Genomic DNA, 121,896 nt, shown 5'->3' on the forward strand with positions numbered 1-121,896 from the left:
AGTTTCCAGGACCCTCTGCAGCCTCCCGCCTCCTGGCCTTACCCCATGTTCTTCCCTTGGCTTGGAATGCTTTTCTGTCCCACCCCCTTGCAGACTCAGTGGAGGTGACTCCTCCTCCAGGAAGCCTCCCCAGCCCCCATCTTGTGCTCACTCACATCACACAGCCATCCAGGGGACACAAGCATTTGTTCTCCAGCTTATCCTGCAGGACAGACCTCCCCAAGGTCACCCGGTGCCTCCTCCACCCTGCTGTGTTGCTACAGGAAACTGAAGGTGCTGTGTCCACCGTGACCTTTGCTGAGGGCACTCTGAGTGGAGGGGACGGCAGGAAGGGAGATGCAGGATGTTAGCAAGTGAGCGGGTGTAGACACGGCTTGTTTCCCTGTTTCTAGAAGCTTAGATATGAAAGGAAAGGGAGGCAAGGAACAGGAGAAGGACACAGAGCGGGAGCCAAGGTTTTCTCTTAATACGGGAGAGACTTGAACCAATTTCCAGGCTAAGGGGAGAGTGCCAGCAGAGAGGGAGCAATAGACCGCAGAGAAAGAGAGTGTGTGCACAGGGAGTGGAAGGATTAGTGGCAAGAACTTCCTGAGAGACTGGAGGGAGGAAACCCACATCTTTCAACTCTCCACCCACTCACTGACGGCCTTATTCCATCCACTCTTCAGGACTCTAGGAGGTGGGTTCTATTACTATTCCTCTGATTAAAAGAGGTAACTAAGACACAGAGAGGTTAAGAAATTTGCCCAGTCACACAGCAGGTAAGCGGAAGGACTGAGATTACTTTTCAAACCCCAGTTTCTAAATTCCAGTCAAATGACCAACAGTTAAGATTCAAGGACTCAAGAATGGTGTCCTTCTTGAGTCCTTGAAGATACACTTCAGGGAAGATACACCCATAAGAAAGAGTGATGCAAAATAAGCAACAGATTAACCAAGTCTGCTGCTGCCGCTGCTAAGTCGCTTCAGTCGTGTCCGACTCTGTGCGACCCCATAGACGGCAGCCCACTAGGCTCCTTCGTCCCTGGGATTCTCCAGGCAAGAACACTGAGTCTAAAGGACTGCTTAAGTGTCATTGTGGAATATACGCAATTGATTAAAAAGGATTTCTGAAATAGAAAAAAAATTATATATATATATATATATATAGACACACACACGTGTGTGCGTGTGAAAGTCTCTCAGTCGTGTCCGACTCTCTTTGCGACCATTTGGACTGTAGACTGCCAGGCTCCTCTGTCTATGGAATTCTCCAGGCAAGAAGTGGGTAGCTGTTCCCTTCTTCTGGGGATCTTCGCAACCCAGGTCTCCCGAATTACAGGCAGATTCTTTACCATCTGAGCCGCCAGGGAAGCCCATATATATATATGTCTGTATATATATACATACATACATACATAGTCTGGTTGATTTTTTGTCACCGGGGCATGTGGCATTTTAGTTCCCTGACCAGGGATCGAACTTGAAACCCCTGCATTGGAAGCAGGGAGTCCTTATTTAAAATTTGTTTATTCAGGCTGGGCTGGGTCTTACTTGTGGCTTACAGGATCTTCACTGCAGCATGTGGACTTCTTAGTCGCCCCACACATGTGGGATCTAGTGCCCTGACCAGAGATCAATCCTGGGCCCCCTGCATTGGAAAAGCAGAGTCTTAACTGCTAAATTACCAGGGAAGTTCCCTGAAAAGACATATGTATAAAGAAGAAAATTAATTATCTGGAGATGAAATTCTACACTATTTCAACAAACCATTTGGTGAGTCAGAGGAAATAAAATGTGCCAAAGATCCTCCCTGATTCAGGGAGGGGGACATTGGAGAAATGCTTCTTTTTTAAAAGTAATTAATTATGGCTGCACTGCGTCTTCTTTGCAGCAAGGAAACTTTCTCTAGTTGCTGCGAGCTGGGACTACTCTTTGTTGCGGTGCACCAGCTTATTGCGGTGGTTTCTCTTGTTGTGGAGCGCAGGCTCCAGGTACTCAGGCTTCAGTAGCTGTGGCCCACAGGCTTAGTTGCTCCACGGCATGTGGAATATTCCCAGACCAGGGATCAAACCCATTAGCAGGCTAATTCTTATCCACTGTGCCACCAGAGAAGTCCAAGAAATGTTAAATTCTTGATAAAAGATAGATTTAAATGCTTTTTATTAATAGTTAATGATACCTATTAGTTTAAAGCAAAGGGGGAAACTAGAGGTGAGGGTAAAGAAACAAGAAGACCTGATTGGCCCAGGAAGGAAAGACTTAAAGGAAACAGTGGATCAGTGTATTAACCAGAACACAAAATAAGACCAAGCATGTGGGTGAACATTATAAATATAAATGAGTTAAATTCCCTTGATAAAGAGCAAAGATTTTCATAAGAAGACACACTCAATCCAGGTAAATGTTGTTTGCAGAGACACAGCTGAGACAAACAGCCTAGAAGGCTGAGAGTGCAGAAATAGAAAGTGAAGACACAAAGAGGGTGGAGTGGCAGGACTAATATTAGGAAAATAAAACCTAAAGCGAAAGACAGTAAATGGGAAATGAGTCCAATTTTTCTGCACTAATTAAAGATACATGTAGAACATATAATGAACCATTGTGTTCCGGAAAAAAGAACATCAGCAAACACAGCTAAACTTAAAAATTCACAAAATCATTGTGGAAGACTTTTTACATCTTCCTTTGAACTGTACAAATCAAGTGAACAATTTTTTTTAAGTTCAGTAACGATATGGAGAGTTTGAACCACACAGTTAATAAGTTCTAGTTTATGTAACAGTACTTTGCCAAGTATCTGGAAGAGATTATGCAATTAAGTGGCCTTAGGAAACACTGCCCCCTAGAGGTGCTCTGGGTCCTTTCATCTGCTAACCACATCACATCATGAGTCTAGCTCACAGCTGGGGCTGCCCCAATCCCACCTTAACCCAGGGATGCTCACCTGGGTAAAAGCCTGAAGAGCCATTCACTGAGGGTCTGGGACAAGGGTGGACATCCTGATGACCCAGGTAATTGAAAGGTAAAGGTAGAAGGGGTGTATATCTCCATTATCTTAATTGCCGTGATGGTTTCATGGGTGTACACTTATGTCAAAACTAATCAAATTGCACACTTTAAAAATGTGCGGTTATTGGATGTGTTAGACATTCATAAAGTTGTTTCTTACATATTTAAACACTCACAGTGACAAAAAGCAGGTCAGTGGTAGCCAGGAGCTAGGGGTAGAAGGAGGGAATTACTGCAAAGGGACATGAGGAAATTTTGGAGGTGACAACAATGTTTTATATCATGAGTATGATGATGCTTAAATAATGATATTTGTCAAAACTCACCGAACTATTTAGTTAAAATTGATGAATGTTGGTATACAGAAGGGCTTCTCTGGTGGCTCAGTGGTAGAGAATCCACTTGCCAGTGCAGGAGACATGGGTTCAATCCCTGGGTCAGGAAGATCCCTTGGAGAAAGAAATGGCAACCCACTCCTGTGTTCTTGCCTGGAAAATCCCATGGACAGAGGAACTTGGCAGGCTACAGTCCATGGGATCACAGGAGTCAGACATGACTGAGGAACTAAACCAACAGGTGTACATAAATTATGCCCCAATAAACCTGATATTTAAAAATCTTACCATTTAGAAATTGAAATACCCTCTTTTCCATCTTTTAACTTTTAGTAATTTAAAATCAAGATTAAAATCAGATTATCCATAGAAATGACTAGTAATGAGCACTGCTGCTAATTGCTTCAGTCGTGTTCGACTCTGTGCAACCCCATAGACGGCAGCCCACCAGGCTCCGCTGTCCCTGGGATTCTCCAGGCAAGAACACTGGAGTGGGTTGCCATTTCCTTCTCCAATGCAGGAAAGTGAAAAGTAAAAGTGAAGTCGCCCAGTCGTGTCCGACTCTTAGCGACCCCATGGACTGCAGCCTACCAGGCTCCTCGGTCCATGGGATTTTCCAGGCAAGAGTACTGGAGTGGGCTGCCATTGCCTCCTCCAGTAATGAGCACACATCTTACCAAATCTGTGGTACGCAAAGTTATATGTGGAGAGAAACTGATAACATTACTTTTTAAAATTGATGATCATGGAATATCAAACTAGTATATAAGTTAAACATCCTTGTCAACATTCTAGAAAAACAACTATAAAATAAACCAAAGCAAAGTAGAAGGAAGGAAATTAGAAAGTTAAGAGTATCAGCTAGCTATTTTAAAAAGAAAAAGTAGCGACTGCCCTGGTGATCCTGTGGTTAAGACTTTGCCTTCTAGCGCAGGGTATATGGGTTTGATCCCTAGACAGGGAGTTAGGATCTCACATGCCTCTTGGCCAGAAAAAAACCCAAAACATAAAAAAAAAAAAGAAGCAATAATGTAACAAAGTCAATAAAGACTTTAAAAAAATGGTCTATATAAAAAAGTCTTTAAAAAAAAAGAAAGTAGAGGGACTTCCTGGTGGTACAGTGGATAAGAATCTGCCTGCCAATGCGCAGGACACAGGTTCCATCTTTGCTGCAGGGCATCTAAGCCCGTGCGCCACAGCTGTTAAGCGCCTTTGCCTAGAGCCCGTGCTCCACAAGGGAAGCCGCTGCTAAGAGAAGCCCGTGCACCTCAACAAAGAGTAGCCCCTGCTTCCCACAACTAGAGAAAACCCCTGCGCAGCAATAAAGACCCAGGACACCCAAAAATAAAGAAGTAAAATAAAAGAAAGTAGAATTGATTAATAACATCAAGAGCTATTTTTAATAAGCAAGGCTATTAAGTTTCTTTTCTAAACCTGGCAAGTATAGCCGAAAGAGAGATGAAAATAAAATACAGCACATTAAGATTAAGAATGAAGGTTTATTCACAGAAATAGTGAAAAATTATGAGATTATGTGCAATTTTTTAATCTAAAAATTTTTTGTCTAAAAACATGTTGAAATAATATAAACTGTAAAAACTGACTCAAGAAAAAATAAAAAATTAACATCCAAGGAAGAAATTGAAAATATATCAGAGCCCTGCCAGGAAAAGACACTTAAATCTTTTATTTTCTTAATTAAAAAAACATTTTTTTGGCCACACCCTGCAGCATGTGGGATCTTAGTTTCCGGATGGAACTCCTACACAGGGGAGTCCCTAGTCCAGCTCTTTTAATGGGAAAATCCTATCAAACGTGGAAAGATGAGGTAGTCGTTATTTTATTTATACTCTTAGAGAACAAGGATCACATCTCAATGTACTTTATGCATGCTTATGCATAAATGTTCAATGTACTTAGTAAACATAATTTGGATACCTAAAAAAACTGGGACAAAGATAAGATAGAAAAAGAAATCCGTAATCCAGTGACTTTTTTTAGGTTTGCTCAGTCACAGAAACCTTGTTTCAAAGTCCCAAAATAAAGACTTGAATGGCCCTGTTTCAGCTGAATGAAGGATCCCAAAGACATCAAGGTCCTAATCCCCAGGAGGTATGAACACTACCTCATGACAAAAGTCAGCGCAGATGTGACTAAATGAACGACTGAGATGGGGAATGACCCTGGACTGTCCAGGCGGACCTGAAATGTATTGTAATCACAAACGTCCTTGTAAGAAGTGTCGATGGCAGAAGAGAAGGCCAGGTACCTGTGGAAGTGGAAACTGGAGTGATGTGGCCACAAGCAAAGAAAAGCTGGAGACCACCAGAAGCTGAAGAGTCAGGGACTCTGCCCTGGAGCCCCCAGGAAGAACCTGCCTTGCTGACACCTTGACTTCAGTCCCATGAGGCTCATCTCACACTCCTGGCCTCCGAAGCGCAGGATGGCCAAGCTGAGTTGCTTTGTGCAGGTGTGTCTGTGGGAATTTGTTACAGCCGCTGTAAGGAACTCACCCAGGAGCCATTACCAAAGCTACAGTGGTTACCCCTGAAGGACATAATCTGGGAGTGGGGAGAGACATTTTTAGGGGGGCTGTGCTGGATCTTCCGGAGAAGGCAATGGCACCCCACTCCAGTACTCTTGCCTGGAAAATCCCATGGACGTAGGAGCCTGGTGGGCTGCCATCTATGGGGTCGAACAGAGTCGGACACAACTGAAGCGGCTTAGCAGCAGCAGCAGCAGCAACTGGGTCTTCACTGTGGCCCACGGGTTTAGTTGCCCCGAGGCATGTGGGATCTTACTTCCGTGACCAGGAATCAAACCCGAGTCCCCTGCATTGGAAGGCAGATTCTTAACCACTGGCCCACCAGGGAAGTCCCAGAGCAAGGACTTTTATTCTTGCCTTTCCCTTTTGTGCAGCTGATGTGCCTGCGAAACTCATATATATATTATTTTTATAATTAAGAAAAAAGAAGAGATGAGGCAAGTGAAGAGTTTGGCCCACTCCACTGCAGCCAGCTGCAGACTTCAGTGGTTGTCATGGTTACACGGGGTTCATTTTAGTCATTCCCACCGACACTGAGGCCTCCCCTGCCAGGAGGCCACGTGTGGCACTCGGGAGCCACGCGACAGCTGGGGGTGCTCTGAGCCCAGAGGTCTCGCCCACCTGGGGCCTCAGTGCAGGGACTGGATCAGAGCAAGGCCTCCCCCACACTCTCCACACTGCGACTGGCACACTTTTTGTCTCGAGACTGCCAAGGGCAGCCAGATGCCAGTTCCTGAGCGGCCGTGGGAAGCAAGGACAGGGGGCGGACCTCACAGCCACACCTGCAAGGGAACAGCGCTGTGCTCCACACACACCACCCCCCCGTGCCAGTCAGTCCTTCTCCCCGCAGGCAGGGATGGACACGCACTCCTTATACCTGCTGGGCCTCATAGGGGCACATGGCAGGGCACATGGCATGTCCCCTTGGCATGGGTGGCACAGTGTGGCCCCTGTGCACCAGGGCTTCGAGGGTGGCAGGGGGTGGGGAGGGCTCCTCTGACACCAGCCGCTTCCTTAGGTGACTCCTCAGTCACATCTGTGCTGTCGCAGCTCCTCTCCGACGTCTCCATGGCAACATTCACGCGGATCTCATGGAACATAAGGTGTCTGAGCTGGAAGGGACCTCGAAGACCAGCTCCTCCCACCTCCTCAGCTCACAGAGAGGAGGGCGGGCTCAGAGAGTGTGCGCCACATACCTGGGTGGGGGGAGGTCAGTGGGTGCCACACACCCAGCGGGGCCCCTGCCTTCGGGCACCACTCCTAGCCAGGGTCCCTCTCCCTGAGATTGCAAACTGTTGAATTCTGCAGGACTGTCTTCTTGGGAGGTGTTCTGAGGGCACAAGTTCTGGGGGCTCTGCCCCTCCCTTCTGGCTAAAGGAGCCTGAAGTCCAGCCTCTCTCTGTTCTGTTCACTGGAGCTGACCCTCCAGTGTATGGTGAGAGTAGGAGTGGGCAGGACAGACACTGTCCTCAGGAACCTCACTGACTGGTGTGGGGGCAGCACAGTCCCCCAGGAACCACTGAAGAGCAAACGTGAGTGTCTGTGTGCCTGTACAAGACTGGGGGCGGAAGGAGCCCAGGAAGTCTGCTCGGAGGAGGAGGATCCAAGCAGAGCCTGGAAGGAAGGTCAGGGAGGACTCTCATTCCTGCCTAAGGCTGCCTGGCTTGAGGGCCACACCCTGTGGCTGAGCGGTGAAGCCGGAGTGCTTGGAAAATCGGGGACCAGAGAAAGACTGCCTGAAGCCATCGGTTCCAGAGGGTTCTCTTGGCTGGGGAGCCACAGCACACATCACTCCAGGACTAAGGGGTCAGACACATGGATGGGCAAGTCAGAAGGCAGAATGCAGGAGCTGAAGGCCCCAGACAAGGGGACCAAGGGTCCAGGCCGGCAGAGGATGCTGGAGAGAGGATCCAAGAGAGGCGCCTTGGGTGGTTCCATCCATTTGCTGGGATGTGGAACTGTGCAGCCCCTCCCGCCCAGCAGTGAAAGTGAAAGTCGCTCAGTCGTGTCCGACTCTTTGCAACCCTATGGACTATACAGTCCATGAAATTCTCCAGGCCAGAATACTGGGCTGGGTGGCCTTTCCCTTCTCCAAGGGATCTTCCAACCCAGGGATCCAATCCAAGTCTCCCGCATTGCAGGCGGATTCTTTACCAGCTGAGTTGTAAGGGAAGCCCAAGAATACTGGAGTGGGTAGCCTATCCCTTCTCCAGCAGCTCTTCCCAATCCAGGAGTCGAACCGGGGTCTCCTGCATTGCAGGTGGATTCTGTATCAGGCAGGGCCAGCCCTAAGCCAGAAGGGCCAAGCACTGGTAGGTGTCCCCTCCCCAGGGAGACACAGCCCTCATCCTCACCTCTACCTCAGCCCCAGGGCTCATTTCAGCTCCAACCCCCACCTTGGGGACCTAGCCTGCCTTGCGGAGGTCTCTCCAGGTCTGAAGATCCCCAGCTCCAGCCAGAGCCGCCCTGCTGACCTTTCCACCACAGGGCCCGCTTCTCCTGTTGCTGGGTGCCCAAGTCCAGGGCTGTGTGACACACATCTCCATGTGCTCAGCGTCTGCAGCGTGGGTGGGGCTCACCTCCTCTCCCTGGGACCTGCCAGGGTGCCTTCTTGGCTCACAAGTCCGGCAAGTGAGGTCCTCTCCACCTGGGCTTCTCTGCCAGGCCACTCGAGCTTTCTCACGAGGCAGCAGCTGGGTCCCAAGAAAGCGTGTGTGAGGAGACAGGAAAGGAGAGCTGCCAGCCTGGAGGGCATGATCCAGAAACAGGCCCAGGGTCACTTGCATTGGTCACAGCGGTCACAGACAGCTGCCATAGACACTCCCCTCACTGGGAAGAGCAGCAAAGGACCTGTCATCTTGAGTCCAGCCGGGCACCCCGCAGGGTCTCGGATTCTTTCTTGCCTCCCCTCCAGGCCTGCAGACTGTCTCCCCTCCGTCCTCATTAGCCCTCCTTGGGCTCCTGAAATCCCCTCAAACTCACCTCCCTGTCCACAGGCTGCACCACCCAGCTCCCCCGGCCACACCCACTATTCCTTTAGCAGCACCCTCTCTCTGTTGCTCTCAGAAACCACGCATGGCTCCCTATTTCCCACCAAACAACTTCCAAGCTCCTAGGAAAAACATTTAAACTCGCCTTCCAATCTAGCCCCCTCCTCTGTCACCAATCGAATCACCTCTCATTTCTTCCAAGCAATTGGAACACACTTTGGCGTCTTCTGCTCAAAGTGCCCACCTCCCGGCTCTCTGAATCTACACACACTCCCTCTACCTGGCAAGTTTCTCGGTCTCCACGAGTGTTGGACTCCTGCTCAGTCTTCAAAGCCCGGCGCAAATCCCCCACCCCCACAAGCTCTTGCTCTCACCACTCAACACACTCGACTTACTCTTCTTACCTGTGGAGGCATGTTCTCCCTCAAATCCGTGTTGGCAACGACGTGTCCTCTTGAAGCGGGGCCCACATTTCTAGCTCATACTTCTTTCACCAATTTCATAACTGTTTATTGAGGCCTGGAGCTGGCTGCCAGGGATATGGCAGTGACCAAGACAAGCTGCTTCCTGTGCCCAGAGAGCTTACATCCCAGAGGGTGAGACAGATGGCAAACAGAGGAACCAAAAGACACGATGATCAAAGACTAGGAGAACTGCAGGAAGGCAGGGAAGGCAGAGGGGGCCTGCAAGCCAGGGACTCAGAATTCCCTCTTTCCAAGAGAAACCAGAGAACTGAATTTTCACATACTCCCCCAATTTTAAAGGTCGCGAGGTCAAGTCTCCCCACTGCTTTCAGTCCCTCCACTCCTAGCTTCCCACTCTTTCTGGATTGCCAGCCTCCTCTCTTCCTGTTTACCCTGCCAGCAGCCACCCTCCTCCCCTTCAACTCAGGACACTTCATCTGTAGCCCCAGCCCTAAGGCACTCAAGCCCCTGGTGCTTCCCATGCCTTGGCAGCAGCTGGCAGGAAGAGGAAGAGAGCCCATGGACTAGGATGCCAGGGTCAGTGGACACCGCCGCGCTGAGACCCTGGGCCAGCCTCGTGGGAGTGAGATACCTGGAGTCGCCAGGGCCACTCCCGAGGGTGGGAGTCCAACACCCCAAACTCAGGCCTCACCAGCCACACGTCTGGGCACTGACCTGGAAGAACTGGAGAACCAGAGGAGCGAGACAGGCAAGGGGCCCTAAGGTGGGTCCCCAGCTCTGACGGGGCCCTGAGGGATGGATCTCTCTCCAGGGAACCTCTAGGCAAGCCCTGCTTTATGCTCTCTGGAGCCACAGTTCCCATGTAGATATCCTAGCTCTGCAGCTTCCTGCCTGGTGACTAGACTGCTCCCTTCCCGGTCCTTCTCCCCCAATCCCCCCGCCACCCTCCAGCCTTGGTTTCCCATCTGATCATCAGGGCACCAGAGCAGCACCCACCTGCACCTAGCACATGATAGCACTCAGTGCAGGGCAGCTTTGCGCCAACCCTCTCATGCAGGGCCCTGCCAGGTCTCTCGAGGAATCGCTTGGCTGGGTGGCATCCTTCCATCTGTGTTTTCCCAGACTTCTGAGCCCCAGAGGCAGAGTCTGCCCGTTGTGATTATTTGGACTCTGGGTGCTGCCAGCTGAGAGGGCTCAGGCCTCTGAAGGTCCCAGGGTCCCAGTGACAGTGGTCACGTCTCAGGACAGAGGAGTGCAGAGCAGGGAGCTGCCTTTCGTCTGCACCTGCTGCCTGCAAGCCCTAGGAGAAGGGCATGTCGGCTCACCACTCCCAGGATTCCAGGAACAACTCAGCCTCATCCTCAAAACTTGGAGCATCTTGGGTGGCAGTCCTGGGACAGAGGTGCCAGCCCCTGCAGAGGGGTCTGCCAGGACCCAGCATGGGGTTTGGACTGTCAGCACTTGAAAGCATTGGAAAGCCCAGGAGCCAGGCACAGCCTAGCCTCCCACCTTCTTCACCTCCTGGGTCCCTGAGGGCAGAGCCCTAGGGGAGCGGACGCTCAGAGGGCCTTTCACTGGCTGTGACACTGACTTCCCCTTCCCCAGGGATCGTGAAGCTTGAGCCCAGAAGACAGAAGCTCAGGGGGAGAGCACCTGGCCACCTCCACCCTGCCGCTCAGCCTGGCCCCTACGTCCTGCCTCTGATAACCAGCTGTCAGCTGAGCCCCACGTGGCGGGGCGCACCCCGGTTTGTTTGCCAAGCACGGAGTGTTGGAGCTTCCTGGACCTGCCTGCCCTGGAAGGGAGGGGGCGGTGCCGCAGCAGGCCAGGTGGCACCTCCGGCTGAGATGGGATCGAGTCCCAGATGCCCATCCCACGCAGGCCTGCTGCCTCAGTGGCCCCCTCTCTCCTCGTCCCGGGCCTGGAGATAGTCCGGGGGCGGCGGTCACCCGGGCAAGGGACAGAGCGGGGCGGGGTGGTGCACAGTAGAGGAGTGACAGGACGCCGAGTGCTCGGTCACCCAGGCCAACCGCCCCACACCCGCACCGAAGCCCGGGTGCAGTTACAGAGAGGGGCCCTTGGGCGCAGGACAGGGCGCTAACGTCCCCCCTGGCGCAGAGGCGCTGGGATCCGGCGTTCCTGGACCGGGTCCCGGGCCCCGCCCCCAGGGCGGCCGTCTCATTTACATGGCCACGCCCCTTGGTGGCCATTGGCGGCGGCGGCGGCGGGAGGCCGGGCCTGAGTGGCTGCGCGGCCGTGGGGCGGCGGGGGCGGGGCGGCGCGGAGCCTGGCGCCAGGGATGTCGCCGCCGCCGCGGGACGGCTTCGGCTTCTGCTCCGGGTCTGGCTCCGACGGCGAGGGGAGCAGGGCGTCCCGGGGCGCGGCAGCTGCGGCGGGAGAGCACTGAGCTCCCGCCAGCCCGCCCGCCATGTCCAGGAAAAAGACCCCCAAGAGCAAGGCGGGCAGCGCACCCGCTACCTCTGCCCTGCCCGCTGCCAATGGGCCCCGGCCGGTGCGACCCGGGACTGCGCGCCCTGGCCCCGAGGCACCGCCCAACGGGCCCCCGCAGCCCGGCCGGTCTTCGGTCGGCGGCGGCGGCGACTTCTACGACGTCGCCTTCAAGGTGAGCCGGGCACCCCCAGCCCCAGGCGATGCGAGTGCAGCAGGTGGCGTCCGGCCCGAGCTGAGCGGGGAGGGGATCCGGGGAAACGGTGCAGGGCCCTGCGGAGCTTCAGCACGGAGCTGGCTCCCCGAGCGGCACCCCGCAGCTGGCAAGGCTGGCGCGGTGCACCGCGCGCGCGCGCGCGCGCGCACACACACACACACACACAGCTGTCAAACCCGGGTTTGGAATACCCAACATATGGCAAGGCTGTCCCCTCCCCCTCCGCGACCCCCACGCGGCGGGCAGGGCCGGACAAGAGGTCCTGCGGAAGTCAGAGCCTGGCAGGTATCTTCTCCTTATTCCCTGATGCTCCTGCCCCTACCAAAGGCCCCAGCCTCATATTCCCATATGTTGCCTTCTCTGGCCCACAGGGTCTTCCAGTCTCCTTTTAGGGGGAGAGACTAGGAAGAGGTTCACAGGTTGGGTGAGGCACGCTGGGGCCTCCTTCAGGCCAAAGCAGAAGCTGGTGAATCCTGGGCGGCGGGGGTGGCAGGCCCATCCTTGGGTTTGGGAACCTTTGGTAACAGACTGGGGGAGGGGAGAAGGTCTTGAATGCCCTCCCGGCCCGCAAACTTAGCCTGAGCCCCTCCCCACACCAAGATCTGACCCTCACTTGGCAGACTCCTCCAGAGTCTTACTGGGATTGGAAGAAGCCCTTGGGCGCAGAGCCCCCACCCCCACCACCCCAGGCCTCTCAGGAGGCCCCCAGTGACCAACACTCCGGTTCTGCTCTCCATGAAACTCCAGTTGCTCCCCTTCCAGACTAAGCATGGTGTCCAGGTAGTGCCCTGCATGAAGGCAGCAGCTCCTGTCCCCCCACTGATGGAGAGGGGACAGAACCTTCTGGAGGAGGCAGTTAGAGGTCCAGGCCCTATATCTCCCCAGGCCCTGCTGCACCTGCAGACCTCTTCCACTCCTGCCCCTCACCCACGGGCCCCCTCTGGCAAGGCCAGCTCAGGGGAGACTGGCCCCTCCCCTGGAGGGGTTCCCAGATACCCAGGTGCCCTCTGCCCTTTCCCTGTGCCCCAGGTCATGCTGGTGGGGGACTCAGGCGTGGGGAAGACCTGCCTGCTCGTGCGCTTCAAGGATGGGGCTTTCTTGGCGGGGACCTTTATCTCCACCGTGGGCATCGACTTCCGGGTAAGAGAGGGGGCTGACATCCCAAGCACCAACTGGGCCCAGCCATGCCCTGGGCCCCCAACACCAGCTCATGGCTTCTTGAAACACCCCTGGCAGCTGGTTCTCCATTATCCCTGTGGGACCGGCAGCCTCACCAACCAGGCTGGCCTACCTGGCTCCCACAGTCAAGGTAATTAAGCTGGAACGCCTTCACCACCAAGCTGCCTGCTTCCCAACACCTCAGGGGTCCTGGGGACAAGTGGCAGGTGAATATGATTGAAGCAGAGATGGTACCCCTGCATCCTGGGCTGGAACGGCCTGGATCTTGTGCCTTGAGGGAGGTGTGTCCTGGTGCCCCCATGGGAACTCAAAACCCATGGCCACTGGGGAGGCCAGCGTCACTGCCCCGCTGCCCAGAGGGGCCCTGAGGTGCTAGGTCCTACTAGACAGATGGCTGTGGCGCTTAAGCACACCCTCGGTCCCAGAGCCAGGGAAAAGTCCTTGCCCTTGGGCGGGGAGGCTTTTGGGAAATGATCCCTGCCCCCCCAGCCCTGACTGCTTTCCCCTGCTAGAACCCCCTCACCACCTCACCCCCGCCAGGGCTGTGTCCTAGGGTCCTTCTGGGGGATGGCCCTCAACTCGGCTCCCCAAGAGCCCTCGAGCACCACAAGCAGCCTGCAGGGCCATGGGGGACCACAGCCTTGGGCTTGCTGGGCTCTGGCACCCGTCTGAACTCTGTGTCCTGGGGTACTGATGTGTTCTCAGCAAATCCCAGATTTGCATTTTTCTCACCCTTTAATTAGACCCAGTCTGTGGAAGGTGGGGAGGGAGGCCCATTCTGGGGACGGGGGCGGGGGGGTGGGGGTGGGCGGAGCTCCCTCTGGTCTGGGGAGCCGCTCTCTATCCCGTTTTGGGGGGGGCAGAGCCCCTCACGTGCTCTGGGATGAAGTAAGGGTTGAGGCGCCAGAAGTGGAGGTGGTCCTGGCCTCACCTCCCCCTTGTCACCTCTCGGCTTCAGGGCAGGTGCGGAGGGAGGTGAGGCAGTTTGGTTCACACCCTGTTCCGGGCGCTGGGGAAGGTGGGATGTCCCTGCAGCTGGACAGATGGCTGCGCCCGTTCCCTGGAGACCCAGAAACACCCCGACAGCAGGAGCTGGTGCAGAGGGAGGAAGTGCTGTTCCCGGGGCCTCAGCTGGTGACTGGCAGCCCCCGCCCCCACCTAGGCAGATGGGAGCCGGAGTTGAGCCACTTCCTGCTCTAGTCCTGAACTGGGAGGGCTCCGCGAGGGTGCATCGCCAGCCAGCCCACAGGGAGTGCCCACTGGGGCCAGGTGCTGGGCTCTGTGCTTCCCACTCGGAGCCCATCCACAGGGGGCTGCAGAAGAGAGGCTTTTAAGTGACCACTTTAGCCCTGCTCCGGGCCAGACTCAGTTCTCTCTGTGTGCTTTGCACACAGTGCTCGTAAAGTAATCAGGGCAACCGTGTGACGGACACCCTGGCTATCCCCATTTGTGGATGGAGAAACTGAGGCATAGTGTGGGCAACAGGCCTGGAGTCACACAGTGGGGGACTCCAAATAAGCCCTGCAAGAGAGAGGTGCCGGTGGCCCGGGGGCTAGGGGCAGAGAACCGGGGAGAGGAATACAGGGTGAAGCTGAAACGGCAAGTGGGCATAGGGAAGTCAGCTGAGGCTGGCACCGGCTGGGCTGAAGGAGAGGGGATGGGCTGGGGGTGCAGGTCAACAGGCCTTAGTGACTGGCCACCAGGTTCCCTGGAGGGCAGGGAAGCTGGCAGGGATGTGTGCCAGGCCTCCAGGCTAGGCAGAGGAAGAAACACCTGGCCCAGAGTTGGACACAGCTGGCCATGGAGGGGGGCAACCTCCAAGTCCATCAGGATGGCCATCTGGGCGGGAGTGGCCTGGGCACCCACTGTGCATGGGTCACCAGGAGGGAACTCAGATTCAAGGGGAGTTGACTCGTTGGAAAAGACTCTGATGCTGGGAGGGATTGGGGGCAGGAGGAGAAGGGAACGACAGAGGATGAGATGGCTGGATGACATCACTGACTTGATGGACATGAGTCTGAGTGAACTCCGGGAGTTGGTGATGGACAGGGAGGCTTGGCGTGCTGCAATTCATGGGGTCGCAAAGAGTCGGACACGACTGAGCGACTGAACTGAACTGAAATGTTATCTGCAGGTGGAGGGCAGGAGGTGGTCAGAGAACCAGGCGGTGGGGCCTGAAGGCAGAGTCTGGCGAGCAGAGGCGTGGGGTGGTGGGCTTGGGGGCACACTGGAGCTCTTCACCTCAGGTTCAGCCCTGGCCTGGCGCTGCCTTTCCCCTCAACCCTATCCACTGCCCCCCGACCCCCAACCCCACCAGAAGGGCACGGGTCCTTGGACCCTAGGGGCACCGCCACCTAGGACGGGCCCTCGCTGGAGCTGGCTGGTTGTGTTTCAGAACAAAGTTGTGGACGTGGACGGCATGAAGGTGAAGCTGCAGGTGAGGGGTGATGTGAGGTGGGGGGTGAGGGCAGGGGGCCCCTGGGAAGGCCCGGACAGTGCTGATGGCTGCACGCGCCTTGGCCACAGATCTGGGACACGGCTGGCCAGGAGAGGTTCCGCAGCGTCACTCACGCCTACTACCGTGATGCCCATGGTGAGCACGGGGCCACGGCCCCCAGGCTTCTGCCCCAGGAGGGCACCCGGGGTACGAGGGGAGCAGGAGGCGGGGGTGAGGGGCGGGTGCTGTGGGCTCAGAGGTCCTCACTGCCCTTCCCCCCAGCACTGCTGCTGCTCTATGATGTCACCAACAAGGCCTCCTTCGACAGCATCCAGGTCAGAGGCTTCCTTCCGGGGGGGTCTGGCGGTGGGGAGACAGGCCAAGATGGGGCCACCCACGCCCCCAACCCCCCTCCGGTACAGATGGCCTCAGGGTCCCAGACTCCTGAGGACCCTCCTGACAGTGGGGGAGGGGGAAAGACTGCCCCACCAGGTGCATGTTGAACAAGCTGAAGTGGAGGTCCTGGGGGACTTTCCAGTCCAACAGCTTAGATGAGGGAGCTGTTGGGCTGCCCGTGCATGGCGCCCAGGGAGCACGAGCTCTGGGGCCCCTCTGCTGGTCAGGCACCACCAGGCACACCAGGGGTGCATCCTGGAGGGGCCGGGGGGCCCGGAGCGCTGGCCTCCAGCCTGGCCTCAGCTCCGCCCCTGCAGGCCTGGCTGACCGAGATCCAGGAGCACGCCCAGGATGATGTGGTTCTCATGCTGCTGGGGAATAAGGTGGGCACTCTAGCCTCGCAGGGGAGCCGGGGGTGGGGGTCGGGGGTGATGGGGCCAGCTCTCACCAAGGTTCCTACGCCAGGTGGACTCTGCCCAGGAGCGTGCGGTGAAGCGGGAGGATGTGGAGAAGCTGGCCAAGGTGAGCTGGGGTGGGGTGGGTGGTGGGCGAGCGCCCAGGGCTATGGCGCCTGAGCCGCCCCTGCCAGGCTGCCCACGCTATTTGCAGGACTACGGGCTGCCGTTTATGGAGACCAGCGCCAAGACGGGCCTCAATGTGGACTTGGCCTTCACAGCCATAGCCAAGTGAGTCCTCGCGGTCACCAGAAGGAGCCCCAGACTCAGGGTTCTGCACCCCCTCCTTGGGGGTCCAGGCTGCCCCATCCCACAGTTATCCCTGCCCCACAGGGAGCTGAAACAGCGCCACACCAAGGCCCCCAGCGAGCCCCGCTTCCAGCTGCACGACTACATCAAGAGGGAGGGCCGGGGGGCTTCCTGCTGCAGACCCTGAGCCTGTGGGGCCTGGCCACCAGGCGTCCTCCTGGAAGACTAGACATTCTACAGCAGTCAGTCCCAGGTTGAGCCTCACCCACCCCTCATCTGGGCAGTGATCCAGAGCCGAGGTCCCAACAAATGGGCTGCACAAAGCCAGAGCGTCTGCAGTCCTTCACCTGCTGCTGCCCGAGGGCCTTGCCCCAAGGCAACCATCTTCTGTACAGGAGGGACACCGAAGGGCAGACTCCCAGGCGCCTGGCCCTCTGGCCACGGGGCTCTGCCGCCTCCATCCCCCCATGGGCACCCCCAACTTTCAGGCTGGGCTGCAGCACCCACACCATATGTATAGTGCCTAACTGTCTAGAAAGCCATTGTCTTCAGCTGCACTTGCTGCCCAGGAAGGAAGGGGCAGGACCCTGCCCACACCTGGGGCAGCGGGCTTCACCACCAATCCCATCCTGCACTGCACCCCAAGGACAACTGCCTGCTGCCAGCCCCTCAATGGGAGGCCCCGGTTCCACATCAACAGGGTCTTTCAGATTCCCATGGAGGATGCCAAGGCTATGGCTTTGTAACGCAGTGTTCAGCCCATGGGAAGTCACGGAAATGTCAGGGAAACCAGGACCACCAGCCTTGCCTGTGGACCAGGGTACCACTTCAGCAGGCCGACACACAGCCTGGGCTCAGTGAGGTCAAGTCACAGGGGTGGGCAGAGCATTCCACCTTGTGCTAAAGAAAAAACTCCAAGTCAGTCTTTTGATCAAAAGCTTTTATTTCTGGTCCTAGTGAATAAAATTTGTTTTCTGGAGTGCCTGCTTCGTCCATTGAAAGACAGCCACAAGCTCTGGGAATTAAAGAGTTCACGAACTACCCCAAGGCAAAGACAACCCAAAAACCTAGAGAAGGTGGTCCTGGTAGGTGGAAAATCACTGGCATGAACTTCCATTTTCATGTTGCTCCAAGACTGCCCAGGGATGAGCTGTCATCCCAGGGAGTCCTCTGGGGTGCTAACAGGTGTGATCACGCACATGCTGGACCCCAGGAAATCTTTACCGAGAGGTTGAGAGGTAAAGGTCTTCTACAGCTTCTTCAGCCTAGCGCTAGGCTCACGGCCCCTACCTAACCAGGGCCATGGAACTCTATCCCTGCCTTGCCCAGGGTGACTTCTGCTGGAGCCCCTGCCTCACCATCACCTTAACATGGAATTGTTGCAAACTGGGAGAAACAAACTCAACAGATTAAAAAGGCAGGGACCAAATGCTAGTAAAAGGATTATGGCAACTAGAGGCCCAAATGGGGGCTAAAAACCAGACAATACTCAATAACATCCCTTTAAAGTGCAGTCTAGACAGTCAGCATTTGGGTTACCCCATCAGAAAGGATGAGGCCACTTGGCGTGGTCGTGTATTTTCTTTTACTACCCCAGAGTCATGATGTAACACACCTCCTTTGTTCAGCTAGGAGGAAGAACAAGGCCAGCCTAGTATCAGTCACTTTATCAGCCCAGGAACTTAAGAGACAATGAGGGTCTGCAATGAGTTCCAGGTGGATTCACTCATGGCAGACAGGGTGGCCCCACAACAGAGAGCTCCAACCCCTACTGAAACGAGGCCAACTGCCCTTCTCCCCCAAGGTGGGTGGTTATAGATGGTGAGACTAGGTTTATTTGGTTACTCAGTGTACACTATCTCATAAACAGCATGGTCTATACAAGCAAAGGCCACAGCTAATCCTGGGAAAGTGGGGTTGTAGTCTGTTAAAGAGGGCAGTTGGTTTATATCCAGACTACAAAGAAATAGATGTCTGGGAGGGGTACAGTCCTGGGGCGTTGCTGTGGAATCAAGCCACTTTAGCAGTCCGCCTGGGCAGGGGTTCTGGTACAGTTTGAGAAGATTCCACCACTGAATATGGTTGTATAAGCCTCTTCAAAGGCTTTGGCGGAGGCAAAAACTGTACTAGCTGCTTGGTGCCAAGCCTACCCAGGAGATACAGATCCCATCGGGCCCGCTGACCTTGGGGGCACCACCATCGGCAATTTGATCTCTGGCTGCTCTGCCTTTCCAAAACCCAGTCTGTACAAGTCCTCAGTTCATGTACTGCTGAAACCTTGCTGTCATGTGAAATGAGTGCAGTTGTGCTGTGGTTTGAACATTCTTTAGCACTGCTTTTGGGCTTCCCTTGTGGCTCAGCTGGTAAAGAATCCACCTGCAATGCAGGAGACCTGGGTTCGATTCCTGGGTGGGGAAGATCCTCTGGAGAAGGGAAAGGCTACCCACTCCAGTATTCTGGCCTGGAGAACTCCATGGATTGTATAGTCCATGGGGTCACAAAGAGTAGGACACAACTGAGCAACTTTTACAGGGACTGGAATGAAAACGGACCATTCCCAGTCCTGTGGCCACCTGTTTTCCAAATTTCTTGACATTCAGAGCAGCACTTTCACAGCATTCTTTTAGGATTTGAAATAGCAGCTGGAATTCTATCACCTCTACTAGCTTTGTAGTAATGTCTAAGATCCACTTTACTCCAGGATGCCTGGTTCTAGGTGAGTGACAATTCCACCCTGGCTATCCAGTTAATAAGACCTTTCCGGTATAGTTCTGTGTATTCTTGCCACCTCTTCTTAATCTCTTCTGCCTGTTAGGCCCTTACCATTTCTGTCCTTTATCCTTCCCATCCTTGCATGGAATATCCCCTTGATAAACTCCAAATTTCTTGATGAGATCTCAAGTCTTACCCATTCTAGTGTTCCCCAGTATTTCTTTGCATTGTTCATTCTCACAGCCCTCTAGTAAATTTCCATTGGTCAGAAAGCAATTTGTGATGGAAGTGCCACTATCCATCCCTATTTGACCCTCACTTCTGGGCCCAGGTCTCCTCAGGGGCTGTCAGAAGTAAAAGGGATGGGGTCAGTGTCATCGGTGCGAGTCAGGACAGCTGCTTCTGCTGGCCCATCTCCTGCTGCTCCCTTGCCTAACTTTGGACCTTTCGGTGTCCATGGCAATGAATGGTAGCTACTTGTTTTCAAGCTGCAAGACCTCAGCCCAATACTTTACAGGGGATTGTTACATGCTCTACAGACACATGGCATTTTGAATGTTTCCTTCCCCTGAGCTCCCCTGATAGCTCAGTTGGTAAAGAATCCACCTGCAACACAGGAGACTCCAGTTTGAATCCTGGGTCAGAAGATCCCTTGAAGAAGGGATAGGCTACCCACTCACAGTATTCTTGGGCTTCTTTGTGGCTCAGCTGGTAAAGAATCCGCCTAGGTTCAACACTTGGGTTGGGAAGATCCCCTGGAGAATTCCATGGACAGTCCATGGTCACAGATTTTCTTGTCAAGCTGAGTCAAGGCTAATGTGTTACTGTTACTTGGGGTTTAGGAGGGTTGAAGGTGTGGCAAGTTCTTTAAAATTTTTACTGAAGTATAGCTGACTTACAATGTTTTAATTTCTGGTGTACAGCAAAGTGATCCCATCATACATCTCTCTCTAGATCCATCCATGTTGCTGTAAACAGCGTTTCATGTTTTACGGCTGAGTTAACGTTCAAAGAGTTGGGACACGTCAACACAAGACGTGTTGGACATGACTGAGTGGCTGAACCGAATATCCCATGGGCTACACACTTCACATGGTCACTACCTGACCACATGAGTTGACAAGAATGAGCACATAGTATTCCATTGTGAGACGAGGGATTTTGCTCATAAGTGTGTAGCACATGAGATAAGCATGCTAGCAAAGGTATGCTCAAAACCCTCCAAGCCAGGCTTCAGCAGTATGGGAAGCAACAACTTCCAAATACACAAGCTTGCTTTCAAAGAGGCAGAACATAACTGCCAACAATCACTGGATCATGGAGAAAGCGAGACTGCCAGGAGAAATAACCTCAAATACACAGATACTACCCTGCCATTAGGAACTAAAAAGCCTCTTGATGAAAGTGAAAGAGGAGAGTGAAAAAGTTGGCTTAAAGCTCAACATGCAGAAAACAAGGATTATGGCATCCAGTCCCATCACTTCATGGGAAATAGATGGGCAAACAGTGGAAACAGTGTCAGACTTTATTTTGGGGGGCTCCAAAATCACTACAGATGGTGACTGCAGCCATGAAATTAAAAGACACTTACTCCTTGGAAGGAAAGTTATGACCAACCTAGATAGCATATCCAAAAGCAGAGACATTACTTTGCCAACAAAGGCCCGTCTAGTCGAGGCTATGCTTTTTCCTGTGGTCATGTATGGATGTGAGAGTTGAACTGTGAAGAAGGCTGAGCGCCGAAGAATTGATGCTTTTGAACTGTGGTGTTGGAGAAGACTCTCGCGAGTCCCTTGGTCTGCAAGGAGATCCAACCAGTCCATTCTGAAGATCAGCCCTAGGATTTCTTTGGAGGGAATGATGCTGAAGCTGAAACTCCAGTACTTTGGCCACCTCATGCGAAGAGTTGATGCTGGGAGGGATTGGGGGCAGGAGGAGAAGGGGACGACAGAGGATGAGATGGCTGGATGGCATCACAGACTCAACGGACTTGAGTTTGAGTGAACTCCGGGAGTTGGTGGACAGGGAGGCCTGGCGTGCTGCGATTCATGGGGTCACAAAGAGTCGGACACGACTGAGCGACTGAACTGAACCGTAATGGCAGAAAATGAAAAGGAACTAAAGAGCCACTTGGGGGTGAGAGTGCAAAGGCTGGCTTAGAGGAAGGAAATGGCAATGGCAACCCACTCCAGTCGTCTTGCCAGGGAAATCTCATGGACAGAGGAGCCCAGTGAGCTGCAGTTAATGGGGTCCCTAAAAGTTGGACAGGATGTAGTGACTGAACGATACTCCATAGCATGTATGTACCACATCTTGGATAAGAATGTACCACATCTGTCAATGGACATTTAGGTTGCTTCCATTTCTTGTTACAGAAACCATGGCAAGGGAGAGACCAGTGACACTGGGAGATGCAGAACAGCAGTTTATTTAGCACCTGTCTGGACTCCAGAGTTGCCTCCAGAGGCTGAGTGCACAGGCTTTGTTCTGGCTATCTTTTCTATGGCATGGGATTCTGGGTCCTAGTGACTTTCCCGCCTAAGCAGTTTGGCTGACCCAATAAGTAGGCCAGTTCACAGAAGCAGAGGTGGTGAGCAATAAGCAGGACAGTTTAACAGAGGCAGAAGTGGTTAGCATAATAAACTTAAGCCACTGTTTTGTTTTTTTTTTCCTCTTCACTATCCACACAGGACTGCATGTTATCTTTTTGAATAATTGTTTGTCTGGGTATGTGTCCATGAGTTGGACTGCTGGATCATATGCTGGAGTTGGAGGAACTCCCATACTGGTTTTCATAGTAGCCGCACTAATTTACATTCTCAACAATGATAAGGTTAGGGCTTCCCTGGTGGCTCAGCTGGTAAAGAATCCATCTGCAATGTGCGGGGGATCTGGGCTGGATTGGGAAGATCCCCTGGAGAAGGGAAAGGCTACCCACTCCAGTATTCTGGCCTGGAGAAGTCCATGAACTGTATAGTCCATGGGGCCGCAAGGTCACATGACTGAGTGACTTTCACTTTCCAAAGGTTAAGCTTGTTAGCCTCCTCCAGTAATCAAATTGTCAGCAGCTACTGCCAGGCCAACCTGGAGCCACTTAATCTTGTTGCTTGGAAGCCTCCCAGCTTCTGTATTAGGACTCTACTCTCCAGAGTAGTCCCTTCCTTTCCAGCCAGATACAAAATGGCTTTTTAAAGAGAGGAGCTTTAGTGAGGGCAAATTTTGTAAGTACAAAAAAACATCTTTAGGGGCACTCAAGCCTAATATAGCTCTTCTCTCTTGGGACAGCTGTGTATTTCCAGGGGTTACAATATATTCCATGTATTGAACTTGTTCCTATGAAATTTGTGCCTTTTTCTGGAAGAACCAGTAACCCCGGGCTTGAAGAAAATTAAGAACTTCAATGTCGTTCTCATCTGAGCCTCCGTATCAACATGTTATTTACAGACTGTAGAACAGTCGCTTCTAGCAAATCTTTATTTCCTTTCTTAGGGTTTGGGCAAACAAGTGTTGATGTCCCAACACCCCTACGGTGGGTACTTCTGTCCACCAAGTACATTGTTGCATCTGGTCCAAGTTGGGGCTAGTCCACTCAAAGGCAATCTGATATTGTGAGGGATCAACTGGGATTTAAGGTCAGAGTGAGCCACACAGCATCTCCAGGGACTTTTATAAGGATTGGCCACAAGGGGGTGTACAGGGACTACTGCATTTTCCTGTTGAGGTCTCACACCATCTTGTATCCCTCATTTGGCTAACCGACAGAATGGGACTCTTGGATTCAGACAGAGCACCAAGAGCCTATGTTTTAAGAGTGCATCTGTTTAGGGCTGTAACCTTTTCCCTCTAATCTTATGGCTATTGTCTGTTAGGATAATCAGCTTTTGGCTTAAGCTGAGTTTCTGCTGGTTGGCCATTTATGGCCTTCCAGGGACTCCTCTCAGAGAAGGCAATGGCACCCCACTCCAGTACCCTTGCCTGGAAAATCCCATGGACGGAGGAGCCCTGGTGGGCTGCGGTCCATGGGGTCGCTAGGAGTCAGACAAGAATGAGCGACTTCACTTTCACTTTTCGCTTTCAGGCATTGGAGAAGGAAATGGCAACCCACTCCATTGTTCTTGCCTGGAGAGTCCCAAGGGACGGCGGAGCCAGGTGGGCTGCTGTCTCTGGGGTCGCACAGAGTTGGACACGACTGAAGTGACTTAGCAGAGGGACTCCTTTGTCTCAAACTGCAGGGTTCACAGCTTGTAGACTCTGGCTGGGTACAGGCCCTTGCTCTTCTTGTTGATCAGCCTTAGCCAGGGTCAAGGTTAGACGCTGCTTAAGGCCACCTAACCGCCATGTGGCCCTGAGGGAGCCCAGGGCTCTCCTTGATAGTGGGGTAGGACACTCAACTCAAAAGGCATGTGAGAGGCTCAGTGAAGTAAGGGGCAAGGACTTCCATCAGCTAGTCACCAGAAAGAAGGCCCAGCATGAGAAATCTGGACAAAGTGGCTCCCATATTAAAAAAAAAAATTCTTACCTGCCATCAGGGGTTCCTCGATGGATACAGACATCTTGTGGCGGGGGAGCAACCAGAATCCCTGGGCTTCCAGCATGGCCATCCCAGGAGAAGGGCCCCCCTCCTTAGCGACCAAGGGCAGTCCCATCCCGTGACTGGCCTGTGTGTAGACTGGGCATGGCCCAGGAGCTCCTGGTGCTCACTGGCCAATGGCTGGTTGGCTTACACTTAAACCCCCCTTGTTGGTCTCACCTCCAGACTGATGGTTGACTCCTCCTGCCCACTTTGGGTTGCCCTGAGGTTATGTATGAAGCATGGCTGAGAGCAAAGGCTATCTATTTAGTTTGAGCCTTGGTCTGGCTTTTTCATGGTGAGTCCTTTCCTTCTCCATCACTAAATACTTCGAAGGCCACCTCTAGGAGCTATGGCATTTGTGTTTGCGGGTCTAATTGTAACTGAGTTTTTGCCTAGTTTCAGGGGGACTGACCCTAGGGAGCAGAGAGGTCAACCTGTTAGAAGGAATGAGAAAGTGTATTTGAAAGCCATTAAACACTGAAAAAGATCAAGGAAGTGATTTAAGAGGAAGAAAACCCTGTTCTCTTTCAGGGACAGCCTGTGAAAGATTTTTAGAAAACCTTAAAAGAGTATCAAACTTGATACACTGCAGTTGGCTGAACTGACCATATTGTGTCTCTTATTTTCCTATACTTGAGTATATCCCCCGGGGACTGGGCTGCATGGAACTGACCAGGCAATAGCGTGCTTGCGGGTAGGAATATACTGCACAGGCTGGAAGTGAAGGGGGTCCAAGAGGGAATGAAAATAACTTGGGGGAACTGGAATTGGGAATAACAGAAGGTGCCACCTTGAAGGCAGAGGGTGAGGTGGGAGCAACAGGAGGTTCCAAGTCGTTCACCCTGCGTTCCTGATGATGCCTAAAGGGACGTATGAATTCCACCGGACATAGCATTGAGTTTGACCAAGGCACAGTTTGCAAGTGAGGTTCAAGAAATTATCTTCCCAAAAGGCACGAAACACCAGCCTTCCTCCCAAGAGGGAAGCCTTAGAAAAAAAGCGAGGCAGAAACCGTGAAGAGAGGGAGAAGCCAGATATTTCCCAGCCGCAGCTGGGAAAGGCCCTGGATTTACCTGGAATCCAAGGCCCCTTAGAAAGACGCTGACCTCAAGGTCTCCAGCCGGGTCACCGACGGTCCTGAAAGTCAGAAAGAGGCCAACTGTAGACAGATGCTCTATCTTGCCATTTCTGGCAAGACGTGTTTTCACCCCCAGGCCCTTCCACGGTGGGGACACCCTAAAGCCTCAGTCTTGCAATATAATCAGACTGCACGTGCAGTTTTCATACGAGGTGTCAGAAATTAAAGCAATTCATCACAGGCCTGGAACTGGATTTGGGAAGCCAGGGACAGTCCAGTCTTACCTCTGGGAACCAGAAATAATTCGGACTTCCGAAGGAACTGCGGCGAGCGGGAGGCAGACGGGCGGAGAACTAAAGACCAATGTGGGCGCTCAGGCTGAGGGAGGAACCCGGAGGCTAGGTTGGCCGACGAATTTGGGCCACCTTCCCAGGCCCCGCCGGGCCAGGGTCCCGCCCTCCAAAGTGCAGCACTGGGAACCTAGAGTGACGTCTCCAACCGCGTGCTTGATCCTAAAAGACCGCGGATCTGCGAGACTCAAGCTTTTATAGAAACTGTCCCAACTCTGCGATTGGGCAATCCCGGAGGAAGTATCCGCCCCCGTCACCGCTGATACGCTCTTCTTTCTACTCTTCCTGTCTCCACCAACCGAGCCCTGGCATCTTTTTCGGGAGCGGACTCCAGCACCAGACCCCTTAAGCCCCACCCTTTTGCAGAGGCCATTGAACCTAGCTGTGACTGACGGATATACCCAGCCAATCAGAGCCCGATCTGCAACATAGAGTGATTCCGAAGCCACCAATCCATCCCTGCGACGTCGGAGCCGCCGGAAGTCGTAGTTCCTGAAGAGTCGAGGGGAAGGCGGCCGCCTGGGGCCGCGAGAGCCGGGGAACTACAATTCCCGGCGGGCAGCGCGCCGGCGCGCTTCCGGCTCGAGCGGCCCGTCCCTTCCCCGGCCGGCGGCCGAGGGGGCACGATGAGGCGAGAGGGTGGCGCTCCCGTTCTCGAGCGTCCAAGGGCGGGTGAGTGTCCGCGCGGCGTGCCGGGCCCGGGGCTCGCGCCTTCGGTCCACGCGGTGGAGGGAGGGGCCCGGCGTTTGGGGCCCCGGGAAGGGTTCGGGCCTGGGGGGCGGGGCTCAGGCGCGCCGGGGTTTCCCTCGTCCGTGCGTTTGTCTGTCTGTCAGCTGGGCCATCGCTCGCTCCTCTCCTCCGTTCTTTTCTTTATTCGCTCCTTCTTCCTCCGTTTGCGGTTCGCCGCTGGGTGCCCAGCACTGTCACAGGCGCGGGGAGACTGCGGAGAGCGAGACCCCAGTTTTCCTGTACTCTTCTCGAGGAGGATTTTTCAGCCTCGCCCCTCTTGGCACTTCGCGCCCATCGTCACTGCCCGCTGTGCCTTGTAGCGTGTTGATCACTATCCCTGGGCTCCACCCACCAGATGCCAGTAGCCTCCCTCGCCCCCAGTGTGACAACCAAAAATGTCTCCAGCCATTTCCAAGCGTCCCCCCTTTTCAGAACCGGTGATTGGGGGTCCCCCCCACAATACACAGACACAGTCATGAGGATCTGTGACAGGTGCTATGAAAAACGGAAAGAAACGAGAAAGAGACAGTACTGGGGGCTCCTGAAGGGCTTGAGGAGGGGCACCTCCAGCAAGCAGCCTGTCCTGGGAAGTTGCTGGAAAAGCGTGTTGGGCAGAGAAAAGGGACTGCAAAGGCCCAGGATGAGAAAGCTCAGAGGATGCCAGCGGGTTCTGGTGATGGGGTGAGAGGTGAAGTGGTAAGGCCAGGCCAGAGTGCAGGATGGAGGCTGCGTGGTGCTCACAAGGGAGGCTGTTGGGGAACTTGAGCACAGGAGAGCCGGGGTCAGGTCTGTCTAGTCAAGCGCCTCTGGTTGTGTGCGGAGGATGGACTGCTGGCTTTGCTGGGGAAGGAGAGCATGAGGAGGCTGGATTGTGTGTGTCGGGGAAGGGGGGTTTCCTCTTCTAATCCTCACTTGGGTCTGGCTGCCTGGGCCAGGTTATCTTGAGCCAGGTCAGGACGGTCAGCTGGGGCTGAGTCTGGGGTCCTGCTCTTGTTGGGGGTGGGGAGGGTTTCCACCCCACTGAGCTATGTCCCTTGCTTAGAGCTTTGTGCTGCTCATCAGTGTCCCCTTCTCCCATCCCTCAGACCTCTCCTCATGTACACACAGGCCCCCTCTCCTGGGGGCTGCCTTTGGCAAGCATGTGGCATCTCTCTTCCACATTTCTTTGGGCCTCTCCCTTCCCACCGGAGAAGGCAATGGCACTCCACTCCAGTACTTTTGCCTGGAAAATCCCTTGGACGGAGGAGCCTGGTGGGCTGTAGTCCATGGGGTCGCTAGCGTTGGACACGACTGAGCGACTTCACTTTCACTTTTCACTTTCATGCATTGGAGAAGGAAATGGCAACCCACTCCACTGTTCTTGCCTGGAGAATCCCAGGGACGGGGGAGTCTGGTGGGCTGCCGTCTATGGGGTCGCACAGAGTCGGACACGACTGAAGCGACTTAGCAGCAGCAGCAGCTCCCTTCCCACACCTCTTCTCCTCTCTGTCATAAATCCCCCCTTGCACTGCTCTGGGCATCCAAGCTGCTTCATGGAAACCCTAGTCCCTGTGTCTTGAGGTGCCTGCATGCTATAACAGCACTGCCTCCAGGAAGCCAGACCCTCCTCCCTCGGAGCAGGAAGAGCCGGGACATGGGCTACCTGGTTGATAAGAGCCCAGCCAGGAAGGAGCTTGAGCTGAGGTTCTCTGTGGAGTGACTCCACTATGGTTGTGTGTCATGATACCTCTGGAAACAAATGAAAAAGATCACGCTCTTTAGCATTGCCTAACGGCAGACAGGAACACCTGGAAAAGTGCCTTTGGCAGGTTGAGCAGCTCAGTGGTACTTCTGACCCTCTGCCTCCTCTCTGCCCCCTGCTCAGGCTCCTGGCTTCTCCAGAGTCGGGTGTGAACCTTGGCCAGTTGGCTGGACAAAGGAATAGGCAGTTTGGGAAATGGAGGAGGATGTGGCTGAAGGGCCTGAGCCACTTTGGAGGCTTTGGCTGCCCAGACAGGATGATCCAGCCTCTTGCTGGCTTGGGGAGGGGCTGGTTTACCTGCAAGGTGGGGCCCCTTGGTTTGCTGGCTGCCACAGAGGAAGCAGAAGGAACAGGACTTTGGTCAGCCTCGGCCCTGATCTCTTGCTGGCTATCTGTGCCTGCGATGACCTTGCAGCTCTGTTTTCAGTTCTCAAGAAGGAGCTGATGTCGGTGGAGCCTTCGTTGCTAACTCACGTGGCATCTCTCACAGTTCTTTCCAGACTTGGGTGGAGCCAGTCCATTTAACGGGGGAAGAAACCTGAGGACCAGGCAGGCACACTACTTGCCCGAAGTTGCACACTTGCCAAGTGGCAGAGGTGGGGTTTGAACTCAGGTCTCCCCAAGCCTAGCACTTGCGGGTGGGCACCCAGCATTTCAGGCCTCTAGCTGGCTCATGTTGGGGGGATCCATGAAGACAGACCCACCAATCCCTCTCAACTGATGTCCTCAGTGTCCCCGTGTGCTAGCCCTGAGTCTGAAGAGATGGTCCTCCCCAGGGGAGCGTCGAGTCAGGTGGGGCTGGTGCTGACGCCACTGTGCACACCTGGCCCTTAGCCGCTTGGGCAGGAGGAAGTGGGCTGTCTGAAAGTCTTTTGGGGATGGACATTCCCAGGAGTCCCCAGGAGCAAGGAGGAGCATCCCAGCAGACACCAGGACTGGAGGGGTGTGCCTGAGGGCTGAGGGGCGTGGGCTGGTCACCTCCAGACCCAGATCTGGCCCAGAGCCTGCATGCCCTCCCCCACTTCCACTGGGAAGCAAGAAGGAGGAAACCCAGGAGACAGAAGCCACACAGGGAGCAATGAGACCACGGCCAGGTGAGCCTGGAGGTGCACACGGGGCCCAGGGACTACCAGCCACTTGGCTCTTAGGTCAAGGCTCCGGGCCTGTCTCCACGAGTTTAGACTCCTGATTTAGGACAGCTGTGGGGCTTGCTGGGCCCTGTGGTGGAGGGAGGGTGTGGGCAGGAAAAAGCAGCCCTGCAGCTGGACACTGGGAGAGGAGGATGAATGCCACCTCTTTCCAGCACAGTCTCTCCCTGCACTGGATCTGGCCAGCCCCTTCCTCCAGGAAGCCCTCTGGACGTCCCACAGGCTGGGCCAGGCCCTGACCTCATACATGGTCCTCAGATATGGGGAAGAAAGGATTGGGGGGGATGAGGCTGGCCCCCAGGCCGGGTGGGGACAGGAAGGCATTTCCATTGCCAAGTAGAGGTTAAGGCTGGGCTGTGGTGCAGGAGGGGCTGGGCAGGCTGGAGAGGCTGCCCCTGGACAGGAAAGGCCAGGAGGCTGGGTGGAAGAGGCAAGGAGGCAGAGCCCTGGGGAGGGCAGGCCACAGCAGGTGTCTCGGGCTGCTCTGACACCTCCGTGGAGTCTGGGCTATGGGTGCCGGGGGCAGGATGGAGAGTAGAGGCCGAAGGCCTGGGCCAAGCGCTGGGAGGGAAGGTGGCTGGGCAGGCGCCGGACCAGGGTGCGCTGGGGTCCGAGGGGACCCCTGACAGTCACAGCCTGCCTGTCTGGGACGGAAAAAGCATATTAAGGAGACGCAGGGAACAGTGACGGGAAGTGTGTGTAGCTTTGCTATGGCAACCAGGCCTGTCTCTATAGGACTTGGCAGCCTGGCCTGGGCTTGGGCCAGGGGGCCCCGGGGCAGGGCTTACCTGGGGCTGTGTGGTCTACAGGTGAGGCCAAGGCTGCACACACAGCTCCTCCAAGCCACCCACCCCCCCCCGGGGTAGTCAGCATCAAATGTGTGGCTTAATGGCGTTTAGAGGCCAATCCACTGCCTGCTGCCTCAGCACGTGCTGTTCAGGGGACCCCACCACACCCGCTGCTTGGGCTGTTGGAGCAGCTGTCTCGAGGCAGATCTCGACCTCGTCTGGCCACCCTGCTGACCATGGATGCCCCCCACAGCCCTCTGGGTATTTCCTGAGGGGAAGGGGCGTCATGTCCCACACTCCTGAAGGGGACGCCCCAGCAGATCCCTTTGGGCTCCCTCCCAGGGAGGCTGATCAGAGGAGTGGGCAGGGGGCTTTCCTGAAGCCGGGTGGATGGAGAAGTTCAGGCGCTGGGGCATTTGGGGCGAATTTCTAGTTCCTCATTGGGCAGTGAATGCACCCCAGGCCCCAGGACACCCTTAGACATGGGTGTGGGTGGCCAAGGACCCCTGGGCGTTGACACCCGCTTAGGCGAGGCAGGGGAGGGGCTCTTCTTGGTCCCCCAGCCCTACAGCCTCACCCCAGGTGGACACCCTATTTCCATCAGGACTGGGGCCTTTCTCAGGGATAAGATCTCTGAATCCAGCCCCCAGACTGTGCTGAGGTGCCTTGGCCGGGAAGGAGGGAGGGTGAGGGGGCGCGCTTTCTGGCCCTCCTCCACCCTGGGTGGGGTCTCCCTGGTCTGCCAGCCCGCAGCTTTTCCCAGTTTATCAAGGGCCAGGTTCTGGCGTGGGTGAGGATTCTCACTCTCTGTTGAGAACGTCCTGCCTGTCTAGGAGCCTCAGGCTGACTGTGGGGTGGGGAAGGGGCCTCCTCCCCCGGGGCCAGGGCACACCCCTGGGCTGGCCTCAATGGAGCCCCAGCCCACGGAGTGCTGAGCTGTGCTATTGCGTTTCTGGGGTTTTGGCCTCCAGGAAGAGGATACTGGGGAGGACTGTTATTACGAAATGCAGCCCCTGGGGGGCCTGAGGGCGGGCCGGGGGGCATCTCGCTCCATTCCAAGAAGCTCTGGATGCAATCTCAGCGTTCCGGGTGGGCGGGGCGAGCAGGGTGCCCCACCATCTGGGGTGAGCAGGGTGGGCGGGGTGACAGTCCCCTCCCTCCCGCCCCCGCACGCCGTCCAGGGTGCATGAGTGGGTGGGGCGGAAGGGTTCCCCCCACCATCCAGGGCGCACGGGTGGACAGAACGGACAGGGTCCTCCCACCATCCAGGGCGCACGGGTGGGTGGGACAACCAAGGTCCCCCATCATCCAGGGCTGGGGCGGTGCACTGAACCCCGTGAACTGGGAAGTGATTCCCTCCGTCCTTCCTTCTCTCAGCCCGGCTCACGGGGCCAGTCCTGTCCGGTCTGTCCCCTGCCGGCTCCTGTGTCATTGCCCCGCCTGACCCTATTGGCTGTCTGGGGACTTTCCGGCTGATTTGCATGTTGCCTGCAAGTCCTGCGTGCCTTTCTGTTTACTTCACTTCGGAGCGGGACAGCCAGACCGCCACTGCAACAGGCGCTCAGGCAACCGGCACCCCCGAGGGGGCGGGCAGGCTGGCTGCGGCCTGGGGGGAGCGCCTGCCAGGGTCACGGCTGCCTGGACCGTGGGTGCCACTCTCTGCAGCCGGCAGCTGGCCTCGTGGCCCCTGGGAGCTTGCAGCGGAGGGAGCAGATGATTGTAAAATCCAGGTCAGTGTCAGCCAGCGGCCACCCAGAGCCAGCCGCGGGTTCCCCCAAAGGGGTGGAGCGCTTTGCGCGGATGGGTTGAGTGCTGGCGCTGACTGGGCCTCACGCAGCTACAGCCCAGTGGCCTTACTCCTAGCAGGGCAGCCCCCAGGACTTCCTACTTAATAGGGAGACCCACAGGGGTGCTAGAGCTGGGCTTCCAGAGCCCCTGTTACCCCCTAGAGAAGAAGCCACAGAGAAGGGCGGGTATGTGGGGGGGCAAGCCCTTTGAGTCACAGCAGGGCCAGCAGCAGGCAGGAGGGGGAGGCTTTGGCCAAGCTCTGGGGACACCTCAGGCACTCAGAGCCCTGCAGGTGGGCGAGGTGCCTCATGGCAATGCCACCTGTGGGGGCTGAGAGCCACCGTGTCAAGGCCTGAGTCTCAAAACTTGGGCCTGTGGCGAGAGGTGGTCTTTGGAGGGGTGCAGCTGGGGAGAAGTGAGGAGAGCTTTAGAGCCAACCCCTCCCTGCTGTCCTGCCGGGTGGGCCCCAAGGCATACTGCTTGGCCGTTGTGGGGGGCGTGGTTGTCGCTGGAGGAGCTAGGTCAGGAGGGCCTGGTGTGGAAAGTGCCAGAACCAACTGGACTGTGCCTTGCTGTCTGCTGGACTCACATGGGGGGCATAGAGCATCTCCTACCTTCTCGTGGGGGGATGGGTTGTCCTTCCCCTTGGAGCCTTGGGGTCCTGCAGGACCCCCAGACCACCAGATGGGCCCCTGCCTGCCCTGCAACATGGGGAGAGCCATTCCTAATGCTGGTCTGATGGCTGGACCAGGCGCCGGGTGATGAGCCTGTGGTGTGTGTCCAGGGGAGGCTGCTGGAGGTCTCCCAAGGTGCAGAGGTCATGCGGGCTTGGTGAAGGGGCCTGGGCGTGTGGCCTTCCTCCCTGTGCAGGGCTCTCAGCACAGCCGACTGCCGTGGGGGACACGGTGCTCCTGGCTGCAGACGCAGCAGGTCCTGATGTCAGGCACACTGCTCTGGGGGCGGTGGGGTGGGGGGCGGGGGGCGGGTGGAGTCTGCTGATACGGCCACCTCAGTTTAGTTCAGTTCAGTCACTCAGTCTTGTCGACTCTTTGCAACCCCATGGACTGCAGCATGCCAGGCCTCCCTGTCCATCACCAACTCCCGGAGTTTACTCAAACTCAGGTCCATGGAGTCGGTGGTGCCTTCCAACCATCATCCTCTGTCGCCCCTTTCTCCTCCTGCCTTCAATCTTTCCCAGCGTCAGAGTCTTTTCCAGTGAATCAGTTCTTCACATCAGATGGCCCTGTCAGGGTGGGCACTATCTTGGGAGTGGAGCTGCCCTCCTGGAGGGCCCGTCCTCTGTGGGCGGCTGACGGGATCTGCTTACACCCAGGCCTGGCTAGCTCTCCCTGGGCCCACCCTAGCTCCTCTCTTATTGGGTGGGAGTCCCCAGAAACCGGGGGTGATGCCCACAGCACCGTCTCTCTGCTACCTGCTTACCCCAGCCCTTGAGATTGAGTCACTCTGGGGGGCAAGCAGAGTCATGCTCTGTTCCTGGGGTGGGTGACCTGCACACCATCAAGAGCCTGAGCTCTGCGCTCCTCTCCTGCCTGAAGGGGCTTTCTGTGTGTGGTGTGGCTGGTGAGGGGCGGGGCACCACCCAACAGGTCCCCTGGGGCGTGGCCACAGCTGCCCTGGCAGGAAATAGCCTGAGGCTGGCCCAGCCTTGGCCCCAGGGGCATCCTGACCTTGGACCCCGGGGAGCAGACAGAGCAGGAGTGAGGAGGTGGGTGGCAGAGCTGGCTGGCTTTTCCCAAGGGCTAAGCCTTGGAGCAAGGTGGAACTGAGCACCAGCTCCTGCCCCCCCCACAACCCCCGGGCCGCCTCCTTCCCTCCGGCCTGTCTACACCTGGGGCAGGTGGGAGGGGAGGGGGCTTTGACTGCAGGAACCCACCCTTGTTGGGATTGGTGGTGGAGCCAGGCCGGCCGGAGCAGCCCTGCCAACCAGCAGGGCTTGGGCCACCGTCTGGAGCCCTGTGTCTGTTCTGCCCACAGGGGACGCCGCCCGAGGAGCCTGGATGCCGCTCTAGAGCATGAGCTCGGGCAAGGGCGCCCGCTACAACCGCTTCTCCGGGGGGCCGAGCAACCTTCCCACCCCAGACACGGCCGGGGTGAGGGCCAACCCCAGGGAGGGTCGCCTCTGGGCACGCCTCGTGCTCACCCCACACGCCCAGGGCCCTGGGGGGCTTTCCAGAACACCCAGTCCATCCCTGGAGGTCCCTCGGGTGGGCTGTGCCACGTGTGTGGTTGGTGTGTCTGCGAGTGTGTGTGCACGCGGGCTCCTTAGTGGGACAGTGTGTCAGCCCGTATCCACATGTGTGGCCACATCCTCCGCGGGGTCGGGGCCGAGTCACATTCATTCTCTCTCCAGACCAGAATGGAAACCACGTTCGGTCCCGCCTTTTCGGCTGTCACCACCATCACAAAAGGTGAGCCTGGGAGCCCAGACCAGCCTGGGCCAGGGAAGCAGTCCGCCATCCCGCTGCCTGCCCCCAGGTCCCCCTACACCTCCTCGCGGAGCCCTGCCCGCCGCCTCTCTGAGTGGGCACCATTTCACACCCCGTCCCTGATCAAGTGACCCCTGACTCATCCCAGCCCAGGCTCTTAGGGTCGGGCTCGGGGACAGGCCGGGCCTGGGATGGTGGCAGGACAGACTCCTGGGCTCCTTCCTGGAGTCCGGTCCCTTGGGGAGCCCCCAGCGTGTGTGTCTGGGAGGTGGGGAGGAACCAGCACACGAAGGCACAGCCTCTTCCCTGGAGATGGCACGTGGCCCCTCCGGGCAGGACCGCTCGTCCTTTTGCCTCTTCAGGGCTCTGCCTCTCCTCGCAGCACACACTTGCGTGCTAAGTCACCTCAGCCGTGTCCAACTCCGTGACCCCATGGACTGTAGCCCACCAGGCTCCTCTGTCCTTGGGATTGTCCAGGCAAGAACACTGGGGTGGGTTGCCATGCCCTCCTCCACGGGGTCTTCCCCACCCAGGGATTGAACCCATGTTTGCTGTGGCTCCTGCATTGCCGGCAGGTTCTTTACCACTGAGCGAGTGGGAAGCTCCACCTCAGAGTGCACCAGCTGCTAATTAAAGTAGTGTTTTAGCTGCTTCTCCAGGATTTTCTCTGGATACACTTGGTGGTGGGGCCGCCAGCCCACCGCGCACGTCTGCTGGCCCAGGATCCTTGCTTCTGCCAAATGACCCCCCAACCTGGGGGCTCTAAAAGAGCCCTCTTTTTTTTCCTTAAATGTTCTTTTCTGAGGGAAAAGCAAATACACATCCCCCCCACCCGCGTCTCTTGGGTCTCTGATTTCTCATCGGCCTTTAGAAGCTGCGTGGCACGCTGCCTTGGCAGACAAGAGCTCCCAGGCAGAGGCCGACGGGGCCTGTCCCACCCAGCACCCCCTCAGTGTTGGGGCGGGGCAGAGCCAGCAACCAGGCCTGCCCAGCTGCCCCGCCCAGGCTGTCTGATTCCAGGCAGGGACCCAGGGCCGCTCACAGGGCAGCCCACTGAAGCCTGGATTATGCACCCATTCCTTTGGGGCTGTTGCGACATCTGGGCCCGGGTGGGCCCGAGACCAGTGGGGGCCATTGTGTGCCTCCGGCTGCTGCCTGCAGCAACTCAGAGGGGAACCCCTGTTCCCACATGGACCCCTGCCCAGTGCCTTCTCTGGGCAGCTGAGGTGACAGGCAGGAGGAGGTGGGCGGAGAGGGGCCTGGACCACCAGGCTGCTGTACCAGCTGAGGGGCCGCAGACCTCTCTGCCTGGGGGCGGCAGGGCGGGGGCAGGGGGCTTCTAGGCTCAGTGCCAGGGCTGTCCGGGGCGGCCCCCGCCTGGCCCACGTGCAGAAGCGTCCGCAGCCCACCCTGGTAGTCCGGCCTCCCCGCACTGCCCACCGTGGCCCTTTCTCTTTGCAGCCGATGGGACCAGCACATACAAACAGCACCGCAGGACGCCCTCTTCCTCTAGCTCCCTGGCCTACTCCCCGCGGGACGAGGAGGACAGCATGGTAGGTCTGCGCCGCGCTCCTCTCTGCCCTCGGGAGCGGGCCTGGCAAGAGAGAGGCCCAGGAGGAGCTGAAGGTGGAGGCTTAGCTGGAGGGAGCGCCTCGAGCTCAGAGGTGAGGGTGGAGAGAGCGGTGAGGCCAGGGCCCAGCGCGGCGACACCCCAAGACCTGAGCCCCTGTGGCCGGGTTTCCAGAGGGGCGAGGGGCGGCTGGGCTGGGTGGTGTGGCGCCCGCAGGTCTGGACGTTTGACTTCCTCTTGTGGGGGTGGTAGGAGCCACGGAACGTTCATTCAGGAGGGTGACCAGGTCTGATCCCCATCTTTGAAGCTTTCTCTCCTACTGAGTGGAGACTGTGTGTGTGGGTTGCTGGGTGCAAGCAGGGGCCCTGAGCCTGGGGGTCCTGACCACAGACAGGAGTCAGCAGGTAGGCCCGGGCGGGGGTTACCGATTTAGGGGTTTGGGGCAGAGTTGGAGCTGGGTGTCAGTGCCCAGGCCATGGGGCCAGGGTCACAGTGGCCATTCCCTGCCAATCTGCCCACTGGCCCTTCGCTAGGCTCTGGGGCTGCAAGGGGAAGCAAAGGTGGGCCTGGGTAGCGGGCCTGGGGCGCAGTCACCCTCGGGCTCTCACCCTCGCCCACCTCTCTGGGCTGCCCCTGCTTTGCCTCGGACCTCCCTCTGGCCAGCTGTACAGCCCTGCTAACCCCCCAGCACCCAGGCTTTCTCCTCAGTGGCCAGCCTTTGTTTTCTGTTTAATAGGAAAAAAAAAAAAGTATTTCTAATTATTCAAAAAACACACTCATGTGCCCAGAACAGCACTAGGCCCTCCCCAAGCACTCGCCCCCTCCCCTGGGCTCTGCCTGCCTCTGTGTCTGGGGCCCATGACGTGCCCAGGGCCTGTGATGTGCCCAGGACCTGTGACGTGTCCAGGGCCCGTGACGTGTTCATGGAGCAAGGCTGGAAGCAGTAGGCCTGCCTGCCTGCCTGGCTGGGCCTTGAGGACAGTGGATTCCCTGTGAAATCCTTGGGTTTTGGCGGCTTCTGGATGTGGGCACGTGCTGTGAGGGCCCGGAGCTGCGGCCACCTGGACACCAGGTCTTTGGCGGCTGTCGGGCCCCCCCCGGGCCACGCCCGCTGCTGGCCCTGAGGAGCTGGACCTTCCCGGGCCCTGAGGTTTGGGGCCAGTGGCCCTGCCCCCAGCCCAGACCTGCAGCTGCCCCTGCACTCAAGGGGAGTGGGGTCCCCACAGCGGGCAGGCGGCCAGGGGGAGAGAGCCTGGCCAGCCCACATGCTTGGCCCCCCTCCCGCCTGGACCTGTTCTCGCCCTCTGGTTTCCATTGCTACCCTGGGGATGGTTTGACTCACTTCCTCTGACTTTCCCCTCTCGCTCCTCACGTGGTGTTTCCATGCAAACGTGCCACTTGGGCTGCCGGGAGGTGCCCGTCTGTGGGCATGCTGGGCACACGGATCTCTGCCGCCCGCACGCCGGGAAGCCGGGCCCTGGCACTACCCGGCCAGCCTCCCTGGGCCCATAGGGGTCTTGTGCCTCGGGCGGGTGGGGAGGGGACCCTTCCAACTGTCTATGCACCCGCCATGGCTTGGAAGGAAGCAGCCGGGCCCAGAGGGGCTGGTGGGCTGGGCGTGGAGGCAGGTGGTTTATGGCTCTTGAATGAGGCTTTGGGAGGGTGAGAGAGGAGCATGGGAGTGACTGGAGCAGTTGCTCTCGTAGGATCTCTCCTGGAGGATTCTGGGCCCTGAAGGAAAGAAGGGACGGTGCCCCTTGTCCTGGCGCACCCCTCCTTGTGTCTCTGGAAGCTCAGGCAGAGTCCAGCACCTGTGCCCCTCCCCCCTGCTCTCAGAGGCTGGGCTGGGGTTTGGTGGGGGTGTCCACCCTACCCCGGGAGCCTCCCTGGCTTGGGCTCCTGTCCCCAGGCAGGACAGCCCGTGGGCCCCTGGAGCCCTGCAGCCAGCCTTCCAGCCCCTCCCTCTGGCACTCTGGGGGCCGTGGCCACCCCCGCCCTGGGATTGGCTGGTGGAGGTGCCCCCTCTGCAGCCCACATTCCCTCACGGGAAGCAGGAAGCAGGCCGAGCGTGTCCTCGTAGAATTGAATAGCAGGAAGTCTCTCCATTTACACAAAGAAAGTTGGCAGACGTGAGCGGGCGTCCTGACGGCAGGGCCAGGACCGTGGGGCCGGCTTCACGCCCTCAGCACACTGGGGACTGGGCTGGCGCCCGCTGGGCCAGGGGTCCTGGCCCGGTCCTCCCGCCTGCTGATGGTCGGCCCCCTGCCCGCAGCCCCCTATCAGCACGCCTCGCCGCTCCGACTCAGCCATCTCCGTGCGCTCCCTGCACTCTGAGTCTAGCATGTCTCTCCGCTCCACGTTCTCGCTGCCGGAGGAGGAGGAGGAGCCGGTAGGTGTGGCCGGTGGGGGGCCCTCCCCGTGCCCGGCGGTGGGGGCCCCTTCCCCTCAGGCTCCCTGTCCGCACAGGTCCACATCGGGGACTTGGGGGCCCAGACTGGGTCCCCCAGGCACGTTCTTCTCTCTCCCCATCCCAGGGGCTGCCCGGGGACCAGCTTTCGGCAGGAAAGGCGGGGCCCACCTGGGGCCCCTTCTGGTCTGAGTCCCAGGGAGAGGGTGGGCACAGCTGGAGGGCCTCTCCATGCACAAGTCCCCTCGAGCCCTAGGCCTCAGTGGGCTCCCCTCAGGACACACCCCGGCCGAGGTGCTCTCGCCCCAGGAGGGCAGCCCGGCCTGCGGGACGGGGAGTTGGGTTCCCGTAGCCCTGGCGCCCCTCACCCCACCCTGCTTGGTTCCAGGAGCCGCTGGTGTTTGCCGAGCAGCCCTCGGTGAAGCTGTGCTGCCAGCTCTGCTGCAGCGTGTTCAAGGACCCTGTGATCACCACGTGTGGGGTGAGCTGCCCTCCCAGCCTGTGTGCTCTGTGAGCCCCGAACCGTGAGGCACCCGGTCTGGCCGCCCAGCACGTGCCCTCTGCAGTGGGCGAGGGGTGGGGTCCCTGCGGCTGCGCCCCCACCTGCCCATTGTCCCCACAGCACACCTTCTGCCGAAGATGCGCCTTGAAGTCAGGTAGGACCCTCTCAGCCCAGGCCCGGCCACCCGGGTCCCCAGTGGCGGGGAGGTCCCTCTGGGGAGGTCCGCCCGGGGCCCAGCTCTGATGGAGCCCCCTAGTCCTCCACCACCGGCAGTTCCTGGCCAGCGCTCAGGCCAGGCTCGGGGCCTCCCCGCAGCGGGTGTGGGCGAGACCCCCAGGTGCAGCACCCGCTGTCAGGGCTGCTGGCCTCGCGGACTCAGGCCTTAGCCGCTGGCCCTTTCCACGCTCTGTCCCCAGCCCCCCGGCACTACCCCAGACTCCTGGGTCCACCAAGAGGCCTCTGTCGCCACTGCTCACCTAGTGGTGGTCCCTGGTGGCCCAGCCGAGCGTCCCTTCCTGTTCTGGGAGCCCCAGAGGGGAAGGTAGACGCCAGGATGAGGCCCCTGGTGTAGGCTCAGCCCACCCAGCCGGGGAGCAGGCTCCAGGCCCGCCGCCCACCAGGGCATGCTTTCCCCGGGGCGGGGCTGGCTGGGCAGGCCATGGGGTCAGCGTGCCCTCCCCCCCAGAGAAGTGCCCCGTGGACAACGCCAAGCTGACGGTGGTGGTGAACAACATCGCGGTGGCCGAGCAGATCGGCGAGCTCTTCATCCACTGCAGGCACGGCTGTCGGGCGGTGGGGGGCGGGAAGCCCTCCGTCTTCGAGGTGGACCCCCGAGGGTGCCCCTTCACCATCAAGCTCAGCGCTCGAAAGTAAGGGCCCCCGTCTGCCCCCAGTCCCCGCCCCCCCGGGGCCCCCGAGAGCTGGGGCCGCTGGGGACTCAGCCCGCACGCCGTGCCGCCTGGCCGCCCCTCCAGGGACCACGAGGGCAGCTGTGACTACAGGCCTGTGCGCTGCCCCAACAACCCCAGCTGCCCCCCCCTCCTCAAGATGAACCTGGAGGCCCACCTCAGGGAGTGCGAGCACATCAAGTGTCCCCACTCCAAGTACGGGTGAGTGGGCGGGGCGGGGGCGGGGGCGGGGCCGGCAGGCCTGGGCGGGGCCAGGGGCGGGGCGGGGCGGGCGCAGGGGGTGGCAGGCCTGGGCTGGCGGTCACGGCCCCTCCTTCAGCAACCCTTGGCTGAGAGCCGCCTGAGTACCAGGCACTGGGGAGACGGCCTTAGCGGGAGCCACACCATCGACTGTGTAATTACAAACCGAGGTACAGGTGCTGAGGAGACCCGAGCCCCGTGGGGACACAGCGCCCGGGGAGCTGGGAACTGATGCATGCAAGGGCACAAGCCGGGCCCGGACCTGGGAGAGGGCTTCTGGCAGCTGGACCAGCAGCAGCGAGTTGAGAGCAGAGGGGAAAGGGGCCAGCAGAGGCGGCAGCAGCTGGCTCTTCGGGGCGGAAGCCAGTGAGGGGGAGCAGGAGCCCTGGAGGAGCTCTGGGCTGGAGTGCGGCCGCTGGATTGCTGGGGGAGGCAGGACGGGCGGTGGGCGAGCGGCTGTGCACAGGGCAGTGGCCCGGCACAGAAGTGGGGTTTGTGGGAGACTCTTGGGGCTGGAGAGGCAGAGGGAAGGGGCCACCTGGCGGGCAGGTGGGCAGGACAGCTGTCCCATCCCTCCAGGTGCACGTTCATCGGGAACCAGGACACATACGAGACGCACTTGGAGACGTGCCGCTTCGAGGGCCTGAAGGAGTTCCTGCAGCAGACAGACGACCGCTTCCATGAGATGCACGTGGCGCTGGCCCAGAAGGACCAGGAGATTGCCTTCCTGCGCTCCATGCTGGGCAAGCTCTCGGAGAAGATAGACCAGCTGGAGAAGAGCCTGGAGCTCAAGTTTGGTGAGAGACCGGCCCAGGGGGTGCAGGGGTTCAGCCCTGCCTCCAGGTCCCTGACACCCCCTGCCCTGCCGCTCAGATGTCCTGGATGAAAACCAGAGCAAGCTCAGCGAGGACCTCATGGAGTTCCGGAGGGATGCGTCCATGTTGAATGTGAGCGGGCAGGGGCCACGGGCGGGGCCGGATGCTGGGAGGTGGGTGGGGTGGGTCCCAGCAGAAGGCCTGTTCCCACTCAGGATTAGGTGTCTGTGCTGGGGGGCCCTGCCTGGGGCAGGAAAGGCCATTGGGACCCCACCCATCCCACGCTCTGCTCTGCTCTTGGCCCCACAGGACGAGCTGTCCCACATCAACGCGCGGCTGAACATGGGCATCCTCGGCTGTGAGTGTGGGCCCCCTGCTGCCCGCCCCGCGGTCCCCAGGCCCCCAGACACCTCATACCTCCTGTCTCTCTGCAGCCTATGACCCACAGCAGATCTTCAAGTGCAAGGGAACATTTGTAGGCCACCAGGGCCCCGTCTGGTGTCTTTGCGTCTACTCCATGGGGGACTTGCTCTTCAGTGGGTCCTCTGACAAGACCATCAAGGTGGGTAGCAGCCTGCCCAGGGGCCAGGCAGCCTGGAGCAGCAGGGCTGGGCACGGCACACCAACCTCTGCCAGCTCCAGGCCTGCCCATGGACAGGGCTTTCTCTGCTCACATCATTCGTGCTGTAGTGCCCCCTGCCACCAGGCTGGCCCTGCTGGGATCTGCCCTGACCCTGGTTTCTGCAGGTGTGGGACACGTGTACCACCTACAAGTGCCAGAAGACGCTGGAGGGCCATGATGGCATTGTCCTGGCCCTCTGCATCCAGGGGTGAGTGTGGGCGCACATGTGTCCACTGAGCACAGGGCCCATGTGGACTGTGGCTGCATGTGTCATAGAGTGACTTTGTCTGCCAGTCCTGGGACCCTGAGCAGGGCCGAGTCATGGGTGGTGGTACGTGGGGCCTCCGTCTCTGACACTGTGCATCCGTGAGCAGAGCCCTGACCCCGGAGAGCCTCAGGTGGCCAAGGACAGGCAGGACCGGAGGGGAGGCAGGCTCCTGCTGGCCAACAGGGCCCGGCCACCCCCTAGCCCAGAGTGCCCCTTCTAGACCATCCCTCCTGGAATGTGTCACGAGGCTGTGTGCTGTGGGCGTGAGTGTGTATGTGCGTGTGAGATGCTGGCGCACAGGAAGCAACAGCTTGACTGCCAGCAATGCTAACAAGGGTAATTACCTCCCGCCTCAGCTGTCAGACGCTTGCCAGGCAGGCGCATCCAAGGTCCTCTCGCTGAGGCGGGAAGACCGAGGCTGGGCTCAAGGAAGCTGTAGTGGTCCTGGCAATGGCCAAGGCCTCTGGTTCCTGGTGGCCAGTGCTCGCTTGGCCCGGCCAGGGCGGTGTCAGCAGGGATGCTGGCTTCTCCCGCCCTGACACCCTGGCTTTCCTTCCCCAGGTGCAAGCTCTACAGTGGCTCGGCCGACTGCACCATCATTGTGAGTGGGGCTGGCGGGCGGGCAGGGCCTGAGAGCCCCAGGCACTCTGTGCCACTGGGGCCTGGGCTCGGCAGGGCCTCAGGCTTCGCGCCTATCTCCCACCAGGTATGGGACATCCAGAACCTACAGAAGGTGAACACGATCCGGGCCCACGACAACCCGGTGTGCACGCTGGTGTCCTCACACAACATGCTCTTCAGCGGCTCCCTGAAGGCCATCAAGGTCAGGCCGGGCGGTGTGTGTGCATGCCGGTGCCGGTGGTGCCCCCCCGGCCTGCACTCACGGCCACTCCCACAGGTCTGGGACATCGTGGGCACAGAGTTGAAGCTGAAGAAGGAGCTCACTGGCCTCAACCACTGGGTGCGAGCCCTGGTGGCCGCCCAGACCTACCTGTACAGCGGCTCCTACCAGACAATCAAGGTGGGCCCCCCTGACCCCGAGCCGGCTCCGTCTGCCCTGCCCCCACTGGGCCAGCACAGGGAGGCCCTCACATGCACCCTGGGTCGTGGGTGGGCCGCCTGGCCTGTGACCAAGTGGCCTGCGCTTGCCCGTAGATCTGGGACATCCGGACCCTCGACTGCATCCACGTCCTGCAGACGTCTGGCGGCAGCGTCTACTCTATCGCTGTGACCAATCACCACATCGTCTGTGGCACCTACGAGAACCTCATCCATGTAAGAGCGGACGCAGGGGGGCGGCGTCTGGCTCTGGGCCCCTGTCCGCCCCCATCTGTGTCCTCTGACCTGCCAGCGCCACCCCCCAGGTGTGGGACATCGAGTCTAAGGAGCAGGTGCGGACCCTGACAGGCCATGTTGGCACCGTGTACGCCCTGGCAGTCATCTCAACGCCAGACCAGACCAAAGTCTTCAGCGCATCCTATGACCGGTCTCTTAGGGTACGAGCTGGCCAAGTGCCTGGAGGGGGCAGCTCAGGGCTGGTGCCAGGCTTGGGCGGTCTTCATGTCCCATGTGTCCCCAGGTCTGGAGTATGGACAACATGATCTGCACGCAGACTCTGCTGCGTCACCAGGGCAGTGTGACCGCGCTGGCCGTGTCCCGGGGCCGGCTCTTCTCCGGAGCCGTGGACAGCACTGTGAAGGTCAGCACCGTGGCTCAGGCCATCCACAGGGGCTGTGTGGGGAAGTGGGAGCGAGGGAGGCAGGTGGGAGCTAGCAGCCCGGGCTGTTGGGGGCAGGTACGGATGGCAGCTGGCTTTGGGGCTGCATGGCCAAAGTGGCACTTGAAATGGAGTCTTCCCCCTGCAGGTGTGGACTTGTTAACAGAATCCACGCCGGGTCTCAGCTTCCTCTGGGCCTGACCTAGGCCTAAGCCCGGTGGGCCACGTGACTGGTCTTGGGGTCTCTGCCTGCCCCATGGGGACTCAGCCAGGCAGGCAGTGCCCTCCCTGCCCTGTGCCCCATGAGCCTCCCTCTGCTTGGCCCTGTCACCGTCACTGCCAGGACAGTGCCCAGCCCATCTGGGTGCCAGGTACGACGCTTGCCAGGCCCACCTCCATCCTCACTCCAGATGGACTGTGGGCCTTTTTACTCACCTTTTCTACACTGTTTTTAGACTGTACATAGATTTGATTACTTCTTGATTGAAATAAAAGTTGCACAGACTGTGGCTCTGAGTGGGGATGGTCCTCGGGGAGCGGGGACACCTGAGCAGGCCGGGGGGCACAGGCACTGCCCAGTGGGAGGGAAGCTGGGCAGGGGCCACAGAGGTGCCTGTTGACAACCCCAGGATGTGGTCCTGTTGGTGGCTGCTTCCCCCTGCCAGGAACAGGCAAGCCCCCCACTTGCCCCAATATGCAGCCCCCCACCAAAAAAAAGCCAGGCAGCTCCGTTTTCTGTTTATTGACAGCTGACAGTAGCTCCCTGCCCGGACCCCCCTCCCCACCTGCTAGCCCTGGTCCGGGCCACCCACTGCAAAGAGGCCAGGCAGATGCCCAGGCCCACCCACCTGGAGACGTGTTAGCACGTGACTGCTGGGAGGGGCCCCACATGTCCAGATACCACCTAGGCAGAACCCCTCCACCCACCCGAATCACAGTCGCTGGTTTTCGGCGTTTTTAATTCTCTTTTTTAAGAAATGTCAAAGTTGTGCCCAACACATGTGGATCAGCAAACACAACAGAGGAGGCCAGTCAGTACTTTTTTGGAGTGGGGGAGGAGAGAGAAGGCGAGAAGGGCCACACAACACGGCCTCGGCCCACAAGCAGAGCGTCTGGGAGCGGGGGCGCGGCGGGCTGGCTGTGTGGGGCCAGCTGGGGCCCCCGGGAGGGAGGGTCGGGCATACCCTCGCATGTACCACACACAGCCTGGCATGCACGCCCTTCACCCACTGCTGTCACCCGGCTGACACACCCACGCTGTGCACACAGCTCCCTTGGAACCCAGGGGCACCCTCACACCAGCACCCCAGAGAGAGGTGGAACCCTGCCCACTGTCTCCACCAAACGGAGGACACAGCCCAGCGGCGAGCAAGGCACATCCTTCAGGTTCTTCAGACGCAGAGAAGTTAGGAGAGAGATCAGAGGGGAGGCCCTGGCAGAGCACGGACCCCTCCTCGGACCCCAGCCTGTTTGTGCTACTGGGCCAGGGATCTGGCCACTCTGGGACCGAGGGAGGAACGGATAGACAGACAGATGGCCAGGGCCTCTTGACAGCTTTTGTCTTGAACTAGACTCCAGCGTCCTTACAGTTGGTAAATGGTTTTCTATAGAATCAATAATATTTTTTCTTTCTTTAAATATATATTTGTTAAAGTTATACCTTTTTGTATCTCTGGGGAAATCTGCCTTAGCTCATTCCCAATAAATTAATACTCTTCGATAGCTTATATTCTGGGGGAGGGGGGGGAGAGGTGCTGTGGGGCAGGGGGCCCAACCCAGCCCCTTGTGCTGCGCAGGAGCGGCTGGCAGAGGTCCCCATCGGGCAGTTCTGTGCTGGGCATAGGCCTGTGCTCTGCCCCAGACTGGGGAGGGGGCTACAGTGGCTGCCCCCTGCCCACTGCCCCCGAGGGTGGGCCCAACCGGGGCTCTGGGCGGGGGTTCAGGAGCGGCCCCTCCCGCACCACGGCGGGCAGAGCCTGGCGGTGGGGACAGGCGGCCCAGCAGTTATTGCACGGGGAGGGGGCAGCAGCATCTGACCAGAGCCCTTGGGTCCCCCGGCCAGGCAGTCGTCCGGGCTGGGCCCGGCGGCAGGAGTTGTGCTTGTGCAGGAGCCTCGCGCCCGGCCCCCTGCGCCCCGCCCTCGCGGCCCCGCCCGCCTGCCTGCTCACGCCGCGCCCAGAGGTGCCCATCCTGAGGTAAAGGTCAGCGTGCGGGCCCGACGTGGGCGGCCGCGTCACTCCAGCATGGCGTCCAGCTGGTCGGCCAGGTCGTCAAACATGCTGCCAATGTCGTCCAGGATGCTGCCGGTGCTCTTCTCCGCGGCCGAGGGGCTGCGGGCGGGCGCGGAGTGAGCAGGAAGGCCCGGAGCAGGGCGTTCCGCCCCTCCGCGCGAAGGCCGCCCCCTCGCGGACACCACGGCCCTCCCCCGCCCACGAGGGCTGACCGCCCAACTCATGGCCAGACCCCTCTCCGCCCATTCTGGTCCCGCCCCGCAGCATGGGGCAGGGCTAATTCAAGGCCACGCCCCCATGACGTCTGCCAGCCCAGGCCCCGCCCCACGCGCGGCCGCCTCTGGGGGACCGGGCCCCTCTCAGAGACCCCGCCCATGCCGGGCCCCGCCCCGCAGTATGGGGCGGGGCTAGTTCAAAGGCCACGCCTCTCCGGCGCGACTCGATCCCGCCCCCACAAGGCAGCCTACAGGTGAGCGGCAGCCTCGGCCTCGCGCAGGCCGCACCCGGTCCTGCACCTACCGCGAGCCCTGCGCGTCCTCCTGCCGGATCTTCTCTTCTACGGCTTGCAGCGCCGCCGCCAGGCACGCGCTCGTCTCCTCCAGCTTCTGCCGGGCGCTGTCCCCCGGCGAGGCGCCGTCGGGCGCAGCTGGGGGCCCTGTAGCCGCGGCGGCAGCGCGTGGCGGCTTGGCGGGCACGTGCAGCGCGGGCGCACCGGGCGACGGCGGCCTGGCGGGGCTGGCGGGGCTGGCGCTCAGCGCGGGCGGCGTGCTGGCCGGCTTGGCGAGGGCGGCGGGTTGCTGGCGCGCCGGCGAGGGCGCGGGCGACGGGCTGGAACTGCCCGACTGCAGCCCCGCCGCGGCTTTGGCCGGCTTTGGCGCCGTGGGCGGTGGCGGCGGCTTGGGAGACACGGGCGGCGGCGTGCCGTGCGCACGCTTCACCTCTGCGGGGAGGAGGAGATTCGCACCGGGGTGGGAGGTCGCGCGGCGCGCGCAAATCGCGCGCTGCCCGTCCCTACCCAAGCCCTGCCTAAACACTGCCCAAGGGCCCTGCTTCGCAACCGGGAGCGAAAACAACGCCCTCTGCACTGCAAGCCCGGCTTCAGCTCCAGCCCTCCGTGCCCCTCCCCACTGGGTCTCCCTGAGGCTGTGGCGGCGCGGGGGCGGGGGGGGGGGGGCGCTTCCCTGCGCACACCTGTTTGGGTCACTGCTTCCAAACCCCGACCCATCCTCATTCCACCTCCATCCCCTTCCAGGTGTGGCCTGTTGTAGCCACTGGCCCTTCCGTTGCTTGAATGTCACAAGGACTTTGCACCTCTGACCTTTCTGTCTGGAAGCCTCTCCCCTCCCTCCCGTGCTGGGGTCACTCTACAGCCATGTCAGAGTCCCCCCGAACCCTCCGGCCTCCTGGGCCTGTCCTCCTTCCATAGGTGCTGCTCTTTATGCACCTGTGCCTCCTCCACTGAGGACCTAAAGACAACTGTCCCAGCTCTGGGCTGATGGTCCGGGGCAGCTGGATGAGGGAGTCTGAAGATACCTTCCCACCCCACTCCCTCTGGCCTTCATCAGATCCAAGAAGCAGAAAACCCTGCAGACCGTGGTGTGGGACCCCTCCCCAGCTGGCTTCCTGCACCTACCTGGGCTGCTGGGACCTGGCAGCGGCACCTTCTTGGAGGCAGGTGTGGGTGAGCCCTGGATCTTGGGCACGGGCTGAGCCAGAATGGGCTTGGGAGAAACAGGTGGCTTGGCCAGCTTCCGGGCATCGCTGTCCGGCGGGGGCAGCGGGGGCAGGTGCATGAGGTCAGAGGGCGGGGGCTCAGCAGGCGGGGGTGGCGGGGGCAGCTCTGGGGGCCCAGCCTGCTCAGAGGCTGGCCGGCGGCGCACAGTGCCCGTTCCATTCTGGTACACGGACAGCGGTGGTGGGGGAGGCTCGGGACCTGCCTCCCGCTCCTTGACCTTGGGCCGGCGCTTGACCGTGTCAGACTCAGTTAGGATGAACTTGACGTTCTCCTGCTGGCTCTGCTTGGCCCGGATGCGCCTCTTGAGGGTGGCACTGGCCTCCACCCTGGCTAGGGGCGGGCCCTCTGCACCCGCCTCGCCCTTGGCTGGACCTCGGGGCCGCTGCCGGGCGGCACCCTCTTCCACCAACTGGCCATGGTCTGCAGGCCCCGCTGGCTCTCCGGAACCCCGGCGAGCAGTGGCCAGGAGTCCCGTGACGGGCCCGCTCAGTGTGCGGCGCCGGTTCACCACCTCGCCGTCAGGTCCAATGGCCTCCTTGTGCTTCACTGAGGCCAGCACCGTGGCCACCCGGCCTGGCTCTGGGCTGGCAGGGTGAGGCATGGGATGGCCCTCAGGGGGCCTACGGGCTGCCCGGCCCCCACCCCCTATGGATGACAGCTCAAGCATGGCTGCGATGCTCTTCACGCTGCCGGCACTTCCTGTGTCCACGCTGCCAGCCAGGTCACTGGCCCGCCGGCGCTGCGCCCGGACCCCCAGTCGGCCGTCCTCAGCCCCGGCCCCCTCAGTCTCCGCGTCTGGCGCCGGCTCATCGGCCAGGTTGGCGCTGGCCATGGCGGAGCTGGAGCGCTTGGGTGGGGGTGGGGGCGGCCCCTTCTTCCGCGGCCGCACGGCAAAGGACTGGCTGCGGTTGACGTTCTTGTCTGCGCCGGCAGGCGCCCGCACCGAGTGGCTGCGGCCCACGCGCCGCTGGACCGTGGCGTAGGGCCCGGCGGCGGCCGGCACCAGCAACTCGTCCCGCTCCGGCTCGCTGTCCGACGCTGCGTAGCGATTCAGGCTGTGGGCGCGCTTCTTGGGCCTCCCTGGCTCTGCGTCGGCCTCGGGCGGCAGGCACAGCGTGGGCACCGGCGTGGGCACGGCTGCAGGTGCAGGCCCTGGGGCAGCCGGCCCAGCCTCACTCTCCACCGGTTGGGGCAGCACGTAGGCGAAGCCGCGGTGAGTGGGCGACTGAGGCAGCGAGCGGGGGGACATGGGTCGCTCCGTGGGCGGCAGCAGCTGAGGGGTGGGCTTCACCTTGGCTGTGGCTGGCGCTGGGCCGTGAGGCCCCCCCAGGGCCTGCGGGGAGCTTGGCCGGGGTTTCGTGGGTGTCTGGGGGGGCGTGAAGTGGCTGGCCCCTGGCGGCAGGACCTGCCGAGGCTTGCCGGGCACCGGGGGCACGCTGGCCCGCTTGACACTGTGGCCGTGGCGGCTGGGCCGGGCTTCCTTGGGAGGGGTGCCGGGGGCCGGCCCCTCATCGAGCAGGTACTCCTGGCTCCGTGACATGGGGCTGCTGGGTCCCGGGGGCCCATCGCCCAGCAGCTCCTGGGAGCTGCTCATGTGCCGCGCCCTCCCCCCCAGGCTGGGCTCCTGCCGCCCTGAGGCCCTCGGGGTGGGCGGCAGGTGGTTGGCCGGCTTTTCAGCCGGGGCGGTGGCAGCAGCAGCCCCTTCGGCCGGGCCGGTCAAGGCCGCCTGCAGCTCCCCGCTGAGCTCGCTGTCCTGGAAGGTGGTCATCTTCGGAGACTGGCAGTCAGCCGGGGCAGGCTCGGGTGGGGGTGGCGACTCGATGGCCATCACCTCCAGCGACTGCGGTGCCTTCCGGCGCAGGGGTCCCCCCTCGTACTTGGCGTACTCTGCCTTCTGCAGCTCCGCCAGTTTCCGCACGGCCAGCATCAGCTTCTTCTGGTGGCCTGAGTTGGGGCGGGGCGCAGGTCAGGCCCGGGAGCACAAGGAGGGCGGGGCGGGGCGGGGCGGGGCGGGGCGGGGCGGGGCCTCACCCAGCTTGGTGATGCCGATCTCCTGCAGGTCCTCCCAAGTGATGTCCGTGATGAAGTCAATGTTCTCGTAGCCGTTGTCCACCAGCACCTTGTAGTACTGCGCCAGGCCGATCATGGACAGCCACACGGCCAGGTTTGCCTACGGGGCGGGGGACACAGAGGGCAGCCCAAGCTGGCTGCCCATACCCTGCCTGCTGCTCGGAGCTGGTGGAGGGGTGGGCACCGGGCCAGCCCGGCACAGAGAGACGGAAGGACAAATGGACAGGCCGGAGGGGTCAGCACAGCCTTGACAGCACAGCCAAGGCCAGCGCACACACACGTGCGGACACAGGCAGACACACACAGAGGCGTGACCCTCTCCGCGGGATGCCCTCGGGGGGAGGGGGAGGAAGGCGCTTCCTCACCTGCCAGGCAGGCCAGGCAGCCCTGGGGACGGCACCCACGTGGACACACCTCACGCGTCACGGACGCAGACACACAGCATCACCGACCAGCAACAGGTATACGCATAGCTTGCACCCCAGTCATCCATGGCACTGACACCCCTGAGTCACACTCACGCCCTCTCATCATTTCCCCACCATCCTCAGCCACACGTCACACAGCCTTGTCACACGCCTGTGCAAGTATCCGTGATGGAGTTCACCCAGAACCAGCCAGTGGCCCCCTGACCGGGATCCACCTATCCACATTCCCAGCTGGACATCACTCACACACCAACACAGCACTCGGTCACCGCCTGGGTGAGCAAGCAGAGTGAAGCCCCTGGGACCCGGGCGAGCTGGCTGGGAGGACCCCTGAGCCATGGACTGAGTGGGGCGAGGCAGGCAGTGTGGGTGAGGCGTGTGCACCCGCCTGTCCCACCCTGGGGGCCCTCGGTGGCCACAGCATCTCCCTCCTGGACGGTGGGAGCCAGAGGCCCAGAGAGGCGGTGCAGATGGGACAGGCCCCAGGTCCCCGTCTCCCATCCCGGAGCCTGTGCCTCCGCAGGGCACCCGTGCATGACAGCACAGGCCGAGGCCAGTGTGGCCATCGGTGGGCACTGGGCATGTGTTCAGTGCACGCATGCGGTCTGCATGCTGAGGCCTGTGCTCACACACACCCTCCCCGTGCACGTGCCTGGGTATGTGCCTGGGTGTGTGGCAGCCCCCTGCGGTGTCTGGTGGGCGTGCATCGGGCAGCACTGCAGGGCGCTGGGTGGTGCCAACATCCCTGAGTGGCAAGTGTGTAGTAGAGACGGGGATGCTCCGGGCTCCAGGCTCCCCTTGCCCGAACAGCCCTCAGAGGAGGTCACCCCGGCCCCTGCCCGGGGAGGCTGGCCCAGGGGCCCCTGACAGACGAACAGAGGACACCCTCTGCTGTCCTCTCACTGGGCTCCCCAGAAGGCAGGGGAGGGCCGTGGCTATCTGTCCGTCTGTCGGTCTGCCCCTCCTGGGCTTGGCCACCAGGGTGCAGGGGGCCTTACAGGTTTGTGCTCGGGCAGCCAGTCCGGGAGGCTCAGACCACTGATCTCCGCGGTGATTTTCTTCCTGTGGCCGGGCTTGGTGACCCCGATGGCAGTGAGGTCCTGGGTAGAGGAGCTGCCTGTTAGCCAGAGGCTGGGGGCCCATCTCCGAGCCAGATGGTGGGCAGCTTTCTGGGCACCTCACCTCGGGGGTCATGCGGCTGATGGTGGGCAGGTCGTACCCAGCGCTGATGAAGTTGGGGGCGTAGAGCTGCAGCTGGAACGTGGCAAGCCACTGGCTGACAGCCTCGGCGCCCTGGAAGACACAAGGCACCCGCTGCAGGCTCGCCCACCTGCCCCCCCGGCCAGGCGTGCACCCAGCCACCGCAGCGCCTCCTTCTCTGCTCAGCCGAAGACCACGCGGCGCGAGCTGCCGTCTGCTGGGCCGTCTGCAGCCGCCAGGCCCCCGTCAGCCTGGCTGGGTGCTCCTCCCTCTGAGTCCGGGGCTCCGCTGTCTCCGCGTCGTCCTACGTGTCGGCTGCCTGCTGTGATCTCCACCAGGAGGGTCCCGCCGCCGTCCACATCACAGGCCTCCCCGACCGCCCCCCTTTCCTGGACCAGGGCCACCCAGCCATGTGGCCCGTGACAGGGGCTCTGGGAATGGGGCCTCAGGAGGGGCCACTGACTGCTGCCGCCCACGCGGGAGGTGGGCTCTGCCTGGGGGGGACGCAGGAGGACTCAGCCAGCAGTTCACGCCTGCCCTAGCACGCAGGTGCACGCACATGGACCCGACTCACCCCCACATACGCTTCCACTCGTCTCGCACCCACACCCTCCACATGCACACACAGGTGCACCCATGCCCAGATTGCAGTCACACTAGCCACACACAAACACACCCCCTACTCGCCTCACACTGTGTCACACTTTTACACACACTGGCTTACACGCACAGCCTGCACAAGAGACAACAGCTACGCACACAGACTGACAGACCAACAGAAGGACGGGCCTGGCCCATCGAGGGTGCTGGCTGTGCTGTGGCCCAGCCAGGTGGGCTTCCCCGGGCCCCGCCCCTGCAGCTGCCCTGGCCCTGTACCTTGCCTTCGGATGCTGCCTCCAGCTTCTTGGGTGGCTGCTCCCCATAGCCCGGCCCCGCGTGGGCCGCTGGAGGCTGGGCCCGGGTCGCAGCTAGGGACGAGAGGGTTTGGAGGGGTGAGGGCTGCCTGGGGGCTACCTCCGCACCCAGCCAGCAGTGCTGTGTCCTTGCCCTTACCTGCAGGGCCCTCCGGAGGCTTGACCGGGCTGTCCCCGGGGCTGGAGTCGGACACTGGCTTCTGGGAGAGCACCGTTGCCAGGAGCTGGAACCCAGACAGGCTGGCTGACCAGTGCTGCTCCGGACCCAGGCACCCCGGCCCTGCTGCCACCCCACCTACCTTGACCCCTTCAGAGCCAGCGTGCAGGGTGTGGCCCCCGACGCTCCGGCCCCCAGCCGCGCTGCTCAAGCTGCCGCTGCGGTCCCCGCCTGCCCACAGGACAGAACAAGGTCAGCCGCCGCCCGCCCCACTCCACCCCACCGCCTCCCCCCAAGGCCCCCCACCCACCTGCAAAAGGCTTCCTCAGCACCCAGATCTCCTCGGGGGGCACAGCGGGCCCCGCGGAGCTGCCTCCCTGGGGTGGACTTGGTTCAGCACCTGCTCGGGGACCTGCAGGCCGAGCACAGCTGCCCTGAGCCCTGGACCGGCTCCAGGGCCTGCGTAGAGTAGAGGCCAGACACGCACACACACATGCACACATGCATGCATACACACAGTCCCGTGCACACAGAGACACACGTGTGCGCACACAGACACATGCACAGAGATGCACACAGGCACACACATGCGTACACACACACGCACATGCACACAGAGACACACGCATGTGTGCACACGCGCACACAGGCCGGGAGGCTCAGCGCCAGCTCCTCTTCCCCGGCTGTCTGCAAGGAGCTGAGAGACCCTCAGAAGACCCCTCCCAACCCTGGACACTGGCGAGCAGGAGAGCAGGGCAGAGCGGAGTACAGGCCAGGCTATTCTGCCAGTGGTCCAGTATGTGGAGGTGGGGGTTCGCAGGAGGGTACAAACCCCTCTGATAGGGGAGCAGGGGGAAGAGGTCCCCAGGAGCCTGGGGCCAGGGCACTTGATGACCTTGGGTGGACTGACCGACCACACCTCCTAGCTGGCCCTCCTCTGCCCTCTCACCGGCCTGTCAACCTCCGTGTCCTCTGTACAGGATAAGCCCGTCACACCCGTACCACACCTGAAGCCATTCCACAGCTCTGTGGCTTCCTATGCCCCTCGCTCTGTCACCAAGCCAGCCGCCCTGGGCTCTGGACCCTCACACAGGTCATACTCTGCCCTGCCTGAGCGTCTCTGCATGTGTGGTTCCCGCTACCCCAAAGTCGCCGCCTGCAGCTTGCTCCCTCCCACTTCTCAGGGCCTTGTCCGTCCACTGTCTGAAGCATGTCTCCATCTGCAATGTCTGGGTCACTGGTCGGCACATTTCCCTCCATGCTGACTTCACTGTCCTGTGCTCCCCTCCGCCCAGGGCAAGCTCCTTGAGAGCAGGAACGAGGCCATTTGGGTGATCGTCTATTCCTCGAGCCTGGCGTGTAGTGTCTGCTGAATCAATGAAGGACCAGGTCTGGGGACCCGGATAAGAGAGCTGGCAGGACAAATCCCGGACCTCACACCCAGTGATTGCGGGAGCTCATGGCCCCAGCCCAGCCCGCAGCACACCGTGTACATGCTCCTGTCTGGCCACGAGCCTCTGGCCTGGGCTGGACTTGCCTGCTCGCTTGACGATGGCCTCGCCCAGGGAAGATGGGAAGTAGCCCACACGGTCATTGCCTGTCCTGTTGTCATGGATACAGCCCTTCCAGCGACCATCTGGGTGCTGCTCAAGGACCTGGCCGGATAAGGTGAGGGGAGCACACTCAGGGGGGACTCCCCTCCGGGTCAAGTGGATAAGATGAGGGGAGCACGCTCAGGGGGGACTCCCCTCCGGGTCAATGGATAAGGTGAGGGGAGCATGCTCAGGGGGACTCCCCTCTGGGTCAATGGATAAGGCGAGGGGAGCACACTCCGAGGGACTCCCCTCTGGGTCAATGGATAAGGTGAGGGGAACACACTCGGGGGGACTCCCCTCTGGGTCAAGTGGATGGGTGGCCTGGCCCCCCCAGTTCTTGCCAGGCGTTGGGGGCAGCATCCCAGGCCCCTCTCAGCCCTGCTCCAGCAGCCCCGGACCGTCCTTACTGTGATGATGTCCCCAGCTTTCACGTTGAGGCTGGTCAGGTCATAGTTGTTGCAGTAATCCTTGGTCGCCCGGACCTGCAGGGCCGCCGAGGCCTCTGGGGACACAGGAGGTGGCAGACCCCCCGGTCCTGTGAGCCGGCCCAGCCCCGGCCCCGCCCCAGCCTCCCGGCGCCGCCCAAGCCCACCTCGCAGCAGCTGCTTGATCTCCTTGCTGGCCTGGGAGGTGGTGAACTGATGCACAATGTCCAGGGCAGTCTGGCTGTAGGTGTTTCTCACATGGGCGTTGATCCCATTCTGCGTGTGCCAGAGAGTGAGGCCTGTCAGGAGCCCCCTCCGCCCTCGCCTGATCCCCGCACCCTGTACCCTGGCCCCGACTCACATCCAGCAGCAGCCGAACCACCTCCGTCTTCCCACAGAGTGCGGCCTCGTGCAGGGCGGTGCCGGACTTGGTCTGGCGGTTAATGTCGATGCCGGCTTGGAGCAGCAGTCTGGCAGGGTGGCAGGGGGAGCAGGCAGGGCCTTGCATGCGAGTCCACTGGCCCGGCACCCCGAGTCGGCCTCTGACTCCTGGGGGCCCAGAATGAGCCAACCCGACCCCACCTCCCCGACAGGATGGCCTCCGCCAGTGACCAGGAACTTGCAGGAGTCCCCCTCCCAGTGCAAATCCTTCACATTCTGGTCTTGTCTCATCTCAGGACAAGCAGTGCTGCGATGCGCACTTTGAACATGGGGAAACAGAGGCTCAGAGACGCCGAGAGTCACCACAGGGCCACCTGGCAGGTGGCACAGGCTGGGAGGCTGTAGAAGCCCACTCCCTAGCCCCCACTGGGGCATCCTCTACGGGGGTGGCTGGAGGCATCCCTTGTACCAGAGGCCTGACCACATCCCCATGGCTTCCCGGCCGCTCCGGTCTTACTGCCAAGCCAGGAGCAGGCACCGCGAGGCAGAGAGCCCCTCACCCCGCCCCCACCCTGGCCATACCTGATGATGTCGATGTGGCCGTTCTTGGCTGCCAGGTGCAGGGGACTGGTGCCGTTGGGGTCGGTGGTGTCTCCTGGCCGGGGCTCCAGCAAGGCCGTACACATGTTGCTGCTCAGAAGCAGCTGGACCACCTGGAGGGAGGGGTGAAGAGTAGGGGGCCCAAGAAACGGGGTGGGAGGCCCCTAGGAGAAGAAGACGGAGCAGATGGAGTCGCACTCAGCTCCCCGGGGAGACTTACCCCGACGCGGCCAAACTCACAGGCCAGGTCCAGGGGCGTCTTGCCCGAGTTGTCCACCATGCAGGGGTTGGACTGGTGCTGCAGCAGCATTTCGGACTGCAGGGACCGCAGGCACGGTCAGGCCTGGGGGTGTCCATCAGGCTCCTGCTGCCCCAGGCGCCCTGTCGCCCCCAGGGGCAGTCCTTACCACATCATAGTGACCGTGCTGGGCCGCCAAGTGCAGGGGGATGTGGCCCTCGTCGGATGGGATGTTCACCGCTGAGCCCGCCTTCAGCACCAGCTTCATGGGCTCCTTCCGGCCCTGCCAGGCCGCGTAGTGCAGAGGCCGCATGCCTGGGGGGGTGGACGGGGCAAGTTGGGAGCTGGAGCTAGACCCTGCCCCTGACCCCAACCCTGACCTCCAGGACGCTGACCCCACGAGAAGCTGCCTCGACCCAGACCAGGACCCTAGGCTGACCTCAGTTGAGGGACCATGGAGGCCTCCAGGGTCCCTCCAGGGTTAAGCTCTGATCTTAACCCCTGTGCCCCTGGCTCCAAGATCCCTGGCCTTTACTGTCCACTTCCATCACTAATTTATAAGCTCCAAGAGGACAGTGGTTTTTATCCACTTCGCTCACTGCCATGTCCTGCCTGGCAGGCCTTGCCTTTGTTGTCCTTGATGTCCACAGCAGCCTGGGCCTCCAACAGCAAGGTGATCAGCTCTGTGTTGCCATTCAGGGCCGCGTGGTGCAGGGCTGAAAAGCTAACGGGTGATGGACACATGTGGACAGGTGCCGGACACCCCCCTGCCCTAGGAGTCCCTGACACCCACACCAGACTGATGCCTCCCAGGGCTGAGAACTCACCCATCAGGGTCTTGGAAATTGACATTGATCTTCTTGGTGGAGCCCAGGAGTTCTGCAGGGGGGAGGAAACACGGTGAAGGAGGCCCACCTGGGGCCCAGCCCCCTCTAGGCAGCCCGAGAGCAGCTGGCTAGCTCTCTGGCAGGCTCAGAGCCAAAGCTATCTAGGGCTTCAGTCTAGAAGCGTTCATTCATTCCGCTGTGCTCCCTGCACCCAGCACCAGGTACCAGCTTTCGGACCTCAGTTTCTCACTGAACTGAGATGCTGGGAGGTTTCCCCGGGCCAGGACCTGTCTGAGAGGCCGGGGCTGGGCGCCCACACAGGCGCACACATGTGCACACGAAGCCCTCCCTGGGGACGCCGGCTGAGCCCCTGCCAATGGTGGGAGGGAGAGAGCCAGCCCAATCTGTCTCTCAGAAGGGCCCAGATGGGCCCGGGGGCGGCCTGCCACACCCGGAAACAGGGGTATCTCTGTGGGAGAGCCGCACTTCCAGGGTGCAGCCTCCCCCAGCTCCAGCCCCAGGCCTGGCCAGTGTGGATGCACCCCATCCAGCCAGGCGGGAAGGGGAGGCCAACAAGTGGGCCCATGCCTCTGGGCAGCCACGCGATAGTGACCCCCTCATCGGCCTGCCTGAAGCCCTCCCTCGGACGCCCCGGTCTCCTCCACAGTCCTGGCCTCCACTGGGCGACGGCCAGAGGAGCGGAGCCCACCGATGCTCTCCCCACGGGCTCAGGTCCAGCCGGACTCGGGCCAATCCCCTGCCTGTCTGGGCCATGGTTACATAACCCATTTGTGGGTCAGTCACTCTGTGAAGGAGGGGCTGGCAAGACAGAAGCCCCTTTGTCCAGGCCCAGGACAGGGATGGGGGCAGGAGCCCGAGGGAGTCGGGGCTCAGAGGGGCTGCTGCAGGGCCGCTTAGTGACCCACGGCAGCCCCAGCCGCCCCAGCCTCGGTTCTCAGCTGCTGGATGTGGGCCGTGAGGCCCCCCGGTGGCCCACAAGGCCCGCAGAATCAGACAGGCCTCTGCCCCTTACTAGCCCTGTGGCCTGGGCCGTGAGCTCGGAGGGTCTAACGGGCCGGCCTCGCAGGTCCAAGGGCTCAGCACGTGGCCGTTGCTGACACAGCTCCACAGGGCTCCTCCCCACCCTCCCCAGGGAGGGGCTCTTCCGGCCAATAGCCCAGGAGCAGAGGCTCCAGGACCAGCGGCGTCTCCACCCCCGCCCCCGCCCCGCTCAGATGCGTGGCTGATGCTGGAGTCTGTCTCAGTTTGCACCAGTGCCGCTGGTGGTCCAGGGCAAAACCTTGGAGGCAGCCCTGGGTCCTTATGTCTTCATCGGTAAATCCTGTGGGCTCTGCCTTTAGAACCCGTTTAAAGCACGCCCAGAATCCTATCCTTTCTCGGTCGCAACATCCCCAGCCCACACCAGGTCAGCATCTCTCGAAGGACCACAGCCACCTCCTCTCCACTGGCCTCCCCACTTCCAGCCTGTCGCCTCCACACCCACTGAGGTCGGTGGGGCCCCCCGAGGACACGCGTCTGATCCTGCTGCTCCCGTCTCACTGGGGTTAGAGGCCGAAGCTGGACACGCTTCCCCCTCACCCCTGCTCCAGTCACCTGAGCCTCCTTGACGGCACTCCAACACACCTGCCTCTGCTGCCACAGGGCCTTTGCACAAGCTGTGTATGTGGAGAGGGCAGGTGTTATTCTTCCCTCTTCCCATGACTCCCTCTTCATATCCTCCAGGCCTTTATTCAAGACCTGCTTGTCAAAGCCTCCTCACTCCCATCTAAAATGGTAATTATCTGGGAGTTCTCTGGGAGTCCAGTGGTTAGGATTCAGGCCCAGGTCCAGTCCTTGGTTGGGGAGCTAAGGATTCTGCAAGCCACGAGCCGTGGTCAAATTTAAAAATTGTTCGTGTTCAGTTGCTCAGTCATGTCCGACTCTTTGCAACCCCATGGACCGCAGCACGCCAGGCTTCCCTGTCCTTTGCTATCTCCTAGAGTTTGCTCAAACTCATGTCTTTTGAGACATCTCATCCTCTGTCGCCCCCCTCTCCTGCCCTCAGTCTTTCCCAGAATCAGGGTCTTTTCCAATGAGTAAATAAAATGGTAACCTCCCACCCCGTCCTGTGTCTGTGTCTTTTTCTCTTTAACTCCCATTACCTTTTTTATTGTCCACCTCCATCACTACATTACAAGCTCCAAGAAGACATGGTTTTTGTCTACTTTGCTCACTGCCGTATCCTTTCAGCTAACACAGTGCCGGGCACACACGAGGCGCTCAGTGCCTGGTGACTGAACTGAACCCTCATCCCACATACTCCATCCACCTGCCAGGCCTGGCTTCAAGTGTGAGACCCGTGTGGCCACTCAAGAGGAGCCACGCGCTGGGTGGACACTCTGCCGCCGCCGTCTAGAGACAAGGCAGCCCCTCTTTTTGTCCTGCACTGGGCTCTGTGAACTATGCGGCCGGGTGGGCCGCAGTCCCTGCTGCATAGCTGAACAGAGCCCAGGCGTTGGTGGCCCACTAGGGACCCCCGCCGCACTCAGGGCTGCGCTCAGCACCTTCTCGTGCCAGAAGGCTCTGCCCGACTCTAATGTTGCTGCCCCCATACCCTTAGTTCCAGTGTAGCCAGGCTCAGATTCTCCCCAGAGCCTCCCCGGGCCAGCTCACTCTCCCTCCAGCAGCAGGCACCCAGGCAGCTGCTCCAGGAGCTCCGAGCAGAGGCGGAGGCCCGGCCACGCCCGCAGGTGCTGAGGTCTCAGAGGGGCTGGAGGTCAAGGCCCAGAAGTGACACACACTAGTGGGGAGGAGGCGTCTGCATCCGGAAGGGGACCACCCCCCACAGGAGGAGGGGGCTGCTTGTAAGGTCATCTCCCCCTCCCTGGGCTGGTCTCCTCAAAGTGCTGGAACTGGATGTAGGTGGGCTTGAGGCCTTGGAGCACCCCCATGGGGACACTGGGCATCCAGGAAGCCCCCACAGCGGCAGCCTGCCTGGGGCTGGGGGCTGCACCTTGCAGAGACAGGTGTCCTGAGTGAAGCTGGTGCAGAGCAGGGCTGCCCAGGCCTGGGGGCTGTGGGCACAGAGCGGAAGGTCCCAGGAGCTCCTCGCCCTTCCCACGAGGCACCGAGTCCTATGGCTTACCGCTGGTCACAGGACATGCACCTGGCCCCTGACCCCCAGAACTCGGGCTCTCCTGTGGCCCCCACCTCTAATTGTTCTCCTGCGACCACCCCAACCTGGGAGGCCAGTTGCAAACTCCAGCTGCAGATGCCTCCGGGGAGATGACCCCAGACCCTCTTCCGCCCTGTCCTCATAGCCTCCCTCCACCTCCCTGCCAGGGACTCCTCCAGCCACGGAAGCCACACACAGGCCACATCCGTGCCCTCCAGGGAGGGGCCTCGGCCTCCTCTGCTCCCATGTCAGCCTGGCTGTACCCCGCGGCCTCCAGCAGGGCGAGGCCCCCCTACGCCCCCAGGGCAGGCAGCACCGAGCCAGGCGCTGGAGGGCAGCTCTCCGGGGCTAAGGTGAGCGAGCATGGGAGCACCTGCGTGTAGTCTCCAGTAAATCTGAAGAAAGGGGAGGCGGGGCCCGGAGGAAGGACAGGGCATCCCCGTACCCCAGAAGGCCAGCCCCCACCCCAGCAGCTTCCCTTCCAAGCAGAGCGGTCTCTTCTTCCCTCCAAGGATGACTGCTAAGGGTGGCAGCCCGTGCATATGAGCGGAGGCTCCCTTCAGGCGGGATGGGGGAGCCGCCAGAGCCTGGGGTGACGCTGGGTGGGGGGTGGGCTGAAGTGAAGGTGTCAGTGCCGGGAAGGGACTGTGGAAACAAGGGTCATGGGAACACCTTTAGAGTTGGGGGGCCCCAGGGAGCACGGCCGGATGCCCCCCACCCCATGGCCCAAACTCCAGCTGTACTTTGCTGAATCAAAATACATCTTACTCCAAAGCAGGCCAGTGTTGCCATGACAACTGAGCTAATTCATGGAGGGATTTCTCCATCTGATTTATTACGCCCGCCCCTGTGAGTCAGAGAGCCCAGATTCAGGGGCCAGGGCAGGTGTCTCTCCTACCCGGGGACCAAGCCACACAGGGGCGAATGCAGAGATCCACGTGGGGACACAGGTGGATGTAAAAGCCCCACATATCTCCCCGGGGGCCAGAGTGGAAGACAGGAGGAGTTCCCAAACCTGACGCCCCCACTTCCTCCACGCACCGGCCCTGGGCTGTCTAGGAAATGGCCATGGTGGCTCAGACAGTAAAGAATCTGCCTACAATGCGGGAGACTCAGGTTTGATCCCTGGGTCGGGAGAAGCCCCTGGAGAGGGGAATGGCAACTCATTCCAGTATTCTTGCGTGGAGAATCCCATGGATCCCAGAGAAGCCTTCCAGAGAAGCCTGGGGGGCTACAGTTCATGGGCTGGCAAAGAGTCTGACACGACTGAGTGACCAACACTATCACTACTAGCCCTTCCTGAGAACACACGAAGGCCTGGGCTCCCTGCACACTCTCACTGTTCTTAAAACAAGGCTGTGGGGCAGGGACCACTGAGGGTCCCATCCCACAGATGAGGAGACCCGAGCTGTCTGCACCCAAGGTCGGCTGGCCACTAGGTGGAAGTCTTTGCCTTGCTTTCACCTCTCATCCCTTCTGCTTTTGAGGCTCAGCTGAGGCGGCCTCTGCCTGAAAGCCCTGCCTTTCTGGGCCCTGAGGCCCTGAAGCCCGTCCTCAGTGGCAGCCCGCCCCTGGGCCCCGGGTACGGAAGGCTGGGCCGGCCTGTGCCTGTGAAGCACACAAGTGCAGCTCTCTAACCGCATAGGGTAGACAAGGAGCGGCCAGGCGGGGCTGCGGTGGGAGGGGTCTTCCTGGGGCTCAAGGAGCTGCTCCCCAACTGCCCCAGGGGCCGTCTTAGTTCTCAGCATCTCGCCTGGAGAGAGGGGAGGGGGCTTCCCTCGCTTACACACCGTCCCAGGGGACGGCATGGGGCGTGGGCCACTCAGACCCCACCTGCGACCCACAGGAGGCCAGCCGGTGCCCTCACAGGTGCCCTGACACACTGACACGGCCATACGTGCGCAGCCGCACACGCCCTTCCGTCCATCCCCAGCGTCCCGGGGGAGGCTCTGAGCTGAGCTGGGATGAGTGCTAGAATCAGGGCTCCAAGCTCCTAAGCGTCCCCCGAGGCGCCCACAGCCCCAGTTCAGGAAGACCAGTGGGAGACCCCCTCCCCTCCCAGCCCCCTTTCCCAGCAGGGAAGCCAGAGAGGGCCAGGATGGCACCTGCCGGCAACTCAGCCTGCCTGGGGCTGGGCGACCTTGGGCCTCGGCTCCCCCTCCGGTAAACGGCCCCCCGCCGGCCATGCCTGGGCAGCCACACCCCCAGCGTGGTCCTTCCCCCCCTCCCTGCCAAGCCTGTTATTAAACACGGGGCGGGGAGGGGTCTGACAGAGACTGTCGGCCCTGTAGTCGCCCCTCACCGCAAGGCGCCCCTCCTTCTCTCCATGGCGTTGTGGTGGTGGTGGGGGGGAGCAGCCTCGCCCTTTAAAGGCCCAGCAGAGACCTCCAGCTGTCAGCCCGCAGCCCGGGAAGGGAGGGGATCGCAGGCGGGAGAGACGTTTGCGAACGCCTGCGGCCAGGGAGGCGGATGCCGCCAGGTGCCCGCTGCGGGGCTCGGGGTGACGGCCGGGTGCTCGAGGCCGCCCCTCCTTCAGCGCTGGCCGCAGGGGGCGCGGACCGAGGGTCCGGGCGCTGCTGGCCCCGCCCCGCCCCCCGGGACTCGAGAGCATCCCCCTCCGCGGCCGGCGCCGGGCGGGGTGGGGGGCTCGGCGCTGGAGACGGCCCCGGGGCGCGCGGCCGCTCCCGCCCGCCCCCAGCGCCCCCGCGCCCCCCGGACTCACTGGCCTTCCCGGGCCGCGGCCTCTGCAGCAGCCTCTGCGCGGTCCCCACGTCCTCCGCCTTCACTGCCTGCACCAGCTCCTGCTCCTTCCCCATGGCGCGGCCGGGGCCGCAGCGACGCGGCTGCGCTCCGTGCGCTCGGCGCGGCTCCGAGGCGGCGGCGGCGGCCCCGCGGCACCGGCCGCCTCCTCCGCCCTCCCCCGCCGCCTCCTCCGCCGCCCGCTCCCCTCGCAGTCCTCGGGCTCCGGCTAGGGATCGGGCTCCCGGCGCGGAGGGGGCGGGGAGCGCGTCACGGGCGGGGGGCGGCCCGGGGGCGGGGGCCGGCGGCGGCGGGCGTGAGGCGGGGGCGCGGCACCTGGCGCCGCCTCCCGGACGCCTGGGTCCCCCTCCTGCGGCCGCTGACCTCGGTGCGCCCGCGCCGGCCGCGCGCCCGGCTCCTTGGCTCCGCCCCTACCTCTGGCTCCGTCCTCCCGAGACGCCCCCTCCCCACGTGCGGGTCGCGCGGCTCGGGCCTGGCCTCTGCGGACACCCCGCGGCCCGGGCGATGGCCGGGGGACTAGACGCTGAGCCCCGACTCGGCGGCGACGCCAGGCAGAGCCCGAGAGCCTTCCAGAGGCTGCGGGACCCACGGGAGGAGGGACTCCTGTAGTGGGCGGGTGGGGACCCGGGCACCGAGAGACCCGGGCACCGGGCGCGGGAGCCGGGCCGCCAGAGGCTGTCAGACATTTCTGGCCCGTGGCTCCCGTGGGAGGTGTCGAGGGACTGTGAAGAGGAATCTCCCAGTAATGAATTCGGTGTCAGGGAACCCGAACACCCCCAGCCCAGCAACTGCACCTTCGCGCCCTGCTGTCTCCAGCTGTCTCCACAAACAATGCTCCACGACCCCCGCCCCCGCCTCAATCTGAACCCCGACCTCAGGCACCTGCCCATCACCAGCCGGAGTTCAGCCCCCTACCCCTACCACTAAGAGGGACTGGGTTCCCTCATCCCCGGCACCGAGTGGGATGTAACTCTTCAGATCCACAAGCCGGTGGGGGGCGGGCTTCAGTACCCCCACCTTCAGCACCAGTGGGGTCATAGCCCTGCCCAGCAGCAACCTGAACCCCTACACAAGCCTGCTTACCCCCCAGCCTCCGGCCACAGCTTCTGACAGCCCCCCACTCCCCCTACACACAGGTCTCATCCTTCTGACCTCGACCTTCTCGGACCCTCACCTTGTCATGGCTGCAGCATTCTAAAGACAGAGCGGCTCAGACTCTTTGCTCATTTGCAAGGACGGGCAGATGACTCCCCTCCACGCAGCTTTGGGAAGGTTCACACACATGATGGCGGGATGCCCCTCTCCCACCCAGATCATCAAGCTGGTCCAGGAAGAAGGCAGCCAGAGGGTGGAGGAGGGTGAGCAGCAGGCACTGGAATTCCCTGATCTGGGCAGCCAGTCAGTCCCCTCTGTAGGGTCTCCCATGAAGTTAGGGAGCAGGCCGATGTCTTACATCCACCAGGGTCCCTAAACACAAGGGCCTTTCCCCCCACCCTTTATGGTTACCAATTTCTGGGCACCTGCTGCGTCAGGCACTGAGCTGGTCACTTCATAGGTGAACCTGGACTTACTGTACCCTTTTCACAGATAAAGATTTAAGTGAGGCTCAGAAAAGCCAAGTGACTCACCTGAGGTCCCAGAGTCTCCAGTTCATGAGTCTGAGATCTGAACCCACAGCCCCCTCTGCATTTGTCCTAGTTCTCCCTCTTACCAGATTTGCTTTTCCAGTCACTTTGTCTTTCTGTGTCTTGATCCCTGCTCCGTAAAATAGGGAGTGATACCTCCTTGTAGATTATTTGAGGATTAACTGTGGTGCTACCTATAAAGCACTTTGCTGTAGAACGTAATAATTGCTCAGCAAATCGCTTCTGTGGGTATTGTGATATTCCCCATCTAGGTAGCAATTGCATTTTATTCATCTTCAGAGCTTAACAGTGTGCCTAGCACACAGGAAACATTACCAAAAAAGTTAGTTAGCGCCCTTACCATTATTTTTATGTTTTGGCTGGCTGAGACAAACCATGAACTGTGGTGTCGGAGAAGGCTCTTGAGAGTTCCTTGGACAGCAAGGAGATCAAACCAGTCAATCCTAAAGGAAATCAAACCCAAATATTCACTGGAAGGACTGATGCTGAAGCTGAAGCTTCAACACATTGGCCACCTGATGCGAAGAGCCAACTCATTGGAAAAGATGCTGGGAAAGATTGAAGACAGAAGAGAGTGACAAAGGATGAGATGGTTAGATGGCACATCAACTCTCTGAACGTGAGTTGAGTTTGAGCAAACTCTGGGAGATGGTGAAGCGTAGGGAAACCTGGTGTACTGCAGTTCATGGGGTTGCAGAGTCTGTTCAGACTGAGCGACTGAACAACAAGAAAGCAAATCACTCTGGCCTGAGCCTAAGATTTTCAGGGCTTGGGGCAGGAGTACGAACAGAGGCCCACACACCAAATGTCTAAGAATTTAAACATTATAAGTTGTGCTAATATTAAATAGAATATGTTCTATCATCCTACCTTGACAAATACACCTTCATCATACCTGAAAGGCCAAGTCCTAGTTTAGAATGATCACATAGCTCTGGAAAATGAACTGGCCCTGCCTCTAGCTGCCTCACCTCCATTCTCTGCCCACCTCCACTCTAGACAGCTAACAGGTAGCTGATAGACCTGGGGGTGGGCAACTTGCTGTGTGGCGCATCATCCTTTCAGGACAGAGCTGGGAAGAGAGCTGACAGATTCTGCTTGATTCGTCCTGGTAGGTGAGGCTAATGCCCTAGGAGGAATCAGGCATTCTAGATCCGCTACCAACCAGCCCAGAGAACCTGGGACAAGCTCCCTATGCTCAGCTGGCCCATCTGTAAAATGGGCCAGCAGTTCTGCCCACAGTCCACGGCTGATGGACGGGTCCACCTGGAAACAGAGATGTGAACCTTCCTGGGGTCCCCCCATCCCAGGGATGGGGGCGACAGAAAGGGCCATCTGCTTTGGCCAGGGATATGAGGATGCAGAGGCGTGGGACCTGGGCAGCCCTCCAGGAAGTCGGGGCTGGGAGGACGATCCCAGGAGGAGGGGCCGCTGAACCAGCAGATTTGCTGAGGCTCAGCCTGGAGTAGAGCGGCTGCCTCACCGCAGCCTGGGCTGGCCCCCTGCCCAGCTGCACAGCAACCTCTCCCCTCCCCTGGCTGCAGCGAAAGCCCTGCTCCTGCCCACCAGCTGTGTGCCCTTCCAGGGGCTCCCTGGTGCCCCCCAGCCCCCCAGGGCCCTGGGGTCCAGCCCCTTATGTAAAAAATGGTGATGATGAACGTCCCCTCCCGGTGGACTGCTGGGAGCATGAAGTCTGAGAGCTGCCACGGTTTCTATCATTCTCAAAGATGCCGCCTCTGTACAGTGATCAGCTGATGCTTAGTATATGGAAGGGATCCGCAACCATGGGTCGAGTCTCCCTTTTCTGCCCAGCAGGGATGCTGGAGCTATTCAGGCTGGACAGGGAGCCTGGCCTGGTCTCTCAGTTACCCCCTAGGCATGGGACATATGCAGCCCTCCCCCCAGTGCCAAGTCACTTCAGTCGTGTCCAGCTCTGTGCGACCCCGTGGACTGCAGCCTGCCAGGCTGCTCTGCCCATGGGATTCTCCAGGCAAGAAGACTGGAGTGGGTTGCCATGTCCTCCTCCAGGGGATCTTCCTGACCCAGGGATTGAATCCGAGTCTGTTATGTCTCCTGCATTGGCAAGGGGCTTCTTTACCCCTAGAGTCACCCACCGAGAAGCCCCCCACCGAGTCCTCACAAAAATTCGGACTGCTCAGGCCCACGCCCCAGCCACAGGCCCACAGACACCTGGCTGTGTCCCCGAGCCCTCTCCTGGCCCCGTCTCTCTCCCACACTCAGGCTCTCAGGCTTTATGCTGCTCTGGACATTCTTCAGGTATTCTCAAGCCCGCATATCCATCTGCCACTCCCCGGAGCTGCCCTGGGGAGCACCTGTACTTCAAGAGGAAGATGAGCATGTTTGTGGGGCGGGGGTGCCCGCATGCAATCGCCCAGCCAGAAGGGACAAGGTCAGGGCGTAGCTGAGCCCAATTGGGTGGGTTCTGCCGCGTTCTAACCACATGCCCTGGGGTGTGTGACTCTACATCTCTGAGCCTCGGGGGGTTCTTAATTTAATTTTATTTATTTTTGGGTGTGTTGGGTCTTCATCACTGTGCAGGCTTTCTCTAGTTGCAGCAAGTGGGGGCTACTCTCTAGTTACAGTGCCGGGCTTCTCATTGCGGTGGCTTCTTTTGTTGAAGAGCATGGGCTCTAGGGTATGTGGGCTCAGTAGTTTTGTTGCTCCGTGGCATGTAGGATTGGGACTGAACTCATGTCTCCTGCGTTGGCAGGCAGATTACCACTGAGCTACCAGGGAAGCCCCAAGCCTCAGTTTTCTCACCTACAAAATGGGGGTGGTTCCTCCTTGGCAGGGTTATTGTGAAGACCCAACGCAGAATGTGGGTAAAAGGCTCAGCACAGTTTGGCAGTTCCTCAAAAACTGAAACGTGGAATTACAAGATGCAGCAGCCCCACTGCTACTATCTACTCAAGAAAAATCAAAATGGGTACTCAGAAGTACTTGTACAGAAAAGTTCATTGCAAGCATTATTTGTACTAGCTAAAACGTGGAAACCATCTCATCAAGTGTCCATCAATGAATGGAAAAACGGATAAATGAAATATGGTCCATCCATACAATGAAATGTTGTTCAGCCATAAAAAGGAATGAAGTACTAATACAGGCTTCCCTTGTGACTCAGCTGGTAAAGAACCACCTACAATGCAAGAGATGTAGGTTCAATCCCTGGGTTGGGAAGATCCCCTGGAGAAGGGAAAGGCTACCCATTCCAGTATTCTGGCCTGGAGAATGCCATGGACTGTATAGTCCATGGGGTTGCAAAGAGTCGGTCACAACTGAGTGATTTTCACTTTTATTGACACAGGATACAACCTGGATGAACCTAGAAAATGTTATGCCCAGTGAAAGAAACCAAACACAAAAGGCCACATATCGTATGACTTCATTTCTATGAACTGTCCAGAAGAGGTAAATCCATGGAGTCAGGAATCAGATCACTGGCTGCTAGGGGGTAGGGGGAGGTGGGGTGGGGGATGGGGAGTGAGTGCCTAACGGGTGGTGGGGGAGGTGGGGTTCTTTTAGAATGATGGGAATGTTCTGGAACTAGACAGAAGTGGTGGTTGCACAACATTAAGCGCCACTGAATTGTTCACTTAAAAATGGCAACGTTCATGTAATGTGAATTTCACCTCAATTCAAACAAAACATTCGGTATAGGCCCTTCATACAGAATAAGCTCTCAAAGCTATGAAAGGTGCTAAAAAAATCAGAGTTCAGCAGGTAAAGAGGCAGAGATGACACATTCTAGGTGTGGGCAAGGGTTCAAAGAGAGGGTGCCGTGAATTCTGAGACTGCCGTTCACTCGTGGCTTGTGTAGTGGAGAGGAGAAAGCTGCAGGGATGGCAGGGGCTGGCCCCAGGAGTCTGAAGGGTGATGGGTGACACTTGCAGGATTCTTACAAGGTTCAGGCTTAGGACTTTTTTTTAATTAAAAAATATTTATTTATGTTTGGTTGCATCAGGCCTTAGTTGTGGCATGTAAGCTCACCAGCTGTAAGCTTAGTACCTGCAATGCGTGGGCTTAGTTGCCCTGCGGCATGTGGGATCTTGGCTCCCCGACCAGGGATTGAACCCACATCCCCTGCATTAGGGAGAAGGCAATGGCAACCCACTCCAGTACTCTTGCCTGGAAAATCCCATGGATGGAGGAGCCTGGTAGGCTGCAGTCCATGGGGTCGCTAGAGTCGGACACAACTGAGTGACTTCATTTTCACTTTTTGCTTTCATGCATTGGAGAAGGAAATGGCAACCCACTCCAGTGTTCTTGCCTGGAGAATCCCAGGGACGGTGGAGCCTGGTGGGCTGCCATCTATGGGGTCGCACAGAGTTGTACACGACTGAAGCGACTTAGCAGCAGCAGCAGCCCCTGCATTAGATGATAGATTCTTGACCACTGGATCACCAGGGAAGTTCTCAGGCTTAGGTATTCAGAAGACCACTCTGTAATGTGAAGGAGAGCCTGGACGGGGCAGGAGAAGAGTGATGGGGAGGCTGCTCCTGAGAGGGGGTGGTGGTCCACGGGATCCCGTCTGGCTGTCACATATGGGTGGGCACCACCCACAGAAGAGAAAGCCTTTGGGGGCAGGTCCATCATGAACTGTCTTGGCTGTGGGAAGCGGAGGGGTCTGTGCGGCCTTTGATGGACAGTGTCAAACAGGGAGCTGGCTGTGAGCTGGAGACAGGGAAGGAAGGACCCAGAGCAAGGAAGGTACTGAAAGCCCTGGAGAGTAGGCAGGAGCCCTAGGGACACAGGATCTCTGGAGGCTGCCAGCCTTGAGGGGAAGGCAGAGAAAGAGACTGAACGTGGGGGGCAAGAAGCTAGCAACAGTCACAGGAGCTTTCTAGCAGTGCTGTCAGCCACTGTGTAGACAGACGTGGCAAGATGCATGAGGAAAGTATGCACTGCGTTTGGCAGTGTGAGATGGCCAGTGACCTTGTGAAACTCGCACTGGAGAGCTGGGAGTAAAACATGACAGCTGACAGCGAGTCAAGCTGCTAGTGAGAAGTAAGGCTGGATTTCTGAAATGGTGCCGTCTGGAAGGATGGTGTGGAAACGCTGAGGGAGGGACTTCCCTGGCAGTCCAGGGGTTCAGGCTTGTGGTTCCACTGCAGGGGACACAGGTTCAATCCCTGGTCGGGGAACTAAGATCCCGCATTACACATGGTGCGCAGACAAAAAATTAAACAAAGGAAGAAAAGAAAAAGAAATGCTGACAGGAAGGAAAGAGGGAAGATTCGGGGAGGAAGGGTGCCAGGACCAGGGCCTGGGATAGGCAGGGGACTTGGCCTTGGTCAAGGGGCCAAAGGAAGGAAAAGGGGTGCAGCTGCAATTTGGAAGCCTGGTGGGAAGATGCCCTGGGAGAGGCTGTCTCAAGATCCTTTTTTTTTTTTCCCTCTGAGGCCACGTGTGTAGAATGTGGGAAGGCTGGATGGAAGAGGAGGCACAAGGGACCCCAGTAATGGAGGGGTCACTAGGATTAGTGAAGCGACCTGAGGGTCCGAGGGGTCCGCACAGGCCTGACAGGGCCCAGACTAGGGGTTGCCTGATGTAGCAAAGAAAACTACAGGACACCTAACCACACTTGAATTTCACGCAAGCAACGTAGAACTTTTCAGTATAAGTATATCCCATTTAGGCTGTACTCAACAAAACACGTTGCTTATCTGAAATCAAATGCAACTGGATGTCCTGTAATTTACCTGGGAATCCTAGTGGGCACCAGACGGATGGGGTGGGGGGTGGATGCTACCACCCGGCCTAGGGAACCGCTCTCGGGAGGGTGGGGTCCCAGAGAGGGGAAAAGGCTGGGGTCGCTGCTTTCGTCCCGGGGCCTGTACCTCTTCTTCCCAGGAGATAGGGGCCTTCTACCCCAGAGCTTTAGTCTCGTCCCCGCCACCCCCGTCCCTCGTGCCCCTTGGTGTCGCCCTACTATCCCATCGATAACTCGACGCTCTGCCTTATCGACCTGCTCCGGCTCCGCTAGCCGTCCTGGGCCGCGGCGGAGCGCGGAGCCGCCTGAAAGGTACGGGGGCCGCGGGACGAGGGCTGGAAGGCGACGTCCAGGGGCCAGGAGAGCGCGCCCCGGGGGCGCTGGCTTCTCGGGACAGAGTCAGGACGGTCGGCGGAGCGCCGGGGAGCTCGAGGGTCCAGCCAGGGAGCTCCCCCGCGCCGCCCCACAGGGCCCGCCGCCGGCCCACTACGCACGCGCGGCCGCTGCGCTCAGGCTTCGCTCGCGGGCCGGTGCTCAGCCCTGCGCATGCGCGGCCCGCCCCTGCGGCACCGCGGCGCCCGCGGCGCGACTGCCCCCTGCAGGCCGCCGGTGGGAGGGCGTTTCGGCGGCGGCTCTCGGGGCTGGGGACGGAGCCCGCGGCTCGGAGCGCCGAGCTGTCCCTTGCCGGTTGTCACGCGTCTCCCTGAACCTCTCCGCGCCTCGGTTTTCCCCGTGTCTAAAATGGGGATGATTTCATTATTCCCCAGCACCGAGTAATCTGCTGTAACGTACTTAGGACGTAGGGTATTCTCTAAACATTGCATTCCCTATCTCTGCTCTAGATGCTCTGATCTTTGGCCCCTGTGGGTCAGACCTAGTGCCCTGTATCGAACCGAGTCCTTCCGGCAGCCACACCATGAATACGTCTCCAGGCACAGTGGGCAGTGACCCCGTCATCTTGGCCACTGCAGGCTATGACCACACGGTGCGGTTCTGGCAGGCCCACAGCGGGATCTGTACGCGAACTGTGCAGCACCAGGACTCCGTATCCTCCGCTGGGGCGATGGGGCGGGTGGTGCCGGACAGGATGCGCGGTGGAAAGGACGCGGCACTGAACCCGCCGGGGTAGAGGCCTCGGAGGCCCCTGTTTGTCACCCTCCTTAACAGACCCAGCAGGTGAACGCGCTGGAGATCACACCCGACCGCACCATGATTGCAGCTGCAGGTACCCTGCCCTCCACCCCAACCCCTGATTTCTCCTAGGTCCGTCGGCACAGCCTCACTTGTTTGGCCTCTGCTCCTAGGTTACCAGCACATTCGCATGTATGACCTCAACTCCAATAACCCCAACCCCATCATCAGCTACGACGGGGTCAACAAGAACGTCGCGTCGGTGGGCTTCCACGAGGACGGGCGCTGGATGTACACGGGCGGGGAGGACTGCACCGCCCGGATCTGGGACCTCAGGTGTGGGCGCTGGGCGGGAGCAGCTTGCTGCCCGGGTGGGTAGGCAAGGGCCAGCCGGGGAGACTGTCTATGCAGGTGACTTCTTGAAGGCAGATGAGGAAAGCAGGTAGGGCAGGGAGGCAGGCCCACAAAGAACCCCCCCAGCAGATCCTCAGCCTGATCCCACAGGGGGCTCTGGAATGAGCTGCACCAAAGAGCAAGTCCCGCCTCGAGGCAAGGGCCCACGCTTTATGCCCTTTCTGAGTCAGTCATTGGCTTCAGGCTGCCCTGGGGAGGTCCGAGCCCCCCCACCCCCGCCCAAGTCTTTCCTGTGAGACAGCTCCCATCACAGACAGAGAATAAGTGGCAAGGAAAGGGTATCTTGGGGAGGAGGGGGGCACCGATGGCCATGCAGCACAGACAGGGTGTGTCCCCTCGTCTCGAAGGTCCCGGAACCTGCAGTGTCAGCGAATCTTCCAGGTGAATGCACCCATTAACTGCGTGTGCCTGCACCCCAACCAGGTGAGGGGGCCGCCCGGGGCTGGGCACCCTGGGGCTCTGGAGGGCAGGGGTGCTGCCCGGCCTCACCTCCCCGGCGCCTCCTCAGGCGGAGCTCATCGTGGGTGACCAGAGCGGCGCCATCCACATCTGGGACTTGAAAACTGACCACAATGAGCAGCTGATCCCGGAGCCGGAAGTCTCCATCACATCCGCCCACATCGACCCAGATGCCAGCTACATGGCTGCCGTCAATAGTACTGTGAGTCCAGGGGAGGGAGTGCAGTTTGGTGCCCTGCTCTTTAGAACCCTATTCCCTGCAGGTGGGCTTTCTCCTCTCCCCCTGAGTCCTGCTTCCCCGTCCTGGGCTCCAGCTCTGACCCAGCCCCCAGAGCCAGAACCCTGGGGGTCATGCCCGATGCAGCCTCTCGCCGCCGGCCATGGCCCACGCAGCAGTCCGGGCCTCTCCATCTCCAGTCTTTCCAGTTGTCCACTTCCCTCTCTCCTCCTGGTCCCAGTTTCCCTCCTCTCTCCCGAGAGTGGCTGCAGCCTCTCTGACTTCCTTCCCCCTGTGACATCTTCCTGTCCCAATGCGGAGCATCCTTCAGCAGGAGCAGCCTGACTGCTCCTTACCAGGGCCTCCGGACCCTGCCATTTGACCCCTGGACTCCCATCCAGCCTCCTTTTCTTCCTTTAACGTCCATTTGATCTCAGCGAATCAGTTATCCCTCAACATCCCCAAACTGTCCACTCCCAAGCCTTTGCCCTACAGTTCCCTGTGTCTGGGTGCCCTCGTCCCGTCTTATTCTGCACATTTCTGTTGGCCAGGCGCATCCTTCAGGAAGGCCAGGCATGGCCTCCTGCCCTCAGCCCATCAGGTGTGGCCCTTGCTCGGGGCCGGGTCTCCCAGGTGCTCCCTGTCGCATGTCCCTGGCCCCCAGGTTCTTGTGCATAGCCGCAGTGCTGAATGGCAGCCCCTGGATCTAAGTCTTGCTGCTGGGTATTCTCCCCCACCTGTCAGACCGGAGGCCCCGGCCTCCTGTGACTTCCCTCCTTCCTGGCAGGGGAACTGCTATGTCTGGAACCTGACTGGAGGCATTGGCGACGAGGTGACACAGCTCATCCCCAAGACCAAGATCCCGGCGCACACCCGCTATGCCCTGCAGTGCCGCTTCAGCCCCGACTCCACGTGTGTGCAGGGTCAGGGGGCAGGAGGCGGTGTGCCTGGGGCTGGGGGCCTGATGCGTTGGGTCTGCTTGGAGGACAGCACAGGAGTGCGGGATGGGAGCGGCTGTTGATGGCACCCCTGCCGTGCTCATCCCCGCCCCCAGGCTCCTCGCCACCTGCTCGGCCGACCAGACGTGCAAGATCTGGAGGACGTCCAACTTCTCCCTGATGACAGAGCTGAGCATCAAGAGCAGTAATCCCGGAGAGTCATCTCGGGGCTGGATGTGGGGCTGCGCCTTCTCAGGAGACTCGCAATACATCGTCACCGGTGGGCCCCGCCGCCCTGCCCCCCGCCCCACTGGCCCAGCCCGGGGCTGCTCCCCGAACCCCATCTGTGCTTTTCCTCCCTCCCTGCAGCTTCCTCTGACAACCTGGCCCGGCTCTGGTGTGTGGAGACAGGCGAGATCAAGAGAGAGTATGGCGGCCACCAGAAAGCTGTTGTGTGCTTGGCCTTCAATGACAGCGTGCTGGGCTAGCCTCGTTCCTGGGCACTGCAGGCAGCCGTCCAGGTGGCACCAGCCGGGTGTGTCTGTCCAGCTGCCCAGGTCAGCGTGACACCCATGGGCTGGCTGCTTCATCCGAGGCTCGCCGGACTGGACTGAGTGACCCTGGCCCCCCGGCCAGGCCAGTCCAATCTGGGACTTTCTCAGCCCTGGCTGCTTATGTGGACGAAGCAGGGCTTATTCCTTCAGAAACTCTGGACCCACAGGACCTAGAGCCACCAAGGGCGTCCAAGGCTGGCGCTTACCCCCAGCCAGGGCCCCCCCGGCTCCACCCCGCCCTGTTTTGCATCCCCAAGGCCACAGAGAACACCATCACGGCCGGGTGGAATGGTTTATTATCCCTGTCCGCCCTCCGTGGACTGGTGATAGGGTCGGCCAGGTGGCCGGCCTGTGGGACCAGGCTGGGGGCTCAGTCCGGGAGATAATAAAAACAGACGGACACACAGATGTTGCTTGGGAAGCAGATGTCGATACATAGGTAGATCAGCCGCTGCCTCTGGGGCCCTGGAGGAGGGGGCTCTGTGAACCCCAAAGGACCCTTCCCCCTCTGTCCCCAGACTGTCCTAAGGAAGCCCAGGCTCCTCCGCACAGTCTGCCCCGACTTACCCTCTGCACGTCGGGCCCAGTAAATGGGGGTCTTGGCACAGAGGTGCCGCACGGGAGCCCCGACCTGGGCAGGGTCCACCTCTTGGCTCCCAAGCACTGCCAGCAGCTCCTGGGTGTAGTGGGTGTCCTGGCTGGGGCTTTGCATCGCCTGGAGCTGCAGAGAAGGACCCTCGCGCTGCTTCCGGCTGGGTGGGGCCCATGCATCCCGGGACATGCTGGTGGTGTGCCAGTCCTGCCCCGGCTCGTCAGCACCCTCGTCCACAGGAAGACAGAGCTTCTGTTCCCCTGAAACTGGAGCCCCAGCCCGCCCTGGGCCCAGGCTGCACACAGGACCCTTTGTTTGGCCCATGGCTGGAGGTTCCTCACCTGAGAGGTGTTCACCAGCAGCTGCAGAGTCTCACGGTCTTGGGGTTCCATCAGGCGCAGGAAGCAGGCCCGGTGCTCCGAGGGCCGGTAACAGACGCAGCCCTGGGCAGGCAGGCAGGTGAGGCAGGGCCACCTGAACCACCCCCCCGCCCTGCCCCGCCCCGCCAGGCCACTCACGCTCTGCCCGTCGAATAGCACTGCCCAGCTGTGGTTGCTCTGGGCTGGAGTCACCCAGATGGTTGCCACGTTCTGGGCCACATCCACCTGCTCGGTTTGGTTGGACCGGGGCATGCCCGGGCTCGGGAGGCTCAGGCGGAGCGTCTGCAGAGGGGGCTGGGTGGGAGGCGGGAGATCGCTGGCCAGGCTGGGGCTGCCCCAACACGCCCCCATCCCAGCTGCAGGGCTCTGACCCACCACTCCTCTAGGTTTCTGGTGTCTGCTCCCTGCCCTGGCCCCACAGGAGGGCTGGGCAGGGCTGGTCTCTCCTCCCCCTCCTGACTGTCTGAGCCTCTGCCTGGGTCCTGAGAAGGGGCTCACCTGGGGAGGGCTGTGGCTGAAACCAAGGAGCCCTCCAGCCACAGCAGCGGCGGTGGCCAGTGCCAGCATCAGCAGCAGCAGGCCAGGAGCTCTCCAGTGCCGGTGGCAGGGCTTGGTCTCCACCTGGAGGCACATCGGAGTCAGTGGGGCCCGGAGTGGAGGCCAGGCAACGGGCTGGTTCAGAGGAGGTAGAGGCTGAAGAAGTTCAGGAGACAGATGCTCCTCCTGCCCTGCCGGGCTGCCCTCGGCCTCTGTCTCCAAGAGGGCGTAGGTGGGGGGAGCGCTCACCCTCGCAGGCATGGGGCGCTTGGCCCAGCAGCTCCCCTGCCCCATGCTGCAGCCAGGGGACAATGCGAGATTGTCTGCTGCTCCTGAGTCGGCTGGGAAACCTCAGGACACCTCTGATCAACCAGTCCTTCTGGCCCCCTCCCCGCCTGACCCCCCTGCTTCCTCCCCAGCCCAGCCACCTGATATCCGGGTCAGAGACGGGACACCTGGAGGGGCTGCTCATTGCTGCCTGGCTCTTCTGATGCCTGGTCTGCGCAGACCAGAGCGCACGTGGGCCTGGGAGCGCAGGCGCCCTTGTGGAAGTGGAGACCCGGTGGCTGGCGCAGAGGGCAGCCCAGGTTGCCCAGGACTTTACAATACAAAGTCTGGTTGGGGGCTGATATCATTTTCCTGTAGACGTCTGTTCCCAGTCTCTCAGGGTACCTCTACACTCTGGGCACGGGGCCTGGCATACAGCAGGCCATCAGCAAATGGCTGTTTCATGGGACTCTGCCACTTCCTTTTCCTCTCATGCACCCCAGCTGCTTCCCAGTCCCCAGTGCAGGGCAGCTCGCGGGTGCATGCCCAAGACGAGGGCAGCTTCTAGGAGGTTCCACTGCTGCAGGGGCAGCCTCCTAGGATTGCCTGCATACTGCAGGATGGTGAGGCCAGCCTTGTGCCCACAGACCCCTGCCCGGCCCAGCATGGCTGTCCCTGACTGACCGGTGCCATGCGTTTCCAGCCACTTGGGGCTATGGACCCCAACACGCAGTAGCTCCCAGCACTGGCAGTTTTCGGGAGTGCGTGTCCTTCACCAGCTTTACCCCACGATCTCTTCCTTCTCTGGTTATTTTTCGTATGCCTGGTTTTTCCTGATTCTTTAGAACCTGCATTTCTGCAGTGGGCCTCAAACGGGCCGGAGTTTCTGTGCTGAGTCCCAAATCGAATTGGAGTCCCAGAATGGCCTTGTCCTGAGGGTACCCCCTCCCGCTCCCTGGCCACCCAGCTGTGGCGAGACAGCTGCACCCTCCACACAGAGACTGCTGTCCAGGCGAGAGCAAGGAACACCAGAGTCAGCTGTGGTCGAGAGTTTAATACACCTTTGGGTTCACACAGTGCAACAGGGGTGAGGGACAGGATGCACAGGCTCCTGGGCTGCTGCCCAGGCAAAGAGGGAAGTGTCGCCGGCTACCGCCCCTGCTGCGTGCTCCTGGTGTGGGTGACAACGCCCTGACAGGCCTGCTCAACATCCAGACCCACCTTGAGCCGACCTCACAGAGCCAACGTCAGCACCACCAACCTCACAGGCGCCGCTGCCCTCGCGTTGCCCCAGGCAGAGTCTGAACCCCAGACGCTCAGCCCTGGAAGGAGCCAAGGCTCAGGACATGCTTTATTGCTCTGAGAACTCTTAGAGGGTGGGTGAAGGTGATCTTGAGGCTAGGAGAGAACTGTGGGCTCTGAGCAGAAGCTGCTGGGTGTGGGGCGAGGCACCAGGAAGTAGTCGGCCAAAAGGAACAGCTTCCCAGGCACTCCCCTACAAGTGCAGCCAGTGGCCCATCCTCAAAGGTCAGCAACTCAGGGCGCAGGCAGAAAAGGCCACGGCCCCCTGCCAAGAACCCTTGGCTGGCCAGTGGACCCAGCCAGTCCTCCAGCTGGCAAGTGACAAGGGACCTCAGGGTCAAAACCGATGGCCTCATGGACCACTGGGATATGACATCTATCCCAACCAAGTGTCTGGGAAGACAGGAAAAGACTCAATTCCTGTTTTGGGGACACCTCTTTCCTCCCCTACCCAGAGGGAGCCTTGGGTGACAAGCATTCTTTGGCCAGCACGTGCCTTTGGCCCAACTGCTGGCTGTGGGGCACGCAGACTTCTTCAGTGGGATTTCCCCTATAAGACAGAGCACAGCTATTAATCATACGCTTACGCTTCAAATCCACCACCTGACAAAATTGTTAGAAAGCGAAAAAACAAAAACTTTTGGTATCAATGCTGCTCTGAGCTCCCTAAACGGCAGCCCTGAGTTCAACGATGGCATTCATGCCCTCCTGGCTGCTCGCCAAGCAACAGGCTCAGTCCAGACCACCTGGGTTTACATGCACGTTTGGAAAGGACGAGGCTCAGCCGGGCTGAGTTTACAGAAATGCACAACTCCATGAGGGTAGCAGCCCTGGTCTCTAAAATGAACACTCAGTTGTGACACTGGAGTGGTTTTGAAGGAAGTGTGGGGTGGTGAGGGCAGCACCCCAGACCCTATGGACAGGGAGGCTCCGCCCGAGAGCAGCCCCTTCCTTCGCTCCCACCCTGCAGGTGAGGACCTGAGGCGGCAGCAGGTTCCTCTGAGGACCACACTGATGGGGCCCTGGCTTGGTTTGCACAAGTTGCTCACAACAGTGGAAATGAGTAGCGCCTCCTCCCCACTGATTCCTGAAACTTTCAATAAATACATGACACCCCTAGACCCACCTCAGTCCCACCAGTAGGCCCTGAGGTTACCTGAATCCTGGACATACACTGAACCCAACAGCAAGGCCCACTGGCACCTAAGGCCCAGGATCCCCACAATGCCCTCCAAGCTTAAAAGTGCATCTTAAAATATAAGTATCTGTAAACAAAGTCGCCCCCCAAACGTTTACTTACAAGGTTAACAACTAGCGCCTCTGCTTAACTCCAAGTAAGCAAACTTGAAGCCACCTAGCTGAGCGATGCTGAAGCCCCACCTATTAATTTGGGTGAGTGGTTTCAATTTTTTTTTTATTCTGGAGATTAAAGACACTAAATCTTTAACCTTGAAGGGCAGGCAAAAGGTCGGCTATGCTGTCAACATAGAAGTCAGGGACCATTTTCTTCTTAGCCATGCAGTCACTTTCCTGATTACTTTTCACGTCTCGCAGACTGGAGACACCCGTGAGGGTCAGGATGGTCTTCAGACCACAGGTCACGCCCAGGAGGATGTCTGTGTCCAGGCGGTCGCCCACCATGACGGTACGCTCTGGGTGGATGCCGTACTCCTGGGACACGCAATCGAAGATGAAGCGGCTGGGCTTCCCTATGATGTCGGCTTGGCGCTGGGCGGCCATCTCCACGGCTCGGACCAGACAGCCGGTACCTGCGGGGGCGGAGAGGGAGGGGAGGCGTGCCGGGGGTCAGAGGCCGGGAGGGGCTCGCTGCCCGCCCTCCAGCCTCCCTCCACCCGGGGCGCACGGACCCGCGATGAAGCGGCCGTTCTCCAGGGGGAGTCGGTTGTCCATGTTGGTGCCCACAAGCAGGCAGTCGGGCTGTTGCAGGTAGCGCACGGCCTTGGTGAGCTTCATGTAGCTGAAGTGCGGATCGAAGCCCACCACGACGGCGCGCACATCGGGCTCCAGGGGCGCGTCCAGCCAGGCGCCGGGGCCATCGCCCAGCAGCGGCTCGGGCCCCACGCCCACGCAGGAGACGCCCACGGCCTCCAGCTCGGCGGCCAGGGCCACGCTGCCCAGCACGTAGGCCTTGGGGGCCGGCGGGCCAGTCAGGCGCTGGCGCAGGTAGAGCGCGGTGCAGTAGGCCGTGCCGAAGACCTCGCGACCGGCGTCGGGCCCCGCCGGGGCGCCGAAGCCCAGGCACCTCAGCTTTTCGGCGTAAGCCTCGCGGGTCTTGCTGCTGTTGTTGGTGATGAAGGCGAGGCGCTTGCCGCGGGCCCTCAGCGCCGTCAGGGTCTCGGGCGCGCCGGGCACCGCCGTCTCGCCGCGCCACAGCACGCCGTCGCAGTCGAACAGCAGCGTGTCCACGTCGGCCAGCAGCGCCTGGGCCCGCTCGGCGTTCAGCCGCACGCAGCGGCCGTCGTCGCCGCCAGCCTCCGCCTCCGCCATGGCCGCCCGCCGACGCCGCCGCCACCGGCCGCCACCGCCGCCGCCGGCCGGCCGCTCTTCCTCGCAGCCGCCTGCTGCCGGGCCCGCCCCGCCCCCGGCGCGCTCATAGGCCCCGCGCCTCGCGCGTGTGGCCCATTGGGCCCCGCCTGCGCCAATCCGCCCCCGCCTCCCGCGGGCTGCGGGAGCGCCGGGCCAACCGTCGCGGTCCGCCGCGAACAGGCGGGCGGCCATTGGCTGGAGCGCCCTAGACGCCGCGGTGATTGGCTGGCTGGAAGCCAACCGGCATTCTGCGTGGAGCGCTCACTGCGGAAATTCGGCCGAGGAGCCGGAGCGCCGGCGCAGGACGTAAGACTGCTGTTCATTGGCTGCTGCAGGACAGCTCGCCCATTGGAGGCGCTTGGTCAGCCTAGGTGACGGAGGCCCTTAATCAAGTGACCCCCGCTCCGGGCCGGCTGTGATTGGCTGGCTTGTCTCCTATCTTGCAGGCTGGGCGCTCCGCGGGATCGCGGCGGGAGGGGTCTGCTGTCTCCTTGCGGCAGGAGTCACGTCCGCACCTTTGCCGGGTCGGCGCTGGGCGGTGTTCTGCGCCGTGGACGCAGTGTCTGCGCGTTGGCCGATTATGGCCTTTCCTGAGAGGCAGGCCCAGGCTCCTTCCTAACAAGACTTGCGTTCTGGAAGACGTTTCCAGGCCTTTGCAAAATCGCTTTTCCTGTGCTTGGTGGTCATGTGGACGAATAATTTACAGGGCAGTGGGATCAGGGTCTAAGAGAAGGACGTTAGTGCCTAGAACACAGCACTCAGTAACTGGTCGCTCTCATCATTAATACGTATTACTAACTTTTGTGGAGATCAATCCTGAATATTCATTGGAAGGACTGTTGCTGAAGCTGATGCTCCAAAACTTTGGCCACCTGATGAGAAGAGCTGATTCATTGGAAAAGACTCTGGTGCTGGGAAAGATTGAAGGCAGGACGAGAAGGGGACGAGAAAAGATGAGATGGTTAGATGGCATTACCGATTCAATGGATGTGAATTTGATCAAACTCCGGGACATAGCGAAGGACAGGGAAACCTGGCGTGCTGCAGTCCATGGGGTTGCAAAGAGTCGGACACACACAAAACATTAAGTGCATAAATCTTAAGTGTGCAGCCTGATAGGATTTTAAAGAGTTGGACACAACTGGGCAACTGAACAACAGGCCTGTGTAAACACAGCCGAGATCAAGGTACAGAATATTTCTATCACTCCAGAAACTTCCCTCAAGTCACTATGTGTCCCTAGAGGTTACCCCTCCAACTGCTTTTCTGACTTCTGTCACCAGAGTGAGTCACAGCCTCTTTTGCCTGTCCTAGACTATCTTGCAGGAGCTTGCCCTGTGTACTCCTGGTTATTCCTTCTTTTGGATCAACATAGTATCAATGAAATCCATTCTTCTCAGTGTTGTTGTTGTTTTTTTAATTACCACATGGGTCATTGTAAGAATTTACTCCCCTGTTCCTCACTTGATGGGCATTTGGGTGGCTTCCAGTTTGGGGCCATTGTAAGTAATGCCCCTATGAAGGTTCTTCCTACACGTTCATTTCCCTCATTCCTAGAGGGAAATAGACATAGACCCTCGTTCCTCTTGGGTGGATACTTAGAAGTGGAGTTGCCAGTTCACACAGTAGGTGTGGTTTTCTCAGTACTTTCACTAAGGCCAGGGGGAAGACTAGCAGGTCCCAGCTTCCCAAGCACTTACCCTGTGCCAGGCAATCCAGACCTCCAACTCCCAGTGTGGCAAATCTCTGCTTCTCTCTCGGGTCCCAAGTCTCCATAAAGTCTACTCTGGGGCCCGCCTCACCCTCAAACCCATGAAGTAAAACCAGTAACCTCAGTACCTTAAGGCCCTGCTTGTTCCCCTATGGCCTGTTGTTTGGTCTTGGCTGGTCTGGGAACCGCTGGAGGACAGGGACATGGTATACAGTGTTCCTGCCTGGCGTACCCACTAGCTAGGAGTATCTTGTACCCACTAGCTCCTTCTTTCTGTGTCTTCCCATTCAGTTTAATTGGTGGATCTGACCATGGGAAGAATTGATTTGACAGGAGGTCACAAATCCTGCTTTACCACTCAGAGGCAGTGTGTGTGGTTCACTGGCAGGAGTGGGCTAGAATGCTCTGTCTAGCCAGGGCTGGCTGGCGCAGTACTTGCCTGGCTGCCTTGGTTTACTGGCAGTTAGTAAGTGTCTAGGCACTGAGTGCTGCACTACCTTGTCAGAATTACAGGACAACTCCCAGAGGCGGGGATGATTAATGTCCCCATTTATAGATGGGGGACATGAGCCACAGACAGTCACCAACTGGGCAATGCAAAGTTGGGATTAAACTCAGTTGACCCCAAAGCTGAGCTCTGTTTTGTTTAACATCCCCTATAGGGTGTAGGGTCTGAGTTGGCATGGCAGGAGAGGTGGAATGGCCAGTATCAAGAGAGGGGATGGTTATGGACAAGGTCCTGAAGGAGGCTGGAAGGGATGGCACCCTTTACTGGGGAGGACTGTCCCTGGAAGAGGTGCGATGCGTCTGGATGGGAGAGGTGCACAGCATGACGGCTTTGTGTCCCTGACACACAGTAGGTGCTCAGTGTATACCTGCCAATGGACAGTGCCAGGGCCCTCCCAAGTGAGGAAGCTGGACCACAAGCGGAGTGGGGCATGGACTTAGATGGTTCAAGGACATACACTAATCTTCATGGCATTCCATGCATTTAAATTATATTAGAGAACTTCCCTGATGGCCCAGTAGTTAGGAATCCGCCTGCCAATGCAGGAAACACAGGTTTGATCCCTGGTCCAGGAAGATTCCACAAGCTGCGGGGCAACTAAGCCCACATGCCACAACTACTGAGCCCATGTTCCAGAGGCTGAGAGCCGCAACTATGGAAGCCTGTGCACCCTGGAGTCCGTGCTCTGCAACAAGAGAAGCCACCACAAAGAGACGCCTGCACACTGCTGCTAGAGAGTAATCCCTGCTCTTTGCAACTAGAGAAAGTCTGCATGCAGAAATGAAGACCCAGCACAGCCAAAAATAAATAAATGATCTAAATTATATTTGAAACTACCAATAGCCATTAAATCTGTGTTTTCACAGATGTTCTCCTTTCTAATGAGCTAAGCAAAAAAAAGGACTGAAGGGAATTCCCCGGAAGTCCAGCAGTTAGAACTACAAGACTTCGTTGCCAAGGGTGTGGGTTTAATCCCTTGTTGGGGAGTAAAGATCCCACAGTATGCATCTGCGGCCAAAACAAAACAAACAAAAATTCTTTAAAACAAAGAAAAAGGACTGAAGTGGCAAAAAAAAAAAGGGGGGGGGGGGTGGGGGGAAAGAATGCAACTTAAATACTTCTCAACGTGGGATTGGTTGAGTAAATATAAGTACATCCGGGGACTGGAGATTAGCCGCCGTCACAGAGGGTGACGGGTTTCCCTGGTGGCTCTCGGCAAAAGATGTCTGCCAATATAGGAGATGCAGGATTGATCCCTAGGTCAGGGAGATCCCCTGGAGAAGGAAATGGCAACCCACTCAAGTATTCTTGCCTGGAGAATTCCATGGACAGAGGAGACTGGTAGGCTACAGTACATGGGGTTGCAAAGAGTCAGACAGGACTTAGCAACGAACACTTTCACTTTGGAGGGTGATGGAGTTTTTGTCTGGCTCTGGCCATAGAGAGGCTGGTGTCAACTGTCAAACACACAGTGTGCAGCTGGAGCCCATGTGAGGGCAGGGTGGGAGAGGAGGCCACCTGGGGGAAGGGAGACTTTGGGGAAGGGAGAAGCCCTTCCCTGGCCACTCTGCCTTCCAGGGACTTCAGGCCCATCAACTCCTGTGTCTGCTGTCTGCCTAGGCTTCAGCTGAAGCGGGGCTCAGAGCTTACCAGATTGGGATTCCCTTTTCTGACCCCCAGGGACTAACTAGGTAGGAGCCCTGGCCTCTTGCTGAGAACTGTCACACAGGTTCTGGAGCACGGAGCAGGGCAGGCTGTCGGTCTCCTCTGGGCCAACTCCTCCTCATGTACACCCACACGCAGGCTGTGCTCTGTCTTTGAAGTCTGCCCCCATTCCATTCCTCTGGGGGTCTCCCTCTACCTCTCTGCTGCTGGCTCTCCCATCACTCCCCAGAACATCCTCGAGAGGTATCCTGGTCCTTTCTTCCCAGGTGCTTCCCAGATGCCTCCTGCAGCAGAAGCACCCACCTGCTCCTCCTCCTGTTTGTCCCTCTCAGAGACTGTCTTTCTTCCTTGCCCAGCAGTCAGAAGGATCCTTCTGAAACACTGTCACTCCCTCTGCTTAAACCCCTGCAATGGTGAGCAAGCCCCTTGCAGACAGCAGCCCCACTGTTACCCTGGCCTGACCTCTCGGGATCTAACCTGTGTCTCACACATCCCAGCTCCTGCCAGGTGCAGAAGGGTCCTGGGTTCCTGAGCTGGGCAGCCTCAGAATGGAGATGTCTCTGCTGGTGCCCTTCCTGGGACAGAGCTGCCCACTCTCTGCCCAGGCCCTTGTGTCCCTGCTTGGCTTTCCCCAGAGACTGGCATTCCTGGAGGGAGTGGGGCCTGACTCACCTGAGTCTCCAGCACTGAGCTGAGCCACAGAGAGTAACTAAGCTGAGACAGCACACCCTCTGGGTTTCTAGCCCACAACTCTGGACAGACCTCTGGCCAGCAGTTAGACCTCTGGCCAGCACTTGGGCAAGTGTTCCGTCAGTTCTGTGCCTTAGTTTCTTCATCTTCAAAATGGGGATGATTGGTATCTTCAATGAGAAAATCCTGTCAAACACTTAGCTTCAAAAAACTACTTAAATACTACCTTAAAAAGTTTTAAAAACTTGTATGCTCATGTTCATAGCACCACCATTTACAATCATAGAAAAGGTGGAAACAACCCAAATAGGCAAAATGAAAATTGGTCTATTCATATAATGGAATATTATTCACCCATCAAAAGAAACGAAGTACTGCTGCATGCTACAACCTGAATGAACCTCAAAAACATCATGCTAAGTAAAGGACACAGGATGCAAAAGATTCAGTTCAGTTCAGTTCAGTCGCTCAGTCGTGTCCGACTCTTTGCGACCCCATGAATCGCAGCACGCCAGGCTTCCCTGTCCATCACCAACTCCCGGAGTTCACTCAAACTCACGTCCATCAAGTTGGTGATGCCATCCAGCCATCTCATCCTCTGTCATCCCCTTTTTCTCCTGCTCCCAATCCCTCCCAGCATCAGAGTCTTTTCCAATGAGTCAACCCTTCGCATGAGGTGGCCAAAGTACTGGAGTTTCAGCTTTAGCATCATTCCTTCCAAGGAACACCCAGGCCTGATCTCCTTTAGAATGGACTGGTTGGATCTCCTTGCAGACCAAGGGACTCTCAAGAGTCTTCTCCAACACCATAGTTCAAAAGTATCAATTCTTCGGCGCTCAGCTTTCTTCACAGTCCAACTCTCACATCCATACATGACCACTGGAAAAACCATAGCCTTGACTAGACTACCATATGTAAAATTCCGATTATACGAAATGTCCAGAAAATGCAAATCCACAGAGAAAGAGGTTTGCTAGGGGCTGAGGGAGGGGACAATGGGGGAGGGGGGTGACTGCCAGTGGGTACAGATTTTATTTTGAAATAAAGACAACGTTCTGGAACTACATGTTGGTGATAGTTGCATAGCGTTGTGAAGGCACTGTCACGCACGGTAAATTTTATGTGTATTTATCACAACTTGAAAACTATGCAAAAGAATGAAAGAGTTAGTGAAGCGATCCCCGATTCGGGTTTTGTCCTTGGACTGAGTCAACCAGTAAGGGAGGCTCTGCCATCCGAGGGGGTCAGAGGCGGGCAGCGAGCACCACTCTACCGGTCCGATCTGGGGCAGTGTCCCGGCAGCGGCCCTCTAGAGCTCGAACCCCGGCAGCGGAACGCGCTCAGGGCCAAGCAGGAGGCGCCCCCAAGAGACCTGGCGGTCTCCTCAGGCTCGAGCGCCTAAACGCCGCTCGCGCACCGCAGCCCCAGCATGTCAATTCTCAGGCGTGGCCCCGCCCCTCCCGTCTTTTGGATCCGCCCCTCCGCCTGTCAGTCCTCTGCACCGTAATCACACCTCTCCCGGCAGTTCCGCCGGATGTTCTGTCTCAGCGCTTGGTCCCGCCTCTGCGCCTCCAGGCCACACCCTCGCACGGCGCCCCTCCGCCTGCCCGTCAAACCCGCCCTGGCCCCGCCCCGTCGTCCTCCTCTCGTCTTCTAGCTCTCTCGCCTTGGCGCGGCCCGTTGTTATGACGACACGGTCGTAAATCCGCCATCTTCCTGCGGCGCGTTGCGACATGGAGGGCGCGATGGCAGTGCGGGTGACGGCCGCGCATACGGCAGAAGCCCGGGCCGAAGCCGGGCGGGAAGCGGGCGAGGGCGGGGTCGCGGCGGCGGCGGCGGCCTTGGCCCCTGGTGGCTTTCTCGGCCTCCCGGCGCCCTTCAGCGAGGAAGGTAACTGGGCCGCACGGGGCCGGGCGCGGCCGGGGTGGGGGCGGCTCAGCCTGGCTGGTGGAGGCCCTGACGGCCTGAGCTGCGGGCGCGACACACCCTCCCGGGCCAGCTTCCTTGCAGACCTCGTGGGTCTCCGCGGGACGCCTCAGAGATTTCCACGAGCCCTCTGGTTTCCTCAGGCCCTGGAGGGGCCTCACCCTGCGGTGCGCCGATCACCACCGCCGTGGGCTCCGGCGCCCACCGTGGATACTCACTGGTGTCCGAGTCACACGGGCTGTCAGTGGAGACTTTGGCAATAGGCTCCACCGCCTGCCGGCCCCGCTGTCTCCGCGTCTAGACAGGGCCCGGCCCTCCTCTGCGTCCCCTCCCACCTCACCTGACAGGCCACCAGGGCCCTGGCCGGGGTGTGGCTGAGGCTCCGGGAGGGCGGGGCCTCCAGTCTCTCCCGCACCCACAGGGAGGTGGCAGAGCCCAGTGCTGCAAAGGTGCAGGCCGCCCAGCCCCAGACCTGCCACGTTCTAGCTGTTTGATCCTGCGCAGGTGACCACATACCTCTCTGAGCCTCCATTTCCGCTTACAGAATGGAGACACCGGTGTTGACGATAATGTATGGAGCACTCATCCTGCCTCAGCCTTTTTCATTCTCAAGCCAGCCCTAGAGGCCATTATTGTTATTCCCATTTCGTGGATGAGGAAAATTGAGGTTTAAAGATGTGAAAGTGACCAGGTCACCCAGTTATTTAATACCACGTATTATTTGGATGCCAGGATTGTGTGACCCCTCAACACACTCCCTTAACTTCTGGGGCTCTGTCTTCTGGTAGGATGGTCGTGAGACTCAAAGGAGAGCATGCATGTGCATCTCTGAGAGCAGTTCTGGGGACCCATGAGGGCTACATTCACAGGGGCGCTGAGCCAGAATTCTGATCTCTGCCCTCTGAGCCTGTCCCAGGAGACTCTAGACTGGGCCAGGCAGGCAGGGGTTGGCTGGTGATACTGGGATGGTGGTCTTTGTTCCCACGGGGTTTGTATTCTCGGTACATCTTTCCTTGCTCCTTCTTATTCCAGCTTGCGTAGGGGCAGTACCAACCACCGTGGGGTCTCTTTGGAGGTTGCTGTGCCCTGCTGGGCTTGCCCAGGGCTTCCTCTCAGGGTTACAGGGCTGGGAGTGTTCCCCTCTGCGGTGGGGATTCCTTTAATGTCAACACGCTGGTGCCGAGTCAGACTCGGTGAGTGGGCTGGGAGGATTCGGAGGGTGGAGGCACCTGAGTGCTTGGCCGGTGACTGTGGGCCATCTGGGGGTTACCGCCCTTGCCAGGCGGCCTTCTGTGGGCGAGTCTCGGCTGTGGTTTGGCCCTTTGTTCATTAATCCAGCAGGCATCAGCTGGGCTCCTTAGGTGCTCCAGCCTGGGTTTGACCTTGAAGTGGGATTGCACATGAGGTGGTGGGAATGGACAGACTCTTACAAAAGCAGAAGGAACATCTCCCATCCCGGGTGCAAACAGCTGGGTATCTGGGGTAGACCTTCAAGTTTAGGTTCTGGCCCTAACACTCACCAGCAGAGTAGCCTTGATCTCAGGTTGTTTTTCCGGAGTGGGCATAGTCATTTCCATTTCTTCAGGGTGCTGGTCGGATTGGGTGATATCCCCAGGGAGGTGCCTGGCACACTGTAGGGAACTCAGGAAGCCAGAAGTCCTCCTGCAGGGACTGGCTGGTCAGCCTCGATGGTGAGGGGCTCAGGGGCAATGGCCCCTGGCCCTGGAATGTGGAGCCCCTCTGGGAAGTACCCCCCAGGCGTCTTCATCAGGGTAGGGAGGTGTTGCCCTCTTGGAACCAGTGAAGCGTCAGGTCAGAGTGAGAAAAGAGCGGGCATGGGTCAGGGCGCCTCACCTCTCCAGTGTTTGCCGGGTGCTGGCCTGTCAGCTGGAGCTGCACACAAACCAAGTCGGCACATTTTACAGATGACGAAACAGACCCAGACACGGCTGCTGAGGTGCCCGAGGGCACATGTGAACCCCGGATCCTCCCCCGTTCCCAAACCAGCATGGCTGAATCCCCCTGCTTCCCAGCTGCTCCCTGGGCCTCTCTGCCCTCCTCTCTGAAGTAGGGGCTTTGGATCCTGTGCCCAAGTGGATGGTCAGGGCTGCCTCCTCCCATATGTGGCTCTCTCTGGGGCAGGCCCCTGGTTCTAATGCCACCCCTGAGTGGGTGTGCCTAGGACCGGAGCCCCCCCCAGTCCCCCTGACTGTGGGCTCCTTGCAGATGAGGACGACGTGCACAGATGCGGCCGCTGCCAGGCAGAGTTCACTGCCCTGGAGGACTTCGTTCAGCACAAGCTCCAGAAGGCCTGCCAGCGGGCGCCTCAGGAGGCCCTGCCCGCCACCCCGGCGGCTGCGCTGCTGGGTCGGGAGGTGAGCACCACCCCCCCCCGCCCCCCACCATCGCACACAGGTGTGCATACACATTCCCACCCCTCATCTGAGAGCAGGAGGAGGAGGTGGTGGCGTGGCAGGACACACCTATGCAGCTGGGTCCCTGTGACAAGGGGAGGGCAGAGGGTGGCATCTGGTCCTGGGTGGGGGGTGCTCTGGGCTCCCCTGGTCGGGCCGGGATGCTGGCCTGCTCAGCAGCCTCTGTGTGGAGCCTGCACTTTGGGGCCTGGGGTCTCTCCTTCCTTGAGGCCCATCCTGACTCAGGGACGTCACGATGGCTTTTGTCCTTCTGTCTGCCCTCCTGGCCTATACATGTGGTTTCTGGGGATCCCACAAATGAAGCGTGGCTCTGTTGTAAAAACGGCCACCTTTGTTGCACGCCGTGTGTACCGGAGCTGTGCACACAGTCTTACGAGGCCCATGGCACCCTCGTGGGCTGGGTACTCTTGACATCCTAAGCCTACAGGAGTGGGCGAGGATGCTCCGAGAGAAGTCGGTGCCTCCAGTCACCCCAGGGGGGCCCGAGGATGGGGCCCAGAGTTGTTTTGCTCTGCCCTGTGGTCTTTCCTGCCCCTCCCAGGGGTGTCGTCTTCTTTGGGAGGGTCCCCAGCCCCTTTCCCCTGGGGGCCCTTTCTCCTGACCCCCTGGCTGGGCTGGTGGGTGGAGGTCCTCCCTTCCTCTCTGTAGAGGCTCTGCTGGAGCTTCTGGTCACTTCATCCCTCCCCGGGCTGCTCAGGGCTTCGTGTGGGGCCCTCGTTGGCCAGAGGCATTGGAGTGATGGGGCTGACCCCTGAGCCCGGGGTGAGGGGTTCAGGCTGGGAGCAGACTGGGAGCAGTGCTCTGCAGGGGAGATGTGAGCCCCCGGGTGAACCCACACCTGATCCCTAGAGCCCTGAAGATGGGTCTCCTCCATCCCCCCGCCCCATAGCAGGTGGCACCAGGAGCAGCCAGCTCAGAGGAGCCCATCACTGTGGCCCACATCGTGGTGGAGGCGGCTGCGCTTGCAGGAGACATTAACCACTCGCCTGACATAGTTGGTAAGCCGGTCTGGCCCCACTGTGGCTGTCCACGCGCAGCTTTCTCAGCACTGACCCAATAGTCGTCCGTGGGCAGGGCTGGGACCTCTGCTGCCCATGCCCGTCTGCTGTCCCGGGAGCGGGGCCTGGCTGAGGAGGAGCTGGGGCCCTGTGCGCGCCTTCCCAGGGCAGGGCCTGCCGGAGGAGCGAGCATTGGGCACCAGGCCCCGCCCTGCCCGAAAAGGGGAGCCAGAGCCTGGCAGCCCTGGGGGACTGCTGGGCCTTGGGGCAGCTTCGCTTTGTGCACAGACCACGAGCTGGCTGCTCTCCCCTGCTGTGTCCCCAGACTCTCTGCCCTGGTCCTTCCAGAATCTTCCCCACTTTTCTGCCAGCCCCCACCCCGGCCCCAGTGCCTGCTCCCCACCCACCGTCAGCTCTGGAGGGTCAGGCTGGGGTGCGTGTGGGCGCCCCAGCTCAGCCCCAACCTGCTGCCTGACCCTGGCTGTCACCTCCCTAGCGCTTTCTCCCTCCAGCAATTCCCACCCTGATTCCCACACGGCTTTGGCTTTTAAGAGCGTGCAATGCCAAGTAAGGCTCTTTGATGGCTTTTTTAAAGCCGAAGTATCTCATTGATGTGCAGGAGGGGAGGGGGCATTGGGAGGTCTGGATAGGGTCACATGCTCCTTTACAGGGGACAGGGAGCGTGCTGCTGGGCCATTCAAAGGGCAGCCTGAGGGGCCCAGTGGCTGGGTGTGAGCGTGGCAGCAGAGAGGCTGGGTTGGCCTGATGCCACTGGAGGTGGGGAAGGGAATGGGCAGGGGCTGTGGCAGTACGCGCGTCGATAGCTGGACAGGAAGGTTTGGGTGACAGGGAGAACTTGGCCTTGGGAAGCCCTGGGGACCAGCTGGGGCAGGAAGAGGGGTGGAGGTGGCCTGGGGGACGGGGACCTCGGAGCAGGCAGCCTCCTTCTCCCCGGGGAGGCCGTGGGACCTGTGCCTGTCTCCATGCCGCGTTTCCCCCAACATTCCTGTGGATGAGGACAGTTGCCTGCCACTCCTCCAGGACAGGAGTGTGGACATGTGGGGCAGGGCTGGGCTCTAGCCCTGATGTGGCATTTGGTTTCTGGGTGGGAGGGTATCATGTGGGGAAACGCGTGCCCTAGATTCAGGTAGCACCTCCAGGCTGGCACCCTGGAGGCCCTGCCTGCCACCCAGCCTCCAGCTGGCCCACCCTATGCTCCAGGGGCTCCTCTCTGGGCACCCCCTGCCTCTCTTGCCCCCGGGAGTTTCCCTTCTGCAGACGTCCTGGGTGGCCCAGATGTCCCCCTGGCTCAGTGATCTGGAGCCCAGGCCAGAGTCCTGAGCCATCAGCTGCTGGCATCATCCCAGGATGGTTCCCAGCCCTCGCGGGGCTGGCGGGTTCACGGGGACCACACAGCTTCCAGATACCCACTCCAGGCCCCCTGCCTCTTCCCTGGGACCAAACTTGCTTTTCATCTCTGGCTCCAGGGCAACCACGATCCCCTTTCTCCAGCCCTTCCGTCTGCTGTGTGACACTCAGACTCAGGTCTGAGCCCGGCTTCTGGGGTGGAGGGAGGCTGTCAGCCCCGCAGGAGTGCCAGATGCCCTAATTGTTTCTGAGTCACGGAGCTTCCGTTCTGTTTTGGAAGAATGGCTTGTCAAAACACGACGCCGGCCTGAGTGAGATGGTTTTTAAGAAGTGGCTTCATAGCCGTTTTCCACACGTCATCTTCCTGAGCAGAAATGGTGAAGTGTGTTTACAGCTTAGTTTTGCACATTGTCACATTTCTTCAACACCCACGGAGCTGCAAAAGCCCAGCTTCCTCGCCCTGACTGTCCCAGGCGTGTCCAGAGCGATCGCTCTCCAGGCGGGTCCCTGGCCTGCCTGCCTTGAAACCCATGCTGGTGGGCAGTCTCAGGGGTGTTTCCTCTTCATGTTAGCAGGAGCCAGGGAGGCAGGCTGGCCTGTCCACTGCCTCTGCACTGGCGCTCGGCCACCCTTGGGGACAGCAGGGAACCTGTGCATGTCTTGTCCTGCGTGCCTCTTGGCTGGGGGCAGGGCATCTGTGTTCACATCCTGGTTAACTGTGTTCCAGAGGCCTGGAGTTCCTCTGGGCTACCCCGTGGATTCAGAGCATCCCTTCCCGCCATCCCTTCTGGCCGAGCAGGTGACGCGTGCTGGGCTGGGGTCAGTCGAGATGATCCCCCTGACCCCAGCAGGGTCCTCAGGCTCCATCTGAGGGCGGCAGGGCCGGTGGATCCCGGGGCTCAGGCCACTCTCCCTCTCCTCAGGAGGCGGACACATCAAAGAGGTCATCGTGGCTTCAGAGGCAGAGCCGGGGGACAGCGAGATGGCCGAGGGCCCAGGCAGCTCCAGTGAGCGGGGGCCCAGGCTCGCTGCAGAGGGCGAGCAGGCCCAGGTCAAACTGCTGGTGAACAAGGACGGCCGCTACGTGTGCATGCTCTGCCACAAGACCTTCAAGACGGTGAGGCCCCGGGGCCGTGGGCGCTGGTGGGGAGCCGGGCCTCCGGCTCGTCCCTCGCTGGGTGGTGCCTGAGCCTCGCCGCCCCTCCTGCACAGGGCAGCATCCTCAAGGCCCACATGGTCACGCACAGCAGCCGCAAGGACCACGAGTGCAAACTGTGTGGGGCCTCTTTCCGGACCAAAGGCTCACTCATCCGGCACCACCGGAGGCACACAGGTGAGCCGGCCTCAGCTCGCTGCCGCTGGCCCCGGGGGCTCGGCTCCTGGGCTTTGTCGCCCCTGACTCCTGGAGGTGTGAGGCCGGGGCTGACACCGCTCTCTCCGCAGACGAGCGCCCCTATAAGTGTGCCAAGTGCGGGAAGAGCTTCCGGGAGTCGGGGGCACTGACCCGGCACCTGAAGTCTCTCACCCCGTGTACAGAGAAAATCCGCTTCAGCATGAGCAAAGACGTGGTCGTCGGCAAAGAGGACGTGCCTGCAGGTCAGCCAGGGGGCTCCGCGGCTAGCCCTGGTTGCTCGGTACCACCCTGCTCCATGTGTCCTCACGGGCTCTCTTGGTTCTGCCTTAAAGGGTCCGGTGCCTCCACTGTGGGGCCTGTCACCCCGTCGTCGGCAGGTGAGCCCATGGAGACATCGCCGGTGATTCACCTGGTGACAGATGCCAAGGGCACCGTCATCCATGAAGTCCACGTCCAGATGCAAGAGCTTCCCCTGGGCATGAAGGCCCTCGCCCCGGAGGTGGGGGCAGGTCAGGGGTGGCCCTTGTCTGCTCAGTCTGGGCCCTGTTCTAGGCACCGGCTCCGCTGGGAATGGGACTGACCTGGGCCTGCCTTCCTGGCACTCAGTCTGGTTGCAGGGGAAGGGAGATGAGAGACCAAGGTCGTGGCAGGGAGGGGTGAGGGGGAGTGGGCTGGGGGCCAGGGCAGGTGCGGGGAGCCTTCCCAAGTGAAGGCGCCAGGTGTGCACGGGGCTCTGGGGTGGCCCGCCGTGGAGCTGGCAGGCGGTGCCGAGTGCTGGACCGCCTGGCCAGCCCCCTCCTTCTGCCTCCCCTGCAGCCCACCAGCCCCCAGGAGCTTCCCTGCTCCAGCGAGGGTGGCCGTGAGAACCTTCTGCACCAAGCCATGCAGAACTCCGGCATTGTCCTCGAGCGGGCCCCCGGGGAGGAGGGGGCCCTGGGGCCAGCCACCCCCACCGCGTCCAGTCCCCAGTCGCCAGGAGACGCTGCCCCGGAACTGCCGCTGCTGGAGGTGGAGCAGGCGGAGACGGTAGGTCCCTGCCCCACCGTGGGCTCCTTCTAGGGGGGCTGGACCTGGGGTGCCAAGTCACACGCTAGCCCGGCTGCTGCTGGGTCCCTGGCCGTCCCTGGCAGTGGGAAGCTCCTCACCGTGTGCAGCGACTCGTCCCCTGAACTGCCTACCGCCTCCCAGGGTGGGGGTGCCTCAGTGTGGCCCCGGCCCTACTGATGGGGTACAGCTATGGGTGCTGGAGGGGTGCTGTGGTCCCCCAGCAGGTGGCCGGCGAGGCCTCGTCTGTGCCCAGGACCCACCCATGCCCTCAGTGCAGTGAGACCTTCCCAACGGCGGCCACCCTGGAGGCCCACAAAAGAGGCCATGCAGGTGGGTGGCGGGGTGACTGTCCTGGACAGCTGCGGGCGGCAGGCAGGCCGGGTGGCCAGTGGCTAGGGTGGGGCCCTCGGGTGGTGGTCCCAGCCTGACGTGGAGCATGGCCGCAGGGCCGAGGCCCTTCACGTGCCCGCAGTGTGGCAAGGCCTTCCCCAAGGCCTACCTGCTCAAGAAGCACCAGGAGGTGCATGTGCACGAGCGCCGCTTCCGCTGCGGCGACTGCGGGAAGCTCTACAAGACCATCGCCCACGTCCGCGGCCACCGGCGCGTCCACTCGGACGAGCGGCCCTACCCCTGTCCTGAGTGCGGCAAGTGCTACAAGACCAAGGTGGGCCCTGGACCCCTCCCGTGGCTGCCTGCTCCCTGAGCCCGCTCTGTCCCCGGTTCCCTGCCCCCTCGCCCTGGCCTGGGCCTGAGCCGAGGACAGGCCGGCCCTGATGGGGGCCGGTCTCTGCAGAACGCCCAGCAGGTGCACTTCCGGACGCACCTAGAGGAGAAGCCGCATGTGTGCCCGTTCTGCAGCCGCGGCTTCCGGGAGAAGGGCTCGCTGGTGCGGCACGTGCGGCACCACACGGGCGAGAAGCCCTTCAAGTGCTACAAGTGTGGCCGCGGCTTCGCCGAGCACGGCACACTCAACCGGCACCTGCGGACCAAAGGTAGGGTGGGGAGCTGGCAGGCAGGGTGCAGGGGGTGCCCACAACCAGCACTGACTGAGCTCCCCGCCACAGGGGGCTGCCTGTTGGAGGTGGAGGAGCTGCTGGTGTCTGAAGAGAGCCCCACTGCGGCCGCTGCCGTCCTGACCGAGGACCCACACACCGTGTTGGTCGAGTTCTCGTCCGTGGTAGCCGACACGCAGGAGTACATCATAGAGGTGGGCAGGGGCCTGCCGGGCTGGGATGAGGCCTGGGGTGGGCAGGGCTGACCTCTGACCCCCATCCAGGCCACTGCAGATGATGCAGAGACCAGCGAAGCCACGGAGATCATCGAGGGCACCCAGACGGAGGTGAGGGACTGGGGGACGGGCAGAGGGGCGGCCTGGCATGCTCATTGGACTCGGGCTGAGCTGTGGGCCGCCCACAGGTGGACAGTCACATCATGAAGGTGGTGCAGCAGATAGTGCACCAGGCCAGCGCTGGGCACCAGATCATCGTGCAGAACGTGACCATGGACCAGGAGGCGAGGCTGGGCCCAGAGGCGGCTGCAGCCGACACCATCACCATCGCCACCCCTGAGAGCCTGACGGAGCAGGTGGCCATGACGCTGGCCTCGGCCATCAGCGAGGGCACTGTGCTTACGGCCCGCTCGGGCACCGGTGGCGCTGAGCAGGCCACTGTGACCATGGTTTCGTCGGAGGACATTGAGATCCTGGAGCATGCTGGCGAGCTAGTTATCGCGTCCCCGGAGGGCCAGCTTGAGGTGCAGACGGTCATCGTCTAAGCACAGGCACCTGCAGGGGCTGGCGGGCCGGTCTGGGGCAGGAGCTGAGGACCTTGGGTTCCCTGCCTGTACTTGCCTGGCTGAGTACAGGCAAGAGGGGCTTAGAACTCAGACTTTGAGAGGCGATGCAGGAGTGTAAATAGAGTTTTTGGTTGCTTTACAATAAAATGTGAAAATCCACCGCTTGTGATGTTGTGGCATTAGCAGCCTCAGGGGCTGCTGTCTGGCAGTTCCCCCCTGGGGAAGTCCCCGCCTGCCCAGGCCACCCTTGAGGCTCTGGTGACTGGCCAGTCCACCCAGGGCTCCCATGGGGCTGGCAGCACCTTGGCGATGTGTAGGTGTCATTGGCATGTGGACAGGCAGCCTCTGCCTCTACCCTGCTCAGCTGGAGCTGTGACCCCGCTTCCTGTGGCCCGTCGAAGTGGGTGGGTGGGGATGCTGCTTGCCAGCTTCCGACCCTGGTGCTGGGGAATGAGGCCGGGAGAGCCAGGAGTCTCGGCTTTGTCCCTGAAGTGATGATGTGGAGAAGCAGCAGAAGATGCTGGGCTGTAAACAGGGCTGGTCTTTCCTGATTGGGTGCCCTTAGATTCCCTGCGGGGATGCAGCTTGAGGGAGATTCTGAGTGACCTAGTTTCTCCGGGGTGGGGACAAGAACAAGCCCTGGACTGTGGGCATGGCTGGCCCTCTTTTCCAGTCCTGATGCAGCTCTTGGACTGGCAGAGCCATCTAAACCCCTGTTCTGATAGGTGTGGGGGCCCCAGATCAGTCTCAGGGTGGTCGTCCTGCCTCCCTGTCCCACCTCCCCCTGTGTGTGGGGGGCGGTCCTCTGTAGGATGAGAGGTGAGAACCGGGAGTACAGCCACCAGCTTCATGGAGGGGGCGGGATGCAGTGCAGTCTGGCCCCTCCCTGGGCCAGGGCTACAAATACCCCTGGAGCCAGGGCACCAGCGCTGCTGTTGTACCAGCCCTTGCAGTCTGTCTCATGCCACAGACACACCCCCAGCCTGGACCTCAGACCTCTACTGGGACACAGATCCTGAGCCTATCCACACCCCTCAGGTGAGTGCAATGTGGGAGTGCTGAGCGGGGGCTGGATGGGAATGGACTCTCAATATTTGGGCCTCAGTTTCCCCATGGAAGAGGAGAGTGGAGAAGGCTGTGAGCCCAGCAGCACCCTGGGGAGACCTGGGAAGCAGCAGGGGGCGGACGGTGGGCAGCAGAACCTGCCTGGCCCGGCTCCCTAGGGCCAAGATGAAGAGTGGGCTGGTGTGTCCCACTCCAGGTCCGCGCTCACACCCGGCCCTGTCTGTCCCTCTAAGACCGCCCATGGGCGGGCCCCTGACCTTACTGGCCATGCTGTGGGCGCTGGGGGCTTCCAGAGCCCAGGCGCTGCGCATCGGAGCTTTCAACATCCAGAGCTTCGGAGACAGCAAAGTGTCGGACCCAGGCTGCGGCGGCGTCATTGCGCAAGTGAGGCTGGGGGCCCGGGGCGGGGTCGCGGCTGGGCTCCTCGGGCTGATCTGCGGCTCGCCTGACCCTGCACCTGCTGGCTCCTCCCCCAGATCCTGGCTGGTTATGATGTCATGCTCGTGCAGGAGGTGCGAGATCCCGACCTGAGCGCCGTGTCCGTGCTCATGGAGCAGATCAACAGGTGCGGCGGGCAGGGCCCAGCGTGGGAAGTCCCGGCCCGGACCCCAGGTCTCGGAGCGATGCCTTGACCCCAGGCCCGGCCCGTATCTCCGCAGCGTGTCCAGGCACGAGTACAACTTCGTGAGCAGTGAGCCCCTGGGTCGGGACCAGTATAAGGAAATGTACCTGTTCGTCTACAGGTGAGGGGAGGGGCCATGGGGCGCACGGAGCAGGGATCCTGCTCACGTCGCCCACCCGTCCTTTACCCCCTGCCCCCAGGAAGGACACGGTGTCGGTCGTGGACACGTATCAGTACCCGGACCCTGAGGACGCCTTCAGCCGGGAGCCGTTTGTGGTCAAGGTCTCAGCACCCGGCTCCGGTGAGGCCCCGCCCCCGCCGCCGGCCCCGCCCCGCCCCGCCGCCGGCTCCTGACACCCAGTCTCTCCTGCAGCCGCCACGGAGTTGGTGTTGATTCCGCTGCACGCGGCGCCGCACCACGCTGTGGCCGAGATCGATGCGCTCTACGACGTGTACCTGGACGTGATCGACAAGTGGGGCACCGACGTAAGCGCCCCGCGTCCGCAAGGCCCCGCCCCGCCCCCACGACCCCACCCGGGAGGGAGTCGTGCTCCTGGGTTGGCCACAGAGCCTCAGACCTGCCCGCCGTGCCCCGCAGGACATCCTGTTTCTGGGCGACTTCAACGCCGACTGCAAATACGTGCGGGAGCAGGACTGGCCGGCCATCCGCCTGCGCAGCAGCGAGGTCTTCAAGTGGCTCATTCCGGACAGCGCCGACACAACGGTGGGCAACTCGGACTGCGCCTACGACCGCATCGTGGTCTGTGGCTCCCGCCTGCGCAAGAGCCTGAAGCATCAGTCAGCCACCGTGCATGACTTCCAGGAGGAATTCGGCCTGGACCAGACTCAGGCAAGTGCTGGACCGGGATCCCAACCTCAGGGCACCAGGCACTTGCCTTGCACTAGCGTTTCTAGAAAAGGCCCTTAGAGGTTCAGGTCTGGCCGAATGGAACAAACCTGTGGTGGCAGTGTAGGAAGCTCTTTCGTCCCTGGAGTGGGGTCCTGAGACTGTGCTCCCAGCCCACCCACAGGCCACAGCTGGCGTAGATGCCAACACCTCCCCCCAGATGCAGCAGTTTGTTTGGACACCCAGTGGGCCCCTTCCTGGGTGGGGGGCAGTTTTCCAGGGTGGTGCTTGTGGGACTGGCTGCTCAGCAGGGTCTCAGGCTTGGCCCCTTCTCCCTCCAGGCCCTGGCCATCAGTGACCATTTTCCTGTGGAGGTGACCCTCAAGTCCCACTGACAGCCCTGGGGCCTGGCTGGGGCAGACTGCCTGCAGACTCTGGCCACAAGGAGCAAGCCCCACAGACTCCTCCAGCATGGCCAGCCAACCCCCAGCGAGGCTGCAGGGCAGGGGCAGCTGGGCCTGGACAAGTGATGGGACCACTCGGAGCCCATTTCCCCATCTATGAAATGGGCTGCCACCACCTACCTCATAAGGTTATGAGAAACATCTTCCAGCATGCTGGGCATGCAGCTGAGCTCGATAAACAGCTCACACTCAGCCAGGGCTCCACACACGTGTGGGCTCTGACTCCTCCAGGTCCCTTCTTAGGGCTCAGCCCTTCTGGGACACAGACCTTGGTCCTGCCACCCAGTGGATCCCTCCTCCCAGCCCACCTAGGGGACAAGGACAGCCTGGCCTGCCCACACATTTTTCTGCTGGGAACCGACCACTTCCAGACCTGGCTGGCTCCGGAAGACAGTGCCTGTGCCCACTGCCGGAAACTTCTTGCTCTTTGTGTAAACTAAGTGCTTCCAAGCACCTGAACTGAGTGCACATGGGTAAGTGCTCTCACACACACGTCGTGTGGATGTGCAAGGTCAACCTCCCAATCCTCAGTGATCCTCCTCCAGCCTCGGTTCCCAGGTCTGCAGGCCTCTAGCAGCACTTGTGGGTACGAGGGTCCTGTCCCACCCAGCACTGCAGCTGGCGGGGGGAGCTCAGGAAGGCTGTCCCCCTGCCCCCAGCTGGTTGGCGGCCCTGGGACTTGGGGAGACCCCCCTCACTGGTGAGCAGGCAGGCTGGGTTAGGGTCCCGCCCATAGAACCCCAACAACTCACTGTGGTACAGCCCCTTCAAAAGTGCCTTCCTGGTAGCTTCCTCCTCAGGAGCCTTGCACGGGGCAGAGGCTTGCCAGGGAAGCCTGCACTTGGGGTAAGCCCATCCCAAGGGTGGGGGACAAGCAGAACTGGGGTACACAGTGTAATTGACAGGGACCTGATGAGGTTGCTGGTTTTTGAAGCATCTCACCTTTGGCAAGATTTAATTGGCCTGAATTATACTGGAGAGTAAAACCTTTGTTTCCAAAGAGTTTGGACAACCTTTTCTTGCTAGATCTTTCTGAAATAACATTTAGGACACTTGCAATGTAAAGTGCCTCCCTCCTTTCTCTCCAAGTTACCCAGTTTCTCGGAAATTTGTGCAGGTTTTCCATCCAAACACGGTGGCCCAAGGTCTTTTCCCATTCCCTTCTCTTGTGGGGCTCATCAGAACCCACCAACTCCCTGGCCTTATGCCTCTAGCAATCAGGCATCCCACCAGCCAGGAACGAGAAACTCGAGGGCTTTATTCTGCTCTGGGAAAAGACAGCACACATGCTCAATGGTGACGTTGCCAAGGTCCAGGAGGGGCCCACCTTCCAGTTTCTTATCCCAAGTCAAGACACTGCTTGCCAGCTGTGCCCCTGCCCACCCACCAGGCACAAAGGGCACTTGGGAGTGGCAGCAGGTCTTGGGACTATGGCTGTGAGGATCAGGGCCTTCTAGGGAGATGGGCAAAACAAAGAGCTCGAAGTAATTTTAAATGGGCAAAGACCGGACTTGAGTCCTCTAGAGCCACGGTGCCCACAAGGATGGGTTTGGCCAAAACCCTGGCGGGCAGCGCTGCCCTCAGCCTTTCCTCTGTCGGAGCTTCTCCAAGTACGCCTGCAGCGACTTCTGGATGGAGTCTCTGCAGACGAAGCTGACAAAGTTCTGGGTGTCGGCGTCGCGCTGCCTCAGCAGGCGGTCGGCGGTGGCCTTTCGCATCATGTTCTTGGTCAGCTGGCGCGCGTGATCTGAAGAAGATGGGGCCCACCTGTGAGGACCCGGGCTCTGCGCCGGGGAGCGGTATTGCTGAGCTGCCCCAGACGGTTCCAGCCGAAACTCCGGCGGAAAACTCAAGTGAGCAAAGGGAAGAAAAGGAAAACCACCCGTCCCCTGCTGTCTGCCGACTGCTTTTAAAAACGCACAGGATGATACTGTGAAAACTGCCTTGTCAGCCCGTTATTTTCCCTCAGCTATATCATCAGGAATATCGTCTATGTCGCTAACTATTCTTTACCACGTCTTTAATGGCTGGCTGTGCAGTATTTGGGCATCAGCAAACCTGGTCCCCCACAGCTTAAGAGCTAAGAATGGTGGTTGCATTTTTACATACGGTGGGAAAAACATTTTAAAGGCTAGTATTTTGTGACATGTAAAAATCACCTGAAATTCAGAATTCAGTGGCTTGTTGCTCCAGTAACACTAGATATACTTCCTAGTTCACACACCCGCAGCCCTCACTCCGGTGCTGTGGTTATGGCAGTGACCGTGTGACCAGCAAAGCCGGACATCTCCCTGGCCCTTTACAGACAGTCTGCTGACCCCTGGTTTCTACTGTCGTTGACATAAGCACTCCTATTGCCAGATGTAGAACCTAAGAGCTGTTTCCAGTTGTCTGTGTAGTAGGTTGAATAGTGGACCCCGGAAAGGTATGTTTAAGTAGCCTGATTAGGAAAAAGATTTTTGCAGAGGTAACTAAGATGAGATCATCTTGGATTTAGGATGGGCCCTAAATCCAGGGAGGGCTTCCCTGGTGGCTCAGTTGGTAAAGAATCTGCCCACAATGCAGGACACCGCCTGCCATGTAGGAGATCCAGGTTTGATCCCTAGGAGACCTAGGAAGATCCCCTAGAGAAGGAAATGGCAACCCACTCCAGTATTCTTGACTGGGAAATCCCGTGGACAGAGGAGCTGGGTGGGCTATGGTCTGTGGAGTTGCAGAGAGTTGGGCACGACTTAGTGACTAAACCCCAATAACCATTGCCTAAATCCAGGGACGGGTGTCCTTAGAAGGAACGGGAGGTCTGAGATATAGAAACATGTAGAGAAGGTGTGTGAAGACACAGACAGGGGCTGGAGTGATGCAGCCTCAGCCCAGGAGTCTCTGGAGCCCCTGAAGATGAAAGAGGCAGGAAGGTGCCTCCCCAGGGCCTCTGAAGGGAGCAAGGCCCTGCTCACACCCTGATTTTAGACTCTGGCCTCCAGACTGTGCGAGAACGCATTTCCCTTGTTTTAAGCACCTAAGCGCCCTCACCCCTCAATTCTCCGTCTTGTCACTTGTTACACCAGCCTCAGGACATGAAGTCAGTCTGCTACTGTGAGCGGCTCATCTGTGTATGGCTTGAGAACTCCTGGTCTTACGAGGAGCCTCAGGCTGAGAGGGGAGGGGGCTCTGCCGGCCCACTGGCATCCCCACCCACCCCTCACCTGGAACAGCCAGCCACCGGGCCATCTCCGAGAGCGCCGTGCTCTGCACCTGGTCCTCTGGCACCACCTGGTCCACCAGGCCCACCTGGAGGGCCTCTGCCGGGGGGAAGAGCGACCCCAGCTGCAGGGCCTGCTCCGAGGCGTGGTGCCCGATGGTGTTCACGTATGTGTCTTTGAGCCTGGAAACAGACACCAACTCGGAGTTGGGGCTTGGGGCTCCTGGCCAGGGGGTGGGGGCGGTGGGCCTGGCCCCCGGCCTTACCAGAAGGGGGCGATGATGCCCAGCAGGGTCTCGTTCAACCCTATGCGGTACTTGGGGTTGTCAGCCAGGACCCGGCAGTCACAGGAGAGGGCGATGATACAGCCCCCCGCGGGGCAGGCTCCCTGCAAGGAAAGCCAGACCGCTGGGCTCCGGAGAGCTGGCCTCGCGCATGCACCCGGGTGCCTCCAGCCCCCTCCCCGTGCTGCACCAACCCCATCTGGGGGTGTGCGCAGTGGGACTTGCTCGCCCATCAGCCCGCACACCCCTCTTCCCTCAGGCTCATGTCGGGGCTGCGAGTGGCTTCTCCTCTCTGCTCTTGTCTGGTCCCTCAGACGCCAACACGCAAGGAGCCTAGGCTGTCACCTCACTCCTGCTCCAGATGGCCTGGGGCCACCACTGTCCTCACCTCTCGCACCCACTGTCCACATGGAGGTGGCCGGCCGCCCAGCCCCACAAGTCTTCCCAAGCCTGGCCCTCCTCCTCTCCAGCCGGCTCAGGCCCCTGGCCTCTGCCCCACCCTTGCCTTAGGTTAGGCCAAAGCGATGCTCCCCAGAGGTGACCATGGGCCCTGGCTCCCGTCCCCACACTCACCCCCAGCATGTGGCCCCCTCTTCTCACCTAGTCTGTAACGGCAAGCTGACGACCTCTGCAGACCTCCCTGACTGTCCCCTTCCTCCCTGAGGGCTTTCTAACGGAGGGCCACGTTCACCTACCCCAAGGGCTGGCCCACAGTCAGCAACCCAGGTGGCCCCCAGGAGGAACACGCACGTTGATGGCGGCAACCAGCACCAGGCTGGACAGGTACGTCCGCAGCCACAGCTCCTGCATGGCCTTCCAGTACTCAGCGCAGTGGGCCGGGTTTCTCCCACATATCTCCGTCAGGTCCAGGCCGGCGCAGAAGACCCTGGGGCAGTCCTGGGGGGGCGGGGGCACCGTCAGAGTCCACCCCGGGGGTGCACAGGCACTCGAGGGCCAGAGGAGCTGAAGTCACGCTCACCAGCAGGATGCCTCCCCCAAGCCCCCTGAGCTGGGGGCTCCTGGAACTCAGCTGGGACCCCCTGGCCTGTCCCCTCTGCATCCTGCCATATTCTTCCCCTTCCAGCTTCAAACGGGATGGGCAGGCAGCAGGGCCAGGCGCTCCCCAGGGACATAAAATGCGGGCCCTGTGTACCTGTGCACATGGCCCAGGCAAAGGAGTCAAGAGGCCGGGGAGGCTCCTGACATCAGAGAGGACACGTGTTCTTGGCTAACCCCAAAGGGCCAGCAAACCACAGACCCGCAGAGGAGGAGGGAGCGGCAAGCGGTCAAGAAGACACCCCTCCCCTCCGCCATAGGCCATCACTCATGAGACCGAAGGCTGGGGTGGGGGTGCAGACCAAGACAGAAGGGGACCAGTGCTCCCAGTGTGGACACCAGGTTCTGGGCACTCAGAGAAGAATGCAGGCCGGGGCAGGAGGGGACCCCCGGCTGTCACACGGGGAACCTGTGCCTGGGTTTCCCGCAAGCCCTCGCTGGAGCATGTCCGGCATCCGAGGCTGCTGTGAGGTTGCTGATCGCGGTCGCCGCTGCAGATGACAGCCACCCCCGCCCCCCAGTGTCCGTGAGGAGGGGCGGTCACACTCAACATCCCCTACATCCTCATACAAAGTGACTGAAGCCAAACGCAGGGCAGGCGTAAACGCGCCCTGAGCTTCTCACACACACGGTGCCCGTGTGTACACAGCACCTGCAGGCTGGCCTTGTGTGGAACGCGTACCACTCTCGCCTCTAAAAAGCACCCCTGGGGATGGGAAGCTGGGCCATCGGTATGGGTGTCCTACTGTCTCACCGGCCGGAATCTTGGGGGTGGTGAGCCGCCCTGCTCCAACGATGTGGCAGGACGGCCGTCCAGCTTTCCAGCCTTCCTTCTTAACCTCCTCCCACCGCAAGCCCCTGGCTCCTCCTCCCCACCATCCCCCAAATTCAACACACTTTCTCAGCACCGAAGTGGACGGGCCGACGGTGCGGCCCACAGTCCTGGCACTGGAGGAAAGCAAAGGCAAAGAATTCTATTCTGGATGCGAGCAAAGCAGCTGCATCGATGCCAGCCGGGGCGACTTCTGCCAGACAGAAGGCATGGGGGCTGGCCTGTTTCTGCGACTTCTGAGCTCAGTGATTCTTTTGCAGGGGGTCGAGGTCAGGAGCGAGCGAGCAAGGGAAACTGCTGTCTGTTCTCGCTCCCTCCCCCGACCCCGCTGTAGCAGGGGCCCCAGTAAAGCCTTGCCTGAATTTCTTGTCGGGCCTCTAGTCAATTTCTATTGGATGAGCAAGGCCAAGAACCCTGGTCGGTACCAGATTTATGGCCCCCAGTGTGTGGCTCATCCCCTTCTGCGGAGGGGCTCTGGGCACCTCTGGGACCCTGAACGCAGCTTCCCAGTGGGCAGCAAGTGGCCACCTGAAGCCTGCCTTCCTGACCCCGGGGGCTCAGGTCCCTCATCTAGGCAACACTGTCCCCGCCTCCTCGTCCTTTCCCCGCTCCTGCCATTTCTCTGCTTCTCCTCTCTGTCCTCTCCTTTCGAGAGTGCACACCGGGCAGCCACAGCCTCACTCCTCTCGGCTGGTGAGACCTCTCGCCGCCCATGGTGCACCTTGACCTGTGGCCAGCAGAGGCGAGAGAGGCCAGCCTCACCCGTGCAGACCCTGGCCTCGTGGGCCATCCCTGCCAGGAGAGTCACAGTGAGAGGTTCAGTCCGCATGTGGGGTAGTGCCTGGAAGGCCCACTGATTTTTCCTGTTCTTTCTCTTTTTCAGTCTTTTCTGCCCCTCCCGTTTTACCTCTCCCTTGATCCTCACACCTGCACTCCCATCCTTTTTTATCTGGAAAACTTGCCGTATCCACGAGCTTTTGTCATTGGTATCTTCATCTTACGTCGTTCTGTCTGTCCAGCTGCCCTGCTTATGTGGGCGCGGTGGAGGACTTAGGCCTTGAAATACAAAGGCAGCCCTTGTACTGTATGTCTTGAACACTGCTTAAGACTCCAACCCTGGGTTACTTGGTGGGATTTTAAAGAACAGAAAAGAAAGGAGCTTTCGTTTCTCCCTTCTCTGCCTCTGCAATGGAACTGCGCTGACTGCGCGCTCAGGAACTACCTGATTCATCTGTGTCCCTCAGAATGAAGGGAAAAAGCGTCGGGGGAGGGCATTTTAAATTCAAGCGGGAAAACTACGAGGCCTCTGGCTCTGTCTTTATGTAAAAATTAACTTGTAAATGGGCTGTCTTCAATTAGCTTAAAGGCAATTGAGCCCTTATATATTCTCAGAAGCATAGAAGAGGCTCATCAGAATACATTTTGGGCTCCTGTGATCTGGGAAAATAGTCAATATTTAATTAACTTCTGGTATTAGTGCTGGCTTAGGCCTGTGGGTTTAAGTAACACAGACCTGTACTTTAGCGTCACACACGTTAAGTACAATACTTTCACTGTACCTAGGGTTACTGAAAGGAAGTGCATACTGTTCCTGTTGTAAAATTTGTCACCAGGGAAGCAACCCAACATGATTAAATTTTTAAGTAAGCGTAAATGGGATTAGAGCTTTTTGGTAAAACTCTAGAGGAATAGTTTTGTGTTGAAAACATCCATCTCAAGCAGTCCCTCCCAATGTTGGTACCTTAAAAACTAAAACGAAGTAAAATGAAAGGAATTCACTGGGTTCAAGGACCATTTCAAATAAGATGAAACAATCAGAACACGGATGGCTAAACAGGTGTAAGCTGACCTACTTCTGTCTTCTTGTCAAAGAGAAAAGAAGCTGTTTGGTGCTACTTTGAGATGGCCTCTGCCAACCTACAGAATGCCAGTGCAGAAGGCCCTTCATGGCAGCTTAAGGAAAGCTGGGTGTGTGTTTTCATAAGGGTGTATGAGGAGCATAAATACGTTTTGTTTGTTAAAGGAAAAAGAATGATTCTGTCCTAAAGCTAGTTATTTCTCAATGGAAAGGGCAAGGGACAAAGTATGGCTAATGAAAGTTGCAGAAGGTCTGCTGAAGAGAAACACGGAGAAGAGAGTTTTTATGTGGTCAGGACTTTCCAAGGTTGAAATCAATTTAACTGGGTAAGTGGGTTTTATTCAGAGCAGGCTGATGCAAGGCGTGATTTGGTTTCTGTCTCTCATAAGAGAACAAATTTTCGTGGAATGCCGCTTTTGACATCAGGTTGTGTGAGTTTCTGTGCCTTTATGTGATCTGTAATGACCTTTGCAATCTTTTTGTTTTCCACCTTAGATCAAGAAATAATTGTTTCACAGTGACCTCGATTCTATCAACCTACGATTCTATCTATCTATTCTAAAACATTGTGAGATTTTGGGTGGACTTTCCAAATATCAAATTGAAATTATAGTTCTTTTGACGTCCAGCTAACTTCGAAACTGACGTCCCCAGAGAGATCCAAAGCTAACTGGGTTCATTGGCTGTGTTAAATTCCATGGGAAACACTGTCCAAACTCACTGTTGCCTATCTCAGACGGGACCATCAGGCTGTCCCCAGTTTTATCGCGATCACCAAACAGATGGGGAGGGGGCTTGGGGTGCTTCCGCTGTCCAGTCTCTCCTCTTACTCTACGTCCAAAAACCCCGTGGGAACACTCCCAGCTCGAGGCTCTCAGGTCCTGGCCCCGTGACATTTCCCACTGCGCCCAGTTCCAGTTCCTCCAGGATCTCCTTCCCTCCAGGCCCCAGCAGCCCAGACACTGTGACTACCTACTGGGCTGGCCACTTCCAAGCAGCCCACTTCCTAGGCTTTCAGTTCAGTTTAGTCGCTCAGTCGTGTCCGACTCTTGGCGACCCCATAAACTGCAGCACGCCAGGCCTCCCCGTCCATCACCAACTCCCGGAGTTCACTCAGACTCATGTCCATCGAGTCAGTGATGCCATCCAGCAATCTCATCCTCTGTCATCCCGTTCTCCTCCTGCCCCCAATCCCTCCCAGCATCTGAATCTTTTCCAGTGAGTCAACTCTTCACTTGAGGTGGCCAAAGAACTGGACTTTCAGCTTTAGCATCAGTCCTTCCAATGAACACCCAGGACTGATCTCCTTCAGAGTGGATTGGTTGGATCTCCTTGCAGTCCAAGGGACTCTCAAGAGTCTTCTCCAACACCACAGTTCAAAAGCATCAATTCTTCGGCGTTCAGCTTTCTTCACAGTCCAACTCTCACATCCATGCATGACCACTGGAAAAACCATAGCCTTGACTAGATGGACCTTTGTTGGCAAAGTAATTTCTCTGCTTTTGAATATGCTATCTAGGTTGGTCATAACTTTCCTTCCAAGGAGTAAGCGTCTTTTAATTTCATGGCTGTAGTCACCATCGGCAGTGATTTTGGAGCCCCCAAAAATAAAGTCTGACACTTTCCACTGTTTCCCCATCTATTTCCCATGAAGCGATGGGACGAGATGCCATGATCTTCGTTTTCTGAATGTTGAGCTTTAAGCCAACTTTTTCACTCTCCACTTTCACTTTCATCAAGAGGCTTTTTAGTTCCTCTTCACTTTCTGCCATAAGGGTGGTGTCATCTGCATATCTGAGGTTATTGATATTTCTCCCAGCAATCTTGATTCCAGCTTGTGCTTCTTCCAGTCCAGCGTTTCTCATGATGTACTCTGCATATAAGTTAAATAAGCAGGGTGACAATATACAGCCTTGATGTACTCCTTTTCCTATTTGGAACTGGTCTGTTGTTCCATGTCCAGTTCTAACTGTTGCTTCCTGACCTGCATATAGGTTTCTCAAGAGGCAGGTCAGGTGGTCTGGTATACCCATCTCTTTCAGAATTTTCCACAGTTTATTGTGATGCACACAGTCAAAGGCTTTGGCATAGTCAATAAAGCAGAAATAGATGTTTTTCTGGAACTCTCTTGCTTTTTCCATGATCCAGTGGATGTTGGCAATTTGATCTCTGGTTCTTCTTCCTTTTCAGATGCACAATCTCACATCACCCCCACATCAGGGACACTGTTACATCATAAGACGTGAGCATCAGAGACAGCAGATCCCCCTCCGGAGAGCCCTGGCGGCACACTGGCACTGGCTGGGAGGGCTCCTCCAGGGAACCCCTCACGCGAGGGACCAGAGATGGCTGGCTAGGAATCGACGGGAGAGCAGAGGACTCTCACTCCAGAAGGTGAGAAGGGCATTTGGAGGACCCTCGAGCCCCTCCTGACAAAAGCCTCCTGGTGAAATGCCTCTGGGACCCGAGATTTCATTTCTAGGAGTGCTCTCGGCCGAAGGTTTCTCAACATGGGAGGATCCTCTTCTAAGCCAAAAGAAACACCTCGGGACCGTATCCTTAAAAACTGGAAATCTAAAAAAGCAGATGGGCTGAAAAGGGAAAAACTTAAACTGTACTCTAACACTCCTTGGCCTTTATATAAGTTGGGGGGATGGAAAAAAACTGTGAGGGAAGAATTATAAACATATGTACAAACTCAAAATATGCCTTCCTTGTTTTACATGCCCATGCAGCTATCTGGAGAGAAAGGAGACTTTTATCGTACTTTTTTAGAAAGAGGACTTGGGGCTGAGATTTTACATCTCATAGAAGCAAAACTCTAAATGAGGCTAGATTCCCTGGCCAAGATTATACCTGATAAGGACTAGATGGACTTTTGTTGTCAAAGTGATGTCTCTGCTTTTTAATATGCTGTCTAGGTTGGTCATAGCTTTTCTTCCAAGGAGCAAGTGTCTTTTAATTTCATGGCTGCAGTCACCATCTGCAGTGATTTTGGAGTCCCCCAAAATAAAGTTTCTCACTGTTACCATTTTTTCCCCATCTATTTGCCATGAGTGATGGGACCGGATGCCATGATCTTAGTTTTCTGAATGTTAAGCAGAAAAGGAGTGGTTTGTGCAACTGCCAATACTTTTTGTCACATAGGAAGTTAACACCTCCTTCCAGGTAGAAACCAACACCAAGACCCGGAGGAATGCTATGGGGAGGGAGGAGGGAGGAGAGTTCAGGATGGGGAACATATGTATACCTGTGGATTCATTTCGATATATGGCAAAACCAATACAATATTGTAAAGTTAAAAAATAGAATAAAATTAAAAAAAAAAAAAAAGAAACCAACACCAAGAAAATCTGTCAACAAGCCATTTGACTTCCACAGATAATTATCTACTAATCCTTGCCATTCAATTGGGCAAGGAAATGAAAACTGGTTCTCCAGCTTGTTCTCTTCGATCCCGCAAGGCATAAAGTCTTCTGCCAGGAGGTTTTCACTTTCTCATAGCCCTTGTCAGTCATATGATTTATGCTGCATTTTGTCTGGTGCGGTGTTGTCTGCCTACTGTTGTAAACCTGCAACTAAGACTTTGTGGTCCAAGGAGAATTCAGAAGGATAAAGCCTGCCCTCTGAGACCTCGGCTCTAGGACCTGCCTGGAGAGGGATGGGGAGCATTGCTCTTGGAACAAGCACAGTCTCGGGGGCCAGCCTGGGCGCCAGGAAGCTGCTGAAAACCAAGTCCGCACAGGGTCCAGACTTCGTGAAGTCGCGTGGTTTCAAGGTCACCCCTGCCCAAAGGAACCCGCTCTCACCTACATCCAGGCCCGGGTATGGAGCACCGAGGCCTGCCCCAGGGCTTGGCCCCACAACTGCGTGGGCCTGGGAGGCGGTCAGGGACAGAGGCATCAGCCGCCTGCGGGCGAACCGGCTGCCCCCAGCCCAGCTCCCTCGAGTCACACCCAGGACTATGACCCCTGAAGGCCTGCAATCGCACCCGCACTTGGGCTGCCTGGGTTTTCTCCAGCCTGTGATGTGTGTGGAGGCTTTCTGAGCTCGGGGCCTTGGGGGAAGCTAAGGAGCACTCACGGAAGTCAGGATGACGCCACGGAAGGTCTTGTCATTCTCCAGCTTCTCCAGGCTGATGACCAGCTCCGTCAGCAGCTCCAGGCTGAGGGCATTTACGGGGGGATTCCTCAACTTCATCACGGCTACCCCTAGTTTGAAAACAAAGAGGACAAAGCTTGTTGCCAGCACAAGATGGGTGCCCCCAGTCACCTATGCGAAGGCCATGGGAAGACACACAGCTGTTGGGTTTTTAAATTGAGGTGAGATTCACGTATCTTATAATAAAGGGAACCCTGTACACATTGGCAGTTACCATTCCTCCCATCCCAGCCCCTGTGTGTGTACTAAGTCACTTCAGGCAAGTCGGACTCTTTGAGACCCTACGGACCAAAGTCCACCAGGCTCCTTTGTCCATAGAGTTCTCCAGGCAAGAATTCTGGAATGGGTTGCCATGCCCTCCTCCACGGATCTTCCTGACCCAGGGATCACTGATCACTGATCTCCTTCTTGTTCCTATGGACTTGCCAACTGTGGACATTTTATGGAAGCGGAATCATAGAAAATATGTGACCTTTTGTGTCTGTCTGCTTTCACTGAATGTTTTCAAGGTTCATCCACGAAGTAGCAGGTGTCAGTGGTTCATTCCTTCTCAAGGTCAAATAACTTTCCATGACCTGTGTACAGCAGGTTCTGCTTATCCATTCACCGGCCAGTGGACACTTGAGTTAGTTCCACCTTTTGGCTATTGAGAGTCATGCTGCTGGGAGCACTCACATACACATTTTTGTTGATCTTTTTTGGGGGGGTTAAATGCATTTTACTTTTAGACAACCTACATGACACGTTTTTTTTCCCCTCACAAACAAGGCCTCCACTCCAAATAAATCAATGTTCAAAACAAATGAAGAGCTCACGATGATATCAGTCCAATTTTCTCCCAGATACCAAGTCTGACATCCTCATGGGAGCAGACGGCCTTATTGTAAGTGAGCAACTCTAAGAACTAGATGTGTGAGGAGGAACTCCAGTGGGCGCTTCTGGTTCACACTTGTTTAAGGATCAAGGGTAAGAATATCAGGGGCCAGATGTTCTTAAAACTCTCCATTTAAACATACATTCTGCCAACAGCAGGAAAAGCGGGAGTGAAGGGCCTGCCCCTGTGGACAGCGCGGCTGCTGGCCCGGCTGAGGCTGTCTGTACCCAGCGCCTGGCCCAAGGGCAGACCCTAGGGGCTTCAGAAATGTCATCCTACGCAGAAGAATCAATCCGAATTTTCAGAAGTGAGCTCCCCAAACGTGGTTCGTAGGTAAGTTTCTGAAGCTGACTCTGGATCTTTGCTGTTTAGTGAGACAGTATCTAAGAGCTTGGGGGAAAGGTAGAGGCCAAAGGGGAACAGATGGACTTCGATATCACCAGTTAAATAATCACACCCCTGGCATGGGGTGGGTACAAAATAAATGTTTCTTGAATGTTGAACAGAATCCAAAATCAACTTTTTAAGAAAATATTATTTTTAATGGGGGGATAATTGCTTTACAATATTGTGTTGGTTTCTGCCATACATCAACATGATAGCACTTTGGCACTTAAATGAAAACATTTTATAAAGCACTTTTACTCCATTAATTCCTCCAAGTCTCAAGATGCCTGAAGGCCACCTGGGTCTGGCAATGAGAACCATGCCTGGCTTTCAGTCAAACTCAACCTCCTACCAGGATAAGCCGGCAATATTTATTTAGGAGGCTCGGAGGTGGGAGGCCACTAGACAGCTTGTCTTAAAATCTATCTGTCTCTGCCCCCAGGCCCGCTCAGGACCTAGCTCTGAAGGGCTCTCTGGTGGAGAAAGCACAGCTTTTTCTTTCAAAAGTGCTCTTTCTACCTCTTTTTTTACCCACCTTGGAGACTTTTAAGAGGTGTTCTGATGGGGGTGGGTAGGAGTGATTTTACTTGTGGATCCTGGCTGTAATTAAAAAATATCTGCTGGGTTCTGTGCCACCTGGGAGTATTAACAAAAAGTTAAAAATGTTATTCCAAGATGCTTCCAATTATTTTCGCTTCCCAAGTTAATAGCACATACCCCAAACTTTAAAAACAGAAACATGTTTATCTTCATAATGAACTGGGGCGGGGGGCTTGTGGTGGCGGTAGCGGTCGTGGTGAAACAACTCGACTGGTGATGACCCTTAGCTTTGAACTCAACAGAAACATACTTCAAAATCAGGTTTTATCTCGGTCCGGATTCTAGGTCTGGGTCCGGAGCCGGGGGCCCCGCGGAGCCCGCTCTGCTGCCGGCTGCGCCCCGTTCCCCACCGCGGGGATGCCGGGCGCTCGGGGGCGCTTACCTGAGGCCGCGTCCGGCTCCACCAGCACCCGCTGGCTTCCGAAGCGCCGCGCGCCATCCCCGCCGCCGCCGGCCGCCGGCTCCGTGCGCCCAAGTGTCGTGCCCCGGAGCAGCGCCCCTGCGGAGGTAGGCGAGAGATTGTTTATCCCGCGCGCCCGGAGCCCCCACTCCCCCGCGGCCCCGCGCCCCGCGCCGGTCACGCACACGGACGGAGCAGGGCGCGTTCGGCAAAGCGCACTCCCGACGCCAGCGCCATCTTGGCCGAGAATGGGCAGGTCGCGGCGCCGGGGTGTGATCTTGCAGTCCGCCCCGCCCCCGGGGCCCGGGCCGCTCCTCCAGGGCGGAGCCTCGGGCTCCGGGGAACAGGACGTCTGGGCAGATTGGACTGCACGTAAGTCACGGAGCCAGGGGTTTGCGCTCAGCGGCGGCCAGGGCCTGCGGGGACCTGGCTCCTGCCACCCCGCAGAGCGTGGGCACTGGAGCGCCACTTCCTGCTGGCGACCGGACTTGCAGCTGCTAGCTTAGCCTGGGGCAGAACAGCCCGGTGACAGAGAACTCAACTTTCACCTTCTCAAGATGCAGCTCATTTCACCGGGGCTCCTCCTGGGGGAGGGCGAGGCGACCGCTTCCCTTTGCCCTCAATCCTGCTGAACACACACTGTGCTGGCATTCGGTTTGAAAACGCTGGCACAGTAAGGGGCAAGGGATTATAACAAACTCGTTTTTGAGGTGGGGAAATTTTTCCATGGCCATCGAACACAGCAGTGAATGAGATCCATCTTTTTGGTCGGGCAGAATTCAAGGCTCCTGGAACACACAGTTGCTAACTCCCCTGGTGGTCCAGTGGTTAAGACTGTGCTCCCAAGGCAGGAGGTAGGATCCTGGCCAGGGAACTAAGATAAAACACTTTCAAAGTTTTCCTGGTTAACGTGTTTTGCAGCTATGACTTTGGAAATGAAACCAAACATTTATTTTAGGCAATTGTGTTTAATTCCCTCACGACTGATGCGGCCTTGGGGGGCAAGGGGCAGGAAGGAGGCAGTGAACCCGGCAGACATTGCACTCTAATCCTAGGTTTATTCAACACAGTTCTTTTAATCTACACAACAAAGTACAAACACAACATCATCTAAAATGCTACAAAGTTACAAAACTCAAAATTTATAGTACTGACTGTACAATAAAAGCTGAAAAAGCAATGTACATGTTGCCAAGGTAACCAGCAAGACCACCAAGAATACCAACACAGTGGAGTTGGGGTGGGGGTGGGGTTCTGTGATGACCTGGCAGAGCTGGCTCTCAACAATTTCAGAAAGAGGGGTCTGTGTGTGTGTCCTTGCACACGGCTACGTGTGTAAAGAACCATTCTGGGCAGATGATGGGGGTGGGGGTGGTATTTGACCCTAGAGGTTAGAAGAGGACTCAGGCTGGGCCAGGCTAACAGGAATAGCAGTTGCCTAAAAGCATGCCTTTCCTGTGGGACCCCGAGGCCGGCCCCAGGTCACCTGTGGAATGGGAAAATGGGCTCCCCGGCTGGGGCTATCCCCCCACCTGGAGTCCCCTGCTCACCCCTGCTGGCTCTGCCACTAAACTGACTCTCAGGAACTAGAAACGTGGAATTGCTCTAGCTAGAAAACTGGAGAGCATCTTTACAAGCACGACCCCAGACCCACAACACTCCTGCCGCTGGAACCCCGCCGCTAGGGAGACGCTGCCCCCACCCTGAAGCCTGCCCCGAGGGAGGGATTTCTTCCCTGTGACCCCTCTGGAAACCAACTAGAGCGGTGGGAGGGAGTCGCAGGAGCGGAGCTCCGGGCCCTGCCTATCGGGAGGAGTTGGAGCTGGAGCGGCTGCGGTGGCGGCGGCGCCCAGGCGAACGGGACCGACGGCGCGCGGGCGAGCGACGGCGTGGGGAGCGCGACCTGTGAGGAGAGGAGGACACAGTGTCAGACCGGAAACCCACGCCCATGACCACAGGGGTGCAGCCGCCTTCACACAGAGCGGCATGGCTCTAACTTGCCAGTCACACAGCTAGATCCCTCTGGGTGGTGCCGACAGAAGGCCTGGGGCAGACGGAAACGTTCCGGAGACTAAGGGTTCTATCTCGGAGGGCCGTGAGGTGCAGCTGGCCAGCGCTAGCAGAGGAGGGACGGCTCAACCCCGGCCTCTGCCAAGGCTGTTCCCTACTCCTCTGACCCTTCGGGTCTTCTCACAGAGGGTGGGGAGAGGCCGCGCCTCTGCGGATCCCTCAGTCGAGCAGCTCTTCCTTCCCGGGCTGGAAGGAACTCGAGGACCTCCAAGGCCTCCTGTGCCCATGCTGCTTCCCACCCCCATCAGGGGGCAGGCAGGGCTGGACAAGGCCCCGAAGTCACTGCCCCCTCACTTTGTCAATAAAGGGAAACTGGTCCTAATCAGTCCCCTATGAAACCCCAGAGCGACCCACCTTCTCCTCATCCGTGGGGGTGACCTGCGCCACATAGGAAGAGGTGGCAGCATCCTCCTGGGAGGGCTGAATCTCCGGGGGGGTGGCCGGGGCCAGGGGGCCAGCACAGCGGTGGCAGTGATCTCCTGGCCATCGATTTGTCCTATTGAAAAAAGGGTAAAGTCACAAAATACCTATCTAACAAGCACCTACCCTGGTGGGCAAGAAAGAAAGGAGCCTGGGGGAACAAGGACAACCCACTCTGGTCACAGCGAAAAAGCTGATAATCGCTATCACTGGAGGTTTCCTCAGGAGACCCACTGGGGGCAGAACCCTAACCCAGGACTCCATCTTGGTGTGCTGGATAGCCTTCTGGGGAAGCCCGTTCAGGTCGGCACCTAGAGAACAGGGAGGAGCCTGCTAAGCGAGGGGAGGGCTGTGCCCCCACCCTGAGCTGGAAGCTGGTGCTGCACCTGGACGTCCTCCTTGCAAGCAAGGGGAACAGAGCAGAAGACAGGAGCGAGGAGCGGGCTTCAGCAGGACAGAGATGGGGTGAAATATAAGTACTCAAGGGATGACGGGGAGGGACAATCCCGGGAGCCTGCTAATGGGTCAGGTGAAGGATGATCGGCACCAGGTGTCTGGATGAGGTGTGATTTGGGGGTGGAGGGGAAGGGGGAAGGGTTGTATTAGACAAAGAAGGAACTATTTCTGGGGTAGGGAACAAAGGACAGGATATTCAGGAGACTTCAAGTCTGTCTAAAGAAAGTATGCAAAAAGTGCCTGGCGGGTGGGGGGAGTCTGTGTACAGCCAGTACTAAGCCACACAAGTGAATGAAACCGCACAACTGCATGGGGGGGCCGCTCAGAATGGGGCATGATGAACCTGCAGGGTCTCAGGGAGAGAAAGAATGAAGGAAACTGAGGCAGAGACCCAACAATCCCAGGGGACCAAGCACAGCTAGTGTGTTCCCAAAGGGTGGGTGGCAGGCTCTTCTACCTTCTCAGCTTCTGCTTTCAAGAGAACTTCTGAGGTACTGACTCACGTCAGTACAAATCCAAGATGTGCACCTATGTTCGGAACATACTTGAGAGGCCACTAAGGTGGCCCTGGCCCATGAAAGTGAAAGTGAAGTCGCTCACTCACATCCGACTCTGCAACCCCACAGACGGTAGCCTACCAGGCTCCACCGTCCATGGGATTTTCCAGGCAAGAATACTGGAGTGGGCTGCCATTTCCTTCTCCAGGGGATCTTCCCAAGCCAGGGATCGAACCCGGGTCTCCTGCATTGCAGACAGATGCTGTACTGTCTGAGCCACCAGGGAAGCCCAGGCCAAAAGCTATTCCTGGTTAGGTATTACATGGGTACTGACTGTGTAACAACAAAGAAAAAAAAAAACAAAGAGAAAAAAAGGAGAAAAGTCATCCTCTAGCTGCTGCTGCTAAATTGCTTCAGTCGTGTCCGACTCTGTGCGATCCCACAGACAGCAGCCCACCAGGCTCCTCCGTCCATGGGATTTTCCAGGCGAGAGTACTGGAGTGGGGTTCCATTGCCTTCTCTTATCCTCTAGCTACCTGCCAGTAAAAACCAAGCCCTTCCATTTTTTTCTGGAGACTGAGTGGTTCCATTCAGCACAATACAAGAAGACAGAGAAAAAGTCCTACCAGAATCTTAAGACAAGGTGGAATATTTATCATCACACACATCCTGAATGTGTCTAAGCCTCCTAAATTTTTAGCAAGTGCTCAGACTCCATCAAACACAAGACTGACAGTCTCTAAAACAAAGGCATGACTCACAAAGTTAAGAGCTGATGCCTGCAGAGTGACGGCTCCCAGTTTATGCTGAACTCCTAAAAACACTCCAGGGGGATTTAAGGAGATGGAAAGACTTAGAAGTACCAAGGAAAATTTTGTACTATACAAACTCTACCAGGGTTCAAGGGCAATTATCTTTCAAACATGTAAGGGCCTCCAAGGATACCAAGGTTCTCAGGGGTTCAGACTCTTCTCCCTACTCGGCCTGGCAGCCCATGTGGGGCTCGGGCAGTCCTGGCTCAGCTCAGCTGCCTGAAGGACAGAAGCAGCAAGGGCCCAGGGAAACCCACATTCCTTAAAATGCTGCCTATTCGAGTTGCAAAACGACTGACAGATGTTCACAGTCCTTCAAAGGTTGTCAAAGCCAATACAAAGTGGCTGTAAACGTCATCAACAGTTAAGATGCATTTTAGGAAAGAGGTAAAATTTGTGGATTTAGAAAGTTATCTTAAAAATGCTAAGTTTTAGCAATACAGAAAGTAACTCAAGATTAAAGAAAACATTCCCATATAAAAATGTTTCATTGTAGTCAAATACTTTGTGAAGAAAAAAAAAACTTCATTTGATCCTTAAGTTTTAACAGATTGAAATATTATTAAAATGTTAATATATTCATATTTGGTGAATACTTTTTCAAGAATAAGGCTCTGTAAAACATGTTTTTGGTAAACACACACCCACTGAGTAAGAACTGGAATCTTGACAGAGCTCCAAGGAAATTCTCACATGCAGCCAGACTGGAAATCAGTTCTCATCACACCAGGTATGGTGGACAGCTGGTCTGGGACAGGTCAGAGCAGGGCTGGACTTACCTCCGTCCATGTGCTTCAGCGCCTTCTCAGCCTCGTCTGGATTCTCAAACTCCACATAGGCGTAGCCTTTAGACAAATGGGGGTGCATCCTTTCTACAGGCATGTCAATCATTTTAATTTTCCCATAGGTGGAGAATATCTCCATGATGTGATCCTAGGGAGGAAGAAGGGTCACTTGGGCTCACCCTCCCATCACTTGTGTAGAAGTCAGAGAACTTGCCACACAATGACCACACCCTCAGCACCCTAAGCACACACAAAATATATTCCGTTAAAAGAAGTAACCAGTGCTCTACTTGGTCACATGCCACCAACTCAGCCCTCAGAAATCCTGCATTCTACGTTTACCTTCTGGCAGAGGCGGGCTTCTCATTTTCCATTTTAAACATCTGCAAGAATCACCCCAATGTCCACTGAATAGAAGCAGGATTCCTCACCTTGGTCACATTCCTGGTGAGCCGCCCAATGTGTACTTTGGTGGGTTTAGGGGAAGGGCTCCGCCTTTTCCTTTCCTTTTCATCTCTTTTGGGTGGTTTGGACCTAATTGAAAAATACAGAATCCTATTAAGACAGTGAAACTCCTTTTTTGGTCTACTTTGGTAATAACTAATGGTAACCTTACAGCCCCAGTCTGTAAATTTAGGTCCCAGATAACTCATGAGTTTTGGAGGCAATCCCCTGAACTGACCAGTCCCCCGTGGAGAAGAGGGGCTGGAAGGGGGCTCACTTGGAGCGGGAACGCCGCCTGTTGTCGTGTCTGCGCCGAGAAGGGCTCGGGGAGCCCGAGGAGCTGCTGGAGCTGGAGCTGCGAGACGTGCTGGAACTTCCCGAGCGGCTTGAAGCCGAAGACGAGCTGGAGCCGCTGCTGGAGCCCGTGCTGGTGCTGGAGCCTGAGCTGGAGGTAGAGCTGGACCGGGACCTGAGGGGCGAGAGGAAGGGGTCACCAGCGGGAGCAGTGCTGCCTCACCGCAGACAAGTCAAGAGGAACCACTGGGCTCGTGTTCTCAAGCCTCAAGGCTTTCCCCAGCGCCCACCGACACCCTCCAGCCCCATCCTAACAAAGCCCTCGCAGGGACAGAAACAGCGTATGCACCGTGCAGTGACAGGACTGCTTCCTACCTACACAGAAGCCTTGCCTACTGGGAGGAAAAGGAGCAGTCTGGCAAGTCAGAGCCCCCGGCTCAGCTTGGAAGGCAGCTACCGACTGACACAGGCTGGTTTTCAACAGAAGGAAAAGGAAAGAGCCAGGCTAGGATGATCCAACCACAACTCCAAATCAAAAGCACTCGAGAGAAAAGCGTAACTCAAGACATTGCATTCCTAATGCCTCCAAAAAAGAAAAAAAAACCCATACCAACACCGTCCTCTGTATGACCAGAGCAAAGCCCAGACCAGTCTGCCATAAATTAGTAATCTGAGTGCTTTGTTTATCAATAAAAAGAAAGAACACTCTGCAGGCTCTTTGGGAAAGAAGAGGGCCATGGCCTTGGAAGTAAGGCCCTGACCTGCCAGCCCCACCTGGTGCTGCTGCTCCCGCTGGAAGCGCTGCGCCTCTTCCGAGTCTTATCCCTGCCTCGATCCTTCTCGCTCGACTCCTTAGTGGCCCCTTTATCTTTAGAGCGGTCCTTGGACTTCTCATCAGAGCGGTCTTTGCGTTTGGTGGGAGAAGGCGCCCTGGACAGTGAGGGAGAGTGTGAGATGACATGCCCCTTGGGCTGAACCCTGAAACCACAGCACAACCCAAAAGGGGATGCAAAGGGCTACAGAAACCCCAGACCACCACAGAGCAAAATGGTTTGTGGCTTAGGACACTTTCACTGTAAAATTCAAGATATTTCCAATGTCCCCCTTTCTGAGGGTCCCTAGCAACGAGCACCCCCAAAGTAGCACTAGAAAAATCTGACAGAAGGATTACCTAGTGCTGGACTTTTTATTATTTTCTTTGACTCCTAGCAAGCTCTTCTTTTTCACTCCTGATAAATCCATTCTCCCCTTCTGAGGTGTTCAAAGCAGCAATGGCGGCCTCACTTATCTGAACTCTCACGTCTAACTTGAGTCTGAGAAACGATCCCTAATCGATTGCAATTTACGCCAAAGTGCAGCCTAATAACAAGATAAAAGGATTCACAGAGTAAATTGGCAAGGCAACAAATCTACTTTGCAGTCAAAAGCTGAGCATTAGGAGCAGGCAACAAGGAACACAGTCAGCAGTGTGCATCTACCAAGCCAGGAACACCTGGGCCGGGTCCATTTCCTCAGGGGATCCTGCCCCCACAGGAGGCAGGTGAAGAACCTGCTCAGCTTGTCTTTTTCTTAAGCAATGGTGTGGGTGGTGGGGTCCTGTTCTTTGATAGGTAGTACAACGCCCATTTCTCACCAGTTTTACGGTGAGCCCTCTACAGTCCTTTAGAGACACTACAGGAGCACATTTGCAGGCAGAGCAGAGAAAACCCTAAGTGACAGGATTCGACCTCGCTTCACTGCTGGAATCTTTGCAGGATACATTGGATAGATATTATGACTGGAAGCAAAAACCATTTCAAGTGACTGGTACCAGTATCAAAACATTTAATAACAAATGAAACATCCCCCATGAACATTTAAAAAGTAGTAAAGTGAGACAAAACATAACAGAAATGTAACCTGTAGAATCTAGGTGGTGGTTCTCTGACTATTTGGTGCACTCAATTTTTTCAGCTTTTCTGTGTGCTCACATTTTTGGAAATGGATGCATTCACCACATGTAAGGGTTTAGCTAAGTTCCAGGGCTGCAGCACGTACTCAGTAAAAGGTCATCAGTAAATACTACTCAAGAACAAACTATTAATTCATTATGTGCTCTGTTTCCTGGGGCTGTTGGCTTTAAGTATTTCCAGTGAGGTTTTGCGCAATTTGAGTTGTGGAAGCAAAGATCTCAGAATGTTAGCCTCAACTACTCCTATCTCACCTTCCTGTAAGTAACCTGGACACAGCCCACCAATCGGGATCCTGTTTTCATGTGCGCAGTGCTGCCAAAATGCTGGATAAACATTCTGACTCAAGAAAGAGTGCCCAGCTGTGGACAAACAAATGAGAGTGCAAAAGAGAGTATTACCTGTGCTGTTCTTTTCCAGGGCTATAAAGTCTTTTTAGACATTATGTCTTAAAATGAGAGGGCATATACAAAAAAAGAAGCCAAAATTTAAAAAAAAAAAAAAAAAAAAAAAGGCACTACAGACACTCAGTAACCTGTCTGTAACACTCAGCCACATTGTAACGGTTAGCATGCTTGCTTGGACAATCACTGAATATAATTCAGTGCTTAAGAGTCTGAAGTCCCCCTGCTTGGGGGTCTGATTCAAGGCTTTGTTGTGTCTTTCTATCAATCCCTTAATCATTCTGAGCCTCAATTTCTCATCAGCATTAAGGAGAGACAGACAGTTCCTACACTTCATAGCTGTCAACAATATAAACCAAATTAACGGATAAAAGAGTCTTGAGGATCTAGTTAAGGCTCAACAGATGTTAGCTAATATTAGGAGAAAGGCTTTGGAGGCTTTTCTCTGAGGCAAACTCTTGGCTCTGAAGTCACACAACCTCTGAATGATCAGCAGGGGTCCCTGGACTGCCCCCATTATGATCACCGAGAGTAGCACTGTCCAATAGAGAGAGAGCCAGCTACAAGAGTACTCTAAAATTTTCTTGGAGCCACGTTGCAAAAAAGCATTAGTTAACAGATAAAGTTAACTGTGAGTAATGTATTTATCTGACACACTACACCCCGAACAGTCTTTTCACCAATCAGCATACAAAATGATTAATAAAATATCCATGCTTCCCCATGCTAAGCTTTTTAAACACATCAATTTGAACTAGGTACATTTCAAGTACTCAGTAGCTACGTGTGGTCAGAGGCTACCTTATTACACAGCTGACCTAGAATACATATTCCAGGGCCCCACCCCAGTCCTAAAGATGTGCTCTTGGTAGTTTGTGAAAACAAGCACCACCGTTTATTCTTAAAACTCAAGATCACAGAGTAAGGGAAGGCTTTTCTGGGTGTGGCCAGAGAGCTAGAAAGCAAAGGTTGATTCTATTTACACAAGTTCAGGTCACAGGACCGTGGTTACCTCCCCCATCCTCTGGAAAGGTGCGCGTCCAACAGCCAAAAATAGGAGAGAACAATTAGTTATATCTCGAGTACATGGCATTTCAGCTCACATCTTCGGAGCACCTTCTCTATTTAAAAGTAAATTTCAGGTACAATTTATGAGAGACTGGAAAAGGCCACGCCTCTGCTCCGTCAATTTAACCTTTCCGTATCCTCTCTTTTGGGGTTACCCGTCAAACTGGGCTCCAAGACATTAGGGGCCGTATCCCCAAGGGCTAGCACTGGGAACGGCACACAGGAACCCCGCAGACGTTCGTGGAGTCGATGTTTGAAATTAATGGCTTCAAAGGGAGGGTCAGTCGGTCACCCAGGGCACCCCAAAAAGCATCTCGTACCCACCGGCCCCGGCCCCGCACGCGACCTCGGCGCCCCGCGTCCGCGTTCACTCACAACTCCCCAGTCCAGGAGCCGGGCCGCGGGCGCTTCCAGGGCAGGGCCCGGCGTTGCGGGCCTGGGTCTCCAGCCCGGTGAGAGGGCCCGGACGGCGGAGGCCGAGTTCCCGGCCGCTCCGAATCCCGCGGGCCTCACTGATCCCACTGCAGAGCCGAGGAAACGAGGGCGCCCTTCCGCCCGCCGCGGCCCCGACCACTTCCGGGCCGCAGCTTCGGCGCCTCCCACTCAGCCCGCCCCGGGCCACACTCTTTCTTCTCAAACCAGGAGCGAGGCCACAGGCCCCGCCGTCACCACCGCGTGGCCAGGGAGCGGGCCGGCTCCACGATGCGCCCCGCCGAACCTGGCGGGCGGGCCCCCAAGCTCGGATGGGGTTGGATTCCCGCTACTTACATCTTCCCGCCGCCGCGACCTCCTCCCGCTCTTCTCAGCCTCAGAGGGCGGCGCAGCTCTGGCGTCAGGATTAGGGAGCGGGAAGGCGCGGTCGTCCGGCGCGCAGCGATGACGTCGAGCCCCTCGGCCAATGGGCGCGAGCGAGAATGTTAAAGGGCCAAGGCCTGTTTGGGAAGAGACGCGTCGGGGCGCTTACTCCGGAGGGTCGGCCAGGGCTGCCCCGGGCGGGCTGCACGCCTCGTGGGGCCATCAAGCCGGCAGCTCTCTGCGGCTGGGAGGGCTGGTTCGTGCGGGCAGTTCGCTGGCTGGCGCGGAGAGGGTTAAGGCGGCCGCGGGCCCGCCCCTCTCCGTGAGCGTGCGCACCGGCCGTGCTGCGGGCCTGGCGGCGTCCCGGGTCGCTGGGCTCCGGACCCCGCTGCTTCGTGGAGGGTCCCGGGCGGCCCGGCGGCGGGGTTGGAGGAAGAGTGCGCAGGCGCTGCACGCTCTGGCGGCTTGCCGTGGGCACTCGTAGGGCGGAGGCGGCTTCGCGAGCAGGGCAGTTGCGGGGATGGGTTCGTGCAATTACCGCTCATGGCGTGAGGGGTGACCCTGTATGCGCAGATTCTGTGCCAGCGGAATTGTACCGGGAGGACAAGGCAGGGGGTAGTGTAGCCGGAACGAGCGGGCTGCAGAAGGCAGGGTGGAAGACAGGGTGCAGAAGGGAACGCGCCTCCGAGGAGCTGACCCTGCCGCTGAGGCCTGCAGTAGAACAAGGCCTGAGGCCGCTGAGGCCTACCTTCATGCTCGGCAGAAGGAACAAATGGTGCGAAGGCTTCTTGGAAGAAACCGGGACTAGGAAGGTGGAGTTTAGCGTTTGGAGGAACAGAGAACCTGTGCAACATACGGCGCCAAGGCTTCATCCTGCACTGTCAGGGCCTTCTGGCAAAGGCAGGAAGCTGAGGGTTAGAGGCCCAGGACCAGGCAGGAGGCTGTCGGAGTAAAACCTGGCGCTGAGCGGGCCAGGGCTTGCGGGTTTGTTTACCTCTGTGTCTCTCCCCTCTCCGAGCTGCGCCTGGCAGGCAGTCAACGTTTCGTGACTGTTAGTGGGGGGAGAAGAAGGTGCGCTCCCACTCTAGACGGGCGTGTGAAATGGTAGGTGCCGCAAGGAAGAGAAGGGAACAGATTCAAGGCCCTCTTGTGGGGGAAGGAAACAGTGTAGCTTGGAGATGGATCAAATATCAGGGGAAAGGACAGGACAGACCAGCATGGGGCTTGGTGGCTCCG

The 121,896-nt window shown here is 58.7% G+C and overlaps 10 protein-coding genes, 2 long non-coding RNA genes and 1 other non-coding gene across 36 annotated transcripts; 6 read left to right on the forward strand and 7 right to left on the reverse strand.

Annotated features, from left to right (window-relative positions):
• Positions 1 to 11,558: 11,558 nt before the first annotated feature.
• Positions 11,559 to 17,646, forward strand: RAB26 (RAB26, member RAS oncogene family). Of its 4 annotated transcripts, none has more exons than XM_061400833.1 (9): positions 11,559 to 11,909; positions 12,981 to 13,091; positions 15,526 to 15,567; positions 15,657 to 15,723; positions 15,850 to 15,902; positions 16,281 to 16,346; positions 16,429 to 16,485; positions 16,573 to 16,649; positions 16,752 to 17,646. In XM_061400833.1, exons 1-9 carry the CDS (start codon positions 11,715 to 11,717, stop codon positions 16,852 to 16,854), a joined length of 771 nt encoding a protein of 256 aa, XP_061256817.1. In that variant the 5' UTR covers positions 11,559 to 11,714; the 3' UTR covers positions 16,855 to 17,646. The 4 variants fall into 4 exon arrangements, with proteins under 4 accessions (XP_061256817.1, XP_061256820.1, XP_061256818.1 ...); XM_061400836.1 differs by having other exon boundaries at positions 11,562 to 11,909; positions 16,553 to 16,649; positions 16,735 to 16,821; XM_061400834.1 differs by having other exon boundaries at positions 11,563 to 11,909; positions 16,735 to 16,836.
• Positions 17,647 to 21,789: 4,143 nt separating this feature from the next.
• LOC133238114 (uncharacterized) lies at positions 21,790 to 25,886 on the reverse strand. Its single transcript, XR_009733437.1, has 2 exons — positions 25,325 to 25,886; positions 21,790 to 25,089 (listed from the first exon to the last, which is right to left on the reverse strand). It is a non-coding gene; the product is annotated as an uncharacterized LOC133238114 (long non-coding RNA).
• On the reverse strand, positions 25,192 to 25,274 carry LOC133238975 (small nucleolar RNA SNORD60). The gene has a single exon (XR_009733709.1). It is a non-coding gene; the product is annotated as a small nucleolar RNA SNORD60 (small nucleolar RNA).
• A 56-nt stretch (positions 25,887 to 25,942) lies between the features above and the next one.
• TRAF7 (TNF receptor associated factor 7) lies at positions 25,943 to 43,579 on the forward strand. Of its 3 annotated transcripts, none has more exons than XM_061400830.1 (21): positions 25,943 to 26,052; positions 33,570 to 33,685; positions 33,946 to 34,003; positions 35,483 to 35,574; positions 37,864 to 37,980; positions 38,387 to 38,479; positions 38,621 to 38,654; positions 39,186 to 39,369; positions 39,475 to 39,609; positions 40,228 to 40,445; positions 40,522 to 40,595; positions 40,773 to 40,821; positions 40,898 to 41,025; positions 41,211 to 41,293; positions 41,915 to 41,954; positions 42,060 to 42,176; positions 42,252 to 42,374; positions 42,509 to 42,628; positions 42,718 to 42,849; positions 42,933 to 43,052; positions 43,219 to 43,579. In XM_061400830.1, exons 2-21 carry the CDS (start codon positions 33,608 to 33,610, stop codon positions 43,231 to 43,233), a joined length of 2,010 nt encoding a protein of 669 aa, XP_061256814.1. In that variant the 5' UTR covers positions 25,943 to 26,052; positions 33,570 to 33,607; the 3' UTR covers positions 43,234 to 43,579. The 3 variants fall into 3 exon arrangements, with proteins under 3 accessions (XP_061256814.1, XP_061256816.1, XP_061256815.1); XM_061400832.1 differs by having other exon boundaries at positions 25,958 to 26,052; positions 39,475 to 39,603; XM_061400831.1 differs by lacking the exon at positions 25,943 to 26,052 and adding an exon at positions 31,123 to 31,516.
• A 218-nt stretch (positions 43,580 to 43,797) lies between these two features.
• CASKIN1 (CASK interacting protein 1) lies at positions 43,798 to 62,007 on the reverse strand. 6 transcript variants are annotated; one of them, XM_061400826.1, is made up of 20 exons: positions 61,769 to 62,003; positions 55,872 to 55,923; positions 55,671 to 55,768; positions 55,214 to 55,359; positions 55,027 to 55,122; positions 54,789 to 54,919; positions 54,187 to 54,295; positions 53,993 to 54,101; positions 53,808 to 53,902; positions 53,343 to 53,460; positions 52,116 to 52,217; positions 51,948 to 52,036; positions 51,788 to 51,872; positions 51,611 to 51,702; positions 50,717 to 50,827; positions 50,533 to 50,634; positions 49,068 to 49,206; positions 46,935 to 48,980; positions 45,821 to 46,241; positions 43,798 to 45,400 (listed from the first exon to the last, which is right to left on the reverse strand). In XM_061400826.1, the coding sequence occupies exons 1-20, from the start codon at positions 61,860 to 61,862 to the stop codon at positions 45,304 to 45,306; spliced, it is 4,332 nt and encodes a 1,443-aa protein (XP_061256810.1). In that variant the 5' UTR covers positions 61,863 to 62,003; the 3' UTR covers positions 43,798 to 45,303. The 6 variants fall into 6 exon arrangements, with proteins under 6 accessions (XP_061256810.1, XP_061256808.1, XP_061256809.1 ...); XM_061400824.1 differs by having other exon boundaries at positions 53,808 to 54,101; positions 61,769 to 62,005; XM_061400825.1 differs by having other exon boundaries at positions 51,788 to 52,036; positions 61,769 to 62,004.
• LOC133238113 (uncharacterized) lies at positions 48,913 to 57,993 on the forward strand. Its single transcript, XR_009733436.1, has 3 exons — positions 48,913 to 49,001; positions 49,096 to 52,057; positions 53,101 to 57,993. It is a non-coding gene; the product is annotated as an uncharacterized LOC133238113 (long non-coding RNA).
• Positions 62,008 to 69,393: 7,386 nt separating the features above from the next.
• Positions 69,394 to 73,302, forward strand: MLST8 (MTOR associated protein, LST8 homolog). Of its 2 annotated transcripts, none has more exons than XM_061400858.1 (9): positions 69,394 to 69,495; positions 70,026 to 70,228; positions 70,357 to 70,408; positions 70,488 to 70,650; positions 71,076 to 71,151; positions 71,237 to 71,389; positions 72,192 to 72,316; positions 72,459 to 72,622; positions 72,712 to 73,302. In XM_061400858.1, exons 2-9 carry the CDS (start codon positions 70,100 to 70,102, stop codon positions 72,828 to 72,830), a joined length of 981 nt encoding a protein of 326 aa, XP_061256842.1. In that variant the 5' UTR covers positions 69,394 to 69,495; positions 70,026 to 70,099; the 3' UTR covers positions 72,831 to 73,302. The 2 variants fall into 2 exon arrangements, with proteins under 2 accessions (XP_061256842.1, XP_061256843.1); XM_061400859.1 differs by having other exon boundaries at positions 70,360 to 70,408.
• On the reverse strand, positions 73,175 to 75,613 carry BRICD5 (BRICHOS domain containing 5). Of its 5 annotated transcripts, XM_061400857.1 has the most exons (5): positions 74,367 to 75,613; positions 74,007 to 74,162; positions 73,830 to 73,931; positions 73,464 to 73,617; positions 73,175 to 73,361 (listed from the first exon to the last, which is right to left on the reverse strand). In XM_061400857.1, exons 1-5 carry the CDS (start codon positions 74,697 to 74,699, stop codon positions 73,267 to 73,269), a joined length of 840 nt encoding a protein of 279 aa, XP_061256841.1. In that variant the 5' UTR covers positions 74,700 to 75,613; the 3' UTR covers positions 73,175 to 73,266. The 5 variants fall into 5 exon arrangements, with proteins under 5 accessions (XP_061256841.1, XP_061256840.1, XP_061256839.1 ...); XM_061400856.1 differs by having other exon boundaries at positions 73,175 to 73,617; positions 74,007 to 74,150; XM_061400855.1 differs by having other exon boundaries at positions 73,175 to 73,617.
• A 98-nt stretch (positions 75,614 to 75,711) lies between these two features.
• On the reverse strand, positions 75,712 to 78,576 carry PGP (phosphoglycolate phosphatase). Its single transcript, XM_061400851.1, has 2 exons — positions 77,843 to 78,576; positions 75,712 to 77,743 (listed from the first exon to the last, which is right to left on the reverse strand). The coding sequence occupies exons 1-2, from the start codon at positions 78,480 to 78,482 to the stop codon at positions 77,418 to 77,420; spliced, it is 966 nt and encodes a 321-aa protein (XP_061256835.1). The 5' UTR covers positions 78,483 to 78,576; the 3' UTR covers positions 75,712 to 77,417.
• Positions 78,577 to 84,094: 5,518 nt separating this feature from the next.
• On the forward strand, positions 84,095 to 94,176 carry E4F1 (E4F transcription factor 1). Of its 5 annotated transcripts, none has more exons than XM_061400846.1 (15): positions 84,095 to 84,985; positions 87,248 to 87,396; positions 88,346 to 88,454; positions 90,550 to 90,621; positions 90,746 to 90,939; positions 91,035 to 91,155; positions 91,266 to 91,418; positions 91,509 to 91,675; positions 91,993 to 92,202; positions 92,445 to 92,553; positions 92,670 to 92,887; positions 93,017 to 93,215; positions 93,288 to 93,430; positions 93,500 to 93,562; positions 93,640 to 94,176. In XM_061400846.1, exons 1-15 carry the CDS (start codon positions 84,829 to 84,831, stop codon positions 93,994 to 93,996), a joined length of 2,421 nt encoding a protein of 806 aa, XP_061256830.1. In that variant the 5' UTR covers positions 84,095 to 84,828; the 3' UTR covers positions 93,997 to 94,176. The 5 variants fall into 5 exon arrangements, with proteins under 5 accessions (XP_061256830.1, XP_061256831.1, XP_061256832.1 ...); XM_061400847.1 differs by having other exon boundaries at positions 92,448 to 92,553; XM_061400848.1 differs by having other exon boundaries at positions 88,349 to 88,454.
• A 98-nt stretch (positions 94,177 to 94,274) lies between these two features.
• On the forward strand, positions 94,275 to 98,015 carry DNASE1L2 (deoxyribonuclease 1 like 2). Its single transcript, XM_061400868.1, has 7 exons — positions 94,275 to 95,466; positions 95,559 to 95,647; positions 95,742 to 95,825; positions 95,905 to 96,005; positions 96,078 to 96,190; positions 96,303 to 96,554; positions 96,893 to 98,015. The coding sequence occupies exons 1-7, from the start codon at positions 95,248 to 95,250 to the stop codon at positions 96,944 to 96,946; spliced, it is 912 nt and encodes a 303-aa protein (XP_061256852.1). The 5' UTR covers positions 94,275 to 95,247; the 3' UTR covers positions 96,947 to 98,015.
• Positions 98,016 to 98,252: 237 nt separating this feature from the next.
• Positions 98,253 to 110,958, reverse strand: ECI1 (enoyl-CoA delta isomerase 1). 2 transcript variants are annotated; one of them, XM_061400864.1, is made up of 7 exons: positions 110,852 to 110,958; positions 110,649 to 110,765; positions 108,328 to 108,455; positions 101,249 to 101,395; positions 100,481 to 100,602; positions 100,219 to 100,397; positions 98,253 to 98,762 (listed from the first exon to the last, which is right to left on the reverse strand). In XM_061400864.1, exons 1-7 carry the CDS (start codon positions 110,901 to 110,903, stop codon positions 98,596 to 98,598), a joined length of 912 nt encoding a protein of 303 aa, XP_061256848.1. In that variant the 5' UTR covers positions 110,904 to 110,958; the 3' UTR covers positions 98,253 to 98,595. The 2 variants fall into 2 exon arrangements, with proteins under 2 accessions (XP_061256848.1, XP_061256849.1); XM_061400865.1 differs by lacking the exons at positions 110,649 to 110,765; positions 110,852 to 110,958 and adding an exon at positions 110,202 to 110,376.
• A 742-nt stretch (positions 110,959 to 111,700) lies between these two features.
• Positions 111,701 to 120,764, reverse strand: RNPS1 (RNA binding protein with serine rich domain 1). 4 transcript variants are annotated; one of them, XM_061400860.1, is made up of 8 exons: positions 120,634 to 120,740; positions 117,616 to 117,803; positions 117,219 to 117,374; positions 116,428 to 116,619; positions 116,138 to 116,240; positions 115,701 to 115,854; positions 113,091 to 113,232; positions 111,701 to 112,569 (listed from the first exon to the last, which is right to left on the reverse strand). In XM_061400860.1, exons 2-8 carry the CDS (start codon positions 117,684 to 117,686, stop codon positions 112,470 to 112,472), a joined length of 918 nt encoding a protein of 305 aa, XP_061256844.1. In that variant the 5' UTR covers positions 117,687 to 117,803; positions 120,634 to 120,740; the 3' UTR covers positions 111,701 to 112,469. The 4 variants fall into 4 exon arrangements, with proteins under 4 accessions (XP_061256844.1, XP_061256846.1, XP_061256845.1 ...); XM_061400862.1 differs by lacking the exon at positions 120,634 to 120,740 and adding an exon at positions 120,241 to 120,594; XM_061400861.1 differs by lacking the exon at positions 120,634 to 120,740 and adding an exon at positions 118,648 to 118,755.
• Between the last annotated feature and the right edge of the window lie 1,132 nt (positions 120,765 to 121,896).

Source organism: Bos javanicus, chromosome 25 (assembly GCF_032452875.1).
Source record: "Bos javanicus breed banteng chromosome 25, ARS-OSU_banteng_1.0, whole genome shotgun sequence".
Classification (NCBI taxonomy): domain Eukaryota; kingdom Metazoa; phylum Chordata; class Mammalia; order Artiodactyla; family Bovidae; genus Bos; species Bos javanicus.

Coding starts and splice junctions, on each gene's coding strand:
- PGP (XM_061400851.1), bottom strand. CDS start 78,482: ATGGCGGAGGCGGAGGCTGGCGGCGACGACGGCCGCTGCGTGCGGCTG. Junction 77,744..77,842: donor GAACGGCCGCTTCATCGCGG/GTCCGTGCGCCC, acceptor CCGCCCCCGCAG/GTACCGGCTGTCTGGTCCGA.
- RAB26 (XM_061400833.1), top strand. CDS start 11,715: ATGTCCAGGAAAAAGACCCCCAAGAGCAAGGCGGGCAGCGCACCCGCT. Junction 15,568..15,656: donor GCATGAAGGTGAAGCTGCAG/GTGAGGGGTGAT, acceptor CCTTGGCCACAG/ATCTGGGACACGGCTGGCCA. Junction 15,903..16,280: donor CCTCCTTCGACAGCATCCAG/GTCAGAGGCTTC, acceptor CCGCCCCTGCAG/GCCTGGCTGACCGAGATCCA.
- BRICD5 (XM_061400853.1), bottom strand. CDS start 74,699: ATGGGGCAGGGGAGCTGCTGGGCCAAGCGCCCCATGCCTGCGAGGGTG. Junction 73,932..74,006: donor TGCTATTCGACGGGCAGAGC/GTGAGTGGCCTG, acceptor CTGCCTGCCCAG/GGCTGCGTCTGTTACCGGCC. Junction 73,618..73,829: donor TGCTGGTGAACACCTCTCAG/GTGAGGAACCTC, acceptor CCTTCTCTGCAG/CTCCAGGCGATGCAAAGCCC.
- RNPS1 (XM_061400860.1), bottom strand. CDS start 117,686: ATGGATTTATCAGGAGTGAAAAAGAAGAGCTTGCTAGGAGTCAAAGAA. Junction 117,375..117,615: donor AATAAAAAGTCCAGCACTAG/GTAATCCTTCTG, acceptor CTCACTGTCCAG/GGCGCCTTCTCCCACCAAAC. Junction 115,855..116,137: donor TCACCAGGAATGTGACCAAG/GTGAGGAATCCT, acceptor CTTCCTCCCTAG/GATCACATCATGGAGATATT.
- CASKIN1 (XM_061400823.1), bottom strand. CDS start 61,862: ATGGGGAAGGAGCAGGAGCTGGTGCAGGCAGTGAAGGCGGAGGACGTG. Junction 55,769..55,871: donor AATTTCCAAGACCCTGATGG/GTGAGTTCTCAG, acceptor ATCACCCGTTAG/CTTTTCAGCCCTGCACCACG. Junction 54,102..54,186: donor TGGTTCGGCTGCTGCTGGAT/GTGAGTCGGGGC, acceptor TGGCACACGCAG/AATGGGATCAACGCCCATGT.
- E4F1 (XM_061400846.1), top strand. CDS start 84,829: ATGGAGGGCGCGATGGCAGTGCGGGTGACGGCCGCGCATACGGCAGAA. Junction 84,986..87,247: donor GGCGCCCTTCAGCGAGGAAG/GTAACTGGGCCG, acceptor GGCTCCTTGCAG/ATGAGGACGACGTGCACAGA. Junction 88,455..90,549: donor CCACTCGCCTGACATAGTTG/GTAAGCCGGTCT, acceptor ACTGTGTTCCAG/AGGCCTGGAGTTCCTCTGGG.
- TRAF7 (XM_061400830.1), top strand. CDS start 33,608: ATGAGCTCGGGCAAGGGCGCCCGCTACAACCGCTTCTCCGGGGGGCCG. Junction 42,177..42,251: donor GCTCCCTGAAGGCCATCAAG/GTCAGGCCGGGC, acceptor CCACTCCCACAG/GTCTGGGACATCGTGGGCAC. Junction 42,375..42,508: donor GCTCCTACCAGACAATCAAG/GTGGGCCCCCCT, acceptor GCTTGCCCGTAG/ATCTGGGACATCCGGACCCT.
- DNASE1L2 (XM_061400868.1), top strand. CDS start 95,248: ATGAAGAGTGGGCTGGTGTGTCCCACTCCAGGTCCGCGCTCACACCCG. Junction 95,826..95,904: donor ATGTACCTGTTCGTCTACAG/GTGAGGGGAGGG, acceptor CCCTGCCCCCAG/GAAGGACACGGTGTCGGTCG. Junction 96,555..96,892: donor TCGGCCTGGACCAGACTCAG/GCAAGTGCTGGA, acceptor TTCTCCCTCCAG/GCCCTGGCCATCAGTGACCA.
- ECI1 (XM_061400864.1), bottom strand. CDS start 110,903: ATGGCGCTGGCGTCGGGAGTGCGCTTTGCCGAACGCGCCCTGCTCCGT. Junction 110,766..110,851: donor ACGCGCCCTGCTCCGTCCGT/GTGCGTGACCGG, acceptor CTACCTCCGCAG/GGGCGCTGCTCCGGGGCACG. Junction 100,603..101,248: donor TGCTGGTTGCCGCCATCAAC/GTGCGTGTTCCT, acceptor CTTTCCTTGCAG/GGAGCCTGCCCCGCGGGGGG.
- MLST8 (XM_061400858.1), top strand. CDS start 70,100: ATGAATACGTCTCCAGGCACAGTGGGCAGTGACCCCGTCATCTTGGCC. Junction 70,651..71,075: donor GCCCGGATCTGGGACCTCAG/GTGTGGGCGCTG, acceptor CTCGTCTCGAAG/GTCCCGGAACCTGCAGTGTC. Junction 72,317..72,458: donor CGCTTCAGCCCCGACTCCAC/GTGTGTGCAGGG, acceptor CCCCGCCCCCAG/GCTCCTCGCCACCTGCTCGG.